Here is a 144,179-nt window from a genome sequence, read left to right on the forward strand (position 1 = left end):
GATAACCAGGAATCCTTCAGCTTCCCTGCCCTGTATTAGCCTAAGAATACATCATTCACCATCTTAAAGTGTTGTGATTGCAGTCATTGGGCATCCATGGTTCAGTGATCATTGATCAACGGCCTATTGTTAGTCATTAGTGGGTGTTTTCAGTCATCATGCAAATGAACTGCTTATAATGCTGGGGAAACCTGCAGTCAGCTGAAAACGTCACTTTGATGGGAAATGAAACGTTTTTCCCACTGAAACGTACCTCCAGATCAACAGATTCAACTTTGTGGGATTTTCTTACCTGGATGACTGAGCATAATTCACAACTTACTATTATATAACTATACTATTATAGTCTCGTGGGGTTTTTTTCAGGTAATTAATAATCTTTTTTTTTTTCTGTTGCTGTTGGACCCACTTTTGTTCATACTCATTGGTTTTTACTTAATAATTTTATATTGTCTATATAAACATCCGATTCTATGTTAACCGTTGTTCTGTAAATCGCAATTTTTTTGTTGGGTCAGATATATAAAGTGTGAAGAGGATTTAAGAAATATAGAGCGCAGCCTCCCAAATTATACCTCTTATACAACAGACCAGCTTCAGCTTGTCTCAACTTGAAATTTGAAAGCCTCTGTGGGCCTTGGCTTCCATGGAAGCCTTGATGAGTTGTATACTTTTTTTTTACATTCATTTAATGAAAGCAAATATTTTATTTTATTTTATTTAATGTCCTGTATTTAAAGTCTTCGTACTTCAAAAGGGAAAAAAGTGAGACACGAGAAATGACTGTTCAAGTTTAGCTCGACTTTTAATTTGAAGGAGCTGGAGAAAGGACTACAAGAATGGCGCTTGGAGCTGGCCGGTTGGGCCTAGCCGAAATAGTTGTCTTAACATTAGCCTGAAATCTGGCATGTAAATCTTTTCAGGTATAGAATTTTCCAGAGTTCTGCGCGCATTTCCAAATGTTCGGCAACACCTGATGATTTTCAAGCTTAGTCGTGACCGGTTTTTTAAAACATTCTGGCCGGATGTTGTGACGCGATATCCGAGCGTTGCCGGCGATGTAGCGGCCAGCGAATCTTCAAGCAGGAAAAAGCGCCAACTTCTGTTGCACCGTCTGAATTGTTAAACACTCAGTAAAGCATTTCGAGACGGGATGTTTAATGGAAAATATCAAACTTAAACTGGAATGAAGCATTCGGGTAAGTTTTCTTTCTCGACTCAGCTGGGATTTCAAAGAAGTCCTTTTTGGCCGTGAACAGTTTCAAACGGCGTGCTTTCTGTTTTCTCCTCCCACTTCTTCACCGCACCTTCTCGAGCCAGTTTGTCGCTGTGATGTGCGCAACGTGCTCAAAAAACAGCAAGTTATTTGTTGCTACCCTGTAATTTAAAGCGAAAACAGTTGCTAACGTAAGCCGTGCTAGAGCGGTTGTTTGTGGGTGGGACTGAAACAAAGTACCACCTTTAAGTTAGCGTTAGCCAGCTAACATGTTACATAATGCGTGGTGCGGTCAGTAACCGGTTCGACTGTATTATTGAGAAGTGTGTGTTTGATTGGACTGGACCTGTCCGTGTGTAGCTACACAATAGCGGACCGTGAACTTAAGTGCGCAGTTACGTTCGTTCTCGTTGAACTCTGATGGCGCCCGCTGAAATTACATTGTGTGTTTCCATTTTTCACCAGTGAGGTGCGCTGTTGCGTCTCAGTAGGAATTTAAAAGAAAAATCGCCCTCAAGGTACCGGGAGGAAAGATGCCAGGTCTGCGGGGTGAAAGTGTGGTATCAGCGGCTCCGGGGAGCCCAGTGAAGAAGAGTAAACTCTCTCTGAAGTTCTTCCAGAAGAAGGAAACCAAGCGGGCTCTGGATTTCTCGGAACCTCAGACAGAAGAACCAAAAACATGTGAGCCAGAGGAGCCTGAGGCAAGGTAGGTCTCTGCTACCAGTGTGCGTCAAACACAAATAGTTTTCCAGACTGATGTGTTTTGGGCAGCCCGAAGCACTCGTTTTCCCACAGTTACATTCAGATAATTATGGGAATTCCACTGTTGTTGTGAGGGCAGGATAATGCACGTGTGGATGAGTGATACCTTAGATTTTAATAGTAGGCTTCATCTCAATCAAGCTGGGGTTACACTTCAACATTAATCTCAGTGTAATCATTTTTAAAACAGTGTGTGTGCGCGATGGTGGATGTCATTTGTGAAATTCAACTTATTAGCTGCTGACTTTCTGTTTGCTTCCTTCTTAACTGATCAGCAGCTGCGATCAGGTGGTCCCCGGGCCTTCTCAATGTCCTTCCTCGCCCAGCCTCCTCCTGTCCTGCGAGAAGAGAGAGAACGTGGTGCCGTTCGTGGGGCTCAACAATCTGGGCAATACCTGCTATTTGAACAGCATCTTACAGGTGAGCCATTACCACAGATGGAGTTAATTTCCAGCATTAATAGATGTCACTTGTTCCAGTGTTTTAGTACAAATGGTAGGATGGTTTAAATATACTAAAGGAAAAGTTGAAAACTGCACAGAAACTTCACAGTGTGTGTGGTTTGTTCTTGTGCGATTTAAGTTGCATTGAATCCTCAAACCTGTTCACCTGTGTTATCCCACTCAGAAGTGGATGTTGTTGTGATGCCGGGAATGTTACATTTTCTGATGGGGAAATTGTGGTTCAGCGGTTGTAGTGTGATGGCAGTCTGTGGGGAGCTTTGGACTGTCCTACCTGCAGAGAGCGTCTGTAGTCAAATGGAGGCAGTGCTAAAAAAAAAGTGGTTCAACCGGTCTGTAGGCTACTACTGAGTGTTGTAAACAATGTACAGTATTCACTGCAACTTCTGACTGTACTGCTCATACATTTTTTTGAGCTCCTTTCCCTGTTCTGGTCCACTTGGCAACCAATCAGCACATTTCTGGTGGTTAAAAACCTATCTCTGTAGGTAGGTAAATATCTCTGGAAACAGACAAAATCCCAGGAGCATAAATTAAGCACAACGTTTTCAGTTAAATAGTGGTTGCTAATGGAATCAAGTGATGGCACATCACTTTTCTGAAGTATGGAGTTAGTTTAGTGAGCAGGATTTCATGTACTCACTGCTTTAATAGAAGATATGTAATTACAGTAGCACTTATTTGCTTTAATAGACTATGTGCACGTTAGTAGGGCTGTGCGATATGACCAAAATCTCATATCCCGATATAAGAATTCTATCGTCCCGATAACGATATAAATCACAAAAATGTAACATTTTCTGTAAATTCTGTGAATCTCGGGCAGCTCGTCTTGCGGGAAGTGTTTCCAGCTGCGCATCATCGTCATGTAGCTGGAGTCGAGTGTTTTAACCGATGCATGAAACTATACATTTTTAGACATAAGTTGTAACAGCCGCAGTTTTTTTTGTGAGTATTTATTACACGGCGTGCTGCGGGGAAAAGCCTGTTCTAACGTTTGAGTCTAAGGTTTATTTTTTAGCACCTGGCGGCTCTTTTTAATTCTCATCCGTAAATAATCTGCTCTTTCACGTGGTTCAGTTTATTATGAAAAGTCTCAACAGGATCTTGAGCTTTATCGTGAAAGGTTTATGTGGAACATAAACAAGCGGACACGCGATGCTGTTACCGTCGTCGTTGTTGCTAACCACAACGCATAAAAACAGGCGCTTGTCCGTCCGTAGTGTGGTTATATAACATATAAGAGAAATAGAGAACTTTAAGAAATTAATATAGCCATCAAAGTGACCATCAAAACGATGAAAAAATATTGCCGTAAGCAGTTTATTTTCCGACACCACGAAACAAACGATGGCGTAAAATGAAACGATAGACGTTTTTATATCGTCATCCGATATATATTGTTATATCGAACAGCCCTACACGTTAGCATATGCTACTTCTGGTGCGGAAACTCCTGTAGGGAGCTTTGTTTCCGGTGTCCTATTCGCACCTTGTTTACGAAAACAAGTTAAGCAAATGAATGAATCAAGCGGCGATTTACATTTCTATAGATGTCTTGGGCATTTACCCAATATATCTGTAAATGATGTTTATCGACTTGTCTATATATCTTTTCCCCGCGCCTCAGAGCAAAAGAGAAAAGGGATTCAAATTTTATATTTCTCAGTATCTGTAAACAGAGGTCCCTCGTTTATTGCGGGTGTTATGTTCTAAAAATAACCAGCGATAGGTGAATCAAGTAGCCAATTTTATTTTTTGACGGTGCAAAACGTTTCGTCGACATACAGCACTGCACTTCAGAGTCACACTGCTAGCTATCGATGCAGCGATTCTGTACTGTACAGGAGAGATGGCACGGAGGAGATCGTCAAAAAAAAAAGCATGCAAACTTGCACTAAAAAATCTGCGAAACAGCAAGGTGAAAGGTGAACCGCGTTATAGCGAGGGACCACTGTAATTTTGAAGTCACAACATACCCTTCGTAAATACGGAAGTACAGAAACCCTTACCAGCAATCATTCATTTTTTGTGTGGCTTTTTTTCACGGTTTGTTAACATGCTGTGTAGGTGTGTACTTGACGAGCTGATATCGACATAACGGGGAAAACATCTGGTTTGACTATTCTTCACCTGTAGTTTGAATGCTGAACATTTGCCTGTTTAAATCATAAGACCAGTCACTATACAGAGATGTGCTTCTGAATGTGGACGATGTGACTTCTGATTTTGTAATGCAGTTCTGCTTGTGTTGAGTGATGTAAACAACTGATCGATCTAAACTCTTTAAACATCAAAATTGATCATTAGATTTTTTTTATGACACAACAGTGATGAGTGTTCCCACCTTCTGCTCTTTGTAACGTAACGCGATCTTTCCGTTTTCGATATTTGGCACATGATTTTGGAGTATATCTTCGCAGTAGCGATTGACCGCAAAGTAAAGCTACCGGAAATGTACAACCCTACATTCGGTCTCAAACCAGGAAGTTAGCATTTTCTCGTGCACAGGGTCTATTGTAATCACTAGGGCTGCCACAAACGATTATTTTGATAGTCGACTAGTCACCGATTATTTTTGCGATTAGTCGACTAATCAGATCATGCATCCATTGGACGTACAGCTTATTGCACCAGCAGCATCTGCTCTTATATAACTATCATTAGCTTACAGCTTTAAGTGTTTATGGTATGTGCTAACTAAAAATAAAGACAAGATGATAGTTTATTAAATTTTAATGAAATTTGCAGATTGTTTCGGTGAAGTTTAATAAACTCCTTGCTATCTAAAATATAACGGGACACCGGAGTATATTCTCGAGCATCTCACACTTCTGATAATCAGTTGTCTGCTTGACGTTTATTCAGCTGTGTAAAAACTATAACTTTAATCTCAGCCAAACCGATTTACTCAGGAACAAATAAAATACTAAAAAAAAGCCAAACAATAACATTTTTAAGTTATCTAAGTGACTTATATATATTTAACCTGAGAAAGACGGCGGTGGGTTTGAAAACTATTTGCCGGGAGTCCGGTGTTCTCACGGGCTCTGGTGAGCCGTGCCCCCGGCTAGCTATCGAGCTAGTGGGTAACAGACGTCACCGAAAACGTCGGAGCGCTTTTGAAAATATGTGGTGTCTTGATAAACTGAGCAGATATTTGAGGTTTACACAGCTACATTCTCGCCTAAAAATATGTTAAACGTTTATTTTGTGACCCAGAAAGAATAATAAGAGTAATATTAAAACTAACTAGCTGCCGCCATTGTTGTAAACTGAGCTGGGCTGCGCTATGAATTCTGGGACACAGCTTCTTCTTCTTCGTGGTTTAACGGCAGCTGGCATCCTTGTACATGCAGTGCTGCCATCTTCTGTTTCAGTCCGTTATTACACTCTTAAATCCTACTACTTATTCCTGCATCTTTTGTGATCTTACAAAGCTTCAAACGACGCGTCGACTATTAAATCAATCGTCGACGATTTTGATAGTCGACGTAATCGTGACTAGTCGACTAATCGTGGCAGCCCTAGTAATCACAGTTAGGAATAGTATAGAACCAGATTCTTTTTCTCTCCATCCTTTTTTTAAGGTTTCTAAACAGGACTTTTTTTAACCTTACTTTGGATAAATAAAGAGCTTATTGTAATAATTAGAATAATTCTGAAGTGCATCCAACATGTGAAAGCAAGAAGCTGTGTGACTAATGACTAAAACAGAACGGTTTAGCTTCATATTTGGACAGTCATTTTTAACAGATTTTTGCCATTATGTTGAGCCGGTAAAGGAAATTATATTTCACTGTGACCATTAGTGGGTTAATGGGAATTACTGTTGGACTTTCTTTAAGTACTGAAGCACAAATGACTGTGAAGGTCATGAACACGTTTTTCGCACTTATTTGTGTCATCATAATATCACCAGCATTTAACAACCTGATTACTTAAAGATGTTTTGAGTTTTCCACTCGTGTGGATTACTTGTTAACACATCCAGTTTAAAATCACAATAATGACGTGTTGATGTCTGATTGCAGGTTCTTTATTACTGCCCAGGCTTCAGAGAAGGCATAAAGAAGCTTCACGATCTCTCCATCCAGAAGGAGAAACCCAAGGAAGAAACTGAGAAAAGCGAAGAGGTACGTGCATAATAAATCACAGCCACAGTGTGGGTCCAAAGTTTAGCACTTATTAACTCCTCTGATGGGAGATGTTGCATGCTTCATTTTAAAGTTGTTGAACAATATAGTGCACTCTAGTCTTCAGAGCTTGAAGTTAATTACGTGGGACTCCCCATAAGTTTTTAGAACTGAAGAAGCCTTTTGGACAAGAGGTGAAAACCTTCATGAACCAAAAACAAGTCCAGTAGCCTTCATCTCAAAGAGTTATGACACAGTGCACTGTATTCTTATTGTAAAATATACAGTTTTGAAAAAAGAAGCAGTATTAAAGGAGGCTGTCTGTCTTCTGAGCTACGAAAGCATATTTCAGTAACCTTTTTACTCTGTGTCATTTTCCTACAGCCACACTGTCAGCAGTCAGACGGTGTGTCGGAGGCTCTGCCAGCTCACATCGAGCTTCTTGGGAGCTTCAACACTTTGATAACTGCAGTGGAGCAGCTGCAGTCTAGCTTCCTGCTTAATCCTGACAGCTTCACCGATGGAGAGCTAGCCACACCACCGCGCAAAATTCTGCACACGCTCAGGTAAAGATTTGGCAGTTTCAATAAATATTTGTAACCCAGTTGCTTATTAGATCATACGCTTGTGTTGCTAGGTAACCAGTTTGTACCCACGCTGTCTTTTTTCTAACACGATGACTTAATGGCTTTCGAATATTAAATGTTACTAAACACCCAAATATTGTCACATTGTATACGTGCATATAAACACTTGATTAAACACTTAGTTGCAGTTAGATGCACACGTAAGATCATGAACGTGGAGCTTTGATCATTATTGTGCTGTTTAAAAGGTAAAAACTTGTCATCATTAATGCTCATTCATAGCTCAAGCTGATGAGTTGGTTACGAATCATTTTTAAAGTAAGCATGCTGACATGTTTAAACTCCAGATTGGCACTTTTGTTTTACTTTTGTGTTTTTGAACACTTTCATTAAAATTGCCATTTTCTGTCAGTTTGACACAAGTTTGTGGTTTTGTGTCGCAGGCAGCTGAACCCCATGTACGAAGGTTATCTCCAGCATGATGCTCAGGAAGTTCTGCAGTGCATCCTGGGATATATCCAGGAAACCTGTGATACTATCAGGAAAGAGCTGAAAGTAGAAGGCGAGGAGGAGGATGTGTCGGAAGTTAAACTCGAGAATGGTCTCGATTTGGGGTCCAGCGGCTCTGGTGCAGAATCCAAAGCTTCCACGGAAGAGGATGGTCAAGTTGCCGGGAAAAGAAAGAGCGACACAGAAGTGGGGAATGCCAAGAAAAAATCCAAATCCCTGAAGTCTAAGAAATCAGATTCTGCGGAGGAAAACCTGAGTAGAAATAGACCCTTCACTCGCTCCAAAAGGAAGTCCTCCAGTGAAATCACCATGGACAGCAGCCAGAATAAAGGTGGGGAGGAGGCGGTAGGTGAGGAAGAGACGAAGAAACCAAATGGGGAAGGAGGAAGCGACGATGAGGGGAAAGGTGAGAAGACGTGTAAAGAGGCAGATGGGAAGAGGAAGAAGAGAGCTAAGCTGAGCTGGCTGAGGCCGTCTGGAAAGCAGCCAAGTATTTTCTCCAAGTTCCGCAGCGTGGGAAAGATCAGCTGCACAACTGTGAAGAACCAAAACAAAACAGAGCAGGAAAATGGAGTGACGCACGACCAAAGCGAGAAAAACCTTCAAGAGCCGTCCAGCCAAAATGCATCCGAACACAGCAAGGCTCCTAAACATCAAGGTACGTGTGACCTGTGATCATCGTAAGAGGCAGCGATTATGAAGAAAACGTTTAGTCGAGAAAGAAATGACTCACTTTAACCTCTTAAGCCCCAAGCCTAACTGATCTCCTGCCTTTTTGCCCCCATATCACAATTAATGAATTTAAATGAATAAGCATCCCAAAAAAAGCAGAAAAGTTGGGACAGACTAAATGTTTGGTCATTCACTTTAACTTTTAATTTGTACTTTGACGTGCATTAGGAGCCTACATTTATTTATGGAGTTATAGATGTTACTAACTGTGGATTTTATGTTCGTTCAGTGGGCCTGAGCCTCATGGAGCGTTTGTTCCAAGGTCGGCTGGTTCTGAGGACTCGATGTCTGGAGTGTGAGAGCTTCACAGAGAGGAGAGAGGACTTCCAGGACATCAGTGTCCCTGTGCTTGATGACCAGCCCAGCAGCCCCGATGACCTCTCTGAGGGTGAGAATTTTTACAACTATTAGTTGTAAAAATAGTAGTTATGGAGTTTTTTTTGTGGGTGTGGGTTTTATTTTCCCCCTTTTTATCTCAAAAGGTCAGAAACTAAAACTGAAAGACAGTCTTGTCAGTGAAAGCCAGAAAAAGTTGCTTAGATTTTTTTCATCTTCTTTTCTTCTTTTCTTCTTTTCTTCTTTTCTCCATCCTACAAAGCAACTCATAAACATTAAAACAAGCAAAGCAAACATGTGCTATCATCTTGTTTTTTTTTCAGTCTCACCAGACCCTAAACCAGAGCTGAAGACTCTGAAATGGGCCATATCTCAGTTTGCTTCGGTGGAGCGCATTTTTGGGGAGGATAAATACTTCTGTGAGACCTGCCATCACTACACAGAGGCTGAGAGGAGTCTGCTGTTTGACAAGACTCCTGAAGTCATCACTATTCACCTAAAGCGCTTCTCTGCCAACGGTTTAGAGTGAGTCCACTGAAGTCTCAGTTATCACACTGCTGCACTACACGAACTCTACTGGAATGAATTTGAGTTAGTGTTTGAAAAAGTGATTGCTGTACCACATACTTAGACTAAAAAGATTCTCATCATGGAGAAACAGAATCAGTCCTTTGCTGTAGATGAGTTTTTACTGCTTTGATCTCTAGTTTCTAATGTACTCTTATATCTGTATTGTTCTCTCTTTCCAGACTGGACCCATATGCTGGTCTTTCTAAAGTGAACACTCCCTTACAGACTCCTTTGACCTTATCCCTTGAGGAGTGGTGTACCCAGTCCTCATCCACTAAAGGTCAAAACTATCAGCTGTTTGCTGTCGTCATGCATAGTGGTGTGACCATCAGCAGTGGCCACTACACTGCCTACATCCGAATGTCTGATTTAACAGATGTGAAGATCTGGCTGCAGGACACAAAAACTGAAGAGAAGAAGAAGGAGGAGGAGGACGAGGTGAAGGAAGACAAAGAAGGTGCTCTGGTGAAGGAGAAGGTGCTGGACTACGATGATGGAGAGGTGTCTTTCAGCCTGAATACGAGAGGACAGCGGCGCGAGAGTTTGGCAAGCAGCAAATCGGGGAGCAAAAAGCTGTCAGAGGGGGGTGTCGGACTCTTGGGAGGCCAGAGGAGTGTGTCCAGTTATGACCTCGGGAACAGCAGCAGTAAACACACAGAGAAAGCAGCTAGCAGTGGTACGACAGAGGGTTGTAATAGGAGAAAAACCATCAACATTTTGAGCCAAAACACTGAAGCTGGACTTAAAAAAGAGCCCGAGGCAGTAGAGGAGACATCGCAGGCTTCCTGTGGCAGCACAGAGACCAAAGAGCAGAAGGCTTTAAATAGCCTCTTGGAATATGAAGGGAAATGGCTGCTGTTTGATGACTCTGAGGTGCGTTTGTTTGAGGAGGAGGACTTCCTGCGAGCCTGTTCTCCTGAGACGTGCTGCTCATCAACCCCTTACCTGCTGTTCTACAGAAGGATGCCTGAACCTGGACACTGAAATAGACAGACCTTACAGGAAACTGAGCTCCCAGGCAAAAGACAGATGGAGTTTTTGCAATACTTCAAACAGTGCCAGACATACTGTGGCTGCCACATTTACACTGAAACTGAAGTGACTTTTCAGCCAAGGAAAACTAAACCTGCAAGAGCCCCACGGTGGGATCAAGGCGCTTCTGCCTTCTCATCCACTCATGTGCAGGTACTCTAAACAGAAACGCCCAGTTGGGGTCAAAGTTGTTTTTTTTTGAATGACAATTGGATTTTCTGGACGTTAGGGATGATTGGTTGTGTATTTTAGTTTTTTGGTCTTTTTCCAATGTTGACTTTGTATTGTTTGTTTTTTACAAAATGGCAAAGCACTTTGAACTAAAATTTAATCAAGTAAAAATGTTGAAAACTGACTTTTTCCCCCCCTGGGTGCAGCAGTCTGTATTCTGTTCGAATTTGAAAATGTTCATGTTATTTTTTCAGTTTATCAGAAAAGCTTTTACCCTGAAGCTTTTCTCATCAACTGATCCCTTGTTTTGTGAGGGTTTTTATATAGAAACCTGTACAATTTAGCTGTATATCTGAATCCTCAAACTGATGCCATTTATACAGTGAAACCGACAGATTCTCAGAAACTCATTTAGTTACAACAGATATTTACAACAAACACTCAGCTGTCTAATAATAATTAAAAAGTTTCTACATGCTTCGTTGACACTAGTGGTTTATGCAGTCAACAGTTTCAGGCTCAGATGTCAGATTTGTCAGAGTGAAGGACACAATTTGATTTTATCAGTGAACTATCAGGTTTTTATAATATACATTTTACAATGTTATGGAAAACTGCTTGTTTGATATTTTACTATAGAGCCCAACCGATTTAATGTGAGCACGATTGGTATCTGTATAGTCTGAGCACCAGAGGGCGCGCTGCAGATTTTCTGTGGCAGCTCGTGATTGGGATGCCACAAATGTAAAAGGCTCATTGAACAGAATCGGGTGGAGCATAAACAATAATTAACTACATATAACAAATGTTAGAGAATTCTGTTTGTTTTGTGTATCTGAAATAAATATTAGAATATGAGACTTAAATGACCAAATATCGGTCTGAAAACAGTCAGTCTCTAATTTAGTGTACAACTGTCAAGTGAGATGTTTGCACTAGTCAGGATTTTAAGATCTGAAGCTCTAATTTAAAACTCCTTAAGCTGTAGTTCAGTTTTATGCTGCAAGGAGGGTCAAAAAGCACAGTATAAATATCATTATATACAGTTCATGGTTATTATGGGGAGGAAAAACTGCCCACTGAGACCATGATTTAGCTTATGACCTACCTCCATTCTTCTTTTAAAAGAGAGAGAACAGTTTTTAAAAGTTCATTAGAGATAAAATAACAAAGTTAAGACTAAAACCGGACTGATGGAAGTTCTCAAGCAGCGAATATTCAGTTTTGTACTTGCATATTGCTGGTTCTGAAATCTATATGTATGTCTATATCTATATTTTGATCTATTAAAACAAATCACCATACCTCTGATTAAACCTATGTAATATCAAGTTTTGTCTCATGACAGATTTAAGATACTATAGTTGAAGAAAAAAATAGATTTTCCTCTTTTGCATTAATATGCTCCATATCTGATCTAACAACCTAGACACAAAACATTAACTTGATGTGGTAAGGTAACTTTCCTGTTTATGATGGACTGAGTCTTTTGTGACAATTAATTGATTAGTCATGCATAGCAGGTGATAGATTTTTTTTTTTTTTCTTTCATCAATTGAGCTTTAAAAACTCAGTAAAGGTAACTTTGTTCATCTCAGGTCTAGTGATGGTTTCAGAGATTTACTTGGGTCTGATGAGCTGTCTTTCTAAGTATTACAAACCCTTTTCAGCTGTCTTTCAAAGAGGAGTTTATTATTTAAAGTGAAATGCTTGGTTAAAAGCACCCTTACTGTGTTTTTGTGTCCTTTTTAACTGTACCATTCCAGTTCTCATTATGCGGAAGTGGCATAACGGGGTTTCAGAGTGAAAGCAATAAAGTTTTTACCTTCACACCAACTTCATGCTTTTTGTCGTCTTGGTTTCTGGCCGACTTACCTCAAAGTCCATAATAACACAGAAACATCACATCAGACTCACTCACTATGTGTTAACAGACCTCTCTGCATTGAATCATATCTGTTATTAACCTCTGTCTCTCTTCCACAGCATGTCTTTTATCCTGTCTTCCTTCTCTCACCCCAACCGGTCGCAGCAGATGGCCGCCCCTCCCTGAGCCTGGTTCTGCCGGAGGTTTCTTCCTGTTAAAAGGGAGTTTTTCCTTCCCACTGTCGCCAAAGTGCTTGCTCATAGGGGGTCATATGATTGTTGGGTTTTTCTCTGTATCTATGAAGTGCCTTGAGGCGACTTTTGTTGTGATTTGGCGCTATATAAATAAAATTGAATTGAATTGAATTGAATTGAATCAGACCACCTGAACATTAAAATATTTATTTAGTAAAATATTTAAAATAAAACAAAACTACATAAAATTATACAATGAGGTTTAAAGTACCTAAGTTTAAAACATTGGCGCCTCAACTAAAAACAATAATAAAGCATCATGATAAATACTGGTACAATTTTTTTGCATGTTTTAAGGTTTCTCTCCCATTTTGCATTACATAAACTTTCAAGTTGTAAAATGCAATGCTACACCATTAAAAAAAAAAAGTGCACACATGAAAATTGAGTACAGATTTTTTTGACACATCGTACATAATTAAAAAGACACCTTGACTTTTAAAATTGTAAGAATTTGGCAGAAAAAAAGGGTGGGTTTTTTTTTTTTGGCACTTTACTGAACTACAGAACTCTGGAGCATTCTTCATAGCTTGCAGCCATTTCTACTGGTTCCAAGAGTGAGTGCTGACATGAGCTTTGTTTTTTGTTATTTTAAGGTAGCATGGGGATAGTATAAGCACTTGAAATGACTAGCAAAAAGAAATTCTAAATGCCAAGGTATCTCTTTAATTTGAAGTTCCACTTGTTTGCTGCGCTGATTGTGTAACAGTTTGTCTGTAAACATATTAAGACACTGGAATGACGTACCAAGCTGCAAGTCTTTTCAACCTTTTGTTTAAACACGCTTTTTTCCAAACACTGACCAACTTTCAAGAGACACTCCTATTTACACTGGAGAATAAATTAATATTGCAGTTTCGGTTAAGTGTTTGTGTAGGTGTACAGGTGCGCTTGTGTGTAGTTCTCTTCATCTTCAAATGTCAAGCTTGCGAAGACTCATTCTGCTGAAGGAATCTCTGCAAATTAAAAACAAAAAGATGTTAACGAGGACAAAAAAAAGAAATAAAATACTAAGAATTTTGAGCTGTCACGAGAAGCTGACCTGAAATGTTAAAGCTGCAGTAGGAAGAAATCTAGAAAAGCCTAGTATGTGAATAGCTGTCCTCCTGTAGCTCTACCTTCTCACAAGACGAGCACAAGCATATAACACATGCTTCATACATGCTACAAATCAATGCTGACCCCAGTCTCACAGGCCTAGAGTAACCACCAGGCAACATATTGTGAGGGAAAACTATGTATTCTCTGGTTGCTGTAGTTGCTAGACTTTGCTGTCAGTCACTGTGGACTTAATTTTGAATGTCCCATTAACGGAGGCCTTGGGGCGTGGTCAGTGACTGCCAGGCAACCACTGGTTGTATATTCTGCGACTGTTTGGCAAGTGATTGGTGGCAGTTGCTGGCCGTTTTCCAGTTTGCGCTGCACTATTTCAAGATTTACAACAGCTCTGAGAGTAAATAGCATCTACGTCTTAAATGAAAAACCACAGACCGCGTGCAACAACCTGCAGATGTTTTTAGTGCAACCAGTTTCACTCAGCAACAGCTAGACCCCCTTGCCAATGAATCAGGGAATACACGTTTTTTCCGACTGGAGATGATTGAGTTATGTAATGTAGTATTTGATCTGTAGCCCACTGCCTGTGATTGTTCAAAGTATTTGTAGTAGATTTGAAAATGCTACATGTTTAATTTTGTCAGAACAAACTGCCCCTCGTTTTTGTTTATTATTGTTAACTATTCTAACACTGTTATGTTTACGTACCGAGGTTATACCTCGTTACGTCAACAGATGGTGCTCTTGTACTGCTGTGGAATCACTAGAGAGACAACTTCGGTGTCCTCTCGATAAATCCACTGTTTTTTATAATTAGCTACGCCGTGCTCTCGAGCCTTTTTTGTGTCCAATGGCAACATAAAGAAGTTGCCCAGCCAAATTGCAGCTAATTTTGGCTGCTGCAATTTTAAAGCCTTGTAAAGCATATACATATACGTATATTTCCATCAGTACACTTTTTATCTGCAAATCTGTAAACAAAATCACAAATGCTCGACATCCTTGATAAAAAAATATAATTTATAAAATGAACGGACACACTGAAAAAATGATGTTCTGTGGGGTCTCTTCCTTACAATATAAAGTGCCTTTAGGCAACTTGTTGTGAATTGGTGCTTTATAAATAAAAGGTAATTGCATTCATTCGGATTTTACTAAGTCTGTGTGTGGCTTGGTTGTTCTCTTCATACAACAGGTAAACTCTTAACTGATAAATAAAGTTGCACAAAAAAAAGTATGATGTAGCCTAAAACATTTACAAATCCAATTCATTTTTAATTTCAGAATTAAAACTGAAAGCATTTCCCTCTAACCTGAACAGTGAGAAACATGCAAACGAAAAAAAACCAAAAACACAACACAAAACGTACTCCGAGAAGTCCAAACTACCTTGTCAAGCTGTCCGTTTGCTGCATCGTTTTTACAGAAGCAAAAAAAACAAAACAAAAGCAAAACAATTTTTTTTAAAAAAGACTGATTTAACTTAACAACCAAGAAATTAATCTCTACTCTCACTCACATCGTACATACACATGGAGAGAAAGCCAGCTTGGCCCTACCTGTGCGAGTTGACCTGCAGTACAGGCTTATAAAGCTGGGGGATCTTCCTGTTGATGAGAGGCTGCAGTGCCTCCTTCAGCCGGTGATAATTCCTCTCCAGCTCCCTCTGGTACTCCTTCTGGTCTGGACCAATCAGGCTCTTGTTTTTGCGTAGGGCATCCTCACACCTTAGACAGGGAAATATAGTGCGATACTGTTATGTAAATACACAGCACGTGTTCTCTGTTTCAAATAAAATGATCGACTGAAAGTCTAAACAAATTTGGTGAGTGAAGTGAAAACTTATAGCACTTGGGTGCTATAGTCTGGTTATATAGCAACACAGCAACCATCAGTGGTATCGTATCCTTTTTACAGCTTGTACAGGGTGAGAGGAGAAGGTTTCAACTTCTGCCTAGAGGAAGGACAATCCATACCTTTTGGTGAAGTCTTTAAAGCAGAGCCGAAGCTTATTGTGGTGTCTGTACAATTTTGGGTCACTGGGGATCTCCGACAGGAACACCTGAGCTACCTCCAAAGGACCCTTGGAAAAACAGAACAATCTCATAAACATCAGCTTTCAGTTTTATGAATCAGTAGTGCTGTAACTAACAGTTGTTGCATGCTAAAAATTCAAAACCTTACCTGGTTTACAGTTGTGCCTACTGATCCCTGAAGGACCATCTGCAGCATCTTGGCATCGGCAGGGTCCTGGTGGGTGGCAAATGCCAACTCCTGAGTCTTTTTCTGCATGTCCTCTATTGCCACTTCTATCGGTGTGGATATAATCTGGAAGAGTGACAGAGTGGTTGCATGAAAAGGCTGAACATTTGTGGAATTTGCCTGTGAAGAGCAGGCAGACTGTAGACCTACTTCCTCTTTGTGGATGATGTTGATCCGTGTCTTGATGTACGGGAAGGCGTGGGAGGTGGTGAGGATGGTCTTGCGTTTGAACTGTTCGTGCAGGTCCCCGTGTGCTCGCCCATCCAGGGTGAAAGGAGTGCAGTAGACGAAACGTCTCAAGTTGTAGTTCTTGTCAAAGTATGTGATGCGGTCTTTCATTTCGTAAGTGTCAAAGTACGGCTCCACGTATGTGATCTGGATGAATGCCTAGAGGAAGAAATGTTTTTGGGTTGTTTTTTTTTTTTTTAACTAAGACCATTTCCATCCGTTTAACATATGTTCATCTCATTTATCAACACTAAACCTTATTTGGGTCCAGCTTGCACTTGTCCACAGGGTTGGAGTCCTTAATGACTTCTACCTGGTCCTCTCCAAATCGCTCCCCATAGAAACCCTACCAGAAAAGACGAAGAACAGAACATTTTACTCTTTCACAGAAAACGATTAGACCCATAGAGAGAGAATGCGAGCACAGCATAGTTTACCTCTAGCCTGTGAGAGATTTCAGCCAGCTTTGTGATGGCAGGCTCTTTGTACACAAACTCTTGCTCATCCAAGTCGCCAAACTTCGTACCATAAAATCCAACTCTGAAGTAAGTACCAAACATTCTCTTTCCATCCTGAACAAGCAGAGGGAAACATTGATAAATGGGTTAAAAACGAGGCAGAACACCATCACCCTGCTACAGCATACTGTGATATACTGTGGAACAGTAAGCATTTGTGTATTTTTACTTTATTCGATTTTACAGCTCTCTTCACAGAGGCAAAGATGACAGAAAAAGGTTATAGTTCACTGAAAGAAATGGTATGCCTACAATCTGATATATATATGTAGCTATATAGCTGCATATATAACAACAACCATTAGAAGTTTCATGCAGTATGTGATTAAATCTGTTGGTTCTGTTCTAAAAGCTGCAACAAGCTGTATGTGAGTGTACTGAAGGTTCAGACAGAAAGTATGTGATTTCAACAACCTGTTTTTTGTTTTTGTTTTTTAAAAAAGGTTGTTCAGCAGCTTTTCCACCGCAGTTAAGGACCTGACAGAACTCAGGCAGGTAGCAAGCATTTTTTAAGCCGAAACAACTATTGATATTTTGTCATTTAAACATCTGACCTTCTGATATATCGACTGACTTTTTGTTTCATGTGTCTGAAAGAAAGAAAAATCCCATAAAATAAATAACTACACAATTTGTTACATGTAGTTGCTTATTTACTTGTTTGCTCTCTACCCGACTCTGGGAAGTTGCACAGTGCCCTCTGGTGGACAAACTATGCAATATCAAATAGAAGAGTGTTTCTTCCATCTCTTCTTTACATTTTTCTTTTTCACCAAGCAGTTATTTAAAATACAAATACCGACTGTCAAATAGCTAATATCGGGCGTTGATACTGGCCTGCTAATAGTTTAGTCAGGCTCAAGTACCAAGCAAACTAGGTCAAACATCAGCAAGAAAAAAGTGCCAGTTTTAGCTCTTTTCCTTTCAAGCCCTCTCTTTTTAAGCAAACTTTCTTCTGACTGACTGCATTCTTGCAATCAGAAGGTTTGAAAAGTATGTGGGTGGGGCTTCTGTGCTGCAGCTGCAAGCATAGAAAAAAAAATCTGAACCCTGACCTTTGGGTCATAGGAATTACTTTCATATTATTAGCTTCTCATTATTTGACAGTTTGATCCTGTTTAAATATTATTATAACAGTATATAAGCCAAAAATAAAGAAACACACAAGGTCCACTGTAAGTAAACACAGTAGACATTTGGGTTTATAAAATGGTCAGAAATCACTAGAAAATCTATATAATTATAACAAATATGAGGAATGCAGATGAATTGCCTTTATTATGCAAGCACAAATGTGCTTTTGTGAAAAATCCCAATCTAAGCCAAGAAATACCCCGCAGTGTCTGAAATGTATCTATTGTTGTCAACATGAACATGAGCTTGTAAGTGCTTGTGTTCTTCATGTGTGCAATTTTTGCCCATGTTAAGAATAAAAACAGCTCAAGCTCACAGATCAAAGCAGCACCAAAGTTTTCTAAATAGAAGCCTTAAAGTCACAAACAGACAGATAACAAAAAAGAAAGAAAGACGGAGCGGGAGGGGAAAAAGTTTGTGAAACAAAACAAGGCAAAAACTACTTCAACCTCAACCACCCCGTTACATCTTTGGAAGTTGTTGACAGGAAAAACATCCATCAACTCCAATTTTTTTTTTTTGCTTAGACCTCTACTTGGAAAGAAACATCCAAAGGGAAGCCCCACAATCAATCAGCAGGTACACCGTGAGTGCCCAGTGTGTAAGTGCGTGTATGGCAGGAAAAAGGAAAATGATGTGAATATCTGAGGCAAATGCTACACAACTTGATGCACAAGATGTTTAGATAAAGCATCAGGGTAACTTCAGGGAATATCAAAAAAGATACAAGTCATGTATTGCTAGTTAAACCACTGATTTGAAAATGTTTTTAAACAGTAATTAAGGAAACCCTGTAAACTAAGAAACTTACCACAAGACACAATTAAGTAAAGAAGGAAGGAAGGGTCGGCAACCAGGGAAATCAAAAAGGAAAAAAAAACAGAACAAATTTTAATCAGGATTGGGTTCCTCCAGAGAATTTTAAAAACAACACAAACTAACACACAACAGTAAAAATATCTCCACTGATTGTGAGAAAGAACAGAAACTCATTGTGGAGGATCCAGATCATGCAAAGGCAGACAGCGAAGAATTTAAAAAAACAAAAGTGAGGGGGAAAAAAAACAAATAATCCACAACCCTCGGAAACACACCATGCACGCTCAGTGCGCTTCCTGTGCTCTGTCCAATTCATGCAACAGACCATGAGAACTCAGAGGTTAATACTGTTAACAAAGGGACAGAATGCATGAAACAAAAGTCAGGGGTCGATTTAGTTTAAACTATTAAAAGAAAGGGCAAGAATAACAACCAATCAAAATCAAAAGGGATAAATCAAGTAATCCTGAGATTACTGTGAGTTGAACCCTCTTAGAAAACAAACTGCCTTTGGAGAATTTGGTTCCAGCCTCGACCCAAAGTCTGCAGCACCTTGCGTGTTAAAAGGCTCATTTAATTGTGTGTGGCAAGAATGACCCCACGGCTACAGTGGGATGGCTAACAGACACCTTTCATGTCAAAACAGTGCACTGAAATCGAGCCCTGTGGTTGAAGATGAGATGAAGTGTGACAGCTGATGCGCGTGTGTGCCCACCGACACACCCAGCAGACACATAGAGGATGAGGAATGGAGGGGGTAAAACGATGGATTGTGCAGGTGATGCATTCGCGGAGACTTTTGTCATTAGTGTCACACACCGTGGCTCCCATGCACAGCCTGTCAACACTGTCACATGTAAAGAATAAAAAAAAAAAAAAAAAAAAAAAGACACAAACACAAGCTCCTCTTGCAGTGTAAGAAGAGTGAGGAGAGAGGAAAACGGTGAAGGGTGTTGTTGCTTAGACAGCGAGCGTCCCCAGCGGGTAAAGGGGCAGACAGTTGATGTTGTCTGCAGATGTTAATGGATTTGGATGTATGTAACAAAGAAGAAGAATGCCAACAGCTAGCAAATAAAAAGATGAGAGTAAATAAAAAGAAAATACAAAAAGATAAACCACATGAGCAGGGCCAAGCAGGAGCTGTTTAGTCACCTACCTCCCAGCCAGTACTCTGCGTAACAAAGAGAATACAGGACATGTGAACGACAAGACGCATACGCCCTCCGACACGCGCACACGCACACGCACACACACAAAGGATGTTACAATAAGGAGAATGAACGCTTTGAAACGAATCCAGGTTACTAAGTTGTCGAGCTGGAGAACAGAGCGTGTGACAGAAATATTCTTTAAAAAACAAACAAACAAAAAAACAGGGATGCTTTCTTTACACATGAATGTTTTTGTCACTATGAAAAAGTCTGCTTTGCAAGAGCAGTTGCTCTGCACACCAGATGACTGTAACCCGTCTGTGTCACACAATCCACACAACTGGCCTTTAACAAAAAATACAAATAAAAAAAACACAGCTGGAATCCAAAATGTCATGCATGCTTAAGTTCATACTTCACAGAAAAGTAAAGCATGGTGGGTATCAGGCATAAATAAATATACTAGGATTTAACTGCCAACTGATAAGATCATGCAAAGCTGTGTCTGTGACAGCTGGTGTGTACGCAACATTAACTGGAATCCATTGTTTTTCTGTGTAGTGACTCATATCGAGACTGATGTATGTACATTTTGAAAGTCCTGCAGATAAGAAGCTTTGCTCCTAACATCCTTTTTTGTTAATTGGCCTTGATACCATCTACACTGGCTGTTTAACATGACAGTTAATCTGTGTGAGAAAAGTGTACTTGTGCATATATTCATATGGCAGTGACAAAAAAAATTCTCCTTTTCATTGTAAGTGCTGATCTTGATACTATACCGTAATTACTTAACTCTAATTCAACCGCACACGTCTTAAATTGTGTTCACTCAAGCAATTTTTTGGATGAGCCGCATGTGAGAACGCAAAGCATGCATTATAAATATGAAACGATTTTTGCCCTGCTAGCTCCATAGAACAAAGTCTATGAATGTCCAATTAAAACTATGTTTGAAGAGAGCCCATGACTTTCTGGAGAATTCCTTTAAGCCCTGCCTCCTGCACCCTCTACCCAGACATTGTGCCACATAAAATAAAACAAAAACAAATGGAGTATTTCCAGCAGCGATAAGGTATCTGACATGGACTGCTCCAGACAATTTCCTGACCCGATTCTCCTGACACCGTCTGGAATTTATTTATAAAAACAGCTTTGGTGGATTTACATAAGAAAAAAGAAAACAGAAGTAACCTTGTGTATCCCAAATTTAATCTTCTCATAGCAGAAGTTAGACAATGAAAACAATAAATCTGGGTCACACTGAGATATAAAAAAATTAATCTTAGAATTTAATTGCATAAATTCAGTGTCAGCTTGGCACCACAAACTGTTGGGAGTTGTGATTTGAAGAAGTAGTCTACTTTGTGTGTGTGTGTGTGTTTACCTGATGAACAATTTTGCCAAAGGCTTCCTGTAGTTTACCATGTATGGTGGCTAGCTTCTTTGCGTCCCTGTTGGCTTCGTGAATCGGGATCAGTACCTTATAAACCTCATTCACAGCCTCATACATGCCGGCCTGGAAGGATGAACAATTATTTTAAATAATAGCAGGTAAAAAAACAAAACAAAGAAATAAGCATCGGTTCATGTTTCCATCTCTCACCATGGAAAAAGAGGCAGCAGCCTGCTCTAGGAGACCCACGAGACCGATCTCAGTGAAATATTTCCCTGAACAGATTCCCTCCTCGTCTGGTGACACTACATCATCAGAGACCGCAGATTCCTCCAGCACATTTGAAGAAATATTCTAGAGCACATAACCACATATATTAAAAACAAATGAAGGTTATGGTGCATGCACAGTCATTGTAAGAAATGTGTTTCTGTAGAGGAGAGACATGTGCACAAACAATAACCACAGGAATGCTCCTACCTGGAAGGTGACACAGCCTACAGGAAGATATTTGCGGTCCTCCAGCATGCTTAGGTATTCTGCCACTAAGGCAGCACTGTGCACCAGACACTGAGCAGCCTCAGCATGATTGTTTCTCTCAGAGTGCTTTCCAGCCATGTTCTGGAGCCACGTCAGCCGCAAGTCTGGAGATGTCTGGTAACCTTTCGCAATCCTTTAAGTGGACAAAAATGCAAATGCACACACAGACCACACAGGAAAGCACACCCACAACCAGATATTGACTAACTAACCAACTACAATGAATAAATGCTCTTATAAGTAATCAAAAGAAATCGCTCCATTGCACATGGGTTTTGCACCTGTACATGAGATCTATCAACATCTCAGGATCTTCCTGGTGTTCCTTCATCTTCACTGTGTCAGACAGGATCATGTGCAGATTAAAAACAAGGTCCTGAACCTGAAAGCAAGAAAATACGGCTCAGGATAAAGAAGCTCCTTCTCCAGGATGATGACATGTTTGCAAAGTAAAAGGTCCAGAGAATCACATCAGCAGCAATCTGGATATTTTCCCTTTTCGAGCAGTGATGGAAAACAACTAAATAGCGAACCCAGTACCTGATCTGGGAATGTGGTCTCCCTCAGCTCCAGATCCTCCTCTGCATAGGTAAGGATGGTCTTTAGAGAGCGACGGAGGAACTCTTCATTGAAATTCTGAGATGTTCCAACCAGTGAGGAAAGAGACATTGTCACCTGCATCTTTACTCTTGCAAAGTTCTAAAAGTTCAAGCAAAAAGAAAAAACACACATGTTGTCAAAGCTGTTGGCTTTCTACCGACATATGAAGAGAGAAGGAAACACTATACATATAATTTCTAAAAAGATATTAGCACAAAGTCTGCTTTCAATAATGCATACATCAGTAACTGAACTAAAGTTTGGTATGACTGCACAGTTTGGTATTCAGATAAACCAGGTGAATTAAAGTTAACAAATATGTTATTTGTAATAGTACAGCCACATTCCACAGCTCTAACTTGTTCAACCCATCACCTCTGTACTTACATTGCCAATCTCAAAGTTTTGCCTCATGAGGAGGTAGAGGGAAGCACTGGCATGGGATCTGATCGTGCTTATGCTACTGCTGCAGCTCCTCAGCAGTCGCAGACACAGATCAGCACACTGCTCTGTTTCTTCCTCAAAGAGTAGTTCGGGAAACTACACAGGCAGAGAGAGAAGTATTTATTACTATGTAAGCCTGGAAGATGAAATAAGCATGCTTCACACATAAAGAAAGCCCAGTAGTCTAACCTTAGATACCAGGGCCCTCTGTGTGGCAAAACAATGCTGAAGGTAGAGGGCGCTCTGGTTGCAGGCCATGCTGTGTAGCAGCACCTTCAGCACTCCACCCAGGATACTCTCCTTGGATTCCGTCACTGATGCCGTCTGGAGGGAAAAGGACTTATAAGCAGCTGTAATAGGCCTCTGAACACAGCCTGACTGGGAATATATGCCTGTTTCCATTTAGTGTGGATACGTCTTCTTCGCTTACATACCTGTACAATAATCTCCAGAGTATCAAGTATTATTAAATTGGCCTCTGTTGCGAGATTACCATCAATAAGAGCTTCATGTTCCAGCTCTGCTCTCGTCCTGCAAAGACACAAGAAGACGCCGTCACAAACTGAACTCATACATTGCGGTGTTGATGATGTGCCACTGAGTGCTGCGTGAGCTTCCAGTCACCACATTAATCCACTGCACAGAATCATGAACAATGAAGAAAATTTAGAGGAACAACATGTTATGTGTGGTGTGGATGCTCAGCCAGCTGTGTCTAAAACACAAAACAGTATGTTCACGCTATTTGGTTTTTTTCTGGCAAAATCAAAGAAAGCCCTACACTGAGAGACAGTTAGCCTAAACCTATCTGCTCTTTTCTTAGAGGAAATATGAAAGGCATTAAAAGACTGGCATAATTTAAAGTTAGAAAAAGCAACCTATTATTCCTGATCTACAAGAAGAACGCAGTGACTTTTATTTTGTTAGTCTACATGTCCTAAAATGCCTGTGATTGAGCATCTGAAACAATACAGAACTGAATAGGTGACCGATAAGAAAAAAGCTTTTGCCACATTTGACTTCCCCCCCGGCAACATCAACCAGGGAGCAACATCAGTCAGGACCCCAGAAAAACAAGCACACTGGTTAAAAAGCAGAACAGGCCCACTGCAACCACTACCAACCCCAATGCAGAGTTTGTTGTTACCAGGACAGAGGGACTGATGGGACAAGGGATTTGAGGGTCAGGGCCAGGATCAGGGGGACTCTCTTGGTGCTCTGATGTGCATGTGTGAACTTAAGTTAAAATGGAAAGGAAATGAATGTGAACAAATCACTGATTGCATTAGTTGCTAAAGTGTTAAAGTATCTCACTCAAAATGATGTTAATTCGAAAAATTGTTCATGACTTGGTGAAAGCTAAGAATCAAATACAAGCTAATCAGTTCAGTCTGCATCCACTTCACCTGTCGGACTTCCCACATGCATGGCAGTACACCTTAAAAGAGGCACTAAAGCAGGGAGGAATTTAAAGGAGCACACAGCAAATGTGGACCATACAATACCTGACTGATCTGTGACTCCTACATTAACACACAGTGACATGAGAGAACAAATGGAAATTAACAGAAGACAAATGCTGGAGCAGAAATGATAAAAGAACAGGAATTAAAATTAAAACAGTAAAACAAAAAGACATAATGCTATATTTTTTGTCATCATCGGACAAAAAATATTGGCAAAAAGATACAAAACCTTCAAGCTTTAAGCTCCCGTGTTATAGAGATACTTTTAGTTGTTGCTTGAACATGGCGACGTTAGCATAGTCATACACAGTACACAAGTACATCACAAAATAACAATGTGTTTGCAATGGGCATGTATTCTTAAGTTAACAGTTAGGACTGTTTTTTGCATAACTGCATCTGTACACCACTACAGTGGATTTTAAATAAAAAAAAAATCAAAACCTGACTGAAGTGCAGACCTTCAGATTTCATTCAAAGGATTTAACAAAAATTAGAAATTATTTTATATTTAGTCCCCAATGCATATACAGGGAGTGCAGAATTATTAGGCAAATGAGTATTTTGTCCACATCATCCTCTTCATGCATGTTGTCTTACTCCAAGCTGTATAGGCTCGAAGGCCTACTACCAATTAAGCATATTAGGTGATGTGCATCTCTGTAATGAGAAGGGGTGTGGTCTAATGACATCAACACCCTATATCAGGTGTGCATAATTATTAGGCAACTTCCTTTCCTTTGGCAAAATGGGTCAAAAGAAGGACTTGACAGGCTCAGAAAAATCAAAAATAGTGAGATATCTTGCAGAGGGATGCAGCAGTCTTAAAATTGCAAAGCTTCTGAAGCGTGATCATCGAACAATCAAGCGTTTCATTCAAAATAGTCAACAGGGTCGCAAGAAGCGTGTGGAAAAACCAAGGTGCAAAATAACTGCCCATGAACTGAGAAAAGTCAAGCGTGCAGCTGCCAAGATGCCACTTGCCACCAGTTTGGCCATATTTCAGAGCTGAAACATCACTGGAGTGCCCAAAAGCACAAGGTGTGCAATACTCAGAGACATGGCCAAGGTAAGAAAGGCTGAAAGACGACCACCACTGAACAAGACACACAAGCTGAAACATCAAGACTGGGCCAAGAAATATCTCAAGACTGATTTTTCTAAGGTTTTATGGACTGATGAAATGAGAGTGAGTCTTGATGGGCCAGATGGATGGGCCCGTGGCTGGATTGGTAAAGGGCAGAGAGCTCCAGTCCGACTCAGACGCCAGCAAGGTGGAGGTGGAGTACTGGTTTGGGCTGGTATCATCAAAGATGAGCTTGTGGGGCCTTTTCGGGTTGAGGATGGAGTCAAGCTCAACTCCCAGTCCTACTGCCAGTTTCTGGAAGACACCTTCTTCAAGCAGTGGTACAGGAAGAAGTCTGCATCCTTCAAGAAAAACATGATTTTCATGCAGGACAATGCTCCATCACACGCGTCCAAGTACTCCACAGCGTGGCTGGCAAGAAAGGGTATAAAAGAAGAAAAACTAATGACATGGCCACCTTGTTCACCTGATCTGAACCCCATTGAGAACCTGTGGTCCATCATCAAATGTGAGATTTACGAGGAGGGAAAACAGTACACCTCTCTGAACAGTGTCTGGGAGGCTGTGGTTGCTGCTGCACACAATGTTGATGGTGAACAGATCAAAACACTGACAGAATCCATGGATGGCAGGCTTTTGAGTGTCCTTGCAAAGAAAGGTGGCTATATTGGTCGCTGATTTGTTTTTGTTTTGTTTTTGAATGTCAGAAATGTATATTTGTGAATGTGGAGATGTTATATTGGTTTCACTGGTAAAAATAAATAATTGAAGTGGGTATATATTTGTTTTTTGTTAAGTTGCCTAATAATTATGCACAGTAATAGTCACCTGCACACACAGATATCCCCCTAAAATAGCTAAAACTAAAAACAAACTAAAAACTACTTCCAAAAACATTCGGCTTTGATATTAATGAGTTTTTTGGGTTCATTGAGAACATGGTTGTTGTTCAATAATAAAATTATTCCTCAAAAATACAACTTGCCTAATAATTCTGCACTCCCTGTATATGCAATGTAAAAACACTGCCTCATCATCATGTGCTTTGGATCAGGAGCTCATTCTCTCCTTCTCCATGTGCTTCTGTTCTTATCATTCTGGCTTCCAACACTTGGAACCAGTTTCGAATCTTTTGTCACTGGAAAATGTGGGATCAGACCTCGTGAAAAAAAACCCTCCTTGTCAGTCAATTAAAAATGTGAAACTACATACAACAAAGTTGTTAAACACCCCGAATTAAAGCTAAAAGTCTGCACTTCAATCATATATTGATTGCTTAAAATCCACTGTGTACATTGTCCAAACCTTGGCAGTGGCCTCCTGTAAAGGGTATAAGTAAACAATTTACTGTTAAATCAAAATAAAGATGCAATAGTGGAGTGGTGCCACAAAAAATGAATATGACCATGAAGCCAAACTTTACATCTGGACTGATGAGAAATCTTTGAGATTCTTTTCATACATGAAAGAAAAACCATTTCCATCTCATGGTTTTCCACTATCTGAGGTTCATTTTGAACTTTAAGTCCTTTACCTTGTTAGAGTGTCTTTCTCTTGAGTGCTTTATTTGCAGCATTACTGAGAAATGGGACCAGCTTTTTAGTTCAACTTTTGCCTATTTTGTGTAAATTTAAAATGCAATTGGAAACAGACCTGACTCGTGCATGTGCCCCTAAGAGAATAAAGTTCCACAATGCCATTAAAAAACATGTATGTGTAGTTCCTCAGTCATCCAGGTCATGGTAATCTAAGAAGCTTGAAAAGAAAAGCGACTGGACTTCTTGTGTCCTTTGATGTGGTCTCACTCTTCAATTGCATACCTACAACCGAGGCAGTGGAGACTATGGAGACTCCCACTAGGGCTTAAATACCATGGACTCTCCACCATTTGGTCTTAGAACTGAAGAAACTTCTGAGAGGTGAATGTCTTCAAGAAGCTTTTCTTTGCAAGCTCCTTAGATTATTAAAAAACTGTTGTGTTTTTTTGTACATGAAACAGTAATCAGAAAAATGCCCTTCAACAGTTCAAAAGACCATACTTGTCCATCTTTTCGCTGTTTTGTCTCCAGTGGGTCATGTCCTTTCTCCATCGAAGGTTTTCCTGGCTGCCAAAAGCACTGCCAGATGGACTCCGCTCTAGATGATGGGGAAACATTATTTACAGTTTCTTTTTTAAACAGTGATGAAAGAGGCTCCCTGCACACAAAAAACGTGACAAACTGGCTGTAGCTGTATTTACAGTACTTTCAAAAGGTACAGCTAAATACACGTATGTATGCATGCACCTGTGTCCAGGAGAAAAAGCAGAATACACTGATTATTGTAAGTATTGGTGTGATCCTTAAATTCTGATTCTCAGCATTTCTTATTTTTTCCTACCTGCAACTGTGTGAGCGTGCCTGAAGTTTAAATCTCACCTAGCTGCCCCCGGCTGCGTCGCACCATTTCCTGTCTGGCCCCAATGCTGCCCAGTATGGCTTCCTCCAGCTTGGCCTTCATATCTTTGGATTTCTTAAAGGTTAGGCTGTTCATGCGTTCAAACGCCTTCTTCCCCTGCATGGTGAACACAACATGGGCCTTGTATCCATGAGGTAGAGGGTGAATGGACGGACAGAGAACACACAGCAGGGAAGTTACTTGCAGTGAAGCACCAAGCAAGCAAAGCGGGTTAGTAGCATGAAAAGCAAATATGCAAGCACAGCACAGCAAACAACAAACACACAGCATAGCATAAAGAGCTTGAAACACACAGAAGGAAATAGATAATTATAGAACCTTTTGAAAAGAAATGTAAAGTTAGATGGTAAATGTGAAAATATTTTTAGTTAAGTTAGTACTAGAGCACATGCAAAAGTTTAGTTTTGTAGTTTCACCAAGTTTCAATCAGAAATATTATCCAGGCTCATGAGCGCCCCCAATTTTAATATAGAAAATAAACAGAAGAGGTGGACGTAACCCACAATGTAGATTCCCCCAGTATGCAGTGCGCTCTCAGGTGGGTAATTAATGCTTAATTAGCTCAAACTGTTAGGCAGTGATTGTTGATGTTACCTTGTATTCAAAGCAGGAGACGCAGAGGTAGAGGAGATCCAGAAGGCGGTTGAGCTGAGACACTGACAGGTCTGTGAACCATTTCTGTAACACTAGCTCATCAGCATTCTTTAGCACCCACAGCAGACAGATCAGCAGGCTCCGACTGGACTCGGCTGAGAAGCTCCCGTGCTGACGACTCGCCTGGAATGCGAGAACACAAAAGGAGGAAGCAGCACACGGCACTGAGATATTTCCATTAACTGCAGATAAATTGATACAGTCACTGTGTCTTGCAGGAAATTACCTGCGAGTTGAGCAAGAAGCTGCTCGGTCGGGACATCGGAGATGCGGTTGAGGTGCCTGCTATTGCCATGGCGACAGTCTGACTGATCATGCTGTTACCTTCTCCCTCTGTCTCTTCTCCGCTGGTGCCTACAGCTGCCCCCTGAGGGCCGCCCGGTCGACCCCACTGATTATGTGACTCTAATAAAACAAAAAGGAAAGAACATAAGTTGCCAAATAATCAGACATGAGACAGCAGACAAAGATAAAAACGGAGGAAGATAATACATTTGCGTTTTGATAAGGAAATTATCTTGACAAAATTGAAAGAAGACCTGAGAAAATATTTAAACTAATCTAAAGGTTTGAAAAAAAAAAATCAAAAAGTAATCAAAAGATTCGTACATTGCTAACTCTTAAGCTGCTTCATACTAAAAATGTCACCTGTACCTGTAAAATCGTGGAGTTGAGGCAGTGCCTCCATGACAATGCTGATGAGAGGCAGGTAAAGCATAGCAACACGGGCCTTGACTTCAGGGTCGGCATAGCGAGGATCAGAGTCGTGGCTGGAAAGGAGGTTGTGAACGACACTCACTACTTTCTTATGCAGACTGAACATCCTACAGCACACAATACGAAAGAGAAGAAGCAAAACAAATTTAAAAGGAAGCGAAATGGAATGTTTCAGCTCAATCACGGGAAGATTCAGACAATAAAACACATTCACATTTAGAATCTTTCTTAATTAAAACATCTTCTCACCCCTCATTGTCTGGGTCCAGTATTACTGACAGTTCAGACAGTACCAGTCCAGCCAGATAATGCTGTTCTCTGAAGGGGACAGACAGCTCAAACATGTTGGCTATCTTTTGGTCCTGGACGTGTGTGGAGAAGCCAGAGCTCTGTGAGAGATAAGAGACACTATTAATAGTGTTTGACTGTACATAAATCTAACATCTGTACGCTGAAATTTTCAGAGTGTCAGCCTTTTAAGGGCAAAAAGAGTAAAAATTGACCTGCGATGTTGCTGAGGACACAGAGGGAGAAGGAGAGGCAGGTGGTGTGAGCAGGCTGCAGGGCAGGTTGAGGGTGACGTAGTGTTCATGACTGCAAACAATCCTTAAGAAATCAAGCCGCAAAGACTCCAGGGTTGGGTTCTGTAAAGCATAAAGCTTTGTGGACACCTAGAAAAAGGTAACAGAAAATACTCATTTACATATTAAAAACAAAAATGGAGCATGTGCAGTAAAAGAAAGTGTTGAAATGTCATCACATATTAGGCTGTTATAGTGCTGTAAATAAAGCTGAAATGCACAAAAAGGAGATCCACGCTTTAAATAGTTTAATGAAGGCCTAATCAGAAGTTTCGGCACTCACCTGGCTTTTTTTCAGTCATACTGATCCTGACAGCCATGGCAATTTAAAAATTAAAAACCAAAAGACCGAGAAAAACAAACTCATTTACCTGTTTCCAGTATGCCCTAATCAGGCTGAAGACAAATCCTCGGTCCATAACTGACAGCAAGTCATTGAGAAAGAAGGCCAGGCTCATGTTCAGCCTCTCCACCAGCTCCAGATCCTGAACGGATGAGAAAACATGCTTTATACATGTCAAGGGCATGCCTTGGAAATTACACCTCCAAACTTAATATGCCACAAAATAATATCCAGAAATGACAAAAATATATGAACATACAACTTCTTTTACAGTTTTAACAACTCATAAGATTCCTTTTTCCAACTTTCCCATATATAACAATCCTGCAAATCCCTGTTCCAATCCAAACTGACAAGCCTCTTACAAACACCTCAAGACACAGAACTGGGTCATTATTTACCTTTTGGAAGCGAGACACAATGTCACCAGCGATGGTGCTGACCAGAGCTGTGATGTCGTCCATGAAGCGTTCTGGGAAACGGTTCTTCCTGGGTGACTCTAAGCGGTCAGTGAAGTAAAGGTGGTGGATAATACTCTTCACCTGAGGTAAAGGTGTTCATTGGGGTAAAACATAAGCTGTTGCCAAGTTTTATTATCATTATTAGTATTATTTTTTATTTTTACACAAAAAGAACAATGTCAGACAGACCCACATATGTTACACTTTATCCAGATTTTGTTTTCTTACCATGAGTTCAAAGAAAAACCAGGCCTGTTGCAGAGCACCCTCACGTACACTTCCACTGCTCACCACCCACTGGAGAGCCAACTCTTCATGGAAGAGCTGAGTCAGAAAATCAAAACAGAGACAAAGAAAGAGGGATGGACAGAGAGGGAAAGGGAAAGCAGTACAGCCAGACAGAGATAATGTGAGGCACCAGAAAAAGTAACCAAGCATAATCTATACTTAGTTCGCCTGGTCAGATAGATCTCAAAATGTATTTATTTTCATGGGTTATGACATAAAAGAAGTTTTAGATTGGCTACAGACATAACCTGCTAGCAGGTATCAACTGTTGTGACCAGGAATATAGAACAAATAAGAACGCGTACTAGATTCTCTATATGAAAGAACAAGACAGCCCAGTAAAGCTTCTGCTCCTCCAAAGCTGAAAATGAACTTCATTGCAGACAAAGTTAGAGATTAATAAAAAAAACTGTTATAGACGTGTGCAACATTTTTGCTTTTAACAAATGATGCACTCCTTTCACCATGGAAACTGCAGTATTTTGTAGTGCGACCTAATGTATATGACTAAAATACATTTCTCTCTTTTAAAGACAGAAAAATAATTCTAGTTTTACAAAGAACAACATTTTTTTATTTATTTATTTATTTTACATTTGGTCGTCTTATTATGCAAAAATAACATTTTTCGAGTTGTGTGTATTTTATGCAACACTAAAATCCACCACAAGTCTGGCTAACATACTGACTTTTCATCAGACTGGTAAGTCTTAAATACATCATTTTAAACCTGTATTGTACTGCCTACTGGAAAGAAATATTTTATTAAAGAGTTTAAGGTTGTTATAGCAGACACACAGCTTGGTATAAAACACCAAGTAAACTAGACCTGCTTAAAAATTCTATTATAAATTTAATTTTTTCAACCTAAGTGAAAATTATGAACTTTGCCCCGATTGACACTAAACATACCCGCCCACCTGTCTGTATGTTTACTGGTAAGTATTTCCTATGGTAATATAGCACCTGACTGAAAGTCAAACAGTATCAGATTTTTTAAAATGAAAACCAAATACAATTTGCACCCCCTGACTGAGCGGTGGACAATAAAAAAGACTTTCCAATAGTCAGTGTTAGCCAGATTACAACCAACATTCACATCACATCAAAATATCCTCATATTGAGAACAAGAGGCAGATCGGTGACATACAGCATTCAACAAGACTCCACAACAACCAAATACGACATCAATCAATCCAGAGGCACACATCCACAGACAAGACAGGTGAGGAGGAGGAGGACAAGAGGTGGCTGGGGGTCGGCTCCTCCCCCAGTGCAAGTGGCTCTACCTTTTTTGTGGGCAACCGTCCTGTTAAAGTTTGCAAGAAACTGGCGCTCTCAGTGTGCGAAGACATGCGATTGCCACAGCGCTCCATGGCCTATGAGTGGGATGAATGGAACGGTGACAGCAAGGTTAGTGGAGGAGCAACGAGAGAGTGGGGTTGCACCTTCTTCCTCAGCACACAGGCAAAACGTGCGTGCTGAGTAACACAGCCCCCTCACACACACACACACACGTACACTTTTGTGATCTGTTGGACATTTTCATACATGAAGACACAAAACAACAGACACAGGACAGGGCCACAGCACTTGAAAAGCATTGTACCCATAATCTAAAACAGCTGATACATCAATAGTTTGAGCATCTTATGGTAGAGATGCAAAATGGCTACACAAAAGTGCAATCAAATGTAGTCTCAACATCAATAATGCTTTTGTGCAACACTCTAGCCATTGCTTAATAATGAGCCATTCTGCATCCCTCCAGGTAAATACAAGACCTTAGAGATGGTTTTATTGCAGGTAGCTGGACAACATCCCATGCTAAATGCTTATTATGAATGTGCTCTGCCAGTCTATGCACATTTACTGTGGTAAGCTAGGTGTGATTCTATGGCTACAATATGCCCATTTATTTTTATATTTGTGTAAATTAATATGTTATGACAAATTAAAATGACAGAGGACTTAAGATCACATTAAGATGGAAATTGAGGCAGACAAAGACAACACACGTAGATGCACAGTCACACTCACAGATATACCATGCTCCAGAAATAAATGAACTGTGGTTGAAATGAGGGGTGTTAGGAGAGGGTCATGCAGGTTAACTAGCTGAGAGCAGAGGAAATCCATAGAGGGAAAAAGGGAAAATTCTTTTTAAAAAAAAGGGGGGTAAAGATAAATAAAAAAAAAAAAAACATAAAAAAGAACGACTAGTCTGCTGATGGAATTCTAACACAACTCTCATTTTCTCTACCAACCCAATTATTCTCTGAAAGATTGTGTTGGATTTAGGCTAGCAATGACTGATCACAGTAAACCTAGAAGAGAGGTCAACAATATCTGAGAAACTGCTACCATGGATTGCTCTGGCCTATATTTGGATACATCTTAATTTTGGCTACTTTTAATGCAGATACAGAGAAAAAAAAGAGATGTGTTAGATGCGATTCGCAAAGAGGGCTGACACCTAAGACTAACATGACTGGAGGGTCATGGAGGCGGCTGTGACTCCCACGTATGGGATTAATGGGAGGGTTGTGACTTGAGGTATAACAGAATACTGTAATATTCTGAAGTTTTGGTCTTTTATGTCTTTGTCTTTAGAGTCTTTGATACTAGCCACTTTGTGTGTGGTTTAGAAATATGTGTACTTTGAATTTTTAAAAAAGCAAAATGTGGTCTGCATCACGGCCAGGTCACTTAAAACCACTGCAAAGAGCTTAAAGGATAGGCTGAAAATATTAATGAAAGGTGTGAGCATGACAAAATAAAAAGACACAAAAATGAAAAACCTTAGAATGGATAAGCACTGATATACCCGATATGCCTCGCTATTAATGATTCCAGCAAAGCACACAAATAAGCCAAAACTCCAAATATCTCAGTATCCCTTAAGTGTAGGTTGTTTTTGTCGTGAGGCAAAGTGGAGGACGGGGCATTCATAAAACCACCTGCATGGTTTCTGGAGCGGACCCAGGGCTGGATCCCCAGGGGGCACTCTTAGAGCCCATGGTGTTCACCCACGAGTTGGATCGGTCTAAGCCCTAGGGGTGCCAGGGTCAAAGGACACAAGGCAGGCGGGAAGCAAGGGAACAAGCGAGCAGCACGGGGGGGAGAAGGAGGAGGGAAGGAATAATGACAAGTTAAAGAGGTTCAGAGGTCAGGACAGCTGGACGATGCCAAGGGCCTCAAAACGGTTAGCTGTCAGTAAATTAAAAATCATCACCACATAGGAGCAAAGCACAAAGGTTCTCTCTCTCCCTTTCTTTCTCTGCGTTAACAACCCCCCCCCCCCCCCCCCCCCCATAACAACTACCCCTCCCTAAGAGACAAGAGAAGAATGGTTTAGTTAAGTATTAGCAGCAAAAGGAAACATTCATCAAAAAAGGGGCTGCATCCATCATGTCATGGTTACAAATATAGCAAGACCATTAAAAAGGCACATTACATCATTCAGTCACTGTTCACACATTTGTTGGGTTTTTTGAGGGGGTTATATGAAAAAAAAAGTTTGAAGTGGGAACTCCCAAATTATATGAGACAAAATACATGACCTCAATTAAAAGAATAAAATGAAATAAAAAGGAACAAAGAAATCAAAAAAAGACTGAAGAGACTATGCTACTGTTAGAGTCCTCAGAAAAGACATGGCTATTGAAATAATATTTAATCTTGACTGATTTGACTTTAAACTAAATACAACGTACATTTTTCACAATGCATAATAAGCATTATTTGTGCATAGCATGTGAGTGAGTGAGTATATGTGTGTGACAGGTTGCTCGTACAACGGTTGGAGAGATAAGATGTTCAAGCTTGTGTTTGCACAACGCTCATGCAGTTTACATGTTGATAAAACTGTGGGTCACTGTGCAGAGGGAGGCCTCTACCTTGTGTGGTTTAAGATACACATATTCAGTACAAATACTTTACACGAGTCTGTCTAAAAATACATCACAGAGCAAGAGCTCCTACATTACAACAGTGTTAAATAATTAACTACAGTATCTGACATCCACATGGAGTATGTATGAGCCAAATTTAGAGCAAAGTGCTCCCAAAAATATGAGCGTGGGTTCAGGCCACATTTGGACCACATGTAAGAATTTTAGTGCTTCGTTAAAGATTTAACAGAAAACTGAATGACCACTCAGAGAAAGGGTCATGTATGACTTGAAGACCTTACCTTGCTGCCAATGATGGAGCGGACCTCATCGTCAGGAGAGGTGGGCGTACCGGAGATGTCGGGGTTACTGTTGCTAAGACTACGGGAGCGGTTGAGGTTAAGGCTGGCTGGTCGAACAGCTGAGCGAGCCATGGTGGCATAGTGAACCGAACCTCCCAACCCTCCTGGGCCTTTGGCGACACACAACAGAAAGGAAATTAGGAAAATAGGACTTCGATGAGCCACTGCACCTAACCATCCAGTAATGAACCCATTATTTCAGAGTAGTTGAATTAACACTTCTGGCAGTGGATGGTTTAACAACAAAAGCCACTGCAAAAACCCCCAAAAACCTGTATATACCAAATACAAGCCAATACTAGGGATGGGTACCGGTATGTACCGGCCATAATGGCACCGGTTCTGACATAAACGGTAGTAACCAGACCGAAAAGCAGCGCACATTTCGGTGGTTTATTTCAGTGCTTTTTTTTTCCTGAAATGTCATACACTTTGGATTCTAGCCAATCATTTTACCTTTGCAAGCGTAGTAGGCGGGCCCAGGTACGTACGTTCTTTTAGAGAAGAGCTACAGATTAAAAATGCCCAAGGCGAAGCGGTCAAAGTCTGGCTGTACTTCACAGCAGAAGATGCAAACTCAGCAGCCTGCAACAAGTGCTTTAAGGTGATACTGTGCAAAGGAGGTAACTCCTCGAATCTGATGAAACACCTGGCGACGTATAGCATTTTGTTAAAGCCGAGAAATGCGCCGTATTTGATAGCTTACTGCGAGACCTCACACCGGGCACATCTACTGCGGGTGGGTTGCCTGTTATCGGACCCGGAGTTAGCAACATCCCCCAAAAACCCGAAGATTAGAGTCCTGGCCCCTAGCCCTGCCAGTGTAGCAGAAATGATGACGGATGATGATGGCAGCAGCAGCCGTTCTTCTCTGCGTGAGTAGCTTAATGTTGTTCGTGTGTAAGTTACGTTGAGTAGGCTAACCACGTTATTACATTAATGCATGTAAGGTGAACTAGCAAACACCGTCGTAGTTACATGAGGCTGTCTTCTTGTTTGATGGCAGATACTCCCTTCACCCTGGCCAAAAAGGCTAAAATGACCAAAGAAAAAGTGGAAAACAGCTAAACATGAGAGGTTTTTGGACAAAGTTTGTGTTTTTTTCCATTGATTAAGCACTGCTTCCAGCCAAGAGTGATGCCATAAATCCCCTATAGCTGCAGAAAAGGCTAACATTGTTATCTTTTTACAAAAAAACAGCAGAACATGAGAGGTTTTTGGACCAATTTTGTGTTCTCCATTCTTTAAGCACCGGTTCGAGCACCGTTTAAGCACCGGCACCGTTTCAAAAGTACCGGTTTGGTACTGGTATCGGATAAAACCTAAACGATACCCATCCCTAGCCAATACACCAAAAAAACAACTGTAACTTTTATCCAAAGGCTAAATCTGTTGTGATGTACAGACGCTGGCCATATCTACCTGTTAAGGATGAGTTGGTGTCTGTGTTGAGCAGGTAGAAGACAAAATGGATGTGGGAGGAAAAAAATAGTAAAAGATGAAAAGAAATAGAAAAAGAAAATTATGGCAGGAAGATTTGATGAGTTAAGGGTTGAAAGGGGTTAACTTAAAAGGAGAAAATAGAAGATTCAGGATAAAGAAAAATGGGAGGACACTGTAGTCACTGTACCTGGCGAGGGCGAGTTGGGGTCGGTGCTGGGCAAGCGGAAGACATAGTGGATGTATGAAGACAGCAGGCTGTTGCGGCCATGCATGTCCTGGTTGGTGTCCAGGTACTTATGAAGCCGGTTCACTATGGAGGCCATCACCTCGAAACATGCTTGCCCAAGATTCACTAAAGACAAAAAGAAGAGCTTTCTGCTAGTTAACATAATTACAAGTGTAGCCTTTCGTTTTTATCTGGTGCAGGCCTTTATCATACCTATCTGTCCAGCAATGACGGGCGGGCGCACTACCAGCAACACCAACTTGTCAAGTAGAAGGTGAAGGAATCGAACTATTGGTTCAAGTTGGGACGAGTTTAGTGCTGCAATGCTGGACTTGAGCTCAGTTTCCAGGTTGTTCTCCATGATTCGCATGTCTCCTATCCTTACTGGGAACATGTGCTCATCCAGGGCATGCACCAACGCAAAGAACTTATCCAGGTACTGGTCCTAATGATGGAGAGTTGGAGGAATGGGGGTAGAGATGAGGTTAATAAGAGAGAGAAAGTTTTTTGGCAAAAACAAATGTCGGTACCATAATGTGGAAGTGGCAAACAGAGAAAATCACGTAAAAAGGAGATAAAGGAAGAAAGAAATGTGACAAAGATTAATGGATAGAAAAAAAAATACCAAGAGAAGAAGAGGGCAAGAATTAGAAAACACAATTGCGTACAAGGATGAAAAAGCTAAAGGGGAAGAAAGTAAACAAAAGTAAGCTTGGATCTATTCTTCAGTATTCTTTGCTAAACCAGCAAGTTGGCTCCCCGAGTAAAAACCGCAAGCCGAACATTGCTACAAGTACACAGGAGAATCCAACAAGTCTAATCTGTGCCAAGAACAGTGATTTATGAGCACATTAGTCCCAGCTGGGTTCCTAGAAGCCATGGTCAAGCTCCTCCCAACACCACAGTCAAATCAGAGATGGAGTAGGCCTCAGTAAATTACTGGCAAGGTAAGAGTCACTACCTAATAAACTGGTGCTGGGAAGGAATTACAGTTTAGGTATGAAAATAATGTTTTTCTATTAACGTTAAGTGAAATATTTTGAGTCACATTACAATAATAAATCTGTCCATCTTTGTTTCAAAATAACAGGTTATGTTGATATTCTAAGGTTTTACATTCTAGGACATCATTTAACTAATGAATCTGAAAAATGCACAAAACTACTGTAGCTACTGTGAAGCCGTTGTGCTTAGTACTATTACCTGTGTGTGGATGGTTGAAACAGCGACCACTTCTACATTGAATACTCCTCGATGGTTGTCTACCCACTTCATGCCCGGGAGAGGGACCTGAAGGTACAATAATGGGAGAGTAAATCCGAGTGGCACTTACATAACAGAGAGAAACAATGAAAGGGAAGGGCCAGGTTATCTGATTTGCTTGTGATAATGCAGTATTATATAATAATGATTTCTGAAGTGCATCCTGGGAATCCCATATATAGAACACTAGTTATATTTAATATAGAAACATTAGAAGTTCTCCTTTAGCTCATCTCTCTGCATTATGCTTGTTTCATTCAATATAAGCTTAAAAAATGCTTACATCTGGGGAGAGAACAGAGTAGGACTGTGGTGGTTTTTCCAGAGACACAGGCAGACAGAAGTGTCCCGTTCTCAGACGCCCGTTCTGCAACATAGGAATCCACTGCACACAAAAAAAGAGAGAGATAAATGATAAACAATACACATACATCTTCTAAATTCACTAGGAGAATGTGAGTGACTGTTTTGAAAAAGATTTGTAGGCTGTGTAAACATCTCGCTAAATAAATGAATCTTTTTTTCACCCTTTCATATGTTGTACTTGTGCTATTTTCAGTTAAATTTCTTTCATTTGTGTCTTTTTGCAAATGGGGTTTGAAGTGGGTGTGTCTAAATTCACAGCTATGAAAGAACAGAGCACAAATTTGAAATTATACACACGTGCATTATCACATGATTTTACCGTGTATCCCACAGGGGTCTCCAGTGGTGTGTTCTGCTTCTGCTGGCAGCTGACATGGTAAAAGGTGAAAAGAATGTGGTGGTGGTCTGACAGAGAGGCGGGCAGTTTGATCTTAATCTCGTCATGAAAGTCAGGAGATCTACATCAATTAGTAAAAAAAACAAAAAAACAAAAAGAATTTCATGAGTATCACAAACTGATCATTTTAGAGTCAGATAATTGAGAACTAATCTCTTTTGAGTGGCTTGCACTCAATCGATTAAACTGTGTAGGCATATCATACAGTTCAGGCCGCTATCTCGATGTTGCTTCACTTGGCTGATGGTTCCAGCTACAGCCACTATAACTATAGATCTTCCACTGTCTGAACACACTGTATAAGCACAACTTAGGCATAGAGAACAGTAGAAGAGTTTCTTAGCTGTATCAAATGTGCAAGTGCGCTGTTCTACCAACTGCCTGCTCACTGGTTAACACCTCTTCAATACTGGTGATCAGTATATGTTACTGAAGGGAGCACACGTCAGTCAGAAATATGCAAAGGCTTTTCTCAATGCTTTCCCAGAAGGCTTTTAGAGAGTTAATTGCAAAGAATATTGAATACATTAGGCTTGTTGTTTTATAAACTGGCTTAACAGGCTTATGTGCTCCATTTTCACTCCCACAATTACAAATATTTATATCAATTGACCTAAACATATTCCATTTCCACCCTCAATTTTTAACTTGGGAATATTTGTCTCAAGTAAAGCAGGGGTTCAAGTGATCTAAAAACAAAGAAATTATATAAACACATTATTATTCACTTCAGCTGAATTCTTACAAGTCCCTCAGGAGGAAACATTCAGAAACAAACAACCACAGCTATAGTAAGCCCATCAACAGATCTACTAAGATAGCTTCAAGGATGGAAACAACCCAAACTGCTTAAAAGGGTCATAGAAGGCAACTGATTTCTCATGGGAAGAAACAGTTTGGTTCTGGACCAGAAAAGGAAAAATCCTGGAGCAAAAACAGCATCAGGAGAAACTTTTATTGGAAATGATTGTAGGTTATTGGCAGGGCAACCTCCATTAAAACCAACAGCAAATTCAAGATGGAGAAAGCAGTTCTTTCTTATGGCATTTCTTATTTTTAGAGATATACATGGTAAAATATTTTGTGCTAGTTCTAAGCGAAATGCAAACTGTATTGACATTTCTTCTTTTGCAGCAAATTCCTAGTCAAAGTGCTACTGTCACTCAGATATAAATAACAACAAATGCACTGTCAACAATTTACACTAGTTATTAAAATGAACACCACTTGAAACCATCTAAAAATGAACTTAACCCATTTCTAAAAAATAGCACTGAATGTAGGACAAGCGCAGACTTTACAGTGATGTTGAAGTAGTGGTGATTTTTCCCCACCTTTTAAATTTCTGGCCTTTGTAAGCTGGCATGCTGGTGCAGTGATCAGCACTGTCACCTCACAGCAAGAAGGCTCTGCGTCCACACCTGAAAGCAACCTGGTGCCTTTCTGTGAGGAACTTGCATGTTCCCCCTGTTCCTGAGTGGGCTCTCTCCAGGTACTCTGGCTGCCTTCTGCGTGGTAGATTGAGTGGTGATTCTAAATTGCCTATAGATGTGAATGTGAACGTCAACCGTTTTTGTCTTTATCTACCAGATATTTTCCCCAGTGTCCGCTAGGATAGGCTCCTCCCACCCTTCGTATCATTGATTTGGTTTAGTGGTTTAAAGAAAATGGATGGATGCATTTCTGTTATTAATCTGAACAGTGTAAAGTATATAAAATAATAAAAAACGTGCAAATTAAGAAAATATCTTTACAACTTTGGTAAATAATAAATGCTATTCTATATATTCCTTGGTTTGCAGTGGGGGGGGGTTTCTCCCAAATGCTTGATTTTTGTCCTCAAAACAATGAGGATGTTTTACCTGATCTGCTTGTGTTTTGTCTTTTAGGATATGTTTTTCTCTCATTTTGATACAGATCAAAGTTAACATCCTTTTTCCTGATTTTTCTGAGTAGAGTTGATTTTTGACGACGCGTTTGGAACAGCACACTATGTAGCTTATTTCAACCAAAACACACCTGTTGTGGTACACCACTGCAGTGTAGGCCTCTTTGTAGAAATCAGCACAACTTGACTTCCCAAATATTACCTGAGGAATAAACAACAGTTTTACAATAAATCAGATAATGAAAAATCTATCTTTTAATTATTACCAACTGCATAATAAAAGTTGCCAAGACACTAAAAGGTCTGACAGATATTACATTCATAGCTTGACTAAGATTCAAAAACAACAATCTTCATGTTCTGGAAAATCATTGTGTACCGGCATTGCATTGCTTGGATCTTCTCCGTTCATAAATTGCACTTTCACAGTGATGTTGCGGGCGGAGCCTTGGCGGTTGGCAAAGTTCAGACTCTGAGGGTTCACATATAGCAGATTTCTGAAAAATATATGTTCAAGAGCACAGACACACAAAGGAAAAAAAATGCACATCAGAGATTCAACCACACTAGAATTAAAAGACAGGAATAACACAGTAAAGAAGCATAACATAAACCTTAGAGCAATTTACTTTTATATCAAAATCTTTTTGCAACTGAGACATTTAACATACAGATTCATATTGTTTACATTTTCCAGGCCTTAAAATACATCTAGGAAGCAGCAGTGTTACTCATCATCATAAGCTAAACTATTATAAAGTGGTAACTTTAATACACCTCAGCAAATTTTATAATACTGCGTAGCACATTTTCAAATACAGATTTGAAAAATAATCCAAAAGGAGGGCCATATCATTTGACTACGTAAAGAGGATTAATGACCTTTAACTCTAATAACCAAGTGTCTCTGAAAGTGCTTGACCTACTTACCTAACACTGTTACATCAGTTTCCACGAACTGATCAATTAAAAGGGGCAAGGCTCCCACAGCAGCTAAACCTATTCTGACTGGTACTTAAGGGAGGCTTGGCCTGTCAGTAACCATGAAAGGTAACGATTGCAAATAGACTTTACTTTTCAGAATGGGTTAGATAAGAGGGGAATGGGAACTGTATAAATCACTACAAAAGGATATTAACTATCTGCAATGATTTCTAATATTTTAAGATGGGTACTGAGAGCATGGCATTATCGTCTGTAATTTCGTGCAAAGAAGGAAACCAGAATAATGTGTGGAGAATAAACGGCTGAGGGCCCTGGGGAAAATTTTCCGAATTTGAGATGCTATTTTTCCAATTTTGTCAACTGCCACTTCACAAGAATCGCTTCCATGTGAAGTAAGTCTCCCTATAAGCCAGACTACTTTGGTTTACACTGGATGTTTTTTGCAATTAATTCATATACATGAGATAAAAGGCACCTGGTCAATCTCTTGTTTTACTTCACAATCCCATTCATTGTTGCCAAAATGTGTGTGGTATACTCGCTACTGGACTGTTGGGAAGGAGGAGGAAGCCCCAGAATAGGAAGTGTAAAGCAACCTGGGATCAGCTGACAAACCGCAATGACGTAGTCGATTCTGTGGGGGATAACCCCACAGAGACCGCAGCTGGAACCACAAGTGACAAGGAATCGTGGGAATCTTTGTCTAATGATTAAAAATCTAATCCATCTTTTCCTCTGTTAACATCCATCTAGCATGTCCTAGTAATTGTCATGGCTGTTCTGAAACAGGCTGTTGAACTGAAATAGACCCCAAGATGACATTACTGTGGCAGAGCTGAAATACCCATAAAAGCACAAATGGAAGCATTCCTGATTGGTCACTTCACCTCATCCGATTCAACTTCAGTTAATAAGTACACATGTGAAAGCAAACTTTACAATGTAGATGGCACTTAGGCACAGTTACTATTTTGAGATGAGGGGCTCCATAAGGGAAAACTGGCACTGTTTATCAGCTCTAAATAAAACAATAGCTTTCTAATAAACAGATTAGATGTCGTTGGAAAAATTTCCCAGTACGAGTAATTATAGAGTATTAAAAACTGAATTATTAATTTAGTAGGATTCTTAAGTGCTTCTTGATCTATGTGACCTGGTAGAGGTAGATCACACTCCACAAGTCCAAAACATTACCTTTGTCACACAATGTTCTGAAGGATTTTTCATATATTCTTCAAGACTGACAATGTAGTAAAATAATGCAGTGAAATAATTGTTCTAGACTTGTTAAGGTAAGATTTCAGAGTTACTTTTTTAGACCCATTTTAAATTTCTTTTTAAGCTAACAAAAATCTATGTTTAAACATTGAAAAGTGAATTTCTTTAAATGCATTACATGGAGACAATTTCCACTTAGTCACAAATGTCCCAACCTGCTAATTAACCAGTACAGAAGAGTGGTGTCCTACCCACCAGCCAACATATAGTGAGATATTCAAGGACATGAAAATATGTTTCTACATGCCTTGAGTGAGAATTTGAAATCAGATGTCTCTGACATCAAAACATTAAGCTAGCATGTTTGAGATCTGCCTGAGTCACAGTAATAGGCGTCTTTGGACATTCCAACAAGTTATCAAATAGATGCAGTACGAGAAAGAAGTGAAACAACTTTATGGATGCCGACTATCAACACAAAAATTCGAGGATGTGCCGTCTACAGTTAAATGATGAACTCCAGCATGGGAGGTTACATGTTAACTCTCAAGTATCTTCAAGTTAGTCAAAACAATAATCACTGTACTGGAATGGAGGCTAGAGAGCTAAATATTGTTAGGAACTTTATGCCAATAAAGTAAATTTCTGGCCCATTTACTCAGTCCTTCTTTTCCTTACCAAGTTTGGTTCCTCCCCTTTTCATATAAAAGACCAGTAATCACTCCAACCTGAGGTACTAAATCCTTAAAACCACAAATTACTAGCAAGCTCGTTATAACGACTGGGTGGTATTTTAATGCATAGTAACTGTAAATTTAACAGTTTAAGCTAACGCTAATTAAGAAAATAAAGAAACAAAACTAAAAACTTGTGTTTTTATGGACAATTTTAAGCGTTTAACTATTTGCTTTATTTTTTAAATGCAGCAATGTGTTACTATGACAAAATTACAACATTTATATTCCGGTTAAATATTACACCAAAACATTTTTACTGATTAGTTCCACCATCCACCACAGTTGAAGGTCAGCATATTTCACTTCCACAAGGGACAAAATGAGTGAGCAATAAAACTGTGATGATGAGTACATAATATCCAAACTCTCTGAAATCATCCATACCCAGGAGCTCAAACCTGGCACAGATGACAGACTCAATCCCATCTCCAGACAAAAAGAGAAAGAAGAGCAAGAGAGCGAGAGAGAGAGAGTGTGTGTGTGTCTGGTGTGAGGCTGATTCAGCAGGATGCTAAATCAAACCCAGGAGCATTAATTACACACAGCATTATCAATCAGAGCCCAGTGAGTGCAGGGTTATAAGGTTTGAGATTGATCAGGCTGACGATCCATCAAAACAGCAGTGGTCATTGTTGGCTTTCTGCTGATCAGCTAAAGTGCTGGAGAGCAGGGTAGGGTGTGGTATGGAGAGGGGATTGGGGTTAAATGGTTAGTGTGTGTGTATGTGCGTGTGTGAGTGCGTGTATGTGTGTGTGTGGGGGGGGGGGGGGGGGGGGGGGGGCGGGGTAGACACATGTCGTTTGCACACTGCTGTGATTTGTTTGTTCAGAAGAGGGAGGGGTCAAGGGGGATTTGGGAGGAGGTGGGGTACAAGGCTAAAAACATAGTAGGGATTAATGATCAGCTAATCCCCCCTCCTTTACTGAGAGGGCAGTATATAACACGAGGCAGCTCGACGTTCTCGTATTGCTTTAGCAGCAAAGAAGTCTAGCTTAGCAGCAGAGGCAGCAGAGAGAAGAGTGTAGAGGAGAACACGAGTAAAGCTGAAGCAGGGTTCTAGGACTGGAATAGAAAAATCATCATGAAGGTATTTTTCCTGTTGCTGGTGCTAACCAGTTCAACCGTTGCTGCCCCCCTGGAAGCCTCGGGTAGACAAGAACACCCGACCCTGCCTTCCCAGGCTTCCACCATAGCACCAATCCAACCCGAGCCCAGGTCTCGCTTTGCCATGCTGGACGATGTTCGCCTACTAGCAAACGGCCTCCTCCAGTTAGGCCAGAGTTTACGAGAGTTTGTCCACAAGACCAAGGCACAGATCAACGACATCTTCCAAAAGCTCAATATTTTTGACCGCTCTTTTTACCAGCTCTCAGTCGTCACATCGGAGATTAAAGAGGAAGAGGAAGAGCTCAAGAAGACCACTAGCTTTTTGAAGGCCAACAATGAGGAGATCAAGAATTTGTCACTGGAAATCAACTCGAAGATCAACAACATTCTGCAGGAGCGCACACAACTGCAGAGCAAGGTGGGGAACCTTGAAGAAAGACTGAAGGGCTTGTCGCAGAGCATGGTCCCTGCCGATCAGCTTAGTGAAATCACATCTCTCAAGGTAAGATGCTTCAGCAGCTAAAACTTAACAACACAAGTCAGTCAAGATATGCTCACTGAATAAGGAGCAGATAAGCTGTGTTTGTGCAGTGTTTGTCCACTAAACAGATTTAACTGCATTTTACAAACTGAGTTAACTGAGGATAATTTTTGTTTTACATTTTTCCTGAAAAACTTTCACATCAACACATGAGACTCAAAGTATTATATTTTTTAGGAAGTGATTGAAGCTCAAGATAAAACAATTGGCAATCTTCTGAAAGCTGTGAAGGAGCAACATGATCAGCTGGACTACCAGAAAATAAAGATTAAAAACCTGGAGGAAAAGGTACTTGTACTAGAAATCATTATATTTTGCCTTTCAAGGGAAAATATCTGAAATCACTGAGAATCTAATTTGTTACATTACCAATGCACATTCTGTTTAAACTATATATAAAACCATTTAAAATGAGTGACTCACTTGCATCTCCTGCAGCTCACCTATGAGAGTTTTCAAGATACAGCTGATAAACTAATGGACTCTGACTACGAAACTCTTGATATGTTTGAATATCTGAAAGGAAACTCAACTGGCCTGGAAACAAGTGGTAATTACTTAATATACTCAAATATCTTTCTAAATGCCAAACTTACTTAAATAAAAGTAGAGTTAAGGAATTCATTTGGCTTTTCTACACTTTTTTTTTTTTTCAGATTTTCCCATGGACTGCACTGACGTGTTTAACAAAGGAGAAACAAATAGCGGTGTCTACGTTATCAAACCAAACCAATCAGAGCCGTTCAACGTTTTCTGTGAAATGAGTTCAGGTGGGTAAGCAATCTCGAGTTCTCATCAAAGACGTCCAAATACCATTTCTGCATTCACAAGCACTGACATTTTTTAGATAACACACTGGCATTTATGATTTCTACAATGACTGAGGAAAGAGCAAAAAAAAGAAAAGAAAAGAAAAAAGAAAAAAAGTTGATAACCTACTCACATTATTTATGACAAAACTTTTACATTCCCTGAAATATTTCTTTGTTCTTTTACAGAAGGGGGTTCAACAGTCATCCAGCGCAGGGTTGATGGTTCGGTGGATTTTGATCAGACATGGGAAAAGTACGAAAAAGGTTTTGGAGATCTGGAAAGTGAGTACACTTTATGGTTAAAATTTTTAAATAAAATATTCTATTTTTAGAATTAACAAAAAAATGACAGTCTTTACTCGTAATAAACATTTATTTTTCACAAATGTCATGGCATATTCAGGAAAAAAATATATACTGAAAGCAGCAGAAAACAATAGGGGCTGACACAATATAAAGAAAAAGCCATAATCAATTGATCAGAACAGTTCCTAAATATTTTCTATTAAAGTAGAAAATCTACTGTGTCAGCAGTGTCTTGGTTGCAGGAGCATTTGTAAGTGCTCCCTATAGCCTTGGTCACAGGAAACAATAATTGTCAGATATCGGCCCTGAACGACTTCCTGTATTATCCGAGCACACAGCCAGTTTGGCAGCCTTCCCTACAGCACTTGGTATGCTCATACAAGCACTCATAACCCATTTACAACAAAAAGGCTCTTCATCTGCAAAAGATGAGTTTCAACCTTCTTTCACAGCCTAATGATTACAACCCACATGCTACTAACAGTATGCTTTTAAAACCTGGTTGACCCAAAGTCTGCTGGAAGTTAATTACAATTTTCAATCCATTATAAGATGAACTGAGACTTCAGAGTTTCTGAGATTTGTTTTTCCTACAAATAAACAAAATAAATTTGATTTGTCACACAGAGGACTTCTGGCTGGGCCTAAAAAAGATTCACAGCATTACACAGGAAGGTGTTTACATCCTTCGCATTGATTTGGAGGACTGGAAGGAGGAAAAACACTGGGCTGAATACCGCTTCTCACTGGAAGGTCCCTCCAAGGACTATAGTCTTCGTGTCAGCCATTTCTCAGGTGACCTGCCTGATACCATGGCCAACTGCACCGGCATGAGATTTGCCACAAAAGACAGAAACACAGACAGCAACCAAAACTCCAACTGTGCACGCAGCTCCACAGGTACAATCCCAAGTCACAGTATCTTGGAATGTTTCTCCACCATAGTAATAAAATAAATAATTATCTCTGATGAAGACATTTTTTTCTAAACAAGACAAAATCACATAGCTAAGACTGATATATGCTGATATAATTTCCTATCTTGACTCCCTGGCAGGTGGCTGGTGGCTCAATGCTTGCGGTGAAACCAACCTTAATGCTAGGCATGTGTGGCTGAGACCAAAGGGGCGCTTGATGAGGAGGAAGGGCATTCACTGGAGGCCAACCACAGGCTCCTCATACTCACTCAAGATGACCAAAATCTCCATTCGACAAGCTTCAACTGCTGATATCTCCAACTGAGCCCCCTGTCCACACACTATATAATACTATTGGCTTTTTTTCCCAATACACAGACATCCAAAAAGTTCAACAGGAGGGGGAAGTGACATAACACAGGCCTTCCATATGTCCAGTCTTAATTCACCCACATCATTGAGCAGATTCCTCCCTAACATTATTCGGCCATTGGCTAGTGCTCACCACCAGATAGCAGAACAAAAAAATGTCAGACGTCAGCAAATGCCGACCTGTTGCACCGTGGCACACAGGTTGTTAACCTACTGTGTCTGATCCGACAAGGACAGTAAGTAGAACTGTCATTATGCAACATCTGTCATCGCTTGCAAAACAGACATATTGATCCACATCAGCAACCTAATTCAGAATTGATTGCAAAGCAATACATTGCAGTTGTATAACAGCAAATTAGGTTTCTGAGAATAGACTACAATTCTGAAACCCACACTGCTTAACAACCATTAAGGTGAACTTGGATACATTTATGACAACAACAAAACAAGGTATTTTAAAGTATGTTTGGAAGAACTACATGTTCAAAGTGGCTAAAGGGACAAATACCAACAGATTACTACATAAAGCATGCAAGTTATGCAAGTCAAGGTAAAAAAATCATCTCCTGCTTCTGAAAAAAGTCCACTACAAACTACAAAGCTTTAGACAGCGCACTGATTTTTCTTTTTCTTATTCTTTTATATTTTTTTTATTCTGTATTTAAACTATGATATGATATGATTTATGCAGGTACCGCTAGAAAATTATAATTTCTGTGTGTTTCCTACATTATTGAGTCATATTGACTTTTGCTCATTATTACAAAATAACCAACTGTACTGTAAAGGTTCTCATACTAACACATCACTGTGAGAAGCAGCTTTGTGTGCTAAAATCATATTTATGAGGCCAAAAATACATCTACCTGTATAAAAACAATACAAAACTATGGTACTATTTCTTTGTTTAATTTTGTCTTGAACCAAATGGAGTTAAATAAGTAAAGAGGACATGTTGAAAGGTTGACACACTAATGAAAATGAGATCTAAGGAATAAAACCACTGTTAAAAAAAAGCAAAAACTGTGATCCCAGAAAACCACTGTAAACAAATCCACTTAACTCAGTTTGGTTTACTATCAGTCACAGGCCAATTGCATCTGCAGACAGTCAGACCCTGTCAGCACCTGTCTGGTAACGTCTGGATGTAATCACCTAATATTGGTCTATCAAAATATACTGCTCAAAGAAAAAAAAAAAAAGAAGAACAAACTGAAAATCTTTACTGATATAGACTCATGTAACAATAGTAAATTCATACTTCATGTAATCCCTTGAAGTTTTCAGCAGTACAACATTGTATGCTAACATAAAATGTTCTGGATGGAACACAACAGAAAAAAATGGCAGGTGTAATTTTTAAAATACTCCTCACATAGTTTATACTGCACAGTAATATAAATCCTGTCAACACTGTTTCATATTTTCTAATTATTATTAATTATTATTAATAATTATTATTAATTTATTTTAACCCTTAAATAACCCTTTTTTGTTTTTAATTAACTTTAGCTTCAATTAGTTTCCAGATTGGAATTTCTTGTTTCACTTCAGTTTTTATTGTTTGAAAATGTTAAGTTTTACTTCATTTTTGATTAATTTCACCGTTAGTTTTGGTCTTTAAAATTATTACTGAATAAAGGCCAAATGTCAGAGGCCAAAATTGAGGACAATCAGAAAAGATATTAAAATAAAAACACACTTTTTGACTGCGAGTTGACTCACAGCCTTGTAGACACTGCAGGTCTCAATAAACACATCCATTAATAAAATACATTTTTTAACCAGTGAGCTAAAGAGTGAAGTAGTATTTAGATGTTAAGTTAAGTACAAACTGGTTTGTAATTAATTTTTTGTGTAATCTCGATGTCAAACAGACAAATAAACTACCATTAAGACGTTATTCATTCACTACAGATGTTTTTTTCTGTACCTGTATATGGTGTTCGGCACATAGACGTCCCTGGCAGGAAACTCAAGGATCTCCCTGGTGGGACGCACCCTGCTGTCTGGGTAAGGCTTAACCTGCAGGAGGTCAGGGGTCAAGCAGTAGTGGGGGTTCTCCGGAGCTGGAGAAATGTCCAGCTTCAACTGGGCTGTGGTGAGTGTGTGAGTAGTCAGAGAAAAAAAGGAAAGGAGTGTTAAAGAAAGAGCAAAGAATCATTTTCAGATTTCAAATCAGGACAATCAAAGGAAAGCATAAATTCCACTTTTAAGTACCTGTGATAGGTCTGAGTCTCCTCAGCACTGAAGACGGTCTTCTCATATCAGCTAAGAACTTATACAAATCCTCATCACTAAGTCTGTCTCCCTCCTAAAATAACACGTAGCATAAAAAAACCATGAGAAAATGACAAAGGGAAGGAAAAGTAATCTAATACTAATAATCTACTATCATGTGAGCAAGCACATTCACATGGACCTGTTTAAAGAAGTTGGTGATGGTAAGTGTTGCAGGTCTAAAACCTGTCAGGCTACATGATTCATCTCCACTTGTGGTTCTCTCCAGAGAACGCCTTCCCATAATGCTCGAGTTCCTCCGTTCAGACCATGAGCCTTTCCTCTCTAAAAAGATACAACAAAAACAAACTCAACATTTTAAAGCCCACATTTATTTTCCACTCTGAACATGCAGACATTGTTCTAATCTGCCATAGCAACAGAAGGCTGTCGCCACCAGTCAGCATCAAAGATAACCTCTAAGGTCAAAGGGTAGTCAAACACCAAGGGTCACAGTAAAAATAACACAGCAGGGATCAATATGATGTTGCCCTGTTTGCTTCTAAAGCACACCAATTTACTGAAATGTCCATGCACCTAATGCATGACTGCCATGTCTGTTATGGTCTCTTCAACTAGACCATGTGTGATACGGAAAGTGGGCATAAAAAATACTGCCATGTTTTTTTTCCTACTCACTGGAACTTTTGATATCATTCTGAGATACACGGTCAACGTCTACAATTACAGTTAGAAAGCTTGCATTAAAAGAAGATGGTTAGACCTGAGAGACTCATCTCTAGCTCTGTATCTCTCTCCAGGCTGCCGGCACTGTTAACAATGTTCATTAGATGGATGGCGGTCCACGCAAAGGGCATTCGGTAGCGCCCCAGACGTTGGCAGAACTGCTCTGACTGGCCTCGAAGCTTCTCCAGCTTCTCCTTGTTCTATAAAAAAATAGAAATGTTAACGTAAATACAGGGTTTGTGGTACATTAACAATGAATCAGAATTCTTTTTGTTTTAATTTTTATTCACTGCAACATATTGGTAGTAAAATTAGGAGATGACCATGAAAAGGAATGTACTTTTAAATGAGTACTTGCAGTTGCAGAAACAGTAATGAATAAAAACATTTATTATGACATCACATATAACTGAAATACATCTGAGACTGAGCTTTCGTGGTATTCATCATCTAATTCACTCTCATTGTACCTTGGCAGCATCTGACTCTTTGAAGACCATATAGGGCTCTGCGCACTCTCCAATATCACCCTGCTGCAGTACTTTTTCCAGCTGTTGACAAAGCAAACACAGACTTCAGTAACTACACTCACGTGCAGTGAAACAGGTCAGAAGATGGGTGTCAAATTGTGAAAGGATAGCAGGTTTCTTCAATTAAGCTTTATCTTTCATACTAAGTCAAACACTGCAATGAAAAACTGTCCAGTGTTTGTTTTGGTTGATGTAATGTATTCTGGTGCTATCAAAGAGGGACAATAAGTCAAGGTTTTACTTGTAATTTATTCAAAGACATTTCTGTAAGAGAAAGATGAAGCCTCAAGCACCCTTATACTGATGGCATTGCATAATCATGGATATCTAACATTCAGGGAAACCCGCTATTAGTACTCTTTTACGTATTACAAAACAAAAGTTGACAAGAGAGATGAAATTCTAGCATGACTGTTTCACCTTGATGACTAGGAAGACATCCTGGGAGGGGTAGGTGATGGAGAATATGGCAGAGCGAGCCAGCGTGGAGATGGCTGCTGTCTGAATGTGAGGACGCAGCATCGCTTTTGTCTGCTCAGAGTTTAGGTCAAAGAAAAAGTTTTCTGATATCTGAAGGACACATGAAACAGACACACGGATAATTATTATTTGACCAAAACACCTGTTAAATGTAATCATAGCACTACGCCATCACAACTATTATTATTTAATTGTAATTTCTGATGACTCTATTACTAAAGCATGGCTTCTTGCTCGTGGAGGCTGGCAAACATGTTAACATCTCAGTGATGAATAAGCCACCAGAGAAGTTTATGGAGCCGTGAAGCGGCATTATATATGAGAGATCTACTTATCAAGGCATCTGCTACCCTCTAGTGTTTGTTAGCTAAAAGGGAACAGAAAGAAGTGGCACTAGATAAGGTTGTTCAGATATATACATAGTTCCAGAGTATGATTTAACGGCATTCCCAAAAACATAACAGGCCCACAACATAAAATTTAATAGCCCACTCATCAAATTCGTTTGGCCTCCCAACGATTTTAACGGTTTGCAGAAGTGACCCAACAACTCAGAGCTGAGGAGGCACTGAGTAAAGCATAACAGCTTACCTTTTTCTTTTCCTTGACATCATATAAGGCCAAACTAGCAAATATGGGTTCAATTTCGATCTCAAACCTTCAAGGTGGAGAGAAAAAGGAGTGGATCAGCAGAAAGCAGCAGTTAAATAAAAGAGCTACATGGCGGTTTTTTTCTTTTCTGAAAAAGGCCGTCTACCACTTACTTCAAGGACAAGCACTTGACGAGTAGCCTCTGTCCAAAGTGTTCTTTAGGTACTTCAGGCACACAGTGGCGCTCAACGGGCTCCTCCTACACATTCACACAAACGTGTGGGGTAAAAAAAAAAAAAAAAGACTGAATTGCACAATAATTTTATCAGTTATGTAAAACTGTTTAAACTATAAATTTAATGGAGACTAGCAGAAAAGGTTTTAAGGATATGGAAAGGTGCTTACTGTACCTCATCGAGGGCGGGGTGCAGAGCAAAGAGTTCACGGTGGCGGTTGGCCTTGCGCTGGTCTTCGTTATGCCGGTCAATCTCCTCATTGGGGGCACGGTCAAGGAGGTGAGGAAGCAGGGCATCGGGGAGGGAATTCTTCAAGTCAAAAATGCTACAGGCCCAGCTACCCCTCGGAGTGTCATCAATAGACATTGACCGTCGCTTCAAGTCATCCTGCAATACAACCAATGCAAAAAAGACAGACTAGCATATACACTGTGGGACTGTTTTAAACCTGTATCTTGATATTGTCAATCTGAAATTAAGACACATCATTCAGGTTAATTATTTTCCTAATGAAAAAAAAGGATACCTGGTCATCCTGGTAACTGCTGCTGTCTGGCATCTCATCAGCTTCAAACACCTGTTTGGGGAGGCCTTTCTGGCGCTCCTTCTGCTTGTCCAGAGTGTTGGGATTAAAGCCAGTACCAAGCTTATGATATCTGAAGGAACAAGCCATTACTTAGAACACTTTAATTCATTTACTAATATTATTTCAGGATTATAATGTGTATTTTAAGAATATTTTCACATGGTGAAGCCTTACTTTCTATTGACGACTGCCCAGTCTTCTGTGTAGGATCTGACGCAGTCTCTAACATGAGGATCAGTGTCCCTGCAGCCAGACAAACATAATCAACCAAACAAACATTATTTTAACAGCAGAGTCAGACTCTAAATGCAGGCTTACTGATATGGATGGCAGACCATTAAATGTGTTGAAATAAATACATCTTTCTGGTATATCACACGCTGAAGCACACTTGTAATGCTTCTGCCATCTCTTCTGAAATACTAAGAGCCAGCAGTACATTAAGTAAAGACATTAAGCCCACATAGCTTGAAGGATTCCAAGGCGCTCATTAACTTAGTAACCAAACAGTTTACATACACATCTAATGTATATTAGATGTGTATGTAAACTGTTTGGTTACTAAGTTAATTAAAAATCAATCAAAAATTAAGAATGGAAGTCAAATGCCTGTATAGGCATTTGACTTCCATTCTTAATTTTTGCACCTCTATTAAACTGTAGGTAAGCTTATCTTACTATATTTAATAAGATATAGTAAGATAACACAGCCTCATACAAATGTAGCAAATGATTTAAGGACAGTGCCTTGACATATAAATATATTGCCGTTGAGTAAATGATAATTGTTTTTGGAAAATGAAATATGGAACCAAGATCACTATTCCTCATTAAAACCTGCGATTTCACATTAATTTGAAATATGTGCTCTCAACTTTATCTAAATTATTCAATCTCCACTATATATTACAATCTTTTATAGCTCATTTGTTTGTACATTTAACACAAATTATTTGCATTACAAACAATTACTAGTCTCTCTAGATCAACACATTAAATTCCAGATGCTATTAAATGAAGAAAAGAAAAGAAAAAAAACAACAAAGAACACTCCACATCTTTCTTCCACGGCAGCCTTACCCGTCTTCAGGGACAGCTTGTACCACTGTGCGACACTCCCTGGGTGTGTAGATGACCTCAATGTCATCTGGGGGAAACTCAATCAGATCTCTCAGGGGACCTGACTCAACAATGGGAGGGTGAGTGATAAGGTACTCCTCAAAATCCACCGGCTCCACCGCCTCCGTGAGCGGAACCTGGTGGGCGATGAGAAAGTGTGACAGGGAGAAAATCAGAGGGATGGGAGAAGTTAAGTAGCTGTTAAGGGCATACACGCCAGTACAGCTCGGCTACTTTTTTTTCTTTGTCTACAAATGTCTTAATAAAGTCGTCTCTACTTTTAAGCAAATGCTTCACAAATGCAGTTATTGAGAAAAAAGGGAGAGCTGGTGTTATATGTCACTCTATTATAGAGCACCATGTTCTGAAATAATAGATCTAAAATATGAGGTGATTTATGTCAATTCTGTTAGGGGAACTGTTTTAGATTTCAGATCATTGTTAATTTCATAATAAAAAAAATCAGTTGTAAGAAAGATCCGTGTGGGATTTGAGAATATCCTCAAAGCTGATACAAGCAGCCAGATTATCACAGGCTAATGACATCATGGGTCTTACTGCGCTGACACAGGGGAGGATACTAGCAGTAATGTGGTAACCACACACCGTGTATGTCAATGAAATTCATTTTGTAACTTGTGGCGATGAAAAGCAACGACCTGTAGAAGCAAAGAATACTGGTGATGGACATACGAAGGAGTGATAAAAATATACACAACCGGAGCTAACACAGACCTACAGTTAACTGCAAAGCAACGAAAAACAAGCCAATCACTATATATCTGAATAAAACTTATGGCTGCATCCTCTACTTGGGTTTCTTTCTAATGCCCGCATCTCTACACCATTCAGGGCCTCTAAAACAGATATCTTGCCTGAAAGGGCTTCCAACTCCATTTCAGTTTCAAATGTCTGATAATATAATCAACTCTAGAATTACTTTATATGCTAATTATAAGTCACTTTGTCTGCTTCTCTGATTTGCACATGTGTTGCTAACATTGTCGTCTAAGCTAGAAGCTTTTATGCTTATTAATTCTGAGTTTCCACCTTGCCATTCGTCCTAGCAAAAACAAACAAACAAACAACTCGCTGGTCTTTCTGTTAGTGCTGTTCTTATTGTATTCTTCCACCATAATATTTTCTATAGCTAAGCAACCAGTCCTCTGTTTCTATGTTAACATTTTATGTAAAAAGTGGTGTCATATGCTTTTCAGCATTTTAATGTGGATGAAGATCCTTCTGAAACATTCTGAAATGAAAATGTGCTAGTGTGGACGCAGCCTTTACCTGCTTCTACAAGTGGAACCCAGGGAGAATCTGTTTTAGCAGCTTCATTTTAAGGGTCTGTCTGTGCGTGTCTGTGTTTGTCTGTGTGTGGGTGTGTGCATGCATGTTTGTTTTTCTTCCTCTTGAGGAATTTGAACACGAATATCTTTCACAGTTTTAATTAGAGACCAAATGTAGCCTAATTAAGTAGTGAAAGTGGGACCATGTGTTGGTGTTTCGGCTCAGGAGTACTCAGGGTCAATTGACACTACTCCTTTAACAAACATGAGCCATTTTTACACAGATGCTAAGCCAAATAAAGGTAGCATGATACTGCCTACAGCATGTGATTTTAGATACCATGACCTTGTTGTGGAATTGAAGGCACAACAGTTTATACATCAGTACTACCATTGTAATATTATCATGCCTTACTTGCTAATCGTTTCTACAATCAACGATTGTCATGCTCAAAGCTCAAAGTCAGAACAATAACGATACAAAACAGAAAGGGATAATAATGATGGTGCTGCACCAACACCTTCAAATGTCTGTGTAAAAAGGCTTAATGTGGTGAACGGGACAATCAATAATGATCCCGCATGGCACTCTGCTAGACAGTTGTGCAGCTTTTCACATGTACCAAAAACCCAACACAAAGCACCCCTGACCCCAATTAGAGAAAACATCGATCTCATTTGAAGAAAACCAAACTGCTACAACTGTTTACATGTAAACAGAATGAATGATCAGCGGCCTTTCAGACTACTCACTGTGTTACTTGTTGTTGTTCCGACGTTGAGGTTTTTGAAGAGCTGTGGGGAGCCTCCATACTGTCCAGCTATCTGTTTCCTAACCTCTGCTGCCACAGTCCTGCAAACAGAGGAGTAACAGGTAGAGAGGACAAGAAATAATTCAGCTTATGCAAAAAGTCTCTCTAGATATCCATTAAGTAGATATTGCAGGCTTATTAGTATTTAGAATCATATTAAGACCATCCCAGTATATTTCTCACAGTAAGGACGAGATTCAGTTTGTAAGGCTAATCTGAAATACCTCATGATTGTTGATGATTGTTAAGCAGCCATGAATGACGGATCCCAGTACTGGTGTGATTAAAACAGAACAGAACAAACCAGTGATGGAAATGTGTCTGTGTAAAGCTGCATACACACTGCAAGCAATTCACAGCAACGTGACAGCCAGAGATTACAGAAAGCGAATGATATTTGGTAACGTCAAGCAACTATGGGCAAAATAACTGCTAGCAGCATGAAGTGGGCAAGACCTGTGATAAACTTTCAGGCAAGCAACTGAAGAGACTCCTAATGAGAGTGAAAAATACCGCTGATTGACATATGACCTGCTACTAAAAACATTAGAAGGTCAGCTGGGCAACCGAACCCTGCAATGTCCACAAGCAACTAGACGGCAATTTCAAAGTGATGTGCCACAAGCGAATAGCTTCAACTATGTATACAGCTTAAGAATAAAAAAAAAACATCCAAGGACAGTAATGTAACTACTAGTGATATAGCAAAGCATGAATATTTTCATATTCTCCAACATATGAAATGGATTCTTGTATACAAATAGTGTTCTACAATAGTGGTGCCATTGTAGATTTAGTGGAATAACCCATAAATTTAACCCACCAATTTAACCCATCTTGGCAAAATAATGCCAAGATGAATGACAGAAGCTACATTTGAACTCGTGTGATTTCACAGTGCAAGCTCTGATTCATCCAAAACTGTGAACAACAGTGGCTGCACTGGGAAAATACAGCGCTACAACCACAGAAGTATTGTAAGTAGTAATCTCAAATATGATACTATGTGGTGAATGTATTTATATCCTTTCAGAGGTTTTTGCTGGGACTGTCCCAGAAACACCAACAAAGGTTTATTGTACAGTGAGACCTTTCCAGTAATGTATGGTATGTGACTGTCCCCGGTAGGGCTGGGCTATATCATACCGTTCACGGTAATACTGGTGAAATTTTGGGCAACGGTAGGAAAATGAAATATCGTGATAGAATATGGGTAAAACGCGCATGCGCGGTTCCTATGTTTACATACGCACATGGTGGCGACGCAGAATGAGAAGAGCGAAAGCGGATCGTTGAAACGGATGAACCAGAATTGGTTTGTAAAAATGCTGCAACTTCAGTGGTGTGGAACTGGTTTAGCTTTCGTCCGTCAGATACACAACAAAGCACTATTTTTGGTAGAGCATGCTAGCAGGCCGTCGTTATCACCGTGTTTTTTGGAAAATATGGCACACGTAAAATCAATCCTTTGATTTTTCTGAAAATCGACAGTGCCCCTTATAATCCCGTGTGCCTTATCTATGAATTCTGGTTGTGTTTACTGACCTCGAAACGATTTTATGTGGTACACGGCGCTTGAAAATCTGTCAAATGTTTTAGTACGACTTTGCTAAGCTACGAAGCCGCACCGCTTGATGGATTGTCGGAGCATCACGGCTGTCGTAGGCAGGAGCCTCGCGGAGTGATACCTACTGTGCTTCAACATAATATTACCGTATTGTGTGTGTGTATAACTTCTTTTTAAGTTTTGTGGATATTATACATGGTTATGCTGAGGATATGTCGGCCAATTTCCACTGGAAATGCCTTTTGGTTAAACTGTCAGCAAGGAATTTGCATTTGCACTGTTACATTTTTATATAACTTTAATGCACATAAAAAACAGCTGCTTGTTTAAGTGAAAATACATTGATGGGGTTTTTTCACTAATAAAGTTGTGGAGTTGTAAAGTATTTTGTCTAGTGTCAATTATATCGTCAGTTATTGCAAATTTTCAAATGTATATCGTGATAAATATTTTTGGTCATATCGCCCTGCTCTAGTCCCTGGTACAGTCAGTGTTCTACATTAAAAAAATGTCCCACGCGGTCCAAGTGCAATAAAGAGGGTTGGATCTATCACAAAATATTATTTCCCCTATACAACATTAGGTAATAAGATTGCATTATCTTTTTCTCAATTTCATAATGCAATTCTAGCACCAATCGTATTTATGTGGAAAACATACTTCGCTCTGCCTCCAGTATATCAAAATTTACACTAACAACACTGGTACCACTATATCAGTTATGTAACACAAGATTAACTACAGTATCCAGTATGATATTTGTCTCAGTCAATGATATGGAGTACTGACAAAGTCAAAGTTTGGTGAATTAAAAAAAACCAAAGAACTGCATGATTGCAATAATGGCATATTTATTTACTTTAAATTCCTTGAGCTAAAAATGTAGGCTTTTTTATTGAATCATTTGGGTTATCTCATAAGATACAAAGATTTATTTAAAAGGCATGCTGAAGGATTTTGGCTATGTCCAACTAACTACCTAAATGCAGTTGCTACTTCAAGCAACTCACTGGGATATGTAAAACTAACAAACACAGAGGATCACATTTTTTTGTATTTTAACTCTCCTTCTGTCTCTGCTGAGCTTCACTGTGTTAGCTCAGACAGCATCATGTATTACACCAATACACAGCAGAAAAAAAAAAGAATTAAAAAAAATCCCTGGACCCCAGTGGTCAGCACAAAGCTCTCAGTCTTCAATTGTGGCTGTAGCCACGCACATTCGAAGGTCCTTTAAATCACAGCAACCACCAAAACCACTTAAAGATTTTTGCCTTGAACAGAAAAACAATGCAGCAAGAGGCCCAAAGCGACACAAACAAATTAAAGCCAAGGAAAAAAGCTACAAACTAAAGGGCCAAGGTTATGTTACACTGCTAATGCAGAGTGTCCATGGTTATGATGTTTTTTTGTAATATTTTTCCTCATAAGCAACAAACTCTCTAATGTGTCTGTTTCTCTCCACTCTCATTCTAAAAGTTGTATCATAACGACTAGCTTGAAGGTGACTTTAGACTCTGGCCCATAATTACAGCAATTGTGAGTACAGATCACTTGTGATTGAGTCTGTGAGATCATTACAAAAGTCACATCCTTTTCCGATTTTCTAAATCGGCTAAGATCATCTCCACTCCTGTAATGCATGAGCATCAGACAAGACTACAAACAAAATGTCACAGTTATCATTTTAAGCAGGAAAACAAAACAAAAGCAGCATGATCCAACTTTCCAGCTTAAGATGAACAAGATTATGTTCTGTGGGAGAGATCAGGAGGTCTCTGCAGAGCCGTGCTGTCACAGCTGGAGAAAAAGCACAAGGCTGCACTGACAAACACATTCCACACTGCTCCCCGAGCCCTCCTGCCAGACCTTTACTTAGCACTGGTCACTGCACAGAGGAATAACTTGATTAAGCAAACAGGATATCTGACAAAGACGGTAAAAACAACAACTTCTCTTTCCAGGCGCAAAATAGAAAGTGGAAGCAAAAGAAGAATCATAGCTTAACAATCCTGAGGCAGGACTGTGCCTTCTGAGTAGGAGGAAATTTGACTTAAAATATGTGATAGCGGGCACCGGTTTAAGTCGCTGGGATGAGCAGGCGACCGTATGCCCGTGGCTGAGAGTGGCAAGCCTCGATTCGAATCCGACCCACAGCTCTTTGCCGCCTGTCTTCCCCTCTCTCTCTACCTCTGCTTTCTTGTCACTCTTCACTGTACCCTTTCAAAAGGCCAAAAAAATATGTGATAATAGCTTTCATTAAAAAGAAAGAGTGTAGCTAAACAAGTTCATCAGAGAACTCTTGTCCTTTGTTACGTGAATAATTTTAGCATGTTAAAAAGCATTCCAACAGGCTGTGAGAAGATTAACAGGGAACCATTTCAACTTTTATTGAGGCCTGTCATGCCCATAATACAGATATAATATCACAACTGCAATATAAAGCAGCCAAATTCAATAACAAATCTACTTTGTCTACTTAAACTGAGCCAGAAAAATGTCATTAAATGCCACAGGTTTCTTAATGAGGGCCGCGACTTATATTACTCTGTATGCTCATGTGCATGCCATCCAAAAGGCATCTCAGAATCATCCTGCCAGTAATTTAATAATAATGTAAAGTCCCAATAATACGATGGAAATTTAATATATGGTAGATTCATATTCTTTCAGTCGGGACATAAACAACTTCTACGGGAAAATGTCAAGATGATAGTGAACTTACTACAGTTCAATAATGAAAACACACTTGCTTCAAATAGATTATCGATTTTAAAATAGACAACACTCAGGAGCATGTCTGTGGTCTTATGTAATCATCTTTCCCTTCACTGTGGATCACAGTGAAACGCTCTCCAGAGAGATGTAAATTCTTATCTCATCTAAACAGCACCACACAGAGAACAGGTCAACCAGCAGGCACGCATGCATATACTTGCTCAACAATTTGTAAAACGCCTTCATTGTTCGGACATTAATTGATCAGGAATAACAGTGATTAAATACGTCTATGTTGATCTGTACTGTACAGCTATCTGAACACTGACTGGGAAGATGGCATTTGACAGCTTGCACAAAGCCCTTTGTTAAAGAGATTACTTTGATCTGACTGAGGGGCGGGGAAGAGATTATAATATCAGTATTTGATATCAGCGGAGGGAGGCTTTTGTTCCAAGTAATAAATGTGCAATCTCGTTTCAGTTCGGTAAATCTTTAAACATAACAAAGTTCAGGCACATCTCTCCCAGTGCCAGTAGTACCTAGCTGCCCATCGTTAGCTACTGTAAGCGAGATAGCTACTTGTCCAAAATTAACGGTTATCAATTTACAGTAGCTACGTTCATTTCGGTAATTATAATTATTGAAAGTCTGTTTCCTCTCCACCCCGGACACATACATAAATATGATATCACCCCTTTGTTAGTATTCACTGGTAAAGGACAGTAGCAGCTAGCAGTGTCGCTGTCTGTCTGGGTGGGTCTGAGCATCTTTGCAGTCACAGCTAACAAGCGGCTAGCTCAGTACAGCAAGGCTGCGCTGGCGGCTGGGCCTCCATAGGGTTCCCTCAGCATTGGTCTGAGGGCGACCTACATGGAAGTCCTCGGTGGGCATTTTGCGAGCACGTTGCGGTATGTTAAGTCTTTACCTGCTAATTTTTTGGGCGAAGGCGCGGCGTTCAGCCATGGCAGTGGCCGCTGATGTGCTTAAGCAAATTCCCAGGCAGGCAGGCAGCAGGCAGACTCCGTTTTCCACTCAATACGGCCACAGGGAAAAACGGGAAAACAGGAGAATGGATCATTACCGTAATGAACGTAACGCTGTGCCACAGAACACACCCAATGAAAAGTACTTGCGCATTCTCATTTCAAAAAGAACTCGGATGGGTTAAGGAAGAAGGATTACGGATAAAATACTATTAATGAATAGCGCAGTTTTGAACATCTTTCAAAACTAAAGACACTTGAGAATTATCGGGAAAAGCAGTTATCACAAAATTATAGTAAAACCAGGTGCAGGACCTATAAGAAGCTGAAATATGTAAATAATACTGATAATTTTGCATGATTATACATGTCAGATATTTTTACTTGCATTTTTTTGTCTTCACGGGTAAAGCAGCAATATTTTTTAATGGATAATAATAATTTATAAATTAAGTTGTAAGTTAAAATATTTGTTTCTCAATATATATTGGAGTAGAAATAAGTAGAAGTAAAATATTGATGTATAGTGCTTCACATTTGTGCTAAACTTCAACATTTGATACTTGAGTAAAAGTTACTTTGTATGCCGATTTGTATGCATGAGTTAAACAAAGGAGTTTTTTTTAAAAAGGACTGGAAGTTTGCTGGAAGTTTGTGCGACATAACTGAGAAAAATATATATATGAAAAATGAACTACTTCATTGTCGTCCTTAACAACCTTAAACAACAATCATAATACCGTGTTCGAGAAGAAATGAAAACAAATAGCATAAAGACTCTGTCAATTGTAGATAATGCAAATGAAACACATTCAAAAGAAAAGAGACTACATTTTATCATCTTCTTTTATACGGATTATTTTAGAAGCCACTGAGTAATGTTGTCTTCAGGTTTTGTGAAATAATAGAATAAAGTTTTTTGTTTTTTAAAAACGACAATTTCAATAAAGTTTTTATTTCCTGAAAATCGGTTTATAGTAAATGTTTAAATAGACTGCAGTACGCTGTAGTAAAAGCAAACACGTAAATTTAGAGAACCATTTGTCAACATTATTAAAATAATTAAGTCGCAACCGTCTTAACACTGTTAAGACTTAACAAGTCTTAACAGACTTAACAAGTCTTAACAGAGCTAAGACTTAACAAGTCTTAACAGTAATAGGAGTTAAACTAAATAGTCGAATTTCTGTAAGAGAAAGAGAAAAAATGAATATTATCAGGATAACTGTATAACATTGATAGGTTAAATCTCTTCTGTATATTACTGTAACGGTACACTAAATCCATAAAAAATAAAGGACTGAATAAATAAATACGATGAAAATGAACATCAGCGTAGCGATGTAATTAAAATATTTTTTTATACCACGCCCTGCCCATTTGTACGACAGAGAGCGCTTGTTCTTATTAAAAGAACTACCCAACTACCCAGAGTGGAGTTAAAGGCAGTTAATAATGGGAAACCGCTTTTAACGCCGCCCTGTCGGGTTGTCTGGATTTATTTTTCAGGCTAACCCTCGCCGGTTTTACTACTTCTTCCCAGCGGAAGCACCGCGAGATCACCTGACTTCACTGTTTCTACTTCCTCAAAATGTAAATATTGGCGTTCGTGTTTGGGGTGTGAGTTCAACTACTGGACGACAAACTGTGTTTTAAATTATCTTTATTGTCTTTTTGGCGTGTTTCAACGCGGAGCTGCAACGCGCCTGTGAGGGAAACGCGAACGGATGGAGGAAACTAAAATGAAGCGATGTTCTCACTGCAAGCTTTAATGTCATGTCATTTTTGTACCTCGAAGTCATAGTTAGTTAACACTGTGTGTGCGTCACGTAAAACGGTTGTAGGCTGAATGGGAATGGGTTTCCTCCCTCACTGTTTCAAATGGAGAATAAAGGGAGCGACGAGGTGGAAAAATTGAAGACAAAGTTCTTGTCCGTGTGGCACAATGTGAAGTACAGTAAGTAATTGGCTGCAGGCTTACACACACACACACACACACACACACACACACACACACACACACACACACACACACAGAGAGATGTTTAACCCTGAGTGCCTGCTTTGTTTTCAATGCACGCGTCACTGTTGTGTTGCTTTGACTTGTCCATGTTCTCTACAACAGAACACACACTCACACAGTCTTATGCTGCTTAGTCACTCCTTAAAATAGTTCTTCATCAAACTTTTCCACATTGTATTGTATGTTTTCCCTCTACTGGCCTACTTTTGTCCAATGGCGAACGCTCTCCGTCTTATTAACAAGAAGTCAGGAGTCACGGAACTGACCCAGTACACTTACTGATTAGTTTCCTAGGATAGGTGTGTCAGTTAAACCACGCCATCGATGAAGCTATGACATATTGTCTGTTTACTCTGTGTCTTAGGTTGGGCTCTCAAACCAAAGACGTCATTCAGTAGAAATTCTCCTGTGCTGCTTCTGGGAAAATGTTACCATTTTAAGGCTGAAGGTATGCATGAACACATGCAGGTACATAAATAAATGGACACTTTTATGCTGATTGAATTCCCTGTAATGACAAAGTCACAGACAATACTGGTTCCCCAAAAGATGGGTAACTGTGTGAAACAAAAACAAAAAACAGAATCACACATCATTATACCCCACACAATTATAGGCTCACTTTTAATTATTTTATGCACACTTTACCCAGCACCCAACTTTATTGAAAAAATTTGTATACAGTATATATGTACGTAGAGTATGTAACAAATAACTTAAGCACCAGTATTAACTTGTGTAATTTTTATGAATCAACATCTAAGTAGATATTGTTTAGATCATTCTCATATGTGGTTAGTGAAATAGCAGGATTGTCTTTGATCCATCCATTGAATTTGTAGATAAATTGCGCTAAGCAGGTACGCCAATTAGTATGAGCCACAAGTAAGAAATGGCAACAAGAAAGTTAAAATGATCATTTTGTTATAATTGACACAATTAAAAAGTAACTGCAAATCCCTTTTATCTTTTTTTTAGCCACAGATGAAGAGAGTCCTATTGAAGCCTCTGTTGAGGACCTTGTTATGGGGGATGTGGATGCTTTCCGGAGGGATTTTGCATCCCGTGTCTGGCTCACCTACAGGGAAGAGTTTTCCCCTCTGCCAGGCAGCACGCTGACCTCTGACTGTGGCTGGGGCTGCATGCTGAGGGCTGGTCAGATGATGCTGGCTCAAGGACTTATGTTGCACTTCTTGGGAAGAGGTGAGGAAAATGATGGTACTGCAGCTGTGCTACAGTATAACCCCTTACAACAAGATCTATGAAAAATAAAAATCATATATCATTCTAAGTTTAAATATTCAAATTAGTTCATTGTCCAAATGTCTTTGGTCCCAAGCGGCACAGTGTTGCAGTGGTTAGCGCACCTGCCTTTGAATCCATTGGCTACGTGGGGCTTTTCTGTGTGGAGTTAGCATGTTCTCCCTGTCCATGTGTGGGTTCCTCCCACAGTACAAAGACAGGCATGTTAGGATAATTGGTGATTCTAAATTGACTGTAGGTGTGAATGTGTTATCCCTGAGATAGACTTGTGACCTTGTGCACCATGTACCTGATGTCTCACCCGATGACATCCCTGGCAGTTTAGGTGTACTAGTCTGGTGTTTTCACCTGTTTGTGTTTCAGACCAATTCTATTGTCCTAAGATCTCTGCAGTGTAAACTGCTGAGTTTTTCTCTTTGTTTTCCAAAGACATCAACTGTGAGATAACATCTTTTGTCACTTTAATTAAGCTTAAATTTAAACTTTTCATGTACACACACACACACACACACACACACACACACACACACACACACACACACACACACACACACACAGATGCCAGTTTATTTTTTGTTTAATGCTTATTTTTGAAAAACTCGTTTGAAGTTTGAAGAGTTTCCTTAATTCGTAAGTTTTTAGTTGGTCCAAGGCATCCAAATGAGCGAACTCTTAATATCTTTGTAAGATCCATTGTCTCTCAACAGCTCTAGTCTGCATAATGAATGACTGCCGGTTTAAAGCAGTCATTTAGAAAACAATATTTAAAACTTGTTCTTCTGTCAAATCTAAAATATGTCACTAATGAAATATTTCTCTATAAAATTACTAATGGCCACTTTAGGATATTTATTGATCAATTTTCACTTTGATTCACTTTGAATCAAGGTCATTTAGTTAATGCCTTAGACTCTATTCTGGTCCATTTTATGGACTGGGCCACTCCCATTCTCCCCGCCTTCAGCTCCCTCCCTGTTTGTAAGGCTGAGGCACAGTTAAAATGAAATACTGGGACACTCAAACTTGTAATTGAACAGAATGACTCCTATTCCTTTACAGAAGCACACATGGTTCAGAGTCTTTAGGGCAAAAACCTTTAATTTCAAGGTCTGAATGACTTTTTGTTCTTAATGTTCTAAATGGAAGTTTGATATGTTGAATGATCAGGTTCAAAGATCCTCATAAAGACTTGGTCAAAGGAGTTGACTCTATTATTTTCTACTTCTCATATCAGGCTTTAAAAACCTATAGCCTGTCCTTGCACTGCAAGTACTGTGTCGTGTATGAATTCTCTAACTATTTTCTGTCCCGCTAGAATGGTGCAGATTACTTATGTAACACCTTTGAAGTAACATTTTGTAGTTTATTTTACCCTGCTTTTGAGAAGACTGCAGAGAAACCCCAGTAGGGGTTGGAAAAGTAAGCGATCTCTTGAATTTAGTAGCTTTTAGAGCTTCTCTTATCAGCAACTGGCACCATTAGACGTTTGCTGTAGCTGCTTGCGAAAAAATTTTTTCAGTTAAACTCTTGGTGTGGTTTGGGTCATTGCCATGTAGCATCGTCTAACGATTCCTGATGATAGTGTCCTGGAAAATCCTTGATACAGTTTTGCTGTCATTGTTCTCTCAATGGCTGCAAGGGGTCAAGGTTCTGAGGCAGCAATAAAGCCCCAAGCCACAAAGGTCCCTCCACTGTGCTTCGCAGCTGGAATGAGATTTTGGTGAATGCTGAAAAATTTGTATCAGTCTACAGAACTTGGAATTTGGAGATTTTTTTTTTCCAAACAAACTTAAGTAGCATTTGTGTTCACAGAGGAAATGTTAATTGTTGCTCACTCTGTTGGTCAGAGGGCCCGGTGGCGCCTGTGTCCGGCAGCCTCGCCTCTGTCAGTGCGCCCCAGGGCAGCTGTGGCTACAATGTAGCTTGCTATCGCCAGTGTGTGAATGTTTGTGTGAATGGGTGAATGACTGAATGTAGTGTAAAGCGCTTTGGGGTCCTTAAGGACTAGAAAAGCGCTTTACAAATGCAGGCCATTTACCATTTACATGTTATATTTGTCCAAAGACTGGACTTGGTCAGAAGCACTGACACTCCAGCCTTTAGACACAGAGACGTGGACTACAACTGCAGCCAAACGTCTGGTGGCCTCTCTGGAGGCTTCCCTGCAAGGTGCTCCTGGACCCTCTGTACGTAGCTCATCACCACAGGCCCAAGCACTTTCCCTTGGATCTGCAGAGGAGGCAGATGCACATTTAAAGGAGATGTACCACCGCACTCTGGTGTCTTGGTTTGGAGATAGCCCTTCGACTCCACTGGGCCTCCACAGACTCGTCCGCTTAGGCCTGACAATGGGAAAACAGGCCGGGGACTGGTACGGACCAGCTGTGGTGGCACACATCCTCAAGTAGGTTTAATGTTATGGCCTGAACTTACAATTGTTTCCATTTGATTTGATTGATTTAATCATGACTATGCATCAGTGATGGTTTAGTTTTGTTTAGGACAAAAATAACAGGGTTTTGTTACTGATTGAAGTTTATATTAGTTGCCATGTTAGTCATGTTAGCCATTTTTTTTTTTTTTTTTTATATCTACGATTTAAAACATGTAACAGGAAAGAAAATGTACAAATGCATCTTTGTCTTGACATAAAAAAAATTATCATAAAATAAAAGTAATTCAACAAAATAAACATTTTCTTGAGGTCAGTAAATCATTTTAGCACGAGGAGGGAGACTACACCAAAACATTTGTACTGCTGAAAAATTAAAAAACAAAAAAAATAACCTGCTTAATGTATGTTTAATTGTGCATATGTAACGTGCCTGTATTAAAATCATTATAGCCATTATAAAGCCTCTGCATAGCTGTTCCACAAAATTCATTTGTGCCAATGAATCATCATCTAATGCAACCATGTTTACATTAAATGATGGAGACTTAATTTTTATTAATCATCATGAAATAATTATAATGTATACAATCTAGTGACCATATGTGTCTATCAACAACTGTGTAATTATCTGGAAATATCTTCATATATTTTAACCTGTTTAAAACACCCATCTGTTGCTATTTAACTTTGCAATGTAATGATGAACAAAGCCTCGATGTCGGGTTAGCGTAACCTCCAGATACAAACTTCCATTTCTCATCCATTTCCTCTCTGTTTCTTCTTCTTCTCGTCTTCCTTCCCTTTCTCTTAGGAAAGCTGTCGAGGAAGCGATGGACCCTGGTTTGGCGTGTATAACTGCCTATGTCTCCCAAGACTGCACAGGTATGAAAGATGAGCCTGCTGTTGATAAAACAGGAGACTGGGCACAGCGCCCAGGCGGACCTTGCGTTTTCCGCCATCTTTTTGCTGCCGTGAGATCAGAGCTGCGTAAAGCAGTGACAGTAGTCTCGCTGTGTCTATTACCCAACAAACACATCCATTCCAAATCTATAACCTCCTACTCCGGGCTCTTCTTAACCTCAATAACTTGAGAGCTGATTCTAAAGTCAAAGACAGACAGTTATTGGTGATGTATTTATCTAAATGCAAACTTTGACTGTTTCCTGCTTTCCATACTATGATAATTTGTGTATCCTCTCTTGTTTCATATGGACAGAAAGTGAAATCCAGGAACATTACCTTGAGCATTTTTAACTGTGCCATTTTAAAAAAATATTTTCTTGAGAATGAGATATTAAACAATCAGTTTATTGCACAGATAAAACAGCTCTTTAAATTCAGTCTGCTTAATACAGTAGATTTTTTTTCTGGTTCATAGTTTGAGTAATTAAAAAAATTATTATTGCTACTACTTTTAGTTATTAAGTAAAAAAGGATTTAAAAAATTACCATAGCACACACTAGTATGCACCAGACTTAATAAGTGTCACATGCTAACTAGCACAAGCAGTATTAGCAGATTAGCATTATACATACAAGTGAAAGTCATGTGATAAAGAAAGCACAACCATTTTTACTTCTAAGATTGTATGTGTCATGACATAAAAATTACCTGATCCTTTGAAGATCTTAGAATTCCTTAACCATAGTCTCAAATGAACACTTGACAAATGAAACCATACCGTGAGACCATAGTATAGAAGTCATCTGTGGAAAAGTGGAGTTGTGCATGATGGTCAGACACCTTCTGTTTGGTCTCGTCTGCCAAATGGACAGAAGTCTTGTAGTTTGTTCAGGTGCGACTCTGCAAACCGGAGCCATGCTGCCTCTTTTTAGAAAAAAAAGAGGCTTTCTACATGACAACCCTTCCAAACCAGTCATACTTGTTCAGTCTTTAACTATACTGTCATGAATTTTAACATTTAACATGCTGGACTGAGGCCTGTAGAGTAGATTTTAAAAAGGCTAAAGAGGTGCTCGGTGTTCTTACCCACAAAATCTGACCAGCCCCTGATAGATAGTAGCTTAGCTACAGTGATGACGTGATCTTTGAGTATCTCTCCCATCATGTAGTTCCCCTGGTTACATGAATGTAAATAAAGTATCTACAACACGTGGACGCTACTTTGAAAGTAATGAGCTCTACTGCGGCAGCAGCAGGGGGCGATATCATAACAAGAGAAGATGGTACACGGTTTACCCTTTAAAAAAAAAACAAAGTTTTGTTTAGTTGTATAGTCAAAGTCATAATCAAATAACAAAATGATCTTTCTAAGGCAGAGACTTTACCATAAGAGAAAAAGCAAAAGCCACCCTCCTTTTTAAATTCAATATAGTGGCATAACTGTATAAGGTCACCATTCTGTGGCAGCTCTTAGCTAAAACTGTTTTTGTTTTGGGGTTTTTTTTAATTAAAAAAAAACAAAGCAGGAATGTGACAAATAACAACATTTACCAACTACTTACTGCTGACTGTTCATCCAAATAGATTTTGGTGAAAAACACAGCAGACTGAATGACCTCGATCTGACCTTATGTGTTATTGATCCTTTGTAGTATACAGCGCTGATGTCATCGATTGCCACAGGGCACCAAGAGCAGAGCGGACCTCTGATGAGACACCAGACGCCCCTACTCTGCCACAGAACGACCATCCAGTGCATGCTTCCACCTTACCGGAGAGCCGAGCTGTAATCATCCTCGTCCCTGTTAGGCTCGGAGGGGAGAAGACAAACCCAGAGTATTTTGACTTTGCAAAGGTGAAAAATGCATCTAGATTTGAGTGGTTAAAAAACAAAAACCCTACAAAACAAATATTATATTCATATGAATAAGAACGAAGATGTTTGGAGATTAAAGAAAGTCAAGATAACTGGATTTTGCCACTGGGATGGTGGGAAACTTAAGACCGCGCATCTCCGTTCTGTCCTTCTGTGTCCATTTAGAGCATTTTGAGTCTGGAGTACTGCATAGGCATCATCGGAGGGAAGCTCAAACAGGCCTGCTACTTCGTGGGATTTCAAGGTTAGTAATGGAAACGAGGGAAAGAAGACACACAGAGAGGTTGGTGCGAATAGCAAATTACTTTGCATAATATACCCTTCTTATGTGAAGAGACAAAGTGAGTTAATGTATTCCTGTTTGCGCGAGGAAAACGGAGAGGAGTGGAGATGGAAGCAAGTGAAGCAGGGCTTACTTTATTCTCTCTGACCCATCAAAGCCTTGCCCATTTATCACAAGTAAACCTCCCAAGTTGTGAGCCGTAATTGATTTCCATAGGAGGCATGCATTAAATTTCATCTGAGCCCCAAAGTGAGCCACTCTTCATCACCTTCAGGAGCCAGGAGGAACCTTCAGTTGTACATCTTGGCAGTCAATATTTACGCATTTACATTTTACCAATTTGAAATACAGTGGTGGATGATGTCTAAATGACAAGCAATACATTCTCCCTGCCAAGGCGCACCTCGGCGCGGCATTTATCATATGCAAATGGTCGAATATAATTGTGTGTTTGTAAAAGTAATTCCCCCACACAAAAATTAAATGACAACCTCTTTTTGTGGGTGTAAAGGATGGGCTTGTACAAACGCATCTGATTATGTAGAATTTAATCCACCCCGGTGGATATTAAAAAGCAACAACCTTCTGGGAGGCATATTTGACGCACCACAAGCCTAACAGTAGGCTAAGCGTGGTGACTTTGAGCTGCTCTGCATAGAAATTGGGGGAGAAACGCATTTTTGTAATAATCGGATGTTTTTGAATAACTTGTCTTTTGTTTTGTCCTTGCAGATGACAGCTTGATTTACATGGACCCTCATTACTGTCAGTCTTTTGTGGATGTCAGCACCAGCGATTTCCCTCTTCAGGTAATGTGAAATTACACAGACGAGCTGACTTGGGGGGCCCGGTAATGTGAATTTAATAGTTGCTGTTAGTACTTAAGGGTATGAATCTTAAAGCAGCACTCGGTCCAATTACAGAGTCCCCATCTGCTGATTTATTTGCCGCTCGGATAACTGAAGCTGCCACTTAAGAGAAATACGGCAAATACGGGCTCGGGCGCCATGAGCCTTAATATTTCAGGGCCCGTACATACAGATCGGCACACAGCACTGTGCCGAAACTTTGTTTTATGCTTTTTGCACGCCGTGGTATACAGTGTGACAAGGTGTTAAATTTCGGATGCTGTGACAGCAGATAAATAGGATTGCATTCATCATGTGACGCAGAATACATCTTATTTGGTGTCGATGCTGTCATGGTGTGTATGTATGCCCCGCAGTCACCTGGCCCTTCAGCTTGATGAATATTTTCATGTATTTTGTCTCTCTTTGTCTAGTCGTATCATTGCCCCTCGCCAAAGAAGATGCCTTTCAGCAAGATGGACCCGAGCTGTACCGTTGGTTTCTACTCCAGAAGTGTTCAAGACTACGAGAGGATCAGTCAGGAGCTGTCTAAGGTGAGAACACAGCAAAGGATACCTTGATAGTTACTGTGACTCTACACAATTCCTCACAATTTCTTTCCTTATTTTACATGCTGTTATTGTTGTTGTAATACTGCTGTATATTCATTGTTTCCTGTCCTGGCAAATATATCTGTCAGTTAACCTGAGTTGGACAGCAGGTGGCACCATTTAGCCATAAATCTGTCTCAATTCTTACTTCTCACACCAGTCGTTTTGTTGTTGTAAACCAAAATCCGTCCTCCTTAAATTTAGAAAAAAACCCTTTCTCTTTAAGTGAAATGAATGTGATTTGCATCTTCGAAAAGAAGATCCTAAGCCTTGTTATCTTAAGCCTTTAAAAGCAAAGCCATGAAACACTGCTTTATTGTTCCAGCTGCTGCAGCCATCAGCGAAGGAGAAATACCCCGCATTCACTTTCGTGCAAGGTCATGGCAGAGATTACAACCTGTCGGCAGGCCTGACCCCTGAAAAGAGAGAGTGGCCCTTCATCCGTGACCCGCGGAGGACGGTCACCACCGTCGGAGACTTTGTGCTGCTTTGACAGCCCTTTTTTAAAGTACAGAGAACAAGTCCTCTTCTGATTAATCAAATTTGTTAAAGTCCAAAGCCTCATGTAAGTGATATAGAGGTTTATGGAGCTACACGAATACAGTTTATGCATCCCAGACACTTTACTGATGAATTTGTAATTAACTGGTGAGACTTATGTTTGTAGGCAATGTGAACATGTTGAATAATATGCCAGGAAGCCTTGGAACATCTTTTGGTGCTCTACTGAATTCAGTGACCTAACATTTTTTTTTGGTGTTGTTTTGAAATGGTATTTTAGCAAAAGGGAGCATTTGGGAGAGCACTGTTCATTTTACACCATTATCTTATTTTTGAGAGAGATTTTGTGAACTCATCAGATTTCAGAGGACTTGAGATTTTGCACCTTAAATCAGAAGCTTATAATGATCGCCAGGTCAAGTTCACACCTCAGTTTTGTGAATTTAGGACTGAGAATGCCATGTCGAAGTAGTAATTATAAACTGAGATCAGTGTTAGATTATTTTTTTTAAAATCATAGGGTTGCAACTAGAGACCTCTTAAGTGTAGGTAGCAGTAGCCTAACAGGTATGGTAAACGTCTTCATTAGTATAAGCTAGGCAGTCTATGAAGATGGGCAGAGCAAGTAATTTTTTCAAACATCTCTGCCAAAAAACAAGAATGAAGAGCATCTCAGCAGCAGAATGCAGAAGCATATGCTTTGAAGGAGTGTTTTAAAAACACTGTTAATATCTTTTTTATAATTAACTTCTTCGTCTTTGCAACATGGTGTGGTGTATTTGCTTGCCTTTGTGCATTTTTGCCTGCTTGCATCACAGTGAAAGGGACTAGGATTTGCTAAGGGGTTAACTGTGCCATGTTCTGTAAAGCACAAAGCACTATCTGTTATAAATGTAATGTTAACAATAAGATTCTCTGTAGGATATCACCTCTTTGTAGCTAACACGTTTATAACAGCAAATGAATCAAAGAGTTAAAAAAGACTTTTAAATCTGATTCAGGGAATTGTAATCTAGAGGCTGCTAAAAAAAAATTTGGGATTGACAATAGAGATTCAAGTCAACACTAGAAGCACTGTTATACTACTTTACTCCATTATTTCCACATTTTTGAGAGATATTTTTCATACAAAGGGGGTTTTGTAACATTTCATGCCATGCACCTTGCCATATTTCACTTTTCTTCATTCTGTTCTCCAGCACTGAGTGAGTAAGAACCAGGTGTGACACAGTTTCATAGTAACTATACATGATGAAGGAAGTATTCCGTCTGTTAAACACATGCTTTGTCTGCTTGCATAAATTAACTTATAAAATTACAATGTTTAACCACTGCCAAGCAAAAAAAGTTAAATAAACTTGAAATCATTTTTTCTTTCTTTTGCTTAGTTTGTTTTTTGTTCACTTTAAGAATCCTGAGCCATCCTAGGACAAAAAAAAAAAAAAAAAAAAAAAAAAAAATTCAGTGCTACATACAAACCTCAGTGGTGTGTTGAAATGTATTCAGTTCCTTTCTCTCCCAGTCAAATGTAGTAGATTAAAACTAATCGTACGTGCTAACCATCTCTACAGCCCATTAACCAGGAACTGGAAAAAATGTGACCCAGTGACACTGGCAGCAATTGTGTTCCTCTACGGAGGAAAAGAAAATATCCTTGTGTGCAAAGCTCTGTTACCATGGATAATCTGTCTGTTGCCCCTTTAGTTTGAGCTATGCCGGACTGTTTTCCTGTACAATACAAATTCTTGTATCATGATGAGGCATGCTTTTTAAGGAGGAAACTGTCCCTTCTGTGTTGGAGACAGGGCAAGGGTTAGGATGGAGGGACAGAAAGAAGAATCCATCTGTTCTCTGCCATGCTGAAGCAATGGCAAAGTGCATAAAGGCATCATTTAGATCCACTGTCTGATCTGTGTGGCAAGTTTCTTTTTTTTTTTTTAGTGGCTGGGCAACTGACTGTTTGGACAGAGCAGGAACATCAAATATGCAAGAGCAAAAGATCTTTGTACGATGAAGAGGAAGGGTTGAATGGGCAGGAGGGATGATGGGACATTTGGGATTTTTTTTTTTTTTTTCACAGACATGAAAGAGCATTTGTGTCGCAGAGCACAGCGGTCTGAGGGCTGACTGTGTTCTCCAAGTATTTACAGGGGACGTATGAATATTTGATTAATATTCCCCTGAGGCTCAGGGGAAATGCAATAAGCAAGCGGTGGCTTTACAAAGCAAGCTGATCACATACACTGTGCCTTACTGTTTAACACAGCTGTCTAAAGTGTCACTCATATTGCAGATTCCTGAAAATCTAATCTGCAGCCGAGCAAATTCCTCACAAACAGGGGAGTCCATGAGAGTCATTCCTCTGTTACGCAGATGGATGGATGTGTGTGTGAGGGGGGTTGGGGGGTCAACACAAAGACATGGAGACTTCCCATGAAGATTTTATTTTGGTGTCATCGGCAGGAGGAAATGACCTGTGGTGTGAAACTCTTAAGAGGGATTGGTAACATATCTTAAGATCGTGCTTGACTTTAGAGTAAACCCCTGATTAGGTCTCGTCCTACAGTGACCTAAGGGACGAGGAAACCTTTCAGATTTGGCACTCACTCCAACATTAGGATGTGAGAACAGAAAGCTGGATCATGATTGCAAGATGAGCTGTTAAAACAATTTTCATTAAATTTTTGAACCATTTCCTCAAAAGAAAATTAAAGCGAGACTAAATAAACTAGAAGATTGTCTCGTGTTCATTGGATGTGATCTAGTTTGGCAGTACCGTAAAAGTTAGTAAACCTAAAATTCTCAACCTGTCCAATTACAAGACGGCCATGTGATCACAGTACTGGGTGGGTGTCGTAAGCAAGCTTAAGTCTCTCGCTCGCAGGGTCAAAATGTATAACCATTCTTTTTTTTCCTTCTAACTTCACTTTTCCCAGGATGTCCTCCGACCAAAATCAGGCCATGACGAATGACACTGGGAGCGTTCATGGGAATTACATTTAGCAAAGAGGGAAAGACACAGGTGAACCTCTAATATCTACAGTCTGTGTAGCTGTCTGGACATTAATAATGAAAAGTGATGTGTCTGGTGCTTTTCATTCGTAAGTGTGTAAATTTATATGGATGAATCTGTAGTTTACACATGTACGGCTTGTGTGTTAGACATTCTAAATCTTAGGTGTCATACTCCCTCCCTGTCTTAACGGCAGGTGCAGGGGTGCTAGATTTATACCCAGTAGCCCTTGCCCACCCTTGTGGAATGCCATGCATCTTCAAACAGGTACTTCACTTTGAAATCTCATCTCAGCGCGATATCTCAAGGCGGCTAAATATACCCGGCTCCCGCAGCCGTCAGAGCGTAAATACCGCCTGCGCTGCATCAGACCGTATTCAGAGTCGCAAGTCTGTCCATTGCAACTGTCCACTTGTCTCCGCCCTTCTCCTCCTTAAACCCTCAACCCCTAATCTATCCTGTTCACAGGAGCTCCTGGAGAAGTGCTGAAGCACTGCATGTCTAACACATCTCTTCTGGGCTGAAGCCAAAGAGATGTCATGGTGCTGTGATTAATCAGCACCACACAGGGCAGAAGTTTTAAGAGCACTCCACCCCGTGAACATGACCTAACTATATACTAGGTCAAATGTTTGTCACCTTTTTTAAATTCTCCCAGTTTGGAATGTTTTTCTTTCATACATAAGAAACATATTCCAAACTATCTTCCGCTATAATGCATATTCCAGTATAATACTGTTCAAATTACAGAAATTGGTTACCGTGTAGGGTAGAGAGCTTTAGTAATTATGAATACTGATATTTTTTGTATTGGTGAGGCTCTAAAGTGGTTTTAAAAAATGTTCATTCTCTATTTTAGTTAGATGTTGCAAGTTCAGCAGAAATAGATCGGAATCATATTATCAATTTAAATTGTCAGTGATCAATTATTAAAAACAACATAAACAGCCAGCTTTCACTCAGTGCAAAGAGTGAAAGCATACCTACCAACAGCGCTATTTTCTATATCATTTAAACTGACTTACAGTAATGAATTAAAGAGAACATCTTTTATGCATGCAAAACAAAAGAAAAAAGTGGGGATATTATTAATATGTAATTTTGCATACATTTTGAGTTATTTCAGTGCCAGAAAGTTAATCTTATAAACACTGGGTTATCGATTATTACATGGACCTAAGTAATTATTTGTCAGTCTATTATAAATCCCACTTCCACTTTAAACATGATGGATGGATGGATGGATGGATGGATGGATGGATGGATCTAACAAAAGGACAATAGAAATCACAGTAAATGCAAATACTGCAAATCTTAGGTATGGGTCTTTTAGCAACTATGACATCTGAAGATACTGTAGAGAGGCAAATTTAGCGCTCTCTGTCAGCTGGAGTCCTCTGCTTTGAATCAATCAAATGTAAATCCTTTTGACATAACTCCTTGAAGTGACACCTTTTTAGCACCATAAATTTTCTTTGCGACAAAGTCAGTAGGGAACTTTTGGAAAAAAAAAAAATCTTCTTGCATAAATCTACTACATAAATTCAAACATTTGAAAATAACAAAGCTTGGTGAGGAGCTCACACATTACCTCTTTTCAAATCTTTAAACTATTAACAAATAAAGTAGAACTTGAGTGAGTGGCACAAAAGATCTACGTAGAAATACCCTCTGTGCTTCTCTGCACCTCCATGATGTTCATGATGGAGGCAAAGTAACACTATGTACACATGATATTGCAGCAAGCTGCAGTGGCTTTGTATCAGACTGTGCCTGTCTTCCAACAGGGAAGGGTTTCTGTGGCAGAGGCCCAAAGAAAAGCTTCTCACCTAGTGTTGGCTAACCTTGCCCGCCTGTGACAACAAGAAGGGCACTGGAGTTAACATTTAGATAACGGATGTGTGTGCCGCTTTCCATTTCCATTCCTGGTGACAGGGCATCTTAGGAGTACACCAGTTGTGTTTGTGTGTGAGCGGCTGCTTGGGGTGGGAGGAGCGGGGGCGCTCCTGTGTTTCCTGCATCTCAGGGGTGATGTGGGGGAACGCCGAAATTCCTCATTCTGCTCTCCTTTGAGGCATGGCCAGCCCTCTGTCAGCTTTTACTAACCAGATGCATCCGAAACAGGCACCGAGGCTGAAGGGAGGGGATATTGCCTGCTGTGTAGCTGTCGACTTGTTTCTTATTGCATGCTTGTGTCGAGCACGGTGGCAAGTGTGTTGTGTGTACGAGTGGAATGGGGTGGAGTGGAGTTTAGGAGGTTGTCAGGCTGTCTGAAATGTGTGTGGCAGGACATGCTATGAATTTAGGGGAGTGCATAACACACACACACACACACACACACTCCATCTGTCTTAGCTCTACCAGATTTTTGGATTGTAGCTAGCATCTGTCTCTGCTACGGTGTAACCTTAAAGTTTTGTTCTGTTAGTATTCTCCAACTCCTCTGCTTGATGACATACAGTAGAGTGAATGTGTATGACTAAGAGTGATAAATCCTGAGAAAAATGGAAAGAAAGCAAAATGAGGGTTTTTTTTAACCTTTTGGGCTTTTTTTTCTTCATTTTTTGTGGGCGAATAGGTCAGTCCACCCCCCACCCCTGTTGCGTGTATGTGTGCGACTCTCCATCCTGTAGATTTGTGTCTTTGTGTGATACTTTGCAATCTCATCTCCATCTAAAACTCCTGCAGGCCCCGTGCACCATTATCACGCAGTTGCAATAAAACCCACAGTAATTAAAGGGGATCTGGCTGTAATTGCCTCAGTGAATCAACTTAATCAGCACCTGTGCTCACAGTCAACCTAATGGTGCAATCTAACCTTTTAATACCCCAGAAATTAGAATTGTAAAAAATTATACACATGATAATCATTCTGTATTTTGAAACTCTTGAGTGGACAATGAGTGGACCATTGTCCAAGGCAAATATTAAAGCTGGAGTCTGCTGAGTGGGCATTTGTGGGTGTGAGTGAGAGTGAGAGAGCAAGAAAGAGAGGAAAGAGTCAGATGCAATAAGTTCAGGGTGGTGACATCACTCAGTCAGTTTCCTAATGTCTTTAGTACCTTTAATACACCTTGGTGAAATTCATTGTGTTTTGCTGCATCTGACTTACAGGCTGATAAAAGGACAAATAAAGTAAAACAGCTGACTACAATGTACACAAGAAGAAAAAGGTAAGACTATATAATACGGCCACTTAGATGTGTAATTTCCCTCTAATTAAATTGAATTTTAGTGTATTTTATTTGAAATTACCATGGAATTATATTTACATACAAATACCTCAAAGTAGTTTCATTAGAAGAAGGAGGTAAAAAGTTTATACAGGAAACAAACAAACAAAAAAATACTGTTAGTAAATTTAAGTAGTGCTTTTTTTAATTTCAAAAGTTGCATTGCTAATTTTAAATGGTGTGTAATTACCTAGTAATTTGTGGCAAAAGAAACGTATTTTCCTGTCCAACCTTGTATTATAGGCTGTAATTTTCGCGGCCATATTATGAAGTGACTTTACCTTGCCTTTTTTTTACATTTTTATTTTCTTTCACTTTGTTATTTAATATTCATTACCTTGATGTGCACGGTGGATTTTCTATTATTCAAGCCAACATTTTTTTTAGTATAATGTGTGTCTCATTTCTAGTAAAATACCCAGAAGTCTGGCAACTTTAAGCTACTCCATAACAGCCTGTGCCCCAGGAAGTATACTGGACTAAAGATGCAAGATGGGAAAATATTGTTAGCTTTTCCACTACATTACTTTCACTACATGAAATTATGAAATATTTAAAATGACTTATGCACTACTTAAAGGTACTTGCATTTACTTACTTACAATTATTTCTTTGTTTCCTTTAAAAATCTGACTTGTTACCAACTTATTCTAGTGCACCGACCTTTACGTATTTGTATGTAAATATTATTACATTCTAATGTCATACAAAAGACATTGCAAATCCATTTAATTACTGGGGAAGTATGCCCTTAGTCGCAGGCTGTGTAATAAAGTGTTAACAAAACGAACGAGCAGGTGATGCAACCTGATATTACTGCAAAGTATACGTGCAGAAATTGCATTACCAGCAGGGGGAGACAATATGTTTAAAGCCACAAAGTAGTAAGCAAAAAAACGTTTGAAGTACATTCCACGGTCCTTAATCGTCAAAACGATTAAGCTAGGCAGCTAATATGTATATACATGCAAACGAGTTAATAATGTCTGTTTAAACACTTTCCCGTGATTACTTTTATGGTGGTTTGAAATAAAATCCCTCCCTCTGCTGTTACTGCAGATTACTGCAACTTACTGCCACTAATGCATGCGCGTGAAATAGACACGGTGAACCAGCACCTGTTGCCCTCTCGCCCACATTTGTTTCTGACTGTTTAAATGAAATTAAAGTTTGGTTTATTCATAATTGTCTTCAACTTACTGGTAATAAAATTGAGCTCATTCTTACTGGCTTCAAATCTACAGTTTCTCATTATCTACTGATAACTCTGCTAAACCTTTCTCTCAGGTTAAGATTCTGGGCAATATCCTCAGCAGTACTCTGTCCTTTACGGAACATACATCCATACATCCAATCGGCCTACCTTCGTCTTTGCAATATTAAGCACCTTTGTTCTTAACTTACCTTCATATTACCACCATACTTGTCAATGTTCTTGTCACAACTCACCTGATTAATCTAATTCTCTTCACAAATTTCTCCATGAACTTCAGTTGGTTCAGAAGCTGCCCAGATCATATCCAGAACCAGATGAACAAATAACACCTGTTCTTAAAAAGCTCCATTGGCTTCCAGTTCACCCAAGCATCGCCTTCAAGATCCTCCTTCTCACCTTCAAAGGCCTTGGCAACCTTGTTCCGCCAATATGAATCTGATCTTGCAGCCTTTACCTGCTCTTTCCCAAGACTCTGGATGCACTTCCAGCAGATCTCTCATCTCAAGACCGATCTGTTCGGGCTTGCGTATCCTTCATTGTAACAAGGTTTTAGTCTGTTGTTACCTTGATCAGTTTTTATAGTTCTGTGATTTGTCTATGTTTATATATTGCTGTGCTGATGTAAGGTAAACCTGAGGGTTTTGAAAGGTGGCTATAAATAAAAATAATTATTATTTTAATTTCACTTTAAGTGTTGTGCATGTTAGCTTACTGAAAAGGCTTAGCAGGACAAAGAACTGAGCTAATATCAATTAAACCTGTGCTTTACTCACTGCGATGTGTCTAATTATTTCATTACAAAGGTCTACAGTCAAACCCTTCAGTGTCTTACAAAGCAGCTCAAAAAAGTTAATGTGTTCACAGCAGCCACTGAATCATTTTCAGTGGCTGCTGTGGCTTGCAATCAGCAGCAAAGCAAAATTTCACAGGACAAATTTTACAGTGTACTATCAATAAAAGTGACACGATGATGTAGAGAAAGAACAAATAGATGGTGACCAGAATTTTTTTTTCCAAGTTGCAGAAACGGGCTTCTCTTGGACATTTTCTGGTAAACATCACTAATAAAAATACAGTAAAATTTTGACTTTTGTCACAGCAGGAGAAGTATTATTGAAAATTGTAAAAAATTATGAATTGGCATCCACAACGTCATGGTCCAGAAAGCACAGTACAGCCACCATGCATCTGTAATTAATAAAATTACAGATGCATTGTGGAACTTTTTGATATATGACTGAGCAGATGAAAGCAGATAAATGTAAAAGTTATTCTATGCACCACAGTCTTAAAAATAAAAAAAAATCCTGACCTAAATATAGTCTCGAGCATATGATGTGTGCAGAGCAGGTGTGCATAAAGCCACGAGAGAGTCAGCGGTTTAAAAAGAATACACACACACACAGATTGTCTCTTTTTAAGTGTTTAGAAGTTTATGTGAGCTTTTGTTCCACAGCCTCATAGACTCGAAAACACACAACACATACTATTAAACAATAAAACCACAAGGAACAACACAGATAATGATACGGCTAAAATCATGAATAAATTAGCACACTCATTACTCTCACACCGCTGGCCCCACAGCCTCATTGAAATATAGGTCTTTTCAACACATATACCTAATATACTAAAAAAGAACATTTAAAATGATTCAGTGGCTGGTGTGAACGCATTAATTTTCAGTACTAAAAATATAGTTTTAAGCAGGTCTTGGGCCCTACTTCTTTCTTGTGTGGAATGCATAATGGATTCCTATGTAATCCATTATAGCTGCTGAGGGAGTGGGAGATAAAGAGTCTTCAGCAGCAGCCACCCGGGGTTGTTCTTCTTTAAATGAAGTTTTAATAAAGAACGACTGAGAGGCTGTACAAGGTCAATTATCAGACTTTGCCGATTCTCTGATGCTGTCCTCCAATCCCTGCACTTGCTTAGCCATAAGAGCTGTCAGTCATAACTTGCTGATCTACACGTAAAAACGTCAGACACCCAGACGAAGGCTGAACCTATCTATCCAACACCTCTGTCAGCGCGCGCTTATTGTTGACTATTTTTCGTCCTGACTGGCACATAAGGTCGCCACTGTCACAGACAGGCAAATCAGGAGAGCTGACTATGGTCGCCGTTCATTTGTCAGTGCCCTCGTTGAGAAGGATATCTCTTTATGCATCAAGAATATGTTAAAAGTCACTGGGGGGGAAGGTGGAGATATTAATTTCATCTGTCCGGGTGCTCGTTTAGCATTGAAAGTTGAAAAGCCCCCCACACGAGCACACACACACACGCGCACACACACACACGCACACACACACCCTACCACCACGAACTCATCTCAAAGACTGAGGTGGATTTCATGTACAGGGTGCTTATGAATACACTTATGTATTCATTTGAGCAATAAACGCCGGGCTGGGTCCCACACAGAAAAACAAACTGCCTAGCTTCCGGCAGCCGTTTTAATTAAATGCCATGGATTGTCAAATTTATCGATCCCCCCTGCCCTGACACGAGCCTGAAGGATGTCCTGTGCCATTTCCATATCTTTAGCGTCTTCTCCTGCTAATGTGAGGTGAGGGATGGAAGGAGATGGAGGTCTGCTTGGCTAAATTGGGCCTAGCTTTAACAGCTTGGAGCAGAGGGAGCAATGCAAGGTGTAAATGGATGTAGATAGGCTAAAGAGGAGGGGGTTGCACATGCCCTGAAGCAATAGCCTGAGAGTTGTAGCAAGGCCTCACTCTCTCTTGCTCTCTCAGAGCAGATCTGTGTGCAGATGGGTGTCTGACAGGCCTACAGCTGTTCTCCTAATTGTTCATTAAGTGTTCTATTGATTCCCTTATTTCAAGTACATGTGTCTTTCAGGCGCTGCTCTCCATGTGAAGTGGCAGACACGCATGCCTCGCACACACACACACTAATGCACGCTCACACCTACACTCGCATCCTTGCTTGGGCCGAGATGACAGGGCCGGCTGATGGTGAAAATGTGAACTGCCACTTCTAATCCAGAGCTCGTCTCTCTGTGGGGTCCGGCAGGAACCTGGAAAGCGGGGCCGCTCACAACGTACCAGGCTTTTATTTTCCAAACTTTTAGCATCAATCAATTAAAGTGCTGGCAGCAGCATGGAAAAATGTTTAATTCCTTGTTAAGCGGCAGCAGCCTCAGATTGCACCTGGCTGATAAGGGAGCTTGTGTGAGTCAATTAGATCCTGATACTCTTGCCTTGATTACTCAGGGAGAGTGCAAGCTTTATTTAGGCGGAAGATGATCGAGAGGAGAGGAGAGGAGAGGAGAGGATGGGGGAGAGGAGAGGAGAGGTGAGGAGAAGAAGCAGCATCATCTTAGAGCAGTTATATTCTAAGTAGTTTAGTAGTATTCTTCTGCCGTGTAGTAGGCCTATGAGTTTTCTTTTGAGCGGCTCCTAACCTGTGCCACACTTAATCTGCAAACAGAGTTATTTAAATCCTGTTTGTAAAAACAAATTATTGTAAAAGCTCCTTTTAGCCTATGCTTGAGAAAGCCCAGGTCTAAATGAGCAAGCTTTAAGCACTTAACACAAGTAAAGAAAAAAAGATTTGTACAAATTGGACAAACACTGGTTTCACAGTCCTCTTTGTGGACTAAGAGTATGCAGAGCACGTAGGGAATGCAATTTTTTTTAATGCTTTTATGATTTTATAGAATGGGTACCATTGTATGGACTGGTCAATGCTAAAGGGAGAAAAATCACCACGCGCTCTGTGACCATTTCTCTTTTTTCCCTCCTTTGTTCTAAGCCTCACAATTTGGCTTTCAAATTGGACTTAGCGCTTCACTGAGTCAAGTCATATACTCCCAGGCTGGGTGGTCGTCTCCATTTCTTGGGCGAGGAAATTCTGTCGGCCCTCCTGCGTTGAGCGGAGTGATAATGTTCTCTGTAAAACACAATCAGTCACCTCCTTCCCTGCCTTTGTCTAAGGCTCGAGGACCCCCAATCAATACTGGCTGGCTGGGTGACTTGTCATTGCGGCTTGGTCGCGAAGCTGAACTGAACGGGCCTGCGGACAGCGGGCTGCATCCTGATGCAGACGTGAGCCGAGGCCTGGTGGCTGCATCAGTGACCTGCATGCCAGGCAATGATCAATTTGTTATGAGGTAGTTTTGAGAAAGATAGGGACGGATCACGCAGGCAGTGCATACAAATCTACTGTCTATGGAACTAGAGAGAATCTGCTGCATGAATGTAATCAAAACAGTGGCATTTATGAGTGAAATTGATTTTCCAGCACGTCATGATCTTACATTTTTATGTTTCCGGAGACCACCCCCCCCCCCCCGCCCAAAACTTTTCTACTTCTCAAAGTACAGCGTGCACTTCTGCTCATAGGCTAACGTTTTTCACTGTAGTCCACAAATTAAAGTGTAATTATGTGGTCATTTTGGAAGACTCAACACTATCATGCAGTCGTTAGAGTGGAACAAAATAAAAAATAGAGAATCAATTCCAAGAATTATTATAAGCTTGTAGAAGGAGAAAAAAATACTGAGTCCAAATAGCAGATTCTTTATTTTATAGGCTTTTATAGACTTAATTTTCCACTGAATAGTTCTTAATCTTCCTGTTCAAGTTACTTTGAAGATAAATACATTCTATCTATCTATCTATCTATCTATCGACTTTGTTGGAGTTTGAGACTATACAGGGAGTGCAGAATTATTAGGCAAGTTGTATTTTTGAGGAATAATTTTATTATTGAACAACAACCATGTTCTCAATGAACCCAAAAAACTCATTAATATCAAAGCTGAATGTTTTTGGAAGTAGTTTTTAGTTTGTTTTTAGTTTTAGCTATTTTAGGGGGATATCTGTGTGTGCAGGTGACTATTACTGTGCATAATTATTAGGCAACTTAACAAAAAACAAATATATACCCATTTCAATTATTTATTTTTACCAGTGAAACCAATATAACATCTCCACATTCACAAATATACATTTCTGACATTCAAAAACAAAACAAAAACAAATCAGCGACCAATATAGCCACCTTTCTTTGCAAGGACACTCAAAAGCCTGCCATCCATGGATTCTGTCAGTGTTTTGATCTGTTCACCATCAACGTTGCGTGCAGCAGCAACCACAGCCTCCCAGACACTGTTCAGAGAGGTGTACTGTTTTCCCTCCTTGTAAATCTCACATTTGATGATGGACCACAGGTTCTCAATGGGGTTCAGATCAGGTGAACAAGGAGGCCATGTCATTAGTTTTTCTTCTTTTATACCCTTTCTTGCCAGCCACGCTGTGGAGTACTTGGACGCGTGTGATGGAGCATTGTCCTGCATGAAAATCATGTTTTTCTTGAAGGATGCAGACTTCTTCCTGTACCACTGCTTGAAGAAGGTGTCTTCCAGAAACTGGCAGTAGGACTGGGAGTTGAGCTTGACTCCATCCTCAACCCGAAAAGGCCCCACAAGCTCATCTTTGATGATACCAGCCCAAACCAGTACTCCACCTCCACCTTGCTGGCGTCTGAGTCGGACTGGAGCTCTCTGCCCTTTACCAATCCAGCCACGGGCCCATCCATCTGGCCCATCAAGACTCACTCTCATTTCATCAGTCCATAAAACCTTAGAAAAATCAGTCTTGAGATATTTCTTGGCCCAGTCTTGACGTTTCAGCTTGTGTGTCTTGTTCAGTGGTGGTCGTCTTTCAGCCTTTCTTACCTTGGCCATGTCTCTGAGTATTGCACACCTTGTGCTTTTGGGCACTCCAGTGATGTTGCAGCTCTGAAATATGGCCAAACTGGTGGCAAGTGGCATCTTGGCAGCTGCACGCTTGACTTTTCTCAGTTCATGGGCAGTTATTTTGCGCCTTGGTTTTTCCACACGCTTCTTGCGACCCTGTTGACTATTTTGAATGAAACGCTTGATTGTTCGATGATCACGCTTCAGAAGCTTTGCAATTTTGAGACTGCTGCATCCCTCTGCAAGATATCTCACTATTTTTGACTTTTCTGTGCCTGTCAAGTCCTTCTTTTGACCCATTTTGCCAAAGGAAAGGACGTTGCCTAATAATTATGCACACCTGATATAGGGTGTTGATGTCATTAGACCACACCCCTTCTCATTACAGAGATGCACATCACCTAATATGCTTAATTGGTAGTAGGCTTTCGAGCCTATACAGCTTGGAGTAAGACAACATGCATGAAGAGGATGATGTGGACAAAATACTCATTTGCCTAATAATTCTGCACTCCCTGTAGTTTGAAGGCGTTTACGTAATACTGGGACTATTTGTCTGCGCATTGGAAAACAACATTTTCTGAAACCTTTCACTTTCATTATTTAGATTAGTTTAATTGGTCTTGCAACATTTACCAGTTGTCTCAAGACTCTGTGCAAATAGGTAATTGACTGTAAAAATAAAAAATCAATTTTAAAAAATGGTTGGAAGGATGGAGTTTAGCGTAGTTCAATGATGTTTGCGGCTAAGCAGGCCTCTTAATGGCCTCTAGTTGGGTTAGTAAGGAGAAGATGTTGACATTTGCTATGTGCTCACAGTCCAGAGCCTAGCTTTAGCCATTATGCTAATTCAACCATTATATATCTGGGGGTATTAATGGGACTGACACAAGTGATGTTACAGGTAAAGGACTGTGAAATGGTCTATAAACAGAGGGAATTGATTCCAAGGCTAAAGCGATTGTCACCGACCTGCACTGAGCTGACCCTCCACCTTCCTTTTTTTGCCGTACTCCATTCCTCCTTCTCCTTCTCCCTCCTCCCAACCTGGTCCAGCCTGTCAAATAGTCTCCGACAGCATTCTGCAGAAGCTGTCAGGGCCATCAAAAAGGTACCCAAACACAGCGTGAAAAGCCGTCTACTTACAAAAATGAGACTGGATAAGGATCAATACAGTTTACCCTGTTGCCCAATACCAGAGCCCATCCATCCACCAGAAGCGTCACAGACAAGCCTCAGAATCAGTTGCACTTCAAGTACAGACTCTATGGCTAGCCAGCTTGCTGTCATATAGAGTGCGGGCTTATTTAACAGGAGCATTGCTTTTGAAAGCCTGGGATGGGACACAAAGCTGATTCACAAATTTTTTTGGTGAGTTCGATTTATTGTGAGCGCTGTCCCCCTTAGATGATCAATTATGTTCTTTTCTGGAACTGTTTGAAGTGGATACACAGGCTGTCTGTGTATATGACGAAGGGGTAAACTGTAAACTTGCAGAGACGTTATAAATACATTTACATGCATTTATCGGGCTGAGAATATTTACTGTGTAGTCCTGACTTGAAAAACTCTTTAAAAGTACATTTTTATAAGACTGTTAATTGTAGGAGATGAAGTTTTCATGAGCTCATACGTGCTCAGACATAAAAAAAAAATCGAATCCTTTGACCAAATTAAAATATTGTTTTATGCCTCATAAATATTGCAGGAATCCAAGGCCTGGTTTATATTATTACTGAGGCAGCCTAACAGCTATCTTGTAACAACAGGGGGAGATGACCATTGCCTGCCATGTTCATTTACCTGTGGATGTGTTCACAGTGCAGAGAGCAAGCTATAAAACTAGGTCTGCACTGCCACACAGTAATTGAATTACTCTACCATCCAGCCTCGCATTCATTTACTGTTCTGATGTCTGCTAGTAATAGTAAAATGGTACATTTTCAATCTCATCCTTCTGGGAGGCAGAGAGGACACTAAAGAAGTTTCTTCACTGTATATTTCTTTTAAAATAATCATTTGCAAAGTGGTATTGTGACGTGTAGTTATGTCAGTCAGTCTAGGTGCTGCAGTTAACGTGGATATCAAATAACAGCCTGCTAACCAGATCTGTCAAAAACATGAGGCTAATAATTATCTGCCTCCATGTGGGGGGGCTGGGAGGAGGCGCTGCATAATAAATCTGCTGTATTCATCCAGAGAAAATTCAACTTCTTCCCTTTTTTTTCTTGATAGGGTTTGAATGCGAAGGCCAGGCTAATAAAAGATTGGCCTGTCATAATGAATCAAGAGGGCCAGTGTCAGGTAGGTAGTGTGAGTCTATCCTCTCACATATCCATCTCTGGAACAAGCCCCGGTGTGCCTATATGGCTGGAGAAAAGAGACCAGTTGACACCCTATTTGGCTCTCTCCACTGAAATTAACTTTAGGCCTAGGAGAGAAAGAGAGACAGTGTTTGGAGCAGCATGGCTTCATTTTCTCCCGCAGTGAGCACCGAGGCCCCAGAGGGACACCAAGACAGATTTGCATGCCACTCGCTATTCTCTGCTACCTGCTGCAAATTTATTATTGTGGCAAGTCAGCTTCCCCAACAGCAACTTGGAGGACTTTTCAAACCTAAATGGTATCTGCAGGCAGTCAGGAGACACAAAGAAATCACATACACACACTGTCTGTCTCTCTCTCTCTCTCTCTGTGACACACACAGACGCAGGGGAATGGAAAAGCTACATCAGAAAGTAATCATGGAAATCAGAATACAGCTGTCAATGGTGGCAAACTCAAAGTGATGCCTCTGATGAAGTGTTGGGCTGTTTTAGAAGCAGCTATCAACTTTTAGGACCAAGTTTGTTGCCTCTCATAAGTCTGTACAGAAGGGTCATCACCTTGGCTCAGCAGGACAAAAGATGTTACATACAGTATGTGTAATTTTGTGCTTTAATTCACCCTTAGACATGTTTCGTGTTGTCTGCATTTTTTTGTCCCTTTACTCATACTCTGTGATTACGTCAACACAGGAGGGATAGGGGCATTCAGATAAAATTCACAGTCATGTAAAACTAAGACAGTAAAAAAGAGCAAATCCTCACAGTGGAAATTTTTTTTTGGCATCTTTTAACTGAAATTACTTGAGAAAATTATTGGGCTAGCAAAATAGCTGTAACAGCAGATTTTACAATGAATGATTAAAGGTAATTTTTTAAATTTTATTTAATATTTTGCTCAAGAATACATAGATAAAAACATAAACACATAAATCGTGTGTAATCAATCATGTCTTCTAGTAAAACTTGAAAGAAAGTTTCACTAATAAACAGCAGCTAACAGAGGCTAACAGGGCAAAACACCAGCATTCACCCTCAGAAAAGTTCAGCATATCTTTAAAAACTCGCCTCCGTATCACTTACATCGAACAGACGTAAATATCACTAATTCATCAATTTCTCACTAAATTTTATAGTTTCCTCAAGAGTACACAGACAAGCACACTTCTCACCCGGCATTGACAGCTGAAGTAAACAGTAAAAAGAAAACTCTGGGGCAGATATAGAGTCACTCTGCTCTCAGGGTTAAAAATGTAGAATACTGCAAAATATTTATACACTTATTCCTTTTTTATTTCCTAATTTATTGCTAAGTGTTAATATTATTAAAATATGTTAAAATGTAATGTTTACAAAAATGTTCTTTTTCATACAAACAGTTGTAGAAACGTGCTTACCGGCCCAGCTGTTAGGGGCTACGGTCTAGATTTAATGTTATTGTTCTTTTCTTGGCTGACTCAAATATGTTCTGACATCTAGCAGTAAACTTATACACACTATAAGTTAAAGCATTCGAGGTCAAAATAAAATTGTTAAAATTTAACATTCAATTCAGGTGAAATGGTTGTGTTCAACAAAAGTAGAGAAGAGCAACATTATTTATCTACATGGTTTTGTATATGTTTTGTTTTTTTATTTGTTTTTCTCTATACGTTTAGAGAAGCGGATGCTTTTACTATCAGAATTTTGGTTAAAAGTCAAAAGCATCCTGTGAAACTTTGGCCAAAAGCACAAGTTTTTTATCTGGAATTGAACTCCCCTGCTGACTGTCAATCATTTACCGTAGGCCTGTGCTGAGACAAGCTCAAGGTCAAACACCTTTTGCAAGGTCATGAAAGAACAAAATAAAGAAATATGGTAGAGTCAGGGTCACCAGTACCCATCACCCTTCCTCTGTCCCCTAAATGAGTATCGCTCACCTGATTATCTATTATCATGTTATTGGACGTAAATTTAACAAGCTGTTGAGAGCACTGGAAAATCAATACCTTTTAAATGCTGTTTATGTGTGATTAACGGTTAATATCCTCACAAATTATTTAATATAATAAGGTCATTTGTCTTTCACATGAGCCCGGTACCCTGCAAAGAATAATAGAATAATAAATGAGGACACTAGTGAAGAGGAGATTTCTGATGCTTTCCCCAGCTCCGTTTTATTACCCATATCCTCTTTACAGCTACAAAGCTGCACTATGGTTATTTTATGCAAGTCATAAAATTAGGCTGAGATGGAATTAGCAGACTCGGGGCTCTTTATAGGTCAAGCCGGTAGTTTATGAGCCCACGACTCCCTGGCACTATTGTCAGGAGGCTAGTTAGAGGGGTCTTTAAGCATGATTTAATATGTCCATGCCTTGGAAAATAGTTAAATAGCTAATTAAATGGAGGAGTTAATTTACATATTAATTGACCTTCCAGTAATATTTATATTGATACCTACATGAGGATCCCTTGTCTTCATTGCCTTTCATCATAGTTAGTCTGAGCAAATATGGTGTAACTTTTTTTGTTTAAACTCAAGTTTCTTTTTATTGTCGCCAGAGAGCGGCTGTGTATTCCCCACCATGTCAGGCACACAGCTGGCTGGGGTTTTTGGGTGCTGAGGGCTCCTTTTGTTGTCGGATAATGGACGGAGCACCATAAACAGCGATGGGAAGTGGCCCGGGGGGCTTTGCGGGTTGGGTGGCTGGGGCTAGTCAGAGTGTGTGTGTGTGTGTGTGTTCGGGGTGGGGGGTGACAAAGGAGCTTGAGGAGGTGGAGGACTGTGTCTGTGTCAAAGCTGCTCTTAATTATATCTCTAATCACCAATCAGCTTGCCAACAGAACAGGACCCGGGGGCTCGACATTAGCCCAACCTGTACATAATTCGCACAACACTTCACCTGCGATGCCATCTAACACACGAACACACACACGCGCACATGCATGCAAAGGCACACGCGCACACACAGTCTCTGCTCAGCCAAGTTGCCTCCTTAGAGGGAGCACAACATCAATCTGTTTGTTTGCTACTCTCCACACCAGCTATAATGCTTCATAAGAGATTTGTGCCACATTCTCTGTGATAATAATCTATCGTGCTAATGCTGCCCCTGCATGTTGCATTGTCATGTTGATGCCCGCATGGCCATAGAGGGATAGTGATGACACGGATCAACGATGATAGATTGGAAGCACATTGTTTGTTTTCGACAGGGGGCGCGTCCGTTCTGTGCACCGTGTTGCTAGCATGGTAAGTGTGTCTTACAGCCTATTATCAGGTTGATCATTTGTCACTAGCCTGTCTTCACTTTGTCTCCCACATTCTCTTTGGATAATGGCCCTTCAAGCAGATCTGCATATGAGGCCTGCGTTCAACAATAGCTGTCACAAATGGGTCTTTTCAGGCCATGTAAACTAAAAATGTGACAACATATCGCACACAGGAGGGGTTTTCAGAGGGGCGACGGCAAACAGAGAGAGATAGCCTCTGAGGGAGTTCAGGTAAAAGTTCCTTAAAAAGACTTTTGAAAGCTTGCTGTCCATTCCAGTACTTGGATTAAATTTATCATAGAGATGTTTTCTAGCAACCAGCCATATTACTTAAAGTATGCGAAGCAGTGTCCATGCATGGCCTCTCCTGCTGGTTTTGACAATATTGCAGCCAGCCTGGACCCCTGATCCAGCCACAGGCCAGCAGCTGCCCCGCAGACCCATGCTGCAACACCTCGGGGCCATCAGTGCTCATCACTCACTGGGGCTAAGTAGCCTGTCAAAGGTTGCTGTGACTGCAAATTAAATATTGTTATCATCCATAGAATTTTCTCATCATTGCACCCATGCATACACTTGTTGTTAACAAGCTGATAGAAGACAGAACAGCTTGCAAAGCTAAAATGTGAAAACCCATTAATGGCAGAAAACTGCTCATGTCTAGTTAATTTGTTACTACCTCAAGTAACTCAATTTTAAAAGTAAAAGAGTTGGCTCATTAACAGCTGAAACAATTAGCAAATTGTTTTCATAATCGCATCACAACATTTCAATAACTTAGCCTAGTTTCTGCACGTAGCTGCAGAAACTAGGCTGAATATTTTGTTGTCTTAGGACCGTTGGCTGGATAAAACAGGCCACATAAACCTTTCAGATTTTGTAATCTGGATTTTAACTAGTACCTAGTAGTACATTTTATAGACTAAACAATTAATCAGGAAATCAAGAAAACAACTTTCAGCTGTAAATCCATTTAATGTGAAACATGAATTGAACTAATATAATTCTAATGGCTGACAGTTACAGACGAATAAACTGACCAACAGCTGGTCACCTGTAATTCCTCTTTTGCTCTGTGTCGTTTGTGCAGCGATTAGTGTCTAAGTGGCCCTGTCGCTCCAAGCTCTGCAGAAATAGCCTTGATATCACCTCTGGCTGTGGGATGCTCTGAGGCTAACAGCTATGTAGGGTCCCAGGGCCAGGTAGCAGCACAGAGAGGATACTGGGAGATGTCAGCTGTGCTGTAACAATAATCTAGCCAGGCCTCTCCGCCCCATCCTACGCCTCAGCCAGAGTCCAACATTTCCAACTGAATAACTTTATAAAATGGACACCTGCCACGAGACCCCACATGCATCACTAGTGCCAGAGTGGCGAGCACAATCGCCCAGCAGTCACGGCCAGTTGCTTGCTGATATATCAGATGCGATCCTAGAGAAGGAGTTCAGCGCCCCAGCCAAATGTTAAAGTTATTTGTTCTTGTCATTAAACTAAACTTTATTGTGACCCTCTCTTGCTGTTATTGCACTAGTAGCGATTTTCCTGAACTGGACTTTATCATTGAGACTGTCTATGAATCTCTCGGGCTTTGCCACTGCACTCCACTGAGTCATAATTCCTTGTTGCCCTTAAAGTCTAGAGGGCCAGAGAGAGGAGAGGAAGAGAAGAAAAAGAAAAGGAAAAACAGATATGACAGCCAGCCTTATTCACTTCGTGAGAATAAGCGGCTTGTACCATTTTAGCATATTAAATGTGACTACCAATTCTGCAATGTTTAGTTAACAACACTTTAACAAAAAAAACCCCAAAACAAGAACATTTGCACATTAAGAGGCACAAACTTGGACATGAGAACTCTTAGGTATTACTGGTTATTTGTTGAACATTTTGTTTGTGATTCTGTCAAACAGATGCTTGAGCAGGTGGACAATGTCTGTAAGACAAAGACAATATTAGACACACAAATGGAATTAGTGAGGCAAAAAAATGTGGGTAAATCTTTTGCAAATACGAGTACTAATCACGGTGAGGTACTCACACACCCATTTTTCATCCTTTCCAAAGCATCGAGGCAAATGTGTCCCTGGGATTTTGAACACAAATTCTAAGTTCCAGGAAAGACGAAAGATGAAATAGTGTGGAGGAGCTGCTTGGTGTTTTAAAGTGTTTTTAGCTCTTTTTTTAAGGGCTTTTAAAGTGTTTTTAGCTCTTTTTTTAAGGGCTATATTGTGTTAATGTCAATGCAGGACATGTAGGTGGTGTTGATGGCAGTTTTTATTATGATTTATAATATGGAAAATTGTTGCATGGCTTTATTTCCTTTTATGAAACATGTTATAAACACAGTGTGGCTCGTCAGGATCAGCATATAAGGGCCTTCTGCCCAGTTAGGGGTTGCTGTTGGCGGAGTGCTCCATAGACATTCAGTGCTGAGCTCCAGAAATCAAACGTATTAAATAGAAATAGCAAAAGTTGGCCTACACTAATTTCTGCCTCTGGCTTCAATGATTGTCACCCATCACAGTCCCTGTTTCTTACTACTTAAAGAAGCATCTTTTGCACTCATGACAAGCTCTATATTTTTAATTCTCGGATTCTAATAGATTCACTTTGCATGATTCACTTCTCATAATTTCATTTATCTCATGTCAGACCTTGATTCAGCACCTCAATTCTTCCCCTTATGAAACAAGCATTTCTAGCATCTTTCCCGCTCCAATATTCTTCCCATTGGCTGCCGTAGGACTTGAACAATTCTCACAAGGCTGTTCTCACAAGGAAAACTGTGCCTGTAATGACCATATTAGGATATCCTCTTACATCTCTGACATCATAAACATCCAAGCATAGGAGCATTTATAGCAAAAAACTATATGTTAATACTGTCACTGTTATTCTATTTTACTTGCACACGTAGGGAAACCATTATTTTCTATATCATATTCACATATATATAAGTATTAGGTCAATTTTAAAATATATTTAGTAAGCTTTAGATAAATTGCACAAAAATGTGCAATTGGAAGATTTCGGCCTCTAGCGTTTATCTACCAAAAAACTAGGCTCAGGAAATGTGTTTCTCTTTCAGTTTAATTCTACCTGAAAGAATTCTGAAAATATATTCTCTTGTCTGTCTGCACACTGCTAAGATCCAACCCATTAATCAGTAAGTACACAGAGAACCATTATTATTCTTTTTATTATAGAACTTTACATCAAAGTTTTGGTTTTAACGTTTAAAGCCGATGGTGAGAAATGGAAAGTATGGATCCTCTTACTGTTGTAATGAAAAGGGTTGTGATCCATGGGTGTTTGCCGCGGTTCAGTATGCTTTATCGCTGATGATGAGGGCATCCCTCACTAGCTTTATACCATTTTCAGAATGTTTCATTACTCTCCTATTTTCCTCTTTTTTCCACCTTCACTGACCCAACATCTGCTGCTCAGGAAAAAGCATTTAAACCAATATTGGAGAGAAATATCTTGCACAAAAGTGCGTGTGGATCATTAGGAGGCTGCAACTGTTACAAAAACATTAGCATTTGTGAGGTACAATGCAGACAAAAAAGGTGGCCGTTTTTACAGCTTGTGTATTTTCCAAAGGTTCTTGAAAGAGACAATGCGGTCATAGAAAATATAAACTGCAGATAAACGATGTGACATAAAACTGCAGCCCATGTCCTGTCAAGCTCGGGTGGCTTCCAAGCTCAAACTGCCTTAATTTTCACCTCCTGTGAATAGCGCTAACATCCTCTTTCTCCTCTAGCATGAAAAAGGGGATATTTTGCTCTGCTTTAATGAGATGGTGTTATGCCTGGTTTATGCCATTTTACAGCTTTAGACATAAATGTGTTGAACCTATGACACTATGTTGGGTAGAAAAAGGGGGTCTCTATTCAGGTTCACGGTTGTCTTTCATTTAAATTTGGTGGGAAAAAAGACAACACGGTTAGGTGGCACACAACAAGAAGCATTTTAGTCGGCTCCTTAAGACAAATCTGGCCTTATAACCTTGAAAACTACCAGCTTGTCTCCAAAATTCCCTTTTCCCTCAAGGAAGTAAAAAGGGCAAGTTTTTGCTCTTTAAGATGGCGGTACATAACCTGTCCATGGAACATAAACGTGTCTGCTGGTTGGGGAAGATGGATGGAGGCCCACATGCCTGCCTTAATAAAAAGGTCTTTAAACTCTTGTCCAGATCTTCTTCCCAAGGAAGCATGATATTAAAGAGGGGCAGGGAACTGGGTTCGGTAAACGTAATGGATCGGCAGGAAAGTTTAAAAGCACCAAGGGGGTAGGCCATTATGTAAAACAGGGCTCGCTCAAGTAATCTGCACCCTGTCTCTAAGCTGCCAAAGACAAAGAACACATGCAGAGGCCCTGATTGCTTCTTAAGAAGCTCTCCCCATGCCGTGATGGATTCTGGTATTTTGACTGTTAATATGTTTGAATGAAAATTATTTATACATTTCGGTGAGGTTGAGTGCCTCTCCCTGTGATTACTGCATCTGAAAATGAGATCAGAGGAGCAGGAAATTTCCATGTCACAGAGACCTGATGTATACTCAGATTATGAGCTGATTGCCGCTCAGACGAGCACCGCGCGCCATTTTCCCTGCGCCTGTGACAACTCCCCATCCCTGACAAGGCCTCTTAGTTTCCCCAGTTATTGATGCATTCTGCATAAATACAATCCATTGATAGCGTCTCCTGCAGAATATAGGTAAGAAACTGTAACATTTAGTTGTGTGTGTATGTGTGTGTGAGTGGACTGAAAGCGGGATATTTATTAGAGTCAGAGGCAAGGAGGCGAGCAGCGAGGAAAGCATCCTAAATGTTCTTTATCCAGCAGCGTAGAGAGGAGCTGATCAAAAGTGAATCTGCATGTACGATGATGATATCTGGGCAGGCATTTATCAGAGTCCCTGCACTAGTTCAATAGGAACAAGAAGGATAGCATGATGTGGAGGAGAGAAACCGAGACAAGAGTGATTGGTAATGAAAAGATGCGCGGGAGGTCGTTGAAATAAAAGGTTCACATATACAGAAAAGTGGTTCTGTAAAAAACACTGCGTTGACTTACATAAATTCCCAGAAGCTTTAATGTCAATGTTTAATCTAACTAAGCACATTCAGTCAGGCAACTGCAGTCTTGTTCCAAATTAAAAATTCTAGTTTTTACTACATAACTACAGCTGTAATTTTACATAATTGAGTTCATTTCATTCAACTCAGTTTTATTTATACAGCACCAATTCACAGCAACACTCATCTCAAGCAAGCACTTGGCAGCTGTGGGAAGGAAGAACCCCTTTTTGATAGAAAATACCTCCAGCAGAACCAGGCCCAGGGAGAAGCACCCATGTGAGAGATAATTATCTATAAGAGCAGAAATCAAATGACATAAACTGGGTAAAGATATTTGGTCAGTGACCACTCAAAACAAGCTAATGTCAGCTGACAACCCTTCATATCAGGAAGTTTATATCTGGAAGTGAGAAGCCTGGGAAATGGTTCTTTTCAGTGCTTTGGGAATAATGGTCTTACACCTTACATATTACATTTTAAATGTATGTTATTTAACATCGCTAAATAAAACTTTCAATATGTGTCCCTAAGTTCTAAGTAGTGTACCATATTTTAAGTGTTCAAAGTCAGTGACTTTTTCATTCATTTTTTATGTGTTATTATTTCTTTTTTAGACATAAGCTGTAGTTATTAAGTAAGCTAATGTGTTTTGTAAGCACAACAGCATGCACTTTTATACCTAACTTTAAAGGATTAGAAAACAGTGGTAGGCTAAATTACTGGGAAACCTCTTCTTTTTGCTGGAAGATGAAAATAAACTCACATGCTTTTGTGTGCCTCTTTCTTTCTTCTCTCATCAGCAACAGCATGTCTGTACAGAGAACTACGGATATACCTGCTTGGTCCCACTCTTCCATCTATATTACATGTGTTACTGTGGGTGCTATATAAAATTCCTGAGCCACCACCATTCCTGAAAGCTTTTCTGATGGAAAGCTACTGAACACTTCATAAAGCCTAAGCATAACCCTACAAGAACACACCAATTAAAATGCACATCTTTGTTTTTGTCATTTCATTTCTAAAAATACCTACAATATCACTCACATAGAGGATACAGAGAAAATAAATTGGATTTTGTTGCTAATCTCACAGCTCTAATCATAAGAAAAAATCTACTAGTTATAACTTCTGTTTCCATTTGAGCCTAAATTTGGAAAACTTGAAAAAAAACTCAAAAGTGACTCGTGTTTTTTTCACTTATTCCAAAAAGGCTGACTTTTGATGATGAAAAATAATTATCTAACAGCATCAAAGACTTAAACAGGGCCAACATCCACCAAGCTCCAAGATAAAATGATTGATAGATCCACTTCCAGCGCAACAACCCCCTGAGAACAATTACAACCTCTTTAATAATTCTGCAATCATGGCACTTGATCATAACTCATTCATTCTGGTTTGGGCAATATTCAGGAGAAACTTTTGTCTTTTCCTTCTGTTGAAGAAAAACTAATGAAAATATTTCAGTAGCCAACTTTTTAAACCCATAAAAACCCAGCCAGAATAAAAGAGCCATTAAAGGGGATCGTGAGCAGTGTCATTCTGTAGTTAAATGGAATTAGCATTACACAGTGAAACAAATTGGGCCCCCTCCACGCAGACGCACACGCATACACACACCCTTATAAATGCACACATTCAGTCAGCACCCCCAGGCACGGGTTCAGTTATCCTCGTCCCTGTCTCTCTTCGGGGGCCTGATTTGAATATGTGCCTTATTTTATGGAGGAAGGTAATTGGAAGTCGGTGATTTACTGCAGTGTATACAGGGACTGCATCCAACAAAATATCTGGAAGCAGGGAATAATCGCTTTGTAGCCTGCTGCCGCATTTATCTGGACACAGGTATATTTTAACCACTGGGTGTTGACAGTGTTGACTATTAGCCAGCAAATAAATTATTCAGCACTTACAAGAGGGGGAAAAATGGGAAAAATCTCCTTTCCACAGCTGCAACAGGACAAAGCAGTGTGCAGCGGTGTAAAAAAAAAAAAAAAAGGGCAGTCATTTTTTCTTCAATTACAAAAGGCAAATATTTATTATTTATAAGTACTTGCCTTGTATGGGCTTAAATGTTATTTATGAACCTGTTGCACAGTGATTTTCAATGTAACTCATTATTTTTAGCTGGAGGGTGTTGTAAAGGAGCAAGGATATATTTAATGACACTCTGCTAGTCGGTGCAATTACACTGTAATCATTATGTAAAATGTCCTATTAATTAAACCAATTTCTGCTGGGGGAACATTCTTTTCTGCAGGGCCTGTGCCTCATCCTTCAGCTGCATTGCTGCCTCCTGTTTTTCACCAGGGCCCCTATTATGTTGTGACTTCACTGCATACATATTTATAAAAGAGATTTAATAAATAGAAAGTGCCACGGAGGTTTGAAAGGCAATTAGATTACTTTCCAATCACACACTGTTTTGGCCTTTTGATTGGTCTAGAACTTGGTGCATTTATAAGTTGAGAATTTGACTATTTTTTTAAGAGAAGAGAAGTGCATACTAAGCTACTTGATCCTATTTGAATAACATCTCGTGCTCACAGGGTGGGAAGCTCAGTGGTTGTATTAAAAGAAGAGTTATTAATTCAATTTCAATTCAATTCAATTCAATTTTATTTATATAGCGCCAAATCACAACAAAAGTCGCCTCAAGGCGCTTCATAGATACAGAGAAAAACCCAACAATCATATGACCCCCTATGAGCAAGCACTTTGGCGACAGTGGGAAGGAAAAACTCCCTTTTAACAGGAAGAAACCTCCGGCAGAACCAGGCTCAGGGAGGGACGGCCATCTGCTGCGACCGGTTGGGGTGAGAGAAGGAAGACAGGATAAAAGACATGCTGTGGAAGAGAGACAGAGGTTAATAACAGATATGATTCAATGCAGAGAGGTCTATTAATACATAGTGAGTGAGAAAGGTGACTGGAAAGGAAAAACTCAATGCATCTTGGGAATCCCCCGGCAGCCTACGTCTATTGCAGCATAACTAAGGGAGGATTCAGGGTCACCTGGTCCAGCCCTAACTATATGCTTTAGCAAAAAGGAAAGTTTTAAGCCTAATCTTAAAAGTAGAGATAGTTTCTGTCTCCCGAATCCAAACTGGAAGCTGGTTCCACAGAAGAGGGGCCTGAAAACTGAAGGCTCTGCCTCCCATTCTACTTTTAAATACTCTAGGAACAACAAGTAGGCCTGCAGAGCGAGAGCGAAGTGCTCTAATAGGGTGATATGGTACTACAAGGTCATTAAGATAAGATGGGGCCTGATTATTTAAGACCTCGTATGTGAGGAGCAGGATTTTGAATTCAATTCTGGATTTAACAGGAAGCCAATGAAGGGAAGCCAAAACAGGAGAAATATGCTCTCTCCTTCTAGTCCCTGTCAGTACTCTTGCTGCAGCATTTTGGATTAGCTGAAGGCTTTTCAGTGAGTTTTTTGGACATCCTAATAATAATGAATTACAGTAGTCCAGCCTGGAAGTAATAAATGCATGAACTAGTTTTTCAGCGTCACTCTGAGACAGGATATTTCTAATTTTAGAGATGTTGCGCAAATGGAAGAAAGCAGTCTTACATATTTGTTTAATATGTGCGTTGAAGGACATGTCCTGGTCAAAAATGACTCCAAGGTTCCTCACAGCGTTACTGGAGGCCAAGGTAATGCCATCCAGAGTAAGAATCTGGTTAGATACCATATTTCTAAGATTTTCAGGGCCGAGTACAATAACCTCAGTTTTATCTGAATTAAGAAGCAGAAAGTTAGCGGCCATCCAGGTCTTTATGTCTTTAAGACATTCCTGCAGTTTAACTAATTGGTGTGTGTTATCTGGCTTCATGGACAGATAGAGCTGGGTGTCATCTGCATAGCAGTGAAAATGTATGCTATGTCTTCTAATGATGCTGCCTAAGGGAAGCATGTATAATGTAAACAGAATTGGTCCTAGCACTGAACCCTGTGGAACTCCATAATTAACCTCAGTGTGTGAAGAGGACTCTCCATTTACATGCACAAATTGGAGTCTATTAGATAGATATGATACAAACCACTGCAGCACAGTACCTGTAATACCTACAGCATGTTCTAATCGCTCTAATAGGATATTATGGTCGACAGTATCGAACGCTGCACTGAGGTCTAGCAGGACAAGCACAGAGATGAGTCCACTGTCAGAGGCCATAAGAAGATCATTTGTAACCTTCACTAAAGCGGTTTCTGTGCTGTGATGAGCTCTGAAACCTGACTGAAACTCTTCAAATAAACCATTCCTCTGCAGATGATCTGTTAGCTGTTTGACAACTACTCTTTCAAGGATTTTTGATATGAAAGGAAGGTTGGAGATTGGCCTATAATTAGCTAAGACTGCTGGGTCTAGAGATGGCTTTTTGAGTAAAGGTTTAACCACAGCCAGCTTGAAGGCCTGTGGTACATAGCCGACCATTAGAGATAGGTTGATCATATTTAAGATCGAAGAATTAATCAATGGCAGGACTTCTTTGAGCAGTTTTGTAGGAATGGGGTCTAAAAGACACGTTGATGGTTTGGAGGAAGTAATTATTGAAGTTAACTCAGAAAGATCAATTGGAGAAAAAGAGTCTAACTTAACATCAATGGTACTAAGAGTAGCTGTAGATAATATTACATCTGTGGGATGATTACTGGTAATTTTTTCTCTAATGATAAAAATTTTATTTGTGAAGAAGTTCATGAAGTCATTACTAGTTAACGTTAAAGGGATGGTTGGCTCAACAGAGCTCTGACTCTTTGTCAGCCTGGCTACAGTGCTGAAGAGAAACCTGGGGTTGTTCTTATTTTCTTCAATCAGTGATGAATAGTAAGATGTTCTGGCTTTGCGGAGGGCTTTCTTATAAAGCAGCAAACTATTTCTCCAGGCTAAATGATGATCCTCTAAATTTGTGACACGCCATTTCCTCTCCAGATTACGAGTCATCTGCTTTAGGGTACGTGTTTGAGAATTATACCATGGAGTCAGGTACTTCTGATTAGAGACCTTAGTTTTCACTGGAGCTACAGTATCCAGAGTCGTACGTAGTGAGGAGGTGAAATTATTAACAAGATAATCAACCTCTGTTGGGGTAGCGTTCAGATAGCTGCTCTGCTCTGTGTTGGTACAGGGCATTGAAGATGATAACAGTGGGTGGATTATATTCTTAAACTTAGTTACAGCGCTTTCAGAAAGACATCTACTTTGATAAAATCTACTCTCCACCGCTGTGTAATCAATTATTGTAAATGTTATCAGGAAATGATCAGACAGGAGAGGGTTTTCAGGAAACACTGTTAAATGTTCAGTTTCTATGCCATATGTTAAAACAAGATCTAGAGTGTGATTAAAGTGGTGGGTGGGTTCTTTTACATTTTGAGAGAAGCCAATTGAGTCTAATAACAGACTAAATGCCATGTTGAGGCTGTCATTTTTAGCATCTACATGGATGTTAAAATCACCCACAATAATTATTTTATTTGAGCTCAGAACTAAATTAGATATAAAGTCTGAGAAATCAGACAGAAACTCTGTGTAAGGCCCAGGTGGACGATAGATGATAACAAGTAAGACTGGTTTCTGAGTTTCACAGCTGGGGTGGACAATGTTAAGCATCAGGCTTTCAAATGAATTAAAAGTCTGTCTTGGTCTTTCATTAATTAATAGGCTGGTGTGAAAAATTGCTGCCACACCGCCCCCTCGGCCTGTGCTTCGAGGTTTCTGGTAGTTAGAATGACTCGGGGGTGTTGATTCATTTAAACTAACATAATCATCCTGCTGCAACCAGGTTTCTGTAAGGCAGAGTAAATCAATTTGTTGATCAATTATTAAGTCATGTACTAACAGAGACTTGGAGGAGAGAGACCTAATATTTAATAATCCACATTTCACTGTTTTACTCTTTGGTTCAGATGTGGATACTGTATCGTTCTTTCTTTTTGATTGTTTATGTTTAAGTTGTTTGTTGCTGGTTTTTAGTTTGTTTTTTGTCTTTTTGGAAGCTGACACAGTCTCTATGGAGATGGGTTTTTGGGGGGGTAGCAGGAGGAGAGAAGCTGCAGAGAGGCGTGTAAGACTGCAACTCTGCTTCCTGGTCCCAACTCTGGATAGTCATATTTTGGGGGGTTTAATAAATTTGTCCATATTTCTAGAAATGAGAGCTGCTCCATCCAAAGTGGGATGGATGCCGTCTCTCCTAACAAGACCAGGTTTCCTCCAGAAGGTTTGCCAATTATCTATGAAGCCCACATCGTTTCTGGGACACCACTCAGACAGCCAGCAATTTAAGGAGAACATGCGGCTAAACATGTCACTCCTGGTCTGATTGGGGAGGGGACCAGAGAAAACTACGGAGTCCGACATTGTTTTAGCAAAGTTGCACATCGATTCAATATTGATTTTAGTGACCTCCGATTGGCGTAACCGGGTGTCATTACTGCCGACGTGAATTATGATTTTACTGAATTTACGTTTACCCTTAGCCAGCAGTTTTAAATTTCCTTCAATGTCGCCTGCTCTGGCCCCTGGAAGACAATTGACGATGGTTGCCGGTGTCTCTAGCTTCACATGTCTGAGAACAGAATCACCAATTACCAGAGTTTGACCCCCGGCGGGTGTGTCACCGAGTGGGGAAAAACGGTTAGACACATGAACGGGTTGGTGGTGTACCTGGGGCTTCTGTTTAGGACTATGCTTCCTCCTCACCGTGACCCAGCCGCCCTCTTTCCCCAGCTGCTTGGGGTCTGCCGGGGAACAGCTAGCGGGGCCTACGCTATCTTCGGCTGCACCAGCTACAGGGGCCTGGCTAGCTACGGGTGAATGAAGGATGCGAAGCCGAGTCTCCAATTCAGTAATCCTGGCCTCCAGAGCTGCAAATATGCTACATTTGTTACAGATATCATTACTGCTAAAGGAGGCCGAGGAGTAACTAAACATCTGACACAATGAGCAAGAAAGTGCAGGAGGGACAGGTGAAGTAGCCATGGTGCTAACGAGTCGGCTACGAGCTAAGCTAAGCTAGCGAAACAGTACAGAGACAGTGAGTGAATACTTTGGCTATAAATTAGGTAGTGAGTACACAGAAAGTGTGCTTCGGATGAAGCACGTGAAGATTATACTATGAAAGAAGAATGTATTTAAAAGTTGTTAATTAAATTGCTAAGCAAATAAGCTACTCAGAAACACCACTGTGTTTGAGCAGGAACAGGAAGTGATACTCTACCGCAGAGCGAGCGAACACCAAGTGACAGCGCCACTAATGCGTTTAATGCATTTAAACTTCAGTCAGAGGATGTCAGACTGCTTTAATGAATTCAAATCCTTTGATAAATAAGATTATATCAAAACACCGGGCTCTTTCTTTATCTAGATTAATGGTTCTTATTCTTTAAAAGGCAAGAAACAAAACAGAATTTGTCTCCTTTAAGAAAATGTTGGTGCTAGCAATCATGGAAGGACAGAGCAGCTGACCCATCTGGCTCTTTATCTGCTGTTCTGGCAGTCCTAGTGTTGCTGTCGTGACCGGGGGTCATTGGCACTTCCAATGCTCTTCAAACACAATCTGTTTTCTTTACTTCTTGGCACAAAGGAAACGATTAAGAAAACAATTCAATAGAGAGTGAGAACACACACGCGCATCTACATTGCAAATGGAGAAACTGGGATGTTTGCTATTCAGAAAGCATCGGTTGGGATAGGCCCTCTTTGCAAGAGTGCTTATACAAGAGGTTCACTCCTGAATACAACAGTCTGACACAATACTGCTGAGAGGATGACTGATTTTAGGTCACCATGCATAACCAATACCATAGATCTGGTGAAGGACTCCATTCAATAAGTCCAATAAACAGTAATTCATTAATGATGAGAGAAGAATTGAATATTATGAGATAATAAGGCAAACTACACTGCAATAAAAAACCCAGCCTGTAAGACCTGAGGATTTTGAAAGAGCAATGCCGCACATTTTAATTATTTTACAATTGCTTCTAAGTTGAAATTTGAAAAAAAAAAGGTAGTCTAAATATCCGAGGGTCTCTAGGAATCTGAACAGATGGCAACAACATCTCTAACCACAACTGCCAGCCTGATCTTTTTCCCATGCAGCTCGCCACGTGTCATGTCCATTCATGAAGTTGTTACAGATGACTATCTGGGTGCGTCACCCATGTTTGGCAGCAGACAAAGCTGGGGAGCACAATGGCTCGGCTCTTATCAGGAGCGAGGACTAAAGCTCCTTGCAAGAGCGTGACTAAAGTGCTGACAGGCTGAGAGGCTTATAAAGATGAGTTGTTAAAGTCAAGGCACCTGCTGTTAAAGAGAAAGGGTGGATGGTGATGATGATGATGATGAACATAAAGATGATGGATGAAAAGAAAAGAAAAGAAAAGACTTGCCTAAGTAAACAGGCATGGAAAAATCTCCCAGTTAAATGAGTGACTCAAAAGATGAACAACTGTGGTACAAAGCATCGTATTCTTTGGTTAAAAAAATGTAACCCCATGTACATAAAGTACATTGTTCCATGTGGAAAAATCAATTCACTCTAAACACTCTGGGTTCATTTTAGATTTATATGTTGCTTTCCTTTTCTGTTCAACAACGAGTGTGATTTCATTGCATGTGCTTGTGGCTATTTTAGTGTTTAGAACAGGACTCTGTGCCAAACTAATCATCAAAATCTTGTCTCCTACACAAAAAGGTGAAATAATTAAAATTGTGCATCAACATACACAATCTCACACAACACTGAGACTGTGAGAGCCCTATTTCAAGTAATACTGAGAATATTGTTTAAAAAATGTTGATAAAGAATTCTATAATCATGTAAATAAAATATTAATGACAAATAAACACTTTGCTGCATGTGTTTATTAAATGACTCAATATAAATGATATGCAGAAGAAGATTAGAAAACAAAAAAGTTCCATATTTCCATAAGAGGTGGATGTTCATTCACTTATGGACATTATTTGCAGAACAAGCATAAATTCTAACACACACATAAACATGCACATAGTCAGAGTTTTCTAATCTGCAATACATCAGCAAGTTAAGATTATTATCGCATAGGCGAGAGGTGGCACCATGATTCCTATCATAGGTACGAATTACAATATTTATACTGCATGCTTTATTTGTGGCTGGCAGACGGATGGCACTGTTGCATTTTAATCCATTACACTGCGGCAGGGTGTCAAATTAGGCCGCTTCATTAATACACCATCCACAAGCCAGAGAGAAAGAGGAGAGAATGAAAGTCGATGGAAAAAAAGAAAGGAGGAGGAGGAAAAGGGGGCAACTGTACATCAGGGAGAGATTATTATTATTCTGTCTCTCTCTGAGATGAGAGCAAATTATAAGAACATACACCTTCTTCATCTGTTTGGATAAGTGGGGGGCCGGCGCCTGATGGATGACTGTGTTTACAAATGAGGGTGATAATGTTAAGCAGAACTGCACTACATACATTTCCCACCAATGAAGCTCTGGATGGTCACACACATACAAACTCACATAAACACACACACACACACACACACACACACACACACACACACATACAATGTAGAGGCAGACTGATGATGAGAGTCCCTTGGCTACCGGATTAGGCAATCTTCCCAGCCGCCAGCAGATTGATAGAGTCACTGCTCACAGACACAATTGCAATAGGGAGGACTAAAGTTTGGCCTGCTGGTATCATCTGTGCTTACCACCAACTTGGTATGAATCTCTGAGGAAGGATGACCTGTGAGGGGTGAGGCATGGGACATATTCCTCAGTTTCCTTTGTGTCTGTGCAGCTGTGTGGCTCACCACAGTGAAAAGATTACTGTGTCTGCCAAAGAACAAATCACATTGTTCTTATCCACTTGGTTATTAGACTTTTCAATATAAATATTAAAGGGGATAGCTTTAGGTTGGATAAAAACAAACTATTTGCGCTCTGGAATTTATTTTACATTTTTTCATACATTTTTGTGGATTTATCAAGAAAATCCAGCGTGGCAGATAAGGAAAACTGATTAGGTTATTTGTAGCTCCTGTCTGTCCTTGTTCTTGTTCATTCTATTCTATCATTTGTGTAAAGCAACTTAAAAGTGTAAATGACAAGGTGGTGGAAATCAGAGGCTTAAACATCTGCAAATATGGATATTAAAATGATATCCTTGCTTTTCATAATATAGGGCTGACAAATAATTTCAGCCAGCTATGCATTTTTGGGGGGAATATAAAGTCAATAAAAACCTGTGCGTCCCATCTTATTTATTAAATTTGACTTTTCAAAAAAATTATTGGTCAGTATTACCATGGAATTACTTTGAATTTATACCCTATAATTTTTATAATTACCCTGTAATTACAGTATTACTTTGCATGTGCCTTACTTTTGCTTGTATTGCAGAAAAATAGTTCCATTTAGTAGTAGCTCTAATCATAATTACTATTATTGCAATAATGATACTACTACTACTACTACAACTATTAATAATAATTATATTAATAATAATAATGATGATGATGACGATAACTCCATAGGAGGAGGATTTTTTAAGGCCGATATTTGGTGATTTAAAAATCTCTAATAACACCTGCCGATATTTTTTGAAACATGAAACAAATCTGTTTGTGAAACGTAAATTCTGCTCACACTTTTAATGTGTAGTTATTTATGAGTCATCGCTAAGATAATATGACAATGTAGTTAAAAAACCCAATAATAATAATTTAACTGTCACAAGCTGTGGAATACTCGTTCATGAGCCGCCTGCTCAATTTGGCTTTTTGTTTTTGTGATGTTTCAACATGTTTGCCCACAGGGAAGTTGTTGAAGTTATTCCCTCAGTTGAATAAACTATGCTGCGTTAACACTCATAAAATGATTTAAGGGTGTTTCTCCTGTCTTCAGTTAATTCATTTCCATTTATTATAGATTCCGATGCAGATATGTCGTCCAATATCTCATTCCGGCCGATATATCGACCCACCCAATATATCAGTCTGGCTCTAATACTAATATATGAAATATGAAAAACTATGAAATATATTTCAGAGTTTTCAGTGTCACTGATTCAGTCTGTTGTCAACTTTCTGACATGCTGCTGAACAAATAATACTCGTAGTTTCATCTGCAGCCAGTCTCTTTGGCTAAAATGAATGAATGGTCCGAGTCATTTAAGAGCAATTGCAGCTGAAGAGAGGTTAAATGTCTGCATTAGAATGTGTTTGCCCCCCAAGCATGTTAAAGAGCCCTTCTTTCAGGATGCCCCATAATTTCACAGACCCTAGCATGTCATCTTTCTCCGAATGTCACAGAAAATAGACTGATGAATCACTTCCTGATGTCACTGCGGTGGACTGGTGACAATCAGTGAAATGATAGTGTCTGCCTGCCTACACATATCTGTAATTGATAGCCCAAACCCCAAACACTCGCCTCTCTCCACTAGCAATGATGGAACATTGGATTGAAATCACCCCGGATGAGGTGGGGTCCGGGCCATTTGTTATTTACTTCTCGCTCGCTTCGAAACAGCCCCCCACCCCCCCAAAACCCCTCACCAACATCACCACCTCATCAGCCCCCACCCTCACTCCCCGCCGCCGCTGCCAGAATTTTTACCACAAGAACACATTATGGTAATCAGACGGTATGTGTGTATAGGAATCAATCAACAGAAAAGCCCATCGTGAGAGTTATGACACAGAGAAGTCTGTTTGTAACTTTTGATTAATGGGGAACACGTCGTTGTTTGACTGGATGAATGGGGAAGTGGGACGACCTGCAGGACCAGTAAAAGGTTATGCTGGTGTCTTTAGAATCACTGTTCAGGTGGTGAAAATCCGATGTTCTGGGGAAGGGTGTTGCCTTCAGTTCAGCAAAGCAGGGTTTAACCCATTTTCTTGACAGTGTTATGTCAAGCGCCACAGAGGTGATGAATGCCATCTCAGATTCCTCTCATCAGCATTACTGCCACCTTGGCACTGCCTCTCCCCCTCTTTCTTCTGCACCTGCCATCCCTCTGCCTGCCTGATTTATAAAGTTGTTATGGCAATTCACTCTAATGTTATTTCCTGCGACATAAATACATATATCTCAGGCAGGTATTATAAGGCCTGTAATGGAGGTGCATCAGGGGTGCTCTGGGGATCCTTTTTTAGGATATTTGGCAGGATGTTATTGGTTGCGCCGAGAGAGAAACTTACATTAGCATTAATCCTCAAGGTGCAAGATAAAAGACCGCAGAGGCTGTTTTATTATCATCAGACAGGCATTGTGCTTCAGCCTCTGCGTGTTCCATTTGTTTTCGGTGGAGTTTTAAAGCAAAAATTGTTCTTCGGGTGTATTTTTGACCCCGTTTCAGAGTTCCAGCTTTTTTTTTTCCATTGCAGCAGTTAAAGTGCTTTTTAAAAAAAATGTTTTCCGTGTTTTCTCTGATTGTAAACAGCAGACACAGCACACACAACAGGACCTTGATGCCTCTGGGATCATAAAAGCATTTCTATTGTGAATAAATCACAATGTCCAGTAATTACATCACAATAGTATTTGTTTGTCTTTGCTGACCATCAAATACTCAGGTTGTAATACACATTCATGTCCTCTTTTGTTCCTGAGTTTTAAAATCTAATAATGGTCAGGAAATTAGAATTTTTGACTTTTTAGATATAAAATGCTATCACTTTGTTCTTTATCCTGTTAAGCAGTTGTTATAATAAGCCTATGTGTTCTTAAGTTGAGGCCAAAACATGTTTTGTGAGGTCAGAGTGAACTTGATGTTTGACTTGTAAATCCTTGTTGTGTAATAATCAACCCAAGTGAACCTTTAGGCCAAATTTATCAGGGGATTCCTGAGATTAATGGAAGGATAGATGGACAGCTCCAAAACAAAATACAGACAAAATCAGATGCTCCAAGCTTTAACGTCTACAGAATCCCATAGTCCTCGAGCAACTGATACTTTCTTGCCCTTGTTTTAACATTACTGTATGTGGATAGACAAACAAATCAATCATTCATTGCCCTTTTGTAACTTCTGCAGACAGTTGGGGTTTGCAAATCCAAGGAGCAAATTGTTTTTGGAATCTCCATTATGCCCCTTTCTAATGTTGCCATTAGCAATCAGCTCACTGGGAAAACAGGACAGCTAAAGCTATAGGAAAATCATTTGAACCTACGTCCCCATCATAGATCCCCTGTCGCTGAGTGGGGTCAGGGGTGCCGGACAGGGTGACAGCTTGGGTCAATACTCGGGAACCGGTGGAGGATTGTGCAGTTGGGGTTTTAGTGTAGGTAGTCATCCTAGATACGCCAGCATTAAGGTGGAGTCTGCAGAATGTTGAAAAGACAAGGCGTATACGCATGTATTCATTCTGGTGTGTGTATGTGGTAAATATTAGGGGGAGGGAGGTACAAGTGATAGTTGCTGACGATGCCAGCTCAAATCAGAAGTTCACACACACTCACAGAGAAGCTAATGACAGGCCGAGTGGAGGTATTGAAAGGCGTGACGGCCTTATCAGGGAGTGTCCCTCCCTGTCCTCTGCTGCCAACCTCCTTTCTCCTCCCGCCACTCAGGGGGCATGGCACGCCACACAAGACTGACACCTGAAATATTGAGTTATCGATACAGTGTCTCTGCGTGACAGCGTGAGTGTGTGACAGCGTGTGCACCTCCTCGTACAACCGAGTGAGCTATTGATACAATGCCTGCTTAACGTAAGAGCGTTATGTGCATTTATGTGTGCGTCTATGACTTTTTTTTTCTAAGCGTGTGAAGTGTCACTATACGTGCGATGGAGTTATTGATATTGCACACTTGGAGTCAAACCACCTATCGATTCCTAGAAACACGACACCTGCATGCAAGTCAGGTAAAGCCGGCATGCTTCAGGTTTACCGGCAGAGACTAAAGTTTTCAGCAAAGACACCCAAGGACTTCAAAGATACATGTTCCTGAAACTAGCCAATCTGTAGATGTGTTAACATTATGGGGCTGGTTTTATATGTACACAATTGATGACATTTGGGTGATAACATTTGCGTGTGGGCAAAGAAAAATGGAGGAAAAAAAAAAGAATAAAAAAGATGCCAGTGGGTAATAGAAAAATCCAGAGTATGATGTCAGGTATGGATGTGAGATATTAAGACATTTTTTCTGCCAGGCCTATTTCAGCCAGACAGTAGGGGGCTATTTGGAATGGAGGAGGAAAGTAATAACCTCCATTTGTTCCCCCTTGTCCCTCGGCTTATGAAAAACGCCTTTACAACTTGCTTTGCCTTACCTGGGTTTTCTGGGGGATTTTGAAGTTTGGCAACTTGTCACTAGGATTGGAGCAGGTGGAAATATGATGTTCAGGTCATGCCTTTCTCTGCTAGTTCAATATGTTGCTGTGCGATGGAGGTAGGCTTGGCAAAAGGGGGATTTGGTATATTAATAAAGCACAAGGTGGTTCGGGGGCCTCTACATACTCCTCTGCTGTTGTCAAGAAAAAAACACCCCATCATGATTTCTCAGTGAATAAATTACAAATATATTTGGTGTAAGGTGTAATATTTCATTATATGTGAAGAAGGAAAATAATAAACAGCAGCGTCTATGCTATGTGTTATTCCACATTCTGTTCTAGCTCTCCCCGAGCCCCCTGAGAGCCCGGGCAGCCGGCTCAGCTCCCCCGCTCCCACTGGCTCCATCACTATCAATTGTCTTTGAACAGCTCCGATCATCACCTCAATTATCCGTTGTCCTGCCCACCTGATGGGTTTTTTGCCAACTATAACTTCTCTGTGGATGGACAGGGAATAATGACAGCTGAGGCCTGTGCTTTGGCAGCAGGGTGGAATACAAAGAGGGCGAATGGATGTAGATGTGGCTGCAGAATTCAGCTTCTCTCTGGCACACACACACATTGATACATGAGAAAATACACATACAGTCTTGCAGTCACACCAAAAGACTCAAAGAGTCCACAGATGTTGATGCAAAAACACACACACACGCACACACATATGCAAACTCAAACCCCTATCCCACCTCCTCCTGTAGAAAAGCCATTTACTGACCGAGCGCCGAAGTGTCAAGCTCTAAAGTGAATCTAAGAACGTGCTTGATGTGTTCTCTCTCTCCCGCTCCCGCTCTTTCTGTCTCTCTCACTCTTTGAGGCTGAGAGAAACTCATTTATCCTGCAAATCCAAATACACCAGCAGAGTAGGGGAAATGTATTCATACCACAGGTGATCTTATTATGGGCGCAGTAAACTGAGCAATGAGAACATCATCCAGCGCAAATGACACCTAAACACATATCAACAAAGGAAAAAAAGAAAAAGAAAAAAGAAAGTAATATCATCTGCATAATCAGAGAAAAAGCAGTCAGCTACCATCGTCTGGGAAATGGAATGAATCAAAAAGTTCAGCGCCGGAGCGTCGTGCTATTTATGCACGACGGTGATTCGATTTAAAGTCCGCCAGGAATCTCCATGTTGTTACTGCGTGGGAAATAAGCATGCTGTGGGAACTTTAGCTATTAGCCAAGCAAAATTCACAAAACCTATTGAGTGCTGGATGCATATATAGTTCAAGGGGAATTGGAAGTGACACATAACACATAACCATAATCCACTAAAGCAAGAAACACTGCAATTACTTCAAGATTACATACTTTATTTAGTCGAGTGCAGATACTCTAGCCATCCCTCAGGTAGCAAGAAGTTGATGCTTAATAAAGTGTCATTTTGACATAGAATGCAGTGATGGTGTAATCCTAATTTTTCCCAAATTGAACTCCATCTGACGCTATGTTTAATCTTCAAACCAATGCAAAGAGGCTATTTTATCACAAAATTACAGATACTGCACATTTTTTACTCATGCTACTACAAGAAATATAAAAAAACCCAGACCTTTTTTTTTTTTTTTTTTTACCAAAATGTGTTCAAAAGACATGCATGCTTTGAGAAAATTGTTGGCTTGTGTGATGAGTCACATTAATGAATGAGTTTTAAAGCTTTAAACTAATTAATGTGTCCTAAATAACCAAGAAAAAAAAAATCTCTGGTATTATTTGAGGAAAAAATCCAGAAACAAAGTAGTAAGTTTAGTGATGCAAAATATAATAATTAGAGCCTGGCCAGTTTATTGGCTGGCTGATGTAAAGCTCAACAATATGATTCTGTAATTAAAAATCAGATTCATATTCCCCATAGGAATTTTGATTATGAGTCATGATGTTGTATCTAAAGCAGACTTATTTTGGGCTGACATTGTGGAATGATGGTATGTGCTTTGGCAGAAACAACAATTCTGCATGACATGTTTTAACAAAAACATGTTTTATGTGCATTGTTGAGGGAAAATAACTACTCTACCCACAAAATCAGTGACAACTCTAATTGGTGGAGGTCATTGGAAATACCTGCAAACTTCAGGTCACTTAGTGAACAGGAAACCTCAGAAGCACCCTGAATGGTGCTTGCAGTTACAAGCCAAGAGCTGTACTATATGGATAAGCTATACAATACACAGAGACACAACACAACATATATTTTCTTTTCTCCAAAACATTTATTATGGAATACTAACACAATGAAAGAGTTAAATTCAAGAAGGAATAAAGTCAATGGGTATGGGTTTTGGGCTGAGTAGTAATCATGTGTGCAGTCTTGTACCTTTGCATTTTTTCCCCCACTTCCCTTTATTAAAACGAAAAAGAAATCCAAATAAAACCCCTTTATGGTCACCTTGCAGCTTATTTCCAGAACCAAAGCCTTTAAAAAAGTGGGCAGACACAGTTGAGCTCTAGTATAGGCTGGTATTAGCTATTTGCTGATCCATTGCTAATGTCATTTAAAACTGTCGATTAAGGAAAATTAAATGTGTAAAGACGAAACAGGAAAAAGTCTCTTCAATTCCGTTATGAGTGTTGTCGTTACATCTTTTGTCCACCAGCAGGCACTCTGCAATTTCCCTGTTGGCAACATACCTGTTTGGAATGCCTCAAAGAGCAATCAGCTGATCCAAGTAGTAAATGACTAAATAAATAACTCCACATAAAAAAAGTTAAGGAACTCTGTTTAAGTTTTGCGTCTCTGAAAGAAAAAAATCCCAGGCGATATATCAGAATATCACATTTTAAAATCCTACATCGGTTGTTCTCTATTAGGAATAATATGCTATTACAACAGAATATATTATCATCTGTTTCAGGTGTATAATGCCGTGCTTCCATCCTATAGCAACAATGGCTGCTGACATATAAATAGAAATTCTCGTGTAGAAATCTCAAAGGTTATAGTTGGCCTGTGATAGGAAATTATTATTCTGCATTGTCTCAGGGCCATCCAGCCAGATAGCTGCGCCATTAGCATTTTCCTCTTTGTTCCCATCTATAAACATTTTTGTTGTCCTGAAGGGTCATCTCTGTATTCTTCCATCTCCCCCTTCCTTTGTAATGAATGAGTGTAATTACCAGGCCTGATTGGTTGGAAGGTCATTGGGAATCCTGTAATTTTTCACTTATGTTAAGCTTGTGTTTGTGATGAATGTACCCAACCTTTCTGCATCCCTCCTTAGATTACTTTAGGCATAGAAATGCATCCACAAATTAAGCTGTTCATTGAACACTGTTCCTGGCCGGCCATGAGTACGTTTATACAGATAAACAAATGGAAAGAGGTGGTGTGGTGTTTTTTTAATGCCTGGCCTATTGCAGAAGAGGCATGCTGTGTTTTTATGTCACTCATAGTTTCTTTATTTATACATCGGGAAATCCGTGAGAATAAAGTTTCAAATCTTTGTGTACATATCAGCTAAAATCATTGGCAGTTTTACCTAAAGGGTTATTTTAAGGAGAAGCACTGATGTGGATTAGATACATTTTTGAGTGTCATAGTATATACTAAAATGCTTTTTAAAGAGATATCTAATCATTATTAGATTCCTCTTTAAAGAAGCTTGTTCACTAACTTTGTAATTTAATCGAGCTTCTTCTTGTATTGAATTTAACTGAACAGCAGATTTCCCAGGTATCCATCTTCTCATCTGTACTCTTTCAGACTTTCATTAAAAGTCCATCATTGGAGTAACAGTAAGATCTCCAGGTCTTAAACCCACCACCATGCCTGTCTTTCCTAGTTCATTTTCACATTTTCTAAACTTTTCTTCCCCTCTCTTTGGACCTATAATCTTAGTGTTTGGTTGTGGTTTCTCTTCTGTTGGTTGAATTAGTGGCCTGTCAGAGATGGTTCTGCTGCAGGGCGCTGGCAGCTGCCCCACTCACTCCACAGCCTATCAGCCTCACATTCAGCTGTCCATGAAGGAGGGATGGAAGGACAGAAGCATCATTGAATGGAAAGAGCGAGGTAAGGCTTCAGAGGGCCAAAGGATGGAAAGATGGGAAGATGTGGTGATGGAGAAGGGAGAGAGGGGCACTGTTGATGGAAAGAAAGAGCAGAAAGTGGTGTGGCTAAAGAATGGAGGGATGAAGCAAAGGAGTGAATCGGCTCGGGGGCTCTGTGGCCGAAAGCCAGGCAAGTGAGTCAGTGGTTGCAGAGGCTATAGTCTCCTTGTCTTCCTCTTTTTTTTTTTTTCACTTTCTTGCTCTCCTCCTGTTTCCCTTACAATTGCCTTCTTGGTGGACTCCTGGGCTTCTATCTCTCTTCTCTCTCTTTCACCTTCTCTTTTCTTCCATACTCAGGCAGCTGACAGGCGGACCGGGGCCATGATGGACGATGCCCTCTCCGAGTCCGACAACATTTTCTCTCAGTCCCTGAAGCAAGATCAGGCAGTATGAGACGCAGGCCAACGCTGGCCTCTTTCAGTGTTTGTGAGGTCCAATTGCTGTGTTCAGTCACCCCTCTCACGACCCCCATATCAGCTGCACGGGGCTTGTGCAAACTGGAGCTGACCACACGGCCCTGCTTCTCAAAATCTGCACAGTGGCTATGCCACAGCGAGCGGGCAACATTTAACCACATTTCAGCCCTGTGACTTTTCTCTCTTTCTCTTTGTCACAGGGCGCAAAACAGTTTTATGAGATCATAAACAACAACAAAGCTTACATATGAAGTCATCAAGCCCTGTCAGAAAGTTTTCCCTCTCACTATGCAAATGAATCCACAAAGATTTTTATAAGCCTCTTAACAATTCGTATAACAATGCATGCATTTTCATTATTAACAAATTCACTAATATCAGCTTAATTCTTTGGACTCTTTCAAGATGAGCGACATGGTAAATATTTGGTCGAATTAGAAAACAACTTGAAATGTATGATAAAATTCAAATGTCTTCAGACAATAAGGTTTCCCTGCAGCCCCAAACAAGAAAACAGCCACAACTTAATTCAGTCTCATTAATTTGATAACGCTTAATCAATGAGCCCGCTGTGTTAAAAAGGTCTAGTTCAAACATCAATTACTGCCTTTCAATTCTACCTCAACAATAAGCTGGGGGAGGCAACGTACCGTCAATGGCCTTAAGATGCTTTAATCTGCATTTTCTGGGGCATATTCATGGCATAAACACTGGAATGTGCTTATGCATGCAGGGGGTGGGTGCTCGGTCTTATTATTGCTGTAATATCAAGTTTACCCCACCTCAACACACACACTCACAGTGTTGGTACACCAGCGGCCACCCACCCACCAACCTGCCAGAACCCCAAACTCACCCCATCCCCAGCCTTAATCCAATTTGTTCAGTCCCCCTGTCTTCTGCTGGCACAAAATTAAAGGCCTGCTCCCACAAAAACACCTCACATTTCCAAGGTATTGGCTGCCCTGCAAGACTAGAAACTTCATTTATTCTGGCTAACTTCTCAATTATCTTCCCAGTAGTGGAGACGTGTAAAAAGTACAAAAATCAATAGGATTCCATTCCCCTTGTATTGGAAAGGGGAAAATTAATGAGATAGGACACTCTCTTAATCAGAAATAAATGTTTTAATTCAGACAATGACATAGTTTTCCCTTGCAGAAGGATGACAAATGCCGAAGCGCTAGGAGCCCCACCAAGAAGCCGTTTCAATTTTATTGTAAATATAAAAGGTATTGATCTGTGAGATGTACAAACCCTATTGCTTACAAAAGCCATTCAGGGGGACTGGGAAAACTATTAAGCGGCGGGTCAGAAATCAATAAACAACACTAAGAGGTGGCTGTGCCTGCCCTCTCTGGCAAATCTCTGGAAAGCCAAATGGCGGAGTTAGTGACAGACGGCTGAGCAGTGGAGCAATGTTAAGGATGATAGGGTCAGCTGGTTAATGTGGTGAGGGCCCTGACAGGTCGGCAGCCCACCTCAGAGCTGAAGGCCTGACAAGCTGCCATTTAAAGAGACACTGACTCATCAGCCTGTCGCTACAGTTAGTGTTTCACTGCAGCGGGCCTCAGCTGACAGGAGCCATTCTGCTCTTTCTTTCTTTTACTTCATGTTTCTCTCATTTTCTTGCACTCTCTCATCTCCTTCTCTTCTGCTGTGGTTTTATCTTCTTTTAGCTCGTTAATCTAGCTTTCATTTCTGTGTCTTTTTTTCACTCTGAGGCAGCCATGTTTCGCCTTATCCCAGCTTCTTTGCATGCACCTTAGATCAGGCGGACAGCAGTAGTTACATATGCGTGTGTCTTTATGCTGGAATAAACAACTCAGTGAGAACAAGCTGCTTGGCTCTGAATTGCTCTGGCTTGAATATATAAGGCCGATATAGAGGTCACAAGTTATTTTCAATAAAGCTTTTACAAAACAAGTCAAGAAAGGTCTGTGCGACACATCAAACAGCTCTTCTTGAAGACCTGCCATTTTTCACAGGCTTTTGAGTTCTGTCTATATTTATTGTGGCTTAACGTTATTGAATGATGTAGGCATGTCTGTATGTGTCTAAATGTGTGTATATATATATATATATGCATTTGTACATAGGTGTGTATATATTGACATATATTATGTTGTTTAAATGTGCTATACAAATAAAGTTGACTTGACTTTTCTGATGCTTTCAAGCAGCTGTCATATATCAAGACATCCAAACGGGATTTCGACGTTTTCTAAAAGTGCATAGTGTTTTGTTTTTTTTAAAAAAACAAACAAACTCAGACCTTGTGCTAAAGTGTCTCATTTGATGACTCAAAGAGAATCTGACAGATGGACTCTGCAAAACCAATAGGTAGAGGTTATGTCAGAGCCTGAAAGCCAAGAGGTTATGGCAGGTCTGAGGGATGGATTGGTGTTTATTGAAGAGCGGGAAAGGGGGAAAAGTTTGGTTGTCTGTGCAGTAATTATGAGGAAAAGCATGCAACTGACCAGCCAGCCGGGTCAGATGACTTAACCCCAGATCTATGCACTCCATTGGACTGTAAGAGGGTCAGGCGCCCCCTGGAAACTATAAGATCCCCACCCTTCATTGATGTGAAAGCAAATTAATCATCTTAATAATACATTTATGACTGCTTTAGACAATATGACAGACGAGATAATGCACAGAACAAGATCGGCTGTGTTAGACTTCCAAGCGATTCCGGTACACGTGGTCATTTTTGATTGTTGAGCCGCTGGGACACCGCGGTAAAGCTATCTTAGCAAACATTATAAATTGATAAATCATTGAAATACGCTGAGGGACTGTATCTGCAGGGAGATGCTAAGCAGGCTTTAGAGGGGATCAGTCTGTGAGTATTGCCATCTTCAGCAGGGGACATCCGCTACATCCGCCAGACAGATAAATAAATCGAGGGCTATGCGTCTGTATACAAATGAGTGAGCCTGTAAAAGAGAGACAGGGACAGCAGCTGATAGTGTGAATGGGAAAGGGGGTATAGGAGTGGATGTCAGAGAAAATCCCACGCCATCTCCCCCTACGCTGGGCGCAACGATGATGAGATTTAGGAAGGGTCAATGGCACCTATCAGTAGGTGAAGTGTTTAGTGAGAGTGTTTCTCCACCCCCTCCTCTTGGAGTGTCATCCCATGTCACTCTCATCTCCCCAGCCTGATGATGAGGGGGCTGGGGGGCCCAAGGTGCTAGCTGCCTCCTCGGGTGTGGGTCATTTGACCCCACTGTGTAATTCCTCCCTAATGCCCCTCGTACGAACAAAGCCAGCATCCGTGGCACACTCAGACCCCACTTGACCCCCGCAGCCCAACACAATGCAATTGGCCGTGTCATTATATCGGGCCTGCTCTGTTCCATCTCTCCCTACATGCAACGCAAGACTGTATAAATTGATTTCCAGCTGCCGGTAAAGCACCTTTGCATCTCTCCCAGTGGCGTGGGGAAAATGAGAAAAAAAATGACAAGGCAGGAAAGGTCATCTGATATCTTAGATGATATCCAGGGAAAAATGGGTCTAAGCAGTGACGGAAAAAATATTTATCTACAGCTCCATCTGAATTTCCATTTAAAACCAGCAGCAGCGCCTCCGTCTGAAGCAAAATGCTCCATGTCTGTAGCGGATTTTTAGCAAACGGGTATCACAAATAAATGCAAACAAACCCGTAACATCCATCCATCCATCCATCCATCCATTCGCTACCGCTTATCCTTTTCAGGGTCGCGGGGGGTGCTGGAGCCAATCCCAGCTGTAACCCGTAACATACTGGAAATAAATTTGAATGTTAAAATTGCTTGTGTCAATTTCAAAACCAGAGCCAATAGTCGCACTGCTAGTATCAGAACTGCTATGTTTACATCTAAAACACTTTGCGCTCACAAACAAAAGTAACTGTTATCCTTCCATGCACACTTCCTACTTTAATAAAAACTACTTCCACTTCTAGCAGGTACAAACTTTTAACAGCAGGGTGCCTGCTTTTCTTTTTGTTTTATAGCAGAACAAACTCCTCATTTTTCATGGCTCTGATGTATATGGTGACCGTGACTAGTCCATAACTCAGGCTAAAGAACACAGGCACTTTCCCCACTTTGTTGTCTCACCAAAGAGAAGACCTTGCACGGCATGGCACGGCGCAGCACGCGGCTAGGGGAGAGACAATTTATGATCCGGTGACACCGGCAGAGGGGGTGATTTATAGTTTAATTTGCTGTGGTAATGGACAGAGGATAATAACATGTAAAATATTAATCAATGTGTAGCAACAGCAGACATCATTTGCTAAGCTTGTTATCCGCTGCTCTGCCCCTGACAGTGAACAATTAAACTGACATGAGGAAAACAAGGCGTCGAACAGGCATACAAGGACCGGGCCCACAGGGCAAGAGGAGGGTTCAAAGCCTGGGTCGGGACTAATAACGGGAAACAGTTGCCTTTTTTTTTTTAAACAAAACTATGTTTGGATTAGTAGTTACTGAACAACTGTTTGGCCTTATTAAATTATAAGGAAACATAAAAAATGACAGATAAAAAATAATGTGGTTTATGGACAAAATTTGATTTTACCTCCCAACCAAAAAATACCCTGACATTCAGATTTAGCATGTTTATAATATTTGGTTAAAGGAATAAATAAATCGAATCTATTTGTGATATAGTGTAAGTGAGTAATGTTAGTGTCAAACAGACGAGGAGATTTTATGGGCTTATTATTATGCTGTGCTATCTAAAACATTGTTTTCTTCAGACGCGAGAGCCAAAACAAAATGCCTTATGGACCACTAAGTGAACAAGCACGCTATCTAAAATCATGTCCACCTGACTGACCTTTTGTTTTCCGTTTCCATGAGACACATACACATGCACGCACACAGAGCTGATGAATGAGCTCTCCGAGGTGCAGGGCCCAGTGTAGCGGTGTATTTTGAGTGATGTCTACATAATTAACGTGCAGTGGTTTAGCCTCGGTGATGAAGTGTGTGTATGATTAGGGCTGTTACAGGGATTCATCTCACCTTGTTGGAGCAGTGGCGAGATAGTAATATCCCCTCTCCGCTATGCTCGGATGGGACTGAATGATGGATCATAATCTCGCTTTATGCTGCAACCCTATGAGAAGCACAGGCTTGCTAAAACATGTTTGCACAAATGTTTTTGAAAACAACGCCTGAAATTTATGAAAGAATGTGATAATATGGGCAAAATGCTTGTTGGGTTATACATGCATGCATGCAGGTAGGGTAGATTATTGATAGATAAACAATAATGATGCTAATCTAATCTAATCTAATCTAATCTAATCTAATCTAATCTAATCTATATTGATTTAATCCAATCAGATGTAGTCAATAATATGGTTATTCATATGTCAGAAATAATATATGTTAAGGTGCCTAACTTGTCATTCAGGGTTAATAAATACAGTTTAATAAATATTTTTTTCTATTTTAAATTTATAATAAGATTTAAGATATGATTTAGCATTATCTAGTTTCATAAACAGCTCAACCTCTTTAACAGGCATTCCCATTGTATTTAAGACACATGTAGGAATAAGCTTTTCCACTACAGTTCTCTTTTTCCTTGTTTTTCTTCTTTATTCTTCTTCTTCTGCTCCCCGCCCTCATGTGTGGGGCTATCTGTGTGTGCACGTGCGGATGGGGGGTGGGCAGACAGTCTTTGGCGTTCGATGTATGTAAGGTCACAGTGGGAGATGAGCGCTTGGACCACAGGAGAGACTTAACAAGAAACCCCTCTCAAAAATTCAATTACAGGCACAAAGAAATTAATAAATCCCTCCTTTTTTTCTGTTTGGTAGGAACAAAAATTTGTCAACCTGTCCATTTTTCCCGCATCTCCCCCTGACCCCGGTCAATTACATTGCTTGTAAATAGTTTTTATACATGTTCAAATAATTGCTCATCCTAATGTGCAGTGATCTGTATTCGTCATGCTCCGTGGCACCGAGCCCATCACTCGACTCCGCCACCCGGAGCCATTTTGCTGCCGTGGCTGTAAGTGAAATTGAAATTGAAGTTATAATTGATATCGGGGCCCATCACCATAATGGGTTCATCATAGCGCCATCTAAAATATTAATTTTCTAATTATGGATAAATGATCAGACAAGCTGAGCTGGCGCTGGCTGCGGAGCCCCTGGGAGCTGGAGCGATGCGGATGGGAGGACAGGGCCTTGCAAAGCCCACAAATCTTCTCTAATCCTCTCCCGCACGGTGCCTCAGCTCCATTCCCCCCATAATGGATAAATAATAGTTAAGAATCAGGCTGTTAAGCTCAATTTTGTCTCTCGCGCTCTCTCTTTCTTCCTCTCCCTTTTTATGTTTGTATGGGCTGCCAGGGCATTGTTGAGCGCACTGAGTGATCCTTTTTTTCCCCTCTCTGCCTTCTGTCTTTGCAAAGCCTCCATCCTTTAACCAAATTCTAGCACACACAGGGTGGCTGAGTCAGAGGGGGGCCCCTGCAACACAATTTACTTGCAATCACTTACCAAACCAACGAGGCTACTTAACAGTACATCTATTTACACAGAAACCGGTAATTGTCATGCAGGCGGGCACACACGCACACACACACACATGCAGAATTTCAAGATATTTAACACAGCGATTAAATGCATTTAGCAGAAGATTCCACAGTTCTTTTCAAAATTCAATTCAATCATATACCCACAAAATTTCCATATTTATTCACAAATGCCGACTGGCTCATTAAAATTAACCTTTTCACTTGGCAGGTAGGAGGCGAGGGAAATGTCCTTTTTTTATGTGGTTATTTAGGAAGGACGACACACACACACGCACACACACACACACATCCAGGAATTAAACATGCTTTGGCAGAACGTAAATTTCCGTTTTATGTGGCAATACTTTCTGCTAATTGTTTCCCTGCACCTTGATCCCATAATTAGGCCTTTACTGATTACCTAATTACCCAGCAGCAGAAGGGCAGGTTGACGGCAACATTTCAGCCATCGTTCAAAGGCTCATTATCCCTCTGAAAGTCACTCTCTCTATCTCTGCCCCCCTCCCTCCCCCTACACATCTCTCTTCACCCTGGCTCCTCTTCTCTCCTCTCATCTCCTTCCGCCCTTCCTTTCCTAGCATCACCTGCTCTCCTACTCCTCAGTGCACCGGGGGTAACAGGGAGGAGGTATAGTATGTGGACCACGACGCTCTACCACCCCCCTGCATTTGTCAAGCTGTCCGTTACAATGGCAAGTTTGCCACATCGCAACTGCCCCTCTGACAGCCAAGTTTATATTGCAATGGGAAGCTGCATGTTGAGTGGAGTCGGGCAGGGAGGAAGGAAGGGAGGAAGACGCGGGGGTAACAGGCACAAAGGAGGACATTGGTGGGAGGAGGTGGGGAGAGAGCTAAAGGGAGAATGAAAGAGGTAATTTATTGGTAGTGGGTTTGATTTGCACTAGCGCTCTTGTCTTGCGGCAAGATATATGTCAGGAGCGGCTTGGTGGAGGAGGATGGAAGAGGGGAGAAGGGAGGGGAGGATCCTGCTCAGGCTCTCCCATTGCCTCGGGCCCCTCCTGGGTTTCTCAGGTGCACGGAGCCTTTCTCATTTCACTGCACAGTGGGGCCTCCAGACATGGCACTACTATGTGCCCCGGGGATACCCCCCTCCCACCTTACTGCACTTCTCTCCTTTCCCTCCTTCAGTTTTTTCCCTGTTTGTCCCCTATCCCTCTCTCTCTCTCTCTCTCTCTCTCTTTGGCTCAACCTTTCTCTCCACTCACCCCTCCTCCTCCCCTCCTCTCTTTTCCTGGGGCATCCCTTCCCAGCAGGGTGGGCCAGAAGAGTAGGCGCCGAGCACTTTTGAGTCGCCACAGCCATTTGACTCAATGCGGGACAACATGGTTAATCACTAATCCAATTTCGGGGGCCCTGTGCGCCAGCAAGGGATGTTTTGTGCTCTTGTCACACTTCATTAGGGCCATTACAGGCCATTTTATTTTTTGTCTACGGCCTAATGTTCTCAGTGACACATTAAACACCTCAGGGGCAGTTAGAGGGGACAGTAGAGGGAGCTAGAGAGATGTAAGGGGCAAGAATTAAAACTAAACATCATCAACCTTTCAGTCACACTGGCAGTATTCGAAAGAGGATGCGAGAAGCGCTCACTTAGAAGCTAGCTCAGTGATGGAGTTTAGACTGACAGCAGCGATAACTGGTTTGTCTTTTTTATGCTGAAATTTAGGACTGTGAATCTGCTCTTATTGCAGGATGTGCTGGGTGATATGAACGCTGTTTTAGCAAAATAAAGACAACGAGAATTTAGCTTAAACCCACCTCACATTTCAATTTTTCTTGGCAATTTTTTGCAACCAAAAAAAAAAAAAAGAAAGATGTGCATAAATGCCTCCTCTCTCTCTGTTCAGCTCCATGTTGTGCGATCAGAGCCGGTGATCAGATGGGCATCCCGGTGCTAGCCGTGCATTTGCTGTGACTATATCACAGAGTCTAATTGGCATGAAAAGAGCCACACAGAGCTCGCAAGCAAGCTGTTCTATTATCCCCACGGACATCTCATTTAAGGGAACTCATGTAGAGAACCCGAGCGCCGACTTGCATGGTTTAGCATCTTTGACAGGAACATGTCCTCCTGAATGCTGCTTTAGTGACGCTTATTCAGAAAGCATTGGAGCGTGCAGAAGAGGGGTGGGGTTGGGCATACAGTATATTTACAGGGACGCATTCACAAACAGGTTTATGCTCATGAGGAGGAACTTAGTCCTCAGTGATGTCTGAATGTTTCAATAAAGTAAGGCCTGATGATGATGAGCTTTATTTTAATTAAGAAAATATTTTTGCTTAAATGTGTGCTTTCATTCAGTTTTGCTCATTTGTGGGGTGGAGTGGGTTCATTATTGCAGACTATAGAGATGCTCTGTGTTATATACCAGCACACTGATTGCCTCAAAATATGATTATATACATCTAAAAACTCTTACTCAGATCGATGGAGGCCAAAAAAATGTTTTTAGATAACCCTCACAGAGATGAAGGTCGTGAAGCCTGATGAGTGCACAACAGGCTACAAAAAAAAGCTCCATTTGAGTTTGTTAAGGGTAACTGTAGCTGAACACTTAAAAATACATTTCAAAAGTATATCATAAAAGTAAAGAAACAAATCCACAGGAAGCAGGCGGGCGCTCTGGAGAACACATCCATCTCATGCTGCGAGATCGATAATAGGCAGTGTGGCTGCTGAGCAATTGATTCATTTTAGACTATTCTATCAGCTCAATGTACAATTCAATATAATTCCCTGGAAATGTAGAATTGCTGGCTTTAATTCAAATAAATAGTTTAGAATTAAAAAAATATAGAGCTTTGTTAGAGAGACTTTCTGGGGTTTTGCATATTTGACTAGCTCTCTCCTCATCTGGGTTGCAGTGGTGTCCACACCTGCTGTCTCCTCTGTCTATAGTCCACTGTGTCCTACTTGTTTACCCTCATTTCCGCATATCCTGACCCCACATCTTGCTGCTCTTTCTCCTCCCCTGATGGCCAAGTCTCCCACCAGAACAGTCTCAGAACACTTTAACGCACTGGCTCATTACCACGTGTAAATAAAGACGAATGGCGGGCAATATTCCCACAAATTTGTTTCCCATTACACCAGGGTCAGCGGTAATTGCGGCTGGCGCCCAAGTCCCTGGAGTGCGCGTACAGTTACATTCATATTACAGTAATGAACAAGCGGCTAACAAATTGTCCCGTAACACCTCCGCTCCCCCCGGCCCCATTGGAAATTTGTTCTCGGTGGTCAGATACAGTAGCAAGCAGTGAAAGGAAAAAGAAAGTCTACTGGGGATGTCGCAGGCAATACCCCCCTTTTCTTCTCTTTCTATCGCTCTATTACTCCTGAGAGGGCCACAGAGTCTATTTAGCCTATCCAGGCCTCGGGTGTTGGACCTTTTGTGTGCTGAATGTGATGTGATAAATGTGAGAACTTGCATGTGTGCAATATCCACTGTGAATGCAGAATAATCCAGTAAATCATAGAAGCTTACAGTGCAGCGATTATTTGTATGCATTTATTCAAGCATTCGGTGAGTATGTTGGTCTCTCACCATTGTCTCACGAATGAATGAGACTAATAGAAGTTAATAGAAGACAAGTGTAAATGAGAATTCCCCTCATCTGTACTGACAGGCAGTCACTCTTAAGGACCTTTAAGTGCCTCCTTATTGCCGTCATTACACGAGACCTCAAAGTCGTGAAATACTGTATCTCACACTCTTGGATGTGGCAGGTCGCCCAAAAGTGACATGTCGACATATGTACTGCAGTTGTGAGTATGTCACATTTTACAGATTTCTACAAATAAAAGGGCTAACATATTGAAATTCAGAAAAACAAGGGGGATTTTGAGAACATCAATCTCTCTCGCTTCTCCTATAATCTTATTCAGCTCTGCATAGATATAATTAACTAATTACGACTGAACTTTCCATCTTTAAGCTAGATCATCTGCCAGGGGCTTCCCAAAGTATTTTAACCACGGCATGCCACAGGACAGGAGGCTGCATCAACCTGAAATAAACTTGGTTAATAATTTGCACTCACTTTAAGCCACAGCAGTGTTAAAAGTTTTCACGTGTAAGTTCTGAAACTTCAGCTATACGCAGCAGTGGGATAAATTTAAAATAATCAGCGAATGATCTGAATGACCTGAATTCTTAAATGAGTAATGAAAATAATCAAAAAAACATGTTTTTCTGCTTTGAAACTTGCTTTTCTGTGTTGTTGAAGAAGAAGGCAGGGATAAGAGAGCTCTGTCGGTTTTTGTATGGCCCTGCGAGCTCCCATGATCCATTAGAGAGGCTGAGGATGAATGAATGATCAGTGCTCCCAGAGAGAGCACAGCAATAGTTTCTTCAGTTCCCACCTTATTGATTTCTGCTGAAAATATAGAACCCTGGGCACGGAGCGAGAAGAGGGGAGGGCCGCAACGATATTAAGTCGTTTTCCCATCTTTTCCAAAAATCTTTAATCAAAGTTTAAGTGAAATACTAACATGCCACTTGACGTGACCTTTTAGCCCCGTTATGAATCACCTGTTTTTGAGCCGAGCTGAGTGGCTGAGCGAGGTTGGAGATATTTCCTAATCACAAATCGCTGCGAGAAAAAGAACAAGTTCGGTGGCAGAGTTAAATGGCCACCGAAGGGCTTGTTTGCTGTTGACCTTTGACAAATGCTAGACAACAAATCTATGTTTAAAGCACTCGCCTGACTAGATTCCTTTATAGCGCTAAGTGACTCCTGGGAAGGACGAAGCCTCGAAAAGTGACAACAGCCCAAGCTGGGAAAGCTCTGCTACACCAAAACAAAGGGAGATACGATGCACTTCTTGTACAAATATGGCTCTATGAAGATGATATACTGCAGGACAAGGGGGATACATGTCTACAGGGACAAGGCAAACAGGACGATTTGTGAGCACACGAGTGCCTGGTGTATAATGACAAATATGAAATCAATATAGCGACCTTAATTTGCCCAAAGCATAACTGCGATGTAGGACACAGTGTTTCGATTAAAGGAGGTATAAAAAGATGGTGTCTGCGTGTTGCGAGGGCAGGGAGGCCATGCCCTTTTGAACCCCTGCGCTTACCGAGAGCGTGGCGGCCATAAAAAGAACAACCGACCCTGTTTGGGCATTGAAAAGGCTCCTTATTGCTCATGGGTAATAATGTCACGCCTCAAGACGTATTTTTAAAAAAGAGCTGGCGAATGATAGCTACCAATATGTTCCGCAACACTGACAACATTATGGCAGCAGAGAAGAGAATATAATAGCTTGAATATGCTATGAATAACAAAGCCTGTCAATACTCACCTCTAGTAGAATTGCTGATCAGACACAGTTCATGTAAAGTGTACGTGTGAGGGAGAATTTATGGTATGTGTCCCAGTATATGAGCTTGTGTGTGAAAAGCTAACGTGTCCCTGTGTGTGTGTCTGCGTGTATAAACAGATTGAAATTTGTACCAAAGATAATGTTGCAGAGGTTGGAACTCAAACAAGCGCTTCACTTTGGGAAAGGAGTCGCCTCCGTACCGCAGTTTTAAAAGCCAAAGGTTTTTCCATTCTTGTTTTATAGAGGAAACTAGCTATGAAGACTACAAAAGAGTGCAGATTTGTAGTCCTTCTCTTTTCAAAGTGTGATTGAAAAAGCTAATTTAAAAAAAGCTCACAAAATACAACGAAAATGTTTTCAGGGAGACAATAATGTGATGGATCAGCTACGGGAGGTACAAGCTAACAGTAGGTAGCTGATAGCAAACATGTATCTACAGTATGTATGTATATATGAGTCATATGATTAAAACACACATTACCTGCATGTTTTTCTCCCATCACAACACTGCTTGTTTTTAGCCTGTCTCATTGCAATATGTCTCATGTTTCGGTTTCTGTCACTTCCACAGCTGTCCTGTCATGTTAAGCCTCCCTAGAAACACTTCAGTTGTGTTTGTGAGTTTTTGATTTTTCTACTTACATTGAGTTTTATTCTTCTTCTGTCGTGCATTTTTCTATTTGCTGATGTTTGTTGCAGTCTGTTAGCACCTAGGCTTTTTTTCTCTCCCTATGGAGCCATGCTGTTGTGATACGAACAGCATGTGGTTCATCATTGTCTTGCTGACTAAGCAAGGTCATACCTGAAAAATTATTTGTGCACACGGCAAAGGTAAATTTGCATATATGGCTCAGAATCAATGACCAGATGCCAGTTGTATGAGTGTACCCACAATTTTCCACTCTTCCTCAGTCCATCTTAAAGGACCATGGGCCCTGAGAGAGCGGCTACATTACAGGACCTTGTATATGTGTGTCTTTTTCTTTGCACTGGTAAAGTTTTAACTTGCATTTGAGGCTGTACCAACAAACTGTGTTATAATAGTTTTCACAAGTGTCACTAAATGTTTGCCCCCTGACGACCTGAAGAGTGGCCTTTGTGTGCAGAGAACATTCTGGATTCTTTTAGTACACATATGGTTTACCTTCAGTTGTTTCCCCAATTTTACATAATCTTGTTACTTGCTTGTTGCAATTTTATATCGTTAAATAGGATTTGAATTATCATTTGAATTCTGCTTTTCATTTTGTACAGTATCATTCATTGGAAACACTTTTAAGTGCTGGTTGCGGGTATTGAAATAGACTGAACTGTGTTGTCGCAGTATTATATTCTATATTGGTGAGGGTCAAAAATGCTATTACAGGAAACTGTGGTGTACCATCACTAAAACAACTAACATTCCTATTTTAAAATGAACATTATCACTCAAATAAGTGAAAAAGTTAGAGGAATCTTAGAATGAGGACCGTTTGTAATTGAGTAACTAAAGGCATCGTTAAAGCTGGACACCACTGAGCTTGTCATAAAGCCTGAAAATGGGTCCATCTTGTTTGGCTCTGCCTCTGGGCTGTTAGCAGCCAAAGGCAGAATGGCTCATACAATGGAGCCATTCAGTTAGAGCTTAGCCCTTAAAACAACACGCAACTCAATGATCCTCCTGGAAAACAATGCCAGGTCACATCAGTCAGACCCTTGGAAGAGAAGGATGGCTGGGAGGGGGGGGCATTGATCCCCCCATGGTGCTGTCCCATTGGGAATGCCTTCCAATTGGAATGGCTCTTTTCACAGCCCAAAGTGGAAGAAGACAGCTTCACAAGGTGCTGGAGGTTAAGTCTTTCTATATATAACTGATTATAAATAACAGAGGCTTTACAATAAGGCAGACACAAGCACCTCTTATGAGTAATTTGTTTGCAGCCACTTTTACGTGTAGTTGGTGACATTAAATTCCTCACACTTCAACAGAAGCACAAAACAAAAGTGCTTTGAATATTTTTTTATATATATATCTTTTCTTTTACCATTTATAGAGTTTGTATCTTGAAGGCATTAAAACAAACATGCATCGGGTACATCTTTATACAGAATATTCATGACTCCTGTATGTAAGGACAAAGTGTAAGGATTAAGGGAAGATGGTAAAATCAAATTATTTTATATTTATCTAGAAAGGTAAAGAGCTGGTTAGCCCGAGAGGTCAAAAAGGATCTAATAAAGCAGAGCAATGTTTTGGGGCTGAAAGGAATCGAGGAGACCAGGGATGCACCGAAAGCTCCCTGGGTCATAAATACCATAAGGCCTCCAGCATATTACCCAGTGCCGGGCCAGTCTCTGTTCATTACCACTCCACGCTACTCAGCACTTCATTTAAAACTCACATTCCTCTAATTAACACACACTGCTGGGTACAGATGAGCCAGTACAGAGCCCTGTCTCCCCCTTGCTTTTACCGCTTACTCAATTATGCGTCTCTGTCATCACATTTCTTTGACTCTTCATTCTTTTTTGCTCTCACCTGTAATTTAATTTCCTGCTTTGTGGCAATTTCCTCCCGACAGCAGCTTTTTGAAATAAAAGCATCTGTGTTTACAACAATATAAAGAGAGCATACTTTCGTACTATTTTCCCAACACAATTAGAGTTCAGACTCGCTTTATTTTTGGTCTTGTGATAGCTAATAAAGAGTAGGAGGAAACATGGCTGCATCAGAATCTGAAGAAACAGTTTGTCCAACAAATTGGATGTGGTAAATGTTTATTCATTTATCATATCAACCAATTACACTGGGACAGAATTAGCTCCATTAGAGTGCAAGAGGCAAGTATTAAAAAAATAGAAAGAAATCACACTTTGATTTTTCTTCTTCGCTTAAAGCCTAAGAAGTTTTTACATTAACTCACTCTGGGGTGTTGAATGATACCCGTGCAATCATACACAGTAATCTACATGATAGATGCACAAGACAGAAATGAAATTTAGTTTTTACGATGTCTTCTGTATTCGTAAGACACAAGAAAAACCAGCCATTCATCTGTCCTTATATTGCTTTCAAAATACTTCGCCCGCTGTTATTAAAGGAGTCTTCTGTGCAGCTTAAAGTAAATGATTCTGCTTGTAACACTGCCGCTTATGTGGATCAGATGATGCGTCTACTGATAGGTCTGTAATGGACTTTTCCTGTTCATTAACTGAGTTATAGCACCAGGACTTTATGCTTTGCGGTTCTAAATTGAATAATACATCTCCCATGTTTAAAGTAATATTAATATTTTCAAAATCAATGTTAGTAAAATTTTATGTACACAGTTGTATTTGTTGATGGCCAGCCACTGCAAATAAAGACAAGATTTATGAAGGCTGCCGTATTTTTTTTCTCTCCTCTGTAATATTATCGCAAGTGAAATGCTGACCATAAAAAAAATTTAATTAAAATTTTAATTAGCACCGGTAATCAATAGGGTGTAACATAACATCTCACATATTCTTGGTGACGTGGAGGAAAATGTAATCAAACAAACACAGAGGGACCAAATATGATGACTTTATGGGCTAATAAGTCTGAGGTAAGTGCGGCATCACTACAGGGAAATGCCACTGCCTTTCTCTTTTTTTTAGTGTGTTGTTTGGTGAAGTGTTGAAAGCTTAAATGCAGATAAATAGTCTTTATCCTACTGGAATTTTCTACTAAATCTACTGTAGGTAGAGTTAAAGGTAAGACTTAGTATCACATGATGCACTGTGTTAGTAACTGAAAGGTCTCAAAGCCATGGTGACCAGATTTATCTAAAACTAACTGGCTATTTACTTTGACAACTTAAAAACCTTAAGAATTCATAAATATTTTTTTTTATTAGGGGTGATAACAGCCATCCTTTTTATTACCATTATAGGGATCTGCTGCTTTGCCAGTCTCACTAGTTGCCTTTACAGGGAGCCAAATATTCCAGCTCTATTCAGTTTAAAAAGCCCAAACAAAACAAAAATACTCCATACAAAGACCTCAAATGGAATCAACAGGCCTAAACCAAATTTCAGAGGTGCTGGTCTCTCTACTTACAGATAAGAGATAAGCCAAAATAACCGCTGAGGAAGACACATTTATTTTGAATATGTCACACTGTTCCAATTAAGCCGACCACATTTAAAATCAATCAATCAGTTGACCCGAAAAATAAATAAATAAACAAATAAATGAAAAGTCATGTGACCAAGCTCAGCGCACCTAAAGAGCGAAAAGGGAGCAAAGTTCATTATATCAATCAGGAAATCACTCAATCTGTGCACAGCTCTCTCAAACAGAACGTGGTAAAAGAACCAAAGTATACATTTGCAAAACTAAACAAACAAACAAACAATCAAAAAGACAATAATTCTCATGAAATGTGAGTAAACGGAAACTGAGCATGTAAAATATTATTATTAGAGACTTTATTAACATGGATTTTCCCTCCAGTGTAATAATAAAGGCAGGGACAGGTCACGGGGACAGGTACGATTAGCAAAGGAAAAGCAGACAGACTGTAGGCTACATGGTCTGTTGGTGCTCGAATGAAGCTCGTACAAAAGAGAGAAAAAAAACGAACAGCAAAGAACAAAGGAAGTAAAAGTGCAAAAACAGAGCAAGAGACAGAGGGAGAAGGAGGGTATTAGGGTAATAGTCCCTGAAGATTGTCTGCCACTCTCATCCTTCGCCTCTACTATTTCTATTTCTTCCAGTTTTTTGCAGAGGTAATCTCCTCCGGAGCTTGACGGGGGCATACCACTGCTCAGCCAAACAATAAATAAACCGGATTGGCCACAAAATGGGGATTGCATACAAGGTAATAAAGCAAATTTCAATCACACTTCATGGACCTTTTTACAGAACTGTGGAGAGTACGTACACTTGTCCATTCGGAGGTTACTTAAACAGAGAGCGAGTGGTCTGCTTAGAAGTAATTTACTCAGTTTATGAAGAGAGTGTTAGGGAAGTAAATCCCATTTTACCTCATAAACGTTCCTTCGGTTGTTTGATTTTTCTTAATTATTGAGGAGCTGCTGTATTATCGTAAACATATGTGTTTAGTAGGATAAAAAAAATTGTGATAAGACCACAAAACCACAGATTGTTGAAGTTGAAAATGAAAGTAAAAACTACAATATTGACTAAATTTACTTTTAAACCATCACATCTCTATAAGAAAGAGCATTACACAATAGTAAATAATGTAATTATTGGTCTCCAAACAAGCACTTGTCCTCACCTTTCATTGAGGTCAGAGGTCAGCTACAGCCATGTGTGTGGCTGGTGTAATGTGTCTTGCTCAAGAGCTCCTTGGCAAAACAACTAATTTAACATCTTTGGTCGTATAATTAGTTATGCAACATTGTTGCAAAGCAATCATGTGTCCTAGACATTCTGTTAAACTGCTAAACAGCTGTCTGGACATGCAGTACTATATACCACTAGTTCCCAAAGCAGGGACAGGGGACTTGGACCAGCGGGCGATAACTCATGGCCAAAGGGGTTCATTACAATGTAGTGTGTTAGCAGTGATGTTCTTAAAGGCTGTGGTCTCAACTGTCTTCAGATCATAATCAAGCTCATCCCGTGTAGTTTTGGGTTGATCCAAAACTGCACAGCTTCCTTGTGGACATCCTTGATCCTCGAGGGAAGATCTTGCATGGAACTCCACACTGAGGGTGACCGATGGTCATATTTCTTCCATTTCTTAATAATCATACCATCAGTTGCCACCCCCTCACCAAGCTTTTTGTTGATGGTCTTGTAGCCCATTCCAGCCTTGTGCAGGTCTACAGTCTTGTCCCTGATGTCCTTTGACAGCTCTTTGGTCTTGCTTATGGTGTTGGAGTAACTGGAATAGAAGCAACTGATTTTGTGAACAGGTGTGACGTTTACACATAAGGAGTATCTGTATTTGAGTGACTGATTGTAGTCTGTGTCTCACATGGGCACACAGTCAGGTGCTTTGACATTGACATGCAAATCATTTTGTAACTTTGATTTAATGTATTTTAACATGAACAGTGTTACTGTTCATTCTCCACAATTAAGGTTGGATGTCTGGGTTTTTGCCATGCTGCAGAATGAAGCTGATGCCATATGAATGTAAACCACCTACTATAACTTCCGTGTAGTGCTGTATAATTATGTTCAGCACACATTTTCCCTCTTTGAACCTCTGAATGAAAGTACTTGTCTAGTCTTAGAGTTTCAGTTTACTTGTATTCTGGTACTTCTGTAACCTCTGGCCTTTCCTCCAGCTGTGTTGTCTCAGTGCATGTAGGTATGTGACGGTACGCTTGAGAATGAGACCATCAGAAATGACCTGAGACATCACAGTTATGTGCGTCTGTGCGCGTATACCTATGTGTTTCTACACTTGCATCTCGGGTACCGATAAAAAGCTGAGCCCTCTGTAACCCAGTGATGACAAATAGTTTGCCCCTCTCGTCCTCTCTGTCACTGCCCTCGGCCCTAACTGCGAATTCCATCTGCAAACAGTTCGATTCAACGAGCAAATGTTTGTCCAGCTTTGAAAGGCTGTTTAGGTGGAATATTTTAAAGTAAATGTTTACACAGTTGTTTCTTCTGTCTGTTTTCTTTCTTTATGACAAACTTTCTGGAAGGGGCAGGGACTAAAAACTACAAAGTATTTCCTCTCAGGCCATTTTACTGTAATAATGAAATGTGAGAAGCTCTATTTGTTTTAAAGGTTTTGTGTTTTCTGGGGAGCTCCAATCATTCTTGGGCAAGTGAAGAGCACAGATGGTGTAACGCTCTGTGGAGAAACAGGCGTTCTCCTTTTTGTCCCCAGTGTCAAAGTCACTGGCCAACTTTCCAGTGAAAAGATTTTTTACTGCCCACATCTAATAAATATTTTACTCATCTGAAATGATGCAAACACAAATGAAATGTACTTAACGGGCATCCTGTCCATTGGAAGAGTTTCAATAGGGCACCGCTGAGGTGTGAAATGGCTACAACAGGCACACACGTGCTGTCTCTCTCTTGCTGTCTGTGTCCCATGCTCACACACTCTGAAACACGCACAAGGGGAAAAAAGAGCACCTAATATTTTCTGTTAGCAAGACTGTGCATACCCCCCAACCTTCAGATAATTTACTGCTGTGTGTCTACAGAGTGTTTGGCGCAAAAGTGTCACTAAATCTCAGCCCTCAAAGTCAAACGTCAGGTAAACCACAGAGAAATAATGTTTATTTTCTCTCAGCCCTGGCCCCGTTCTTAACCATGCTGTCAGTACACCGGTACCTCATATATCTCACAAATTCCCTCATGATCTGTTCAAGTTGCCTTTGAATGAGAGCGGAAACAACGTTGCCTCTGATTCTTTATTACTTTCAAATCCCGACATTGACACATAACTTTTCACCTTGAGGCCAAGGAATTTGTGCAAATCCTAGTTTTTGTCGCTTATCTCAACACATGTTGTGGTTAACTGAATGACCCATTAAAGAAAACTGCATAATTCTAATATAATTGTACAGGCTCTCCATTGTTACTACCACAGTAACGACTATTCTTCCATTCATCGGGTCCATTGCAAAAAAACACGACTAGATCTTCAAGAAAAAATGTTAGAAAAAAAAAGGCGTTTTTATGCCTTTAAAAAATACTTTTAAATAATAATCAGTGAGAAACTGTACTTGTCTTGTCAAAATAAAATGCTAAAATGCCCCATAGAGTTGGTAACAAAGTGCGTGCCTGGTAATGGTCTCAGACACATACCAAACCATTTTCCTGCTTTCTAAACGATTATGCCTGCTTGTGCTTAACCTCCTAAACCCATCCTCGCCACTGTAATAGAATTTCTCAACCCATTCACCCCTCACTACCCACCCCCACGACACAAATATCCTTTTTCTCAAAATCCCTCTATCCAAGACACATTTGCAGACAAGAACACTGTACACGCAGAGAAAGCGGAAAAACACGGGAAGGAAGCGAAAAGGGGACACACGAAAGTGCCTCCAGTGGACCCACAGCTCACCCTCCATGTTTCCCCTGTTAAAGATTCACAATAGGGCATTCTTTAATAACAAATCATTTCTTTCACTGTATGCTTTTTAATCTGCCTCTGCTTGACAGGGCCCATCCTTTCCGCTGAAGGGGAAGACCACTTAAAGGCCAGGCCAATAAGGCCCAGGAGCCCTGTGGCCTGACTTGGGTGATTTGTCAGGATCCTCCTGCGCGCTTGCGTTGGTCACACCAATGGATTTATCCCAAGGTAAATGGAGATAGCCCTCGTCGGCCAACGGCTCGGCATTCTGATTACAGACCCCTCTCTTTGAGTTCTATTGATAGATGTTGCTTGTGTTTGTCTATTTACACTGCCACTAAATCTGTGAATACAATGTAATGCGGGGAGAAGGGATGCGACTCTGGAAGCTGGAAGAGAGAACGGATCTCACATAGTTTGATTTATGCTATGCTATGCAGAGCAATAGAGAGGCAGCACAGATGAAGGGTGCGGGATGAAACAGCTCAGAGGGGCAGAGGTTGTTGTTTTGCATTGGGGTCGGAAGGAGGCTAAGATGAATCTCATGCAATTCTCACACTGGGTGCTGTCCACTATGCCATAAGAATTACAAACACGCTGCAAAAGGAACAACGGGAGCTTTTGAGGAACACTGGGGAGAAAACGGGACGCGCTTTTGCCACAACACAGAATTCCACAGAATTGAGAAGTCTATCCAAGATGCACGGTGAACATTTATCCAGTACTCCCATATCCATGCTAAAATTACTTTTAAGCATAGATGTGGCTAGAAACAAATACTGGGACAGGTATAGCTAAGACTGCTGCTTCCATGTCATTGCAACCCTAAATAGCTTCTTTCTACATCTATGTGGAGAAAATCTTAGATATAAAAACATTTTGGTTTAGTTAAAGAGTCCACTTTTAACTAGCGTGAGCAATAGTTGGAGATAAAGTGTCTGAATTTCAGGAGCGGGACCACACCTTCCAAACACGCTCCTTCCAGTTGATCCAGTATGATCCCCCAGTTCTACAAGCTGTTCGTTCTTGTTTTCGTGCCCCACCCTACCTCCCCTTTTCAATTCTTTCACTTCTTCCCTTCTGTTTAGTACACGGGGATCTGCCAGGCCCAGGAGCTGCCGCCAGTCCCCTTCCAGGCTTTCCCCAAAGTGCAGCTCAATTCATGTTTAAGCTATTCAACTTTGTCTACTAAAACACTGTCAAACCTAAAATGAAGACGTGAGCCCAGCGAGTGAATGAAAAAAATAAAGGACATCGGTCTAAGAGGTACACATATTACACATGTGTATGCTTTGACCTATTTCCTCTGTTAAGAAACAGCTGTGGTTAGCACTGTTACCTAACAGCAAGAAGGTCCTGGGTTTAAATCCACCATCTTGCTTTTCTGTTTGGAGTTTATATTTTCTCCAGCTTCTTCATACCAAGTGGGTTTAGGTTATGTACTGGTAAATCTAAATTGCCCTTAGGTATGAATGTGAGTGCAAATGGTTGTGTGTCTCTCTGTGTTAGACATGCAACAGTGCTGGCAACCTGTTCAGGGTGTACTAAAAGCTGGAATAGGCTCCAGACCCCATGACCCTGAATTGGATAAACAGAAGACAATGGATAGATGGATAGGTAGTTGGAGAAACATCATCCATCAATAAAAAAACAAAATTTTAATTTTCACATTGGCAAAAACAGAAATGCCTCTGTCTCCACAGCCAACCAAATATCATCCAAATATCTTTTAACCCGATACTGATGAAGACAGTAATGAAAGTAAATCAGCAAAGTGCAACTTTTTTCATTTCAATTCAATTCAGTTCAATGCAATTTTATTTATATATCGCCAAATCACAACAACAGTCGGCTCAAGGCGCTTTATATTGTAAGGTAGACCCTACAATAATAGATACAGAGAAAAACCCAACAATCATATGACCCCCTATGAGCAAGCACTTTGGCGACAGTGGGAAGGAAAAACTCCCTTTTAACTGGAAGAAACCTCCAGCAGAACCAGGCTCAGGGAGGGGCGGGGCCATCTGCTGCGACCGGTTGGGGTGAAAGAAGGAAGACAGGATAAAGACATGCAGTGGAAGAGAGAGATTAATAACAAGTACGATTTAATGCAGAGAGGTCTATTAACACATAGTCAATGCCGGTAATGTAAATTACCACAAAGCACAAAAACAGAGGTGCAATACTCAAAAGGTCAAGTTACCAACAAGTTACCAACACCACCGACATGTGAAAACTGAATATTTCAGTGCAGTAAAAATCCCACTGAAAGGAGTGGAGGAGTAGAACTACATCTGTCTTCTTTTCTGTTTTTTTCAATGATGACATCAAAGCAGTAACGGTGCAGCAGACACACCTGTGGCGAATTATGTCACTTCAAAAGTGGACTTTATGATGTGTATGTGTGTGCGTGTGTGATTTTTTTACAAGCTATTTTTTAAAAAGTACATAATGTGGACCAAGGTTTAGGGTTAACCCTAACCCAAAAGAAACTATAGGACTATAATTTTGGCTGCTTAAAAGTGGCTCTATCACTTTGTGTACAACTGGCTAGTTTGTTTTAAGCCAGCTTCGCTTTTCTGCAGTAACCCCTACTGTATGCACCCACACACCACAACAAATCCCCTTTTGCCCCAGCCTCTGGGAAAGCTTATGTATGGCGCTCTCATTGTTTCTTCAGCCTATTGAGGTAAAGATAACTGTGGGATGTGAAAGAGCTGAGTGATTATACATCAGTAAAATCACAGGGGGTATATATCACTGCCAGTGAGACACACCCACTGGAATGAATTGGGTCAAATGAGAGCAGTGCATCGGGCAGGGCGCGCTGACAGTTACTAATGCACCTTCCCTGGCCACTAATAGGAGTGTACAAATTGCTGGAGGTTTGTAAACTTTGTCTGTTTGGGGCAGGTGCAGCCAGGGTTTGCAGGCAGATTTTCTGTAGTAGCGTAGGTAAGGAAACTAAATCAACACTTCAGCGGTGCGCTGGGATGACGGACGGGACTGAATCAAGGAGGAGGAGAGTTCCACCTACAACACAGGTAATAGATAGCTAGAAGCTGGGAGATGTCCTTTATAGAGACTTGTATGGGAGTTTGAGAAAAATGGGCTCCAAACACACTGACAATATCACTCTCGCCACTATCTTTTTGTAAAAGTTGGAGTTTTAAAATGCCACACCATACTTGAACGCATTCAAATGCCTTGTTTGACCAAGTCGCGTAACCTTAGCCAAACCACATTTAGGTTGGGATCTATAAATACTGAGACAGTAGCATAACCACACGCAGACATGCTCAATATTAACTTTCAACGGAGTAGCTGACTCCTTTTAATCTTTTAGAGGTCTCGAGATCTTGCAAGACGGGCAAGTGCAGGCTGAGGAAGGAATGTTACACCCTGTTCTCTGATCCTGCCCTATCACTCACTTTGTCCTCTCTCCTGGACAAGTTATTTTATCACACTACAACATCAGAGGACACACATGTGCCCAGCTTGGAAAAGCACCACAGTGACAGAGGTCACTAAAGCCACAAAGTTATTCTATATGTTTGAACACTGAAGTTACAGTACGTGATAATGGGCACACCAATAATTTTAATTATGATGCTAAAAAAGTGTGTATTCATGTTTATTAGGAGTACACAATTATATAATTGCTTATGTAGCTACATGCCTCAAGTGGCACAAAGCATGTGTGCCATTAGGAAACAGATGCAGATATCTATCTGTATGATTGAGTATGTATGGGCTAAAGAAGGGTATTCAGAGTCACACCTGTTTGCTGCAGTTTGCACCGAGGCGTGGGGAAGCACAACAGGCATTCAGTGTCTATGCACGCCTGTGCACCTGGACTTGATGGCCGCACATACATAGAACAACAAGATATAGAAGTTTAAATACTGCTCCATGTTTTACCTGCAAACTATGATATTGTATCCATCCACCCATTTTCTTTCACTTTTTTTCTATAAATTTTGACTATTTCAGGACAATCCTACACTAGTAACACTGACAGACTGGTGGTAGTGTAATGTATTTTTAGTTGTTTGAACATAATCTTCTGTTCAGACTTGGATTGCACACAGTGCCTTGAAAAAGAGACATCAGAGCAGTCTGTGATGCTCTAAACCGGTGCAACAGCTTTATATTAATCCCAGTTAATCAATATCTTCTGTGCCCTGAATAAACAGCTGCTCATGAAGTAGCATTATCTTTATAATTGTATGAAACTGCATCTCAGATATAAGGACCCTTTAACTGGATAAAACAGTAACCACTATCATACAGATGTTTGGCAAATTTTAATAATCAAGCATTTTTTGTTTGTTTGTTTTTTACAAACTGCTTTCTTGAATTACTTTTTGTACGTTGATGCTCGATCAGCAAATTCTGCAGACTCTGAATGTCAAAGGGAAAATCCAAAACCCTCCTTTCTATTCAGTCCAGCTCTATGCTCAGCTATGTACCAGTATGGTGCGACTTGGCCCATGGCTTGGCAGTGAGCTCTGAAGCCTTTATGTGTGTGTGTATGTGTCTGCGCGTACGGAACTGGGTTGACCTCAGATGTGTACAACACCTGTGTCCACTAAGCATTAGATGTGCTAAAGACCTGCAGCTGTGAAACTCATCCCTTTTCCTGTCTCACTGTGTCACACAGCATGCACACACACACACACACACACACACACACACACACACACACACACACACACACACACACACACACTCGAACACATTCATGCGTCTTATCCAATAAATCAAAGCATATACAGGAGACATGTTAATGCTGTATGTGTTATACACGTCTCCAAAGCATCTCACTAGTTCTTAGACATCCAGTCACAAAATACAAGTGGATGTTCTCCCTGAAACACACACTCCCACTGGTGTTGGCTTGTAAAACACATGCTCAGTCTCCCTCTCTCGCTCTCTCTCTCTCTCTGCAGGATTATGACATGTTATTAATTGCGGCCATTATCAGCGACAGCTTGCCCAAGAACCGGGCCCTTCTCTGGGGGCGTGAGGCCCAGCGTTGCAGCATACAAAAAAGTGCAGGGAGAGAAATAAGGAAGCGAAGACGCCGGGAGAAAAAGGGCACATTGAAAGAGTGACTGAGTGATGGAGGAGGGCAACACAGAGAAAGAGAGAGAGAGAGAGACAGAGACTTGAAGGTGTAATGCGTCACACAGTGCAATGCAACACTCTGCCAAAAAGGGATTGTGGGACGGTGAATAATTTATCAGAAAACATTTTTCTTGGTCCTTTCCACAGACCGACAAATCCTCCCTGAGCTCTCTTAGAGGGGGGAGTCAGATATAATGTACTCTCTCTGTGTATGTGTGGAGGTGTGAAAGTGTACATGCTGGCGGAGGCTTACAACATTCACACAACATTCAGTACCAACATACACTCATTAATGCACAAGTAGGAGTAAACTCCCACACAAAGGGACACACACATGCTGACGCTTTGGATAACATGAGGCAAGTATTCCTCCCAACAGGCACATGCCAAAATAATGTTGGCTAGTAGATCGTACGTGATTACAGAGCCATCTTCTGTTCAAGCGACAGCGATGGTAATTCATAAACAGAGATATCGTCAAACTGCAAATCTCACAGTTAAATCACTGCTACAGAAATCTTTGAACCTCGTCACAGGTTCAAGGGCCCATCTGTGTCTCTCCCCTGCTCGAATGTAGTGGCGAGGGGGGCATTGATTGGGAGGAGTATGAAGGAGAATTCGATTGTCAACAGCATTCTGGCATCAACTCCCCTAGCCCATTCATCTGTAGCAGCAGAAAAAACAGTTACATGAACTGTCACACCCAACTCTACTGTTAATTTAAGGTAATTAGTGAGCGAGTGATTCCCAATACATCATGGTGCAACTGGCAGACTCCACAATATTTCACAGCCAATCTGTTACCTTCGCAGCCCCGCCTCTGCCCCCCCTCAACAACACACACACCACCACACACACACATACACCTCCCCACCTCCCTCCCAGTCTCTGTTTCTCTCACTAAGTGTAACTACACTTGCAAACACACATCTGTGCAGACAAACACACACACACACACACACTGAGATACTGCTATTTTCCTGGAAGTTAGTGCGAGTGCATGTTGTACAATATCTGCTTGTGCTCGCTGACCTGTCAGAATTTACCATCCTGGAAAAGTAATGGCACAACAATTTAATCTTATGCAGTTACTTATTTTGCTATTATACTAATCTATCTATCTATCTATCTATACACACACACACACACACACACACACACACACCTACTACTAACCAAAATTGTCTTCTTCCAAAATTGTCTTCTCCCCAGTTTTTATGGTATTCTAAATGTACATGTGTAGTCATAGCCGAGACAAACCATGTGATGTGTTTTATTTGCTCAGATTTTACTTTACTTTTCAGTGTGCTCCTCACAGTAGGCATATTTTTTTTATCTGGTTTGTTTAGTAAAGTATTTGTGTCAAGACAGGAAAGAATATACTGAAGGGAGAAGGAAGTCTGTGTTGAAAGATGCTTGTCAGCCTGGGAAAAACAGGTCAAAAACAACAGCGTGCTCATATGAATCCATTTAATTAAAAAAAAAAAAACAACAACAACAAAAAAAGTTACATGTGGATTAAATTTACCTCTAGTCAGCGTTGATGATGATCTAATGCTTAGGTACATGTGGTTTAGTTTTCATGTCTGTGATTGTTTTTAGAGTCCATGCAGTTGTTAATTTGTGTTTGAGTCAGTGTAAATTTACACACAACTGCAAATACAGTGCAAAAAGTGTGTTAACACCAGAGAACATGTGGCTTTTATTTACCCATATGCCTTGAATGTTGGAAAGAGAGCGAGACATGGGGAAACAGATTCAGTTCAAAATGCCATCAAAGACTTCTTCAGCAAATTTTAACCACATTGAAAAAGAGGCTCAGTTAACTCTGATGTTTCGCACAGGATTTTCCACCCCCCGCGCCGCAGTGATGCATGTGTGCATGCAAAAAATTGTCCCTTAAAACTATACCGTTAATGATTTAGATACAGGTTTGAGTCATTTACAGTGCTTAAGATATTTATTAGGCCACCACCAAGTGTAAGGATTAGGGTTTCATCCAGCTGCACTAAATTAACAGTAATGGTAATTGCCCAAATTATTTTTTATGTTATGGTTAATCCACCAGCATGTGAAAGCACTTCAATCAAAACACTAATTTTAATGCTAAAAATTAATTATTGTTGTTATGCATGAATTTACAATTAATAATAAAAACAACAATAATAATAATAATATTAATAATGATGATGCTCATTGTTGTTTTTTTATTAAGATGGAAAATAACAGTTCCTTTTAGTAGTTACAGTTTCAGTGGTTGAATGTTATGCTTTATTAATTTGGCACAAATTTGAGTAAAAATGTGAATTCTGTAGTCATTTGTTTCGTGGTCTGATAAATGTGTTAAGCACAAGTGAATCTAAGGATCATTACAGGGAGTGATCTTTTATTTGCTTTATGTTTGAGGCTGATGTTTGAGGCAGAGGTTAGACTAAATAAGATATGCAAATTACCTGAGGGGGCAGTATGGAAGTGGCACTGTTCCAGAGTCATCAGCTAATAATCATAGTGCGTTTATCATGTTGAAAAAAGGTGGCACATTAATTCAGCTATTTTGAACAGTTTATAGGGGGAAAAAAGCAATGAGGGATGTATATAGACTTGAATATTTTTAAAATCCAAACCTTATCCGTGTTTCCAGCTTGATTTCAGACTGAGCATCGTTCTGTCTCAGAGACAGCAGCTGGGGAGGTGTGAGACTACTTTAGCTCGCTGCACCACATCAATCCCTTCTTCAGGCTCCAAAACATCCACAAACACAAACACTGAAACATGCATTCAGCAGATAATGAAATAAATATCAACAATGTCCTAAAAATCTGCACTAAAATGTAACAGATGAGTTTAAATTTGCCCCCGGGCAAATTAACAAAACTGGGCAAAAAAAAAAATGGTATTGTGAATGTTGTAACAGGTATTAGCCACTGTGCAGGTGGCATATAACATATTTAAGGTACCTTAAATAAAGGGATTTAGACTCATTCCATATAAGTAAGTAAGTAAGTAAACTAACCTCATTATCATAATCACAGTAGCATCACGGTTGCCAGCAAGCAGAGGATAAAGATTTAACAAAACACTGGAGTGTACATAAAAACATAAAAGTAACATTTTGTTAGCATTTTGGTAAATGCCATCTGAACACAAACCATCTCAGTCCAATAATAGATAGAAAGGCCAGCGTAAACATAAGCAACAAAGTGGTTAGAGGGAAAAAGGAGAGTTTGAGCAGCAAAGAAAGAAAGAAAGACAGGGGCAGGAAGATAAAGATATTTGTATTTTTTACCGCTGGTCTGCCTTCCATCAACTGTTTGTATGCAATGTTCAGATCCTCTTGGTTGCTTCGCTGTCATCATGGTATGAGGCCTTGAAAGGACCCTCCTGATTGTGTTGAGGGTGAATGGTAGTGTGTGTGTTTCTGTCTGCGTGTAATCAACTCTACCTTATTTTGTGGTTGACAAAGGCAAACAGAGCGAACACCATAAACACTCCCCCTGCCTTGCATCTCAGCGGTTTATGTTTCCAGTGGGAATGGCACTGTCTTTCATAATGAACCTCGAACAATCGTAGCCTGACTGTAACGTGGCATCCCCTCAGGCTTGATTCCTCATTAAAGAAAAGGAATAAAAACCAAAGGGGAAAAAATATGTTATCTTCCTTTTTCTTTTTCAATATATACAATGCATTGTCAAACGTCTGGCTGTCAACTAAATCTTCAGAACCTTAATCGAGGGCATACACGAGGTATTGCAAGGTGAGAATCCTGACAATATGGGAACGAGACGGGTGTTTTTGTGCTGGCGCAGCAGTGGAAGAGTCAATATGTGACTAGCAAGATTTTTGGCTTGTCTTTATTTTTTCCTAATGAGACTGTTAAAGTTAAGCTTGCGTGAGTAAGCAAGGCCCTTTCGACTTCAAACACAGTGACCGCAGTCCTTTCCACTGCTTTTCAACTTTCCCTTCCGGACAGACTTATAGACTCTTTAGCTTTAAGAGATGGAGACAGCGACTGGCTTTCACACACACCTAAACTGCCTTAGATTACAATGAGAGTGAACAGTGCTCAGCCTGTGATGTGCTAATGATTTGGTGAACTCTGTGACGTCTTTCTTATCAGAAAGGCTTTATTCTTCAGGGGGATATTTTAAAAATACTTTATTGTTAGACTGCACCTGTGTTATGGTTTTGAACCAACTGCTACTGTCACGCTGGCAGGAAAAGTTTTT

At 40.3% G+C, this 144,179-nt stretch overlaps 4 protein-coding genes across 17 annotated transcripts; 3 read left to right on the forward strand and 1 right to left on the reverse strand.

Annotated features, from left to right (window-relative positions):
- Window positions 1–975: 975 nt before the first annotated feature.
- usp1 (ubiquitin specific peptidase 1) lies at window positions 976–12,349 on the forward strand. 2 transcript variants are annotated; one of them, XM_084911079.1, is made up of 9 exons: window positions 976–1,199; window positions 1,682–1,922; window positions 2,257–2,398; window positions 6,474–6,575; window positions 6,960–7,141; window positions 7,606–8,330; window positions 8,634–8,792; window positions 9,064–9,265; window positions 9,490–12,349. In XM_084911079.1, exons 2-9 carry the CDS (start codon window positions 1,750–1,752, stop codon window positions 10,292–10,294), a joined length of 2,490 nt encoding a protein of 829 aa, XP_084767205.1. In that variant the 5' UTR covers window positions 976–1,199; window positions 1,682–1,749; the 3' UTR covers window positions 10,295–12,349. The 2 variants fall into 2 exon arrangements, with proteins under 2 accessions (XP_084767205.1, XP_084767204.1); XM_084911078.1 differs by having other exon boundaries at window positions 977–1,199; window positions 2,254–2,398.
- Window positions 12,350–12,765: 416 nt separating this feature from the next.
- Window positions 12,766–61,609, reverse strand: dock7 (dedicator of cytokinesis 7). 13 transcript variants are annotated; one of them, XM_084911068.1, is made up of 52 exons: window positions 61,457–61,609; window positions 56,185–56,284; window positions 54,104–54,279; window positions 53,198–53,266; window positions 52,964–53,093; window positions 52,612–52,824; window positions 52,375–52,460; window positions 52,202–52,268; window positions 51,551–51,700; window positions 51,071–51,151; window positions 50,638–50,800; window positions 50,056–50,198; window positions 49,854–49,947; window positions 49,567–49,729; window positions 41,055–41,172; window positions 40,807–40,877; window positions 38,710–38,848; window positions 38,308–38,409; window positions 37,965–38,051; window positions 36,975–37,206; window positions 36,723–36,887; window positions 36,515–36,535; window positions 35,033–35,202; window positions 33,798–33,890; window positions 32,127–32,216; window positions 30,777–30,872; window positions 30,489–30,629; window positions 30,116–30,229; window positions 29,667–29,834; window positions 29,413–29,552; window positions 29,101–29,270; window positions 28,673–28,851; window positions 28,387–28,569; window positions 27,753–27,912; window positions 27,375–27,471; window positions 23,217–23,313; window positions 22,972–23,106; window positions 22,726–22,878; window positions 22,279–22,437; window positions 22,020–22,120; window positions 21,679–21,871; window positions 21,409–21,552; window positions 21,190–21,321; window positions 19,808–19,822; window positions 16,618–16,743; window positions 16,437–16,526; window positions 16,103–16,339; window positions 15,875–16,018; window positions 15,667–15,773; window positions 15,250–15,417; window positions 15,080–15,099; window positions 12,766–13,590 (listed from the first exon to the last, which is right to left on the reverse strand). In XM_084911068.1, exons 1-51 carry the CDS (start codon window positions 61,492–61,494, stop codon window positions 15,084–15,086), a joined length of 6,426 nt encoding a protein of 2,141 aa, XP_084767194.1. In that variant the 5' UTR covers window positions 61,495–61,609; the 3' UTR covers window positions 12,766–13,590; window positions 15,080–15,083. The 13 variants fall into 13 exon arrangements, with proteins under 13 accessions (XP_084767194.1, XP_084767193.1, XP_084767190.1 ...); XM_084911067.1 differs by lacking the exon at window positions 15,080–15,099 and having other exon boundaries at window positions 27,753–27,888; XM_084911064.1 differs by lacking the exon at window positions 15,080–15,099.
- angptl3 (angiopoietin-like 3) lies at window positions 44,500–49,536 on the forward strand. The gene is made up of 7 exons (XM_084911080.1): window positions 44,500–45,184; window positions 45,401–45,511; window positions 45,662–45,773; window positions 45,880–45,993; window positions 46,222–46,317; window positions 46,969–47,241; window positions 47,399–49,536. The coding sequence occupies exons 1-7, from the start codon at window positions 44,657–44,659 to the stop codon at window positions 47,581–47,583; spliced, it is 1,419 nt and encodes a 472-aa protein (XP_084767206.1). The 5' UTR covers window positions 44,500–44,656; the 3' UTR covers window positions 47,584–49,536.
- Window positions 61,610–63,058: 1,449 nt separating the features above from the next.
- Window positions 63,059–73,596, forward strand: atg4c (autophagy related 4C, cysteine peptidase). Its single transcript, XM_084910526.1, has 10 exons — window positions 63,059–63,471; window positions 63,902–63,985; window positions 64,516–64,740; window positions 66,865–67,204; window positions 68,007–68,077; window positions 69,752–69,954; window positions 70,141–70,219; window positions 70,991–71,067; window positions 71,541–71,660; window positions 72,043–73,596. The coding sequence occupies exons 1-10, from the start codon at window positions 63,396–63,398 to the stop codon at window positions 72,208–72,210; spliced, it is 1,443 nt and encodes a 480-aa protein (XP_084766652.1). The 5' UTR covers window positions 63,059–63,395; the 3' UTR covers window positions 72,211–73,596.
- Window positions 73,597–144,179: the final 70,583 nt, after the last annotated feature.

This window comes from Perissodus microlepis, chromosome 17 (assembly GCF_051167445.1).
Source record: "Perissodus microlepis isolate ML-2025 ecotype Zambia chromosome 17, ASM5116744v1, whole genome shotgun sequence".
Classification (NCBI taxonomy): domain Eukaryota; kingdom Metazoa; phylum Chordata; class Actinopteri; order Cichliformes; family Cichlidae; genus Perissodus; species Perissodus microlepis.

Excerpts from the sequence above, each read along its gene's own strand:
- angptl3 (XM_084911080.1), top strand. The coding sequence starts at position 44,657 with ATGAAGGTATTTTTCCTGTTGCTGGTGCTAACCAGTTCAACCGTTGCT. Across the intron at positions 45,185-45,400 it reads GTGAAATCACATCTCTCAAG|GAAGTGATTGAAGCTCAAGA; the intron begins GTAAGATGCTTC and ends TATATTTTTTAG. Across the intron at positions 46,318-46,968 it reads AGGTTTTGGAGATCTGGAAA|AGGACTTCTGGCTGGGCCTA; the intron begins GTGAGTACACTT and ends TTTGTCACACAG.
- dock7 (XM_084911064.1), bottom strand. The coding sequence starts at position 61,494 with ATGGCTGAACGCCGCGCCTTCGCCCAAAAAATTAGCAG. Across the intron at positions 53,094-53,197 it reads TGGGCAGTCGTCAATAGAAA|ATATCATAAGCTTGGTACTG; the intron begins GTAAGGCTTCAC and ends TTGTTCCTTCAG. Across the intron at positions 23,314-27,374 it reads AACAGCGAAAAGATGGACAA|GACGAGAGCAGAGCTGGAAC; the intron begins GTATGGTCTTTT and ends GTGTCTTTGCAG.
- usp1 (XM_084911078.1), top strand. The coding sequence starts at position 1,750 with ATGCCAGGTCTGCGGGGTGAAAGTGTGGTATCAGCGGCTCCGGGGAGC. Across the intron at positions 6,576-6,959 it reads AAACTGAGAAAAGCGAAGAG|CCACACTGTCAGCAGTCAGA; the intron begins GTACGTGCATAA and ends ATTTTCCTACAG. Across the intron at positions 8,793-9,063 it reads CCCCGATGACCTCTCTGAGG|TCTCACCAGACCCTAAACCA; the intron begins GTGAGAATTTTT and ends TTTTTTTTTCAG.
- atg4c (XM_084910526.1), top strand. The coding sequence starts at position 63,396 with ATGGAGAATAAAGGGAGCGACGAGGTGGAAAAATTGAAGACAAAGTTC. Across the intron at positions 63,472-63,901 it reads GTGGCACAATGTGAAGTACA|GTTGGGCTCTCAAACCAAAG; the intron begins GTAAGTAATTGG and ends TCTGTGTCTTAG. Across the intron at positions 70,220-70,990 it reads CTACTTCGTGGGATTTCAAG|ATGACAGCTTGATTTACATG; the intron begins GTTAGTAATGGA and ends TTGTCCTTGCAG.